Source organism: Rutilus rutilus (assembly GCF_951802725.1).
Source record: "Rutilus rutilus genome assembly, chromosome: 5".
NCBI classification, from domain to species: domain Eukaryota; kingdom Metazoa; phylum Chordata; class Actinopteri; order Cypriniformes; family Leuciscidae; genus Rutilus; species Rutilus rutilus.
The window spans coordinates 41,021,639-41,140,661 of NC_140213.1; the positions used below are offsets into that span (position 1 = coordinate 41,021,639).

General features: G+C 37.6%; 1 protein-coding gene across 2 annotated transcripts; it reads left to right on the forward strand.

Annotated features, from left to right (window-relative positions):
• Positions 1 to 20,837: 20,837 nt before the first annotated feature.
• On the forward strand, positions 20,838 to 109,558 carry gnao1a (guanine nucleotide binding protein (G protein), alpha activating activity polypeptide O, a). 2 transcript variants are annotated; one of them, XM_084410076.1, is made up of 8 exons: positions 20,838 to 21,613; positions 21,752 to 21,794; positions 44,000 to 44,141; positions 85,815 to 85,975; positions 94,416 to 94,544; positions 96,982 to 97,111; positions 107,024 to 107,177; positions 108,306 to 109,558. In XM_084410076.1, exons 1-8 carry the CDS (start codon positions 21,496 to 21,498, stop codon positions 108,491 to 108,493), a joined length of 1,065 nt encoding a protein of 354 aa, XP_084266202.1. In that variant the 5' UTR covers positions 20,838 to 21,495; the 3' UTR covers positions 108,494 to 109,558. The 2 variants fall into 2 exon arrangements, with proteins under 2 accessions (XP_084266202.1, XP_084266203.1); XM_084410077.1 differs by lacking the exons at positions 107,024 to 107,177; positions 108,306 to 109,558 and adding exons at positions 101,338 to 101,491; positions 102,416 to 103,322.
• Positions 109,559 to 119,023: the final 9,465 nt, after the last annotated feature.

Genomic DNA, 119,023 nt, shown 5'->3' on the forward strand with positions numbered 1-119,023 from the left:
TAATGCCTCACTTGCAAAAATCTATAAAAATCTTGATTTGCCAAACTAAACTGATCTTTGATTTCTTCAAAACGTTTACACCTCTTATTTTCTAATAGTTCCCAAAACATATGTGGGCCTTGTTCCCAATTTTTAAATCTATTATCTCTTATATTAAGGGAAAATTCTGTATCATATCCTATATCCTTAGCAGCTTATTGCTGTGTGTCAAGTTATTCTTTGTGACAATTTCAAACCACACTTTAAAGGAGACATATCATGCTTTTAAATTGTTCCTTTTTACATATAAATCATACATTTGTAGTCTATATAAAGCGGAACTGCAATGCTTGGGTCTGAATTCCTCATTATTATAGCTCCACAAGCCCCCTTTTTACCCCTTTTCTGATGTGCGTCTCAGAGCAACCCGTTTTGGTGCGGTCTCTTTAAATACAATTGAGACACTTCATACCCCGCCCCCTCTCCAGGTTGCAGAGGTTCAACTCCACCCCGTTCGGCCATTTTTGTAGTCTGATAGCAGAGATAGGATTATCTAGCGGCACAGAAACTTTTTATTCACACGTTATTAACAAAATGTCAACAACGGAAGACTTGTCCAGCCAGCCTTACATGTTCGAGCCAGAGTCGGAGCAGGAGCGAGATAAAAATGTAGACGACGAACCTGCAGAACAACGTCTTCATATGGATGTATCGCAATGGTATGTTACTGTATTTACACATGAAACTTTGGTCTTCCGACCTTTTACCACCGCGTCGATTTATTTTGATTAATATGTGCGAGGGAGAGCGATTAAGACAGCGTCTTTTGGAGACGGTGAAGTCATGTTTAACTTACCCTCTCGTAACTTCTGCATCCAGCTTGGACTACAAAATTGCAGCGATAAATAATAATGGCGGATTGCTCGAAGTGCTGGGCCGGAAGTCAATGTCCTTATTTGGCAGTTCCACTGCAAATAGTGTGACGTATTAGTTCGCAAAACGTCATAGATAACAGAAAAATCTAAACCGGTTGAAAAATATGACCAAAACAGAATATAAAGATATCAACGAAGCACCTGAAGAGAATAATTTCATCTTTTCTGTACTTCTAAACACTCCAAATATACAACAAAATGCATTTAAGGGCTAAAAAAGTGCATTTAGCATGATATGTCCCCTTTAAGTGAAATGTCAAGCCATGGATTGGGTACATTTTTCGATTGGTGCCTGAGTTTGTTATCCCCGATAAATGCCTGTATTGGAGCTTCCGTTGTCATTTTCATTTCAATTTCTTTCCACCTAGCAGAGTAAGAGGGATTACATAAGTTCAGCAAAGGCTTTATTTGCGCTGCTTGATAATAACTTTTTAAGCACGGGAGAGCTAGTTTGAAATGGCAAACATGTGACTTTATGTCAGATTGTTGTGTCTTATGCAGAGAACCGTGTTCAGTGCATTTAAAAAGTGCCATTTTGAATTACAAAATGTGTGTAAAGCAGAAAATTTGTTTCGACTTTTGGAGACTTGAGAAGAGGTTTTGCTCTCTGTGTGTCAGTTTAAATAATTGTGCTGTGCATGTCATTTTAGTGTGTTGGTAATTGGAAAAAATTTTATATTCAACATCTAAAGTCTGTTTTTCAATCAATACATTATAATAAAATAAATAATAGTTTAAAAAGCTCAAGCAGGTTTTTGGATAAGATACATCGTTATGTTTCGGCTCCTGTCTGCGCTTCAGAGAGCATCTCAAACTGCTGGAAAGGTTTCAGGCCAAGGACACTGAAGATGTGCAATGATTTAGGCTATTTTTTGTAATTGTATAAAATCAATATTGTGCTGCTGTTCAGGAAAGCACTCTTCCTCCTCTGATATTTTGCTAATAACTATGTATAGCAAATTATTTTCACGGACCCCTGGCACTTGAGAACTGCTGGTCTACACAGAAGAAAGCCCTGTCGGTACGGGTTGTGTCGAGTCATTCGTTAGTCTGGTTGTTTGATGAGAAAAAGATGAAATGTAGTTGCAATAGGCCTAAATGCGTCAAGAATCCATACAACTACAGCAGCGGAGGACTATCATTAGAATATTAGTTTTCTCATTTTTCTACTCTTAATATTAAACCAAAAAACGACTGGTTTTCAAACAGGTTATACCCAAACACTCCCCCATTCACCGTTGTGAACATGAAATGTATGTTAACTTCGCAGTTCAACTTCGACTCAAATAATTAATAATTAATAATTACTTTATATCTGTTATATAAAACATATATACTGTATATATTGGGCATCCACTATATCTTGTTGTTGTCTTTGTGTATTTTTGTAGCTTTGTCCACTTTCTTACTCTCCCTTTCTTTATTTCCTTGCTAGCTGCTTCTAGCTCAAGTGGTTCTCTGGCTGTGTTTTATTCAGAAGGCAACTGAATGACAGAGGCGCTTTTGTGGTCTAAGCCTCCTGTCTGCTCGATCTTCCCTCCTCTCTCTCTGCATGTGCATTATTCAGAGACATTGCTGGTAAGAGCCAAGTCCCCAAAGTAACATTCCTTCTACTCTACAGAGCTGCTCCTAAACCTCAGCCGCCTCTCAGACACCCGAAAGCACAGTGGCTGAAACAGCTAATCTCTTTTTATTCATGGAGATGTAAAAGTTGGAGCAACACATATAATATCAGTGGCGGACTGCTGAACACGATGGTTCGGGACATGTTTTGAAAGTGCTGTTGCTGGGGATTTCCAAACAGATGGTTTCCTTCTCTGGTGTAAACAGAAAACAAAAGTACCATAACACTTTTTTGTAAAAAAATGTTTTTAAAGAAAATGTTCAGCTTACAGCTTTGAAATTTAGCCTCAAACATCTGGACTTGTCAGCAGACATTACCAGTGTCAATTAACTGAATCACACTGGATACAATCAATTTACATTGGTTACATTCATAACATTTATGCGGTATGTATTGGGATGTGTGATAAATGTAACAATGAATAAGACCTAATATATAATATATGTCTTTAATGTGTAAAAATATATCTATGGTAAAAACAAAACATCATCAAACTCAAATTCAGATTATGAATGATGGAGAAGTAAACAAGCAGCAAACAAATAAGCAAGAAAAATACATACATGTTAAATTACTAAATGCACATTTGAATGGATATCAACGTCAGTGAAATATAAATATATCATTTTAAAATCTACTCCTGAATACACATTTTAATATTTTCTGAAGAGACATGATAGTTTTATATGATGAACAGATTTAATTTAAAGGGATAGTTCACTTTGAAATTAATTTTTGCATAGAGTACGATGGGTACATATTTTATGTTTTAGCTTACCTCAAGGGCATCCAAGATGTAGGTGTCTTTGTTTCCGCAGTAGTTTAAATTTGGATATTTTTAGGTCAAACCGTTCTTGTCTGTCAGTCATATAATGCAGGTCGATGGTCACTGTCTCAAAACACAAGCACAGAGTCCAAATTAAAACAATTCCCCATCGTCCAAATGAAACAATTCCCCATCATAAGTACACACTGATGGCCTAAGACACGAAACGAGCGGTTTGTGTGAGAAAACGAACAGTATTTATATCGTGGTTATCTCTTGAAAACAGCACACGTCCAAATGATCTGACGGCGCGGGCGGGTATAGATATATACATAGATGTCGCCTTGGCTACTGCAGTTCATTGGAACGAAACCGTAGCCAAGCGAAATCTAGTGTATATATCTATACCCGACCGCGCCGTCAGATCATTTGGACGTGTGCTGTTTTCAAGAGATAACCACGATATAAATACTGTTCGTTTAATATTTTATCAGATGTGCCTTTCGTTTAGACGGCGACGGCGTTTTTGGGGCTTAAAAACGCAAAAAAGTGAAACCACCCTCCAGAGTGGAAATCTTAAAAACGCTCCACCGTTGCGTTCCCATCTAAATGGTAAAAACGCAAAAGTTTGCTAGACAGTGAAGGTTGTAAGCAGGCGCGTGGACTTGGTGTTGTTGTGTGGCAGTGCTTCACATTGCCACCTAGCCGCCTGGAGTGCATACTACATTGAATTTCACACACTTTTGCGTCACCATATGAACACAGATTTCCCCCCCCCCATAACGCTCGTCTAAACGCAGAATAAAAAGTGATAACGCAAAGCCACTTTTGCGTTTTCTCTTCAGATCGTTTCCGTTTAAACATAGCCTAAATCTGTTCATCATATAAAGCGATCGAGTCTCTTCAGAAAATTTGAACTAAACCTCTCGATTCATATGGATTAGTTTTACAATTACTTTATGAACTTTTTGAAGCAACTAAGTGGTAGTTGCGTGGACTGTCAATAGAGGAACAGAAAGCTCTCCGATTTAATTTCAAATATCTAGAAAAAGTGTTACAGATTTGGAACAACATGAGGGTATGTAATTGATGACAAGGTTTTCATTTTTGGGTGAACTAACCCTTTAAATACAAGCCGGGTCGTACTCTATGCAATTTTCATATCCCAATTTTTAGGCAAAACGTGCACACAACCCATTTTTCTGCTGCCCTAGATGAAGTGTCTACATTCATGGCATATATATATATATATATATATATATATATATATATATATATATATATATATATATAAAACATATTTGACGATCATAGATTGCCATCCTTTTCTAATGAAGTAGAGTAATGAATTATGTGTGTACAGACCTGAAGTGTCTATATAGTTTTCAATAATACAAAACATTCTTGGATCAATTCAACTTAAGCACAATCGTAAGGATTTGTGGCATATTCATTATCCACTTCCAGTTTTTCTTTAAACTATACATGATTTTGTATATATATATATATAAATAATAAACTCATATTTAAGTGTATATAAACTGCAATGACATTTATATCTAAATGAAATTGTGCTCTCTTTGTTCCCCTCTTTATATCTGAGTAGTTGCCCAGCAAGGACTAAACAGTGACAACGTTGTTCCTGGAAACACAGAGGATTGAGATAAGCTATTCCATGTAAGCCAGATCACTAAAGCAAAGAGAGCCCATGACAACACTTGTTTCAACACCTTGTCACCTGATCTGACCAGATCAGAGGCCTTCATGGGCCTTCCCTAAAGAGAAGTGCAATTTTTGTCTATAAAGCGGTCTTAAATCTCAAAACCCTGCAGAACACATTGCATTCAATTGGGAAATGCTTGCTCACTGAATACTCCATTAAATTAAAGCTTTTGGGAGCTTTTTAGAAGAGACTGGCCATGGCATCTTCATGTGGGTGGTTTTGATTTTGAACATGTAGAATCAGCGACTATGAAAAAGTGTGTTTTTTATTAAAACAATGGTTTTAAGGTAACTGCAGTACATTGTATAGAATCAGTTCTTTTTGAAGAGTGTAAACGGCAGGGACATATGCTGTCATGTGTTAATGCCGAAAGTCCAATCATATGCTTCCAGTGTTTCATGGGATTAGAGTGGATTTATTGTAAATGACTGTAATTTCTAAAAGGCTTGAGAGATTATAAAGAATGAAGACATGACAATTTCATTTTATCACCAAAAAACAAGAGCTGCAAGTTGCATGTTTAATGCATAATATTATCATATCAGGCCTACTAATACATTTGTCACATACAATATATCAATTCAAATGCAAATTTTAAAGTGCAACACCTCTGATCAAAGTCACTTTGAATGGGACTTCATGGCTCTAAATTTACAGCACATTTAACAGTATTGGGTATAGTGCATTACATAAGTACATTTCACTTAAAGGAAACTTAAGGATTTCTCTTTTTTTCTGTAATTTAAGTACAGTTACTTCTTATGTAGTTGCATTACTGTAAGGACTATAGAACAATTTTGTATAAAACAACTGGATTTAACATCAAACATTTTAACATAGACGTTAAATTGTGTTTTTAAATGTAACCTTCTCCCTTTAAATACTTTGGTCAGTTCTGTCAGGGAATACCAGACTCAGAGACAACAGAGGTAGTTCAACCCAAATAAAAGGTATTTATTGAAACGGATCATAATCAATGCAAGCAAGTGAGTAATAGATTTGAACAGATGTACGGAATAACAGAATCTTTCTTTACCAGGTTTCAGTGCCATACAGTGACTGGAGCATGATGGAGAGCACACACTTCTTCGCTGACAGTGGTAAGCAGAGGTAAGTGGAGTTCACAGGACAGGAGATCGTTGGAGTGTCACAGGTAGATATTAGGATTCTTAAAGAGATCGCTGGAGTATCACTAGGAAATCATAGGAGACTTCCAAGGACCAGTAAGGAGTCAGTAATCCACATTGAAGACCAGGATGAGTGACTGTGAGGTGTGTGCTCTTGTACTGTTGTACCGATGTTGTACAGATGCAGGGGATCAGAACTCAGGTGAGAGTGTGTGTGTGCGTGAACCCGTGACAAGTTCAAGAATAATTTATGCAAATTCATATCATTTATTTGAAAGATTTAAAAGAGCAATTTCATGTCTACCCTTGTATTGTTCAACTGGTCGAGGTTGAGATGGGATTTAGAAAGTAATTAGTAGTAATAAGTAATGTAATACTTTAGACAGAGTAATTACAGTAATCTAATTACACTGTTGAAGATGTAATTAGTTGCTAATTAAATAAGTTTTTAGAGTAACACACCCAACAATGATTTTTCATGAGAATTGAATTCTCATTTCTGAATCTTAGGATACACTCTCAGAGAAAATGGCACAAAATCACTGGGACTCTACCCTTTAAAAAGGTACCAATATATACATTTGAGGTACTAATATGCACTCTTTGTGCACAAAGGTGCACCTTTTGAAAGGGTACCTGTACCGCCCCAGTGACAGCTTATACTTTTTTTTCTGAGAGTGTACGTTTTACACGACTATGATGTACTTATAATGGAAAAGTTTTTCCTTTGCAGTTTTTTGCGTACAGACGACAATACGTTGTCAAAATGAACCCAGTTCACACAGAGCTGGAAAAACTATTAAAACCGCTGTATTATGCTGCCAGGCCAGTAGTTGGCGATGACACTTTGTAAAGAAACACTACGTGCCTATAGACTGAACATGTATAGGCATGATTTCACCGTTTTCACAAATGTAGTTTACACCGAGTCAAAAACTGTGTTTTAGGCCCCCAGAACGCCGTTGTCGTGTAAATGAACGGCCAAAGTGCATAAAAAGGATTTCTGTTTTTAGTTGAAACTGTGTCGTGTTGTGCACAAAAGGCTAATTTTTAGTAAGTAACAAACTTTGTTCTTGACAAATTTTTTTTTTATATTTTTTTTTTTACAAATGATTATGTTTTATTTTAATTCAAGCGGTATACTTCACTTTGAACTACTTTTATCTGATGCATGTGAATATGGAAATATTATATTAAAGTCAACGCACAAAAAAACAGTGAGTTACAGATGCTTTAACAAAATACGTTACAACAATCACTAGTCGCCCCGGTCATGCATTAGAACAGGGTTTTTTAGTCTTTTAGATGCCACAGACCCCCAGCTATGATCATCCTCATGTGAGGAACCCCCTTTACTTTTTTAATGAAATAATTCCTTGCCAAATAGTGTACTGAACTTGAGACAACTGTTCAACACAATAAGACATTTTGATTAAACAGCTTGAAAATTGGTCGATTTGAGTGTGAGCCCAATATATTTCAAACAAGGACAAACACTGCAATGGTGCTCTGGGGGTTTTCATGTGATTCAGGATGTTGTGCTTTTGCTTAGTGTCTTCCTTCTTGATGAAATGAAATAATGTTTAGTGACAAAGTCTCTTAATGTGGCCTGTCAGTCGCTGTGAGACTGGGTCTAGCTAGCGTGAATTAAATCCTTTCACATCTTTCGATGTGTTGCTAGACACCTTTTTTTTAGTCTCTCTCCCTATTTCATGTGCATTTTTTTGCATCATAAGCTCCTTTTCCACCCCCACCTTTCTGGACGAGACATCCTGTGCATGAAGGAATTATATGTTTCTATGTAAAAGCTGAACTAGTTGGTAAAGTCCTGACCATCATGACGTTTGTACTGAAATCTGACTTTGCTACACAGGAAGATGTAATGTCCTCTGATAGAATAACACTGAAGGAACTGAAAGTCAACAGTTAGAGGATGTCAATGAATCTGTGTGCTTACAGTGACGTATTTCTTGAGTTTCAAGTGTAAACCAAATGCATGTGTATCAAGGCTCATTTAAAAAAAAAAAAAAGTCAGGCAGGCAGGGTTTTACCAGCATGAACTTTCAGTTTCATACGTGAATCACAAAAAACAGTAAAACTGTACTTAACATATTTCCTGTAAATGATCTGAAATGAAATTTCATGTCAGCTTATTTATTTTAACATAATAGAGATTTTGTAAAAAGTAAAAAAATTTGGAGGTCACTAATCTAATGAGCATATATTTGATATATGGATATTTAATATATGACACGTATATGTCAATATATTTATTTTACAAACATATATATATTATATGGGATATATGTATATGGGATTGTTCCCTTTCTAATAGGTTTCATATATGGCTTTACATATATGTACATGTTTACACTCAATAATATTTCTATGTATTATACATATATTATATGGGATACATTTATGTCAATATATGGAGTTGTTCCAATTTCTAATCGGTTTCATATAGCTGTGAATATGCATTTTTTTACTCTATATGAGGATTTATTTCATATATGAGACATAGTATGTCAAAATGTGTATTATAAATACATACATTTATATGGGATATATTTATGTCAATATATGGAATCGTTCCAATTTCTAAAAGGTTTCATATGTTTTTACTTTATATGAGCATAGTCTATATATTGATATTTCATATATGTACATATATTACATTTCGTCATAGGCAACTGTAATTTTTAAAGAGAAAGTTTGTGCATCAGTTATGTTAATCTCCTCCATTTCTTGATTTCATCAGTCAATTTCAAAGGCCAACAAAGAATGTTTTACTTTTAAATCTTTGAACTTTAAATATATATATTTTTCTTTCACAGGAGTACTTTCTGGCTAGATACGTCAGCTTTTATGTGAAATATCCATTCTAGACTATATTGGCATTCCTCACTACTAATCTGAAAGGCAACGCAGTGTGAGACAGAGGGTTCACACTGGGTTGCCTTTCAGATTAGACCATTTAATTTATCCGTCTGTGTATGCGTTATGGAGTTATGAGTTCTAGCGCATGGTGAAATCTCATAAAGCATTCCTTCTCCAGAGAATTGCTAAGACAACCAGTGAAACTGCCACCTGGTGCTCATCACTGTCAAGGGCACCTGGTGGAGCTCTATTAAAAAAAGTCTGGTGCCTCCTAGAACCGCTGGTTTATTCATAAAATAGGCTACTTCAGGAAGTTCCCTTGACAAAATTAAATAACTGGAAAGATATTGGTGATGCTATTCTTTTGGAATTTCAGGAGGTTAGTTAAACATAAGTTAATCAGATATCATTTCAGTCAAGTGCTACAGAGAGAGAATAGGAGAAAGCACACCTGACTGTATTGACAGTAGAGGGAGGTCAATATCAAATCACCAGTTTATATAAAAATATGGAATGGTATGCAGAAAATGATCCCATTACCTAAAAGATGTCAGTAAAATAACTGACATGCTGATCAGCCCTATAGCCGCTGTAAACAATACAATTAAAAAAGTCAGTGCGTTTTTGTTTAGCCAATCATAAGGCTGTGATGCGCCTTCTGCCTGTCACTCATTTTGCTTGTTCACAACTGACAGTCCATATATGGAAAGGCAGAAACTAGAGCGCAATAGATAAAAATGTTTTTATGCAGTTTAGAGGGAGCAAAATATATGAGCATAATTTATCATTTGTCATCAATGGCTTACAGAGCCATAAAAGTAATCCATATGGCTCCAGGGGGGTTAATAAAGGTCAAAGGTCACTCTTTCGCCAGAACTAGACTTTCATACGGCTGTTACCGGAAGCCAGTGATTATAGTTTATAAAGTTATGGATATTTTTCTTACAAAAACTCATCGCTTCGCTTCAGAAGGCCCCCTGGAGCCATATGGATTACTTTTATGATGGATGGATGTGCTTTTTTCGGGCTTCAAAATCTAAGGTACCATTCACTCCCGTTATAAAGCTGGGAAGAGCCAGGATATTTTTTAATATAGGCTAACACACCTAGGATGACACCTAGTTAATTATGAGATCATTTTCTTTTTTGGGTGAACTAACCCTTTAATTTGGTGTTATCAAGTTCAGTGAAAGATCTAGAATGGCTAACATCAGTTGACCATCACAAATTAAACATGTAGTGGTAAAACCATATACAGTGGCCACAAAAATTTGCACACTTAAAGGGATACTCCACTTTTTTTGGAAATAGGCTCATTTTACAACTCCCCCAGAGTTAAACAGTTGAGTTTTACCGTTTTCGAATCCATTCAGCCAATCTCCGGGTCTGGCGGTACCACTTTTAGCATAGCTTAGCATAGATCATTGAATCGGACAAGACCATTAGCATCTCTCTCAAAAAAATGACCAAAGAGTTTCGATATTTTTCCTATTTAAAACTTGACTCTTCTGTAGTTACATCGTGTACTAAGACCGACGGAAAATGTAAAGTTGCGATTTTCTAGGCTGATATGGCTAGGAACTGCGTAATAATCAAGAAACTTTGCTGCCGTACCATGAGTCCAGCAGGCGTAATGATATGACGCAGCGCCTGAAAATAGTCCCCACCTCGGTAACTCCCAACGTGACCAGGACTAAGTTTATCTAACCTATTAGACCTATTTTCAGGCGCTGCGTCATATCATTACGCCTGCTGCCCTCATGGTACGGCAGCAAAGTTTCTTGATTATTACGCAGAAATGAGAGTATAGTTCCTAGCCATATCAGCCTAGAAAATCGCAACTTTACATTTACGTCTTAGTACACAATGTAACTACAGAAGAGTCAAGTTTTAAATAGGAAAAATATCGAAACTCTTTGGTCATTTTTTTGAGAGAGATGCTAATGGTCTTGTCCGATTCAATGATCTATGCTAAGCTATGCTAAAAGTGGTACCGCCAGACCCGGAGATCGGCTAAATGGATTCGAAAACGGTAAAACTCAACTGTTTAACTCTGGGGGAGTTGTAAAATGAGCCTATTTCCAAAAAAAGTGGAGTATCCCTTTAAATCACACTTTAAATGTGTGAATATCTTTTTATACAGCAAATGTCAAACCGAGCTGCATTTATTTTAATGATATTTCACAAACAGATCTTTTTATTTATTTATTATTTTTATCAAACGTTAGGGTAATTTGATGGGAACTGACATACATTAAAGCATCCTTCCAACTAGCTCTGAAAAGTGACGTTAGTTCTTACATCATTTGTTTACAGAAACGTGTCTAGAAATGTCAAACTACTTTTAGGGCCACTGTATATTCACAAGTCTTGATGATAAGAAAACAGACTGTATCCAAAAGATGGGAACATATTTGCATACAGACAGGAAGCTAAATGATAAGTCTTCTTGGTTCAGTCACACCAAAACAGAGCTGGTGCTTTGAAGACTGTAGAGATGATTGTGATCTTCAGCTGGAGCTCCAAAGCCTTCGCTTCTGTCAGTCACTTTAGACTGTGTCTAAAATTGACTCCTTCAAGGTCTTGCAAACCATAATCATACAGGGCCTTAAATGGAAGACGAACCCTGACTCTGTTGTAGAAAAGTCTCAACGGAGGATTTACTTTCCTTTCAGCTACAACTGAGCAAATTCAATTTGGCGCAGGATTTGATGGTTCAGTTCTAGGAGGCAATCATCAAGTTCAACACCTCCTAGGGTCAGTCAGTGCAAGGGAGACAAAAGGCTTCAACGCATTATTTGTTCAGCAGAAAGAATTTTTGAGCACTACTCTGAAGAACAAAACTGTTTCTCCCTTTCCATTTCTGTTAATGTTCATTAAGTGCATTTGGGGTGTTCAAACATTTCTGTTGACCTCTTGCACCTACCATTTACCTGTAAAATTCTAGAGTCTACTCATATAATAGCACATTTAGCTATTTATATTGAGCTTCATTGCAATTCATACAAAATCAATACGCAAAGAACACTTCATCTTACCATTCAGTACACTATCATCTCTCTCTGTCTCTACACTGCACAACTAGTACGTTTATATGGTTACTGAATTTCCACTGTTATATTTGGGAACAACATACCAAGTAAACTGCCTCATAAAGGCAAATTTCATGAGTTAACTCAGTTCTGACTTTCACACCAGTGATACTGTAATTTTGTGTTAGTTTGTAGCCTGAGAGTTTCCCTTCTCTCATGCCACATCCTGACAGTCATCATGGCATAAAAAAAAACCTCAAGCAAACTCCATTACAGCTAATTGCATACATCTAAGACATAAACAGACATATAATGATAGAAAAGCCACTCTGTTACATTTTTAGCTTGTTGGTCAAACTTAATAAAATTATTGCACACATTTCCACACATGTTGAATAGATTGATTTGAACTTAAGCTAGGGTAGTTGTACTGATGTTAACCTTAATTCAATGTGATCACACCAATTTCATATGACATATTCTGTAAGCATTCCTTGAATATAATTCACTCTAGTTGATCAAAGCAGTGCTGTCACTGGTCAAAATGGTGCCCTGTACAGAGTTGTGTGAGTTTTCTGTGTTTTTTTTAATGATTACTATTGTGGTGAAGAAGTGAGTTTATGCTTAAGTTGAGCTGTAATATGCAAATAAATGGAAAAAACAAGCAATTTGATTTCATTTGACATAATATAAATTTAGTGCAAATAACAAATATGTAAAATTTTTAGTTAAATAAACTGAGCAAACAGCCAAAATATGTTTTTGTGTGTAATTTTTTACAAGATCACTAACAACAACTGAAAGAAGTTCTGTTTATAAAGGTCTTTAGTTAGAATTAGCATTAATGTATGATAACATAATCATCTTCAGGGTGTCATTGTGGTTTAACTAGTCATAACCCCATTTAACATAATGATGCTCTTGATATTCTTGCATCAGATCAGATGCAATGATTGTGTAAGGTTGTAATGGTCACTTGTGTCATTCCCTCCACTAGAACACTATCAAAAACAGAACATTTGTTATCTTCCTTATCATCATTTTGTAATGAATTCTAATGAAACAATGGGATTGTAAGGAGAAGGTCTGCTTTAATAAACAATTGATTGCATTACCTCTGACCCTTTGCTTTGATCCCACCACCCCCTTCTTTTTTGGGTGACTCAAATTTTCCTTTTCCAATGGCAGTGATAGTAACACCCTAAAATACTGGCGTTGTTTGGTGGTTGATCTCCACTGTAAGATAATTCAAATGTTGTCAGGAAACAAATGGCAGTGTGGTGGATGCATGTTTGCTGCAAATAGCCACAAAAAGATGTCATATTTTGTATTTTTCAGTTTATTGTTAATGTAAAAAAGTATATGGCTGCAATAAAACTCAATATATGTCCTGTTTTCACAGAGTAATAAAGTAACTCATGGAGTGTGAAATGCACCCGAATAAGCTTTTTTCTTTTTCTTTTTAGATTTAGAGCTGGAGTGTTAATATATCATACTATTGAACATTTGTTACTGCAGTCCTGCATTTAGTTTCATTTCAGGCTGTGTACAGATTTCACTTTCAGGTAACGGATTATAGGAAATTAGAAGAACTGATTCTAGTCTCGCTTCCGTCTCTACATATTTTCTCATGACTTGTTTAGATACAAAAACAATATAACAGGTCAGTGTCTGGCACATTGACATCCATCTCAGCCTAAAAATTATCTTAGCATAAAATTTTTCAACCCTTCTTGATCTCTATTTTAAACAGATAAACAAAGGAAAAGCATTCGCATGACATGTATGTGTAGTGAAGTTGAGCATGTCAGCAGTTGGCTTACGAACGCTGAAAACAAGCCTGGGCAAACTGCTTCGTACAGGTGCGTGGGAGGATATCCACTGCCAGATTCACAGATTCAATCACTCCTACCACTGTCTCTCTCACCTCTTCTCTTGTAGGGGAATAACTGTTAAGACCACACCAAGACACCAGTATGCTCAATGAAGACCAGGAGTCAAAATTGAAGTTCAATCACTTGACACAGAGTTTACTGAAGACACATGCTGACTAAACTGACCTGTCAATCATCTTGTCAAAGATAAAATCCTCCACATTTAATTTAATTTAATTTCCTACTGTATCGGAGAGAAATGCAATAGCACGTTGATCTGCTAGTCACGGGTCTTTCATGCGGAGACTCTCCTCATATTCATGCATAACGATGCATTTAAAAGTTAATGGCCAAAAGGATCTTTATAAAAGTTCACATTGTTTTTGCAGATGAAATATAACACGGATTACATTACATAACTATTTTTTTATCAGCTTAAATGTTGATTATTAGTCACTCAAACCCCTTTATCTAAATCTCTCTTCTTAACCATCGGTCGCGCACATCCGCCATGTTTTGTAGTTTTCTTTACACTTTTTACTTGTGTTTGTAGTTCTGAACTGGATCACTGAATATTAGCTGTTATAGTGAGCACGGATCCACACTTCGAAAACCCAACGGAAATAGTAGGCCATCTGGGGACTTCTTTTCAAGAATACTATGCTTTGGGACACGTTTATTTTAATCTCACATACTGTTTAGGATGGATAGTATGGACAGACGCAGGGAAAGTTCTCCACACTTCCATATAGGCTTTCTGTCACCCCCTTTTTTTCTCGTTACCAACCCCCCTTGTTTAGTCCTCGTTTGCTTGATTCTGATCCTCATGTGCTCTGCTCTGCTCCCTTTATATTTTGCTCCTTTCCTTCATATCTTTTCTGGTTTGTCGCATGCATGCATTGCATGCATTTTAGCTTACCTGTGTCTACGGGTCTTGTTAGACACTCACAAGTTTAGTCTTGTATTATTTCCTTTTGGTTTTTCTAGGGTTTCTTCGTCCCTGTTTGATTGCTTCAGTCTAGTCAGGATCTTTCTTTTTTCTCTAGTTTTCCCAAGCCTTATTTGTTGGTTCTCTCTTGATTTATTGTTGTCTGTTTTTCTCCCCACTCTAGTTTCCCTTTTTCTTAAAAAAAAGAAAAAAAAAGAAGAAAAAAAAAAAAGTTTATTTCTTGAATTATTTCTTGTGTTTATTACTTTTATTTTCTTCTGCAAGCTCAGTTATATTTTTAGGTTCTTTATTTTTTTTTCTCTAGTTTGCTTATGTTTTTATTTATCTCTTGTCTTGTTGGTCCCTTCCCTGCTTCCTGTTCCTGGTTGTTGACTCTCCCAGCCTGGCAGCTAGTCTGATGCTACGTCAAGTCTCACCACCAAATGTCAAGCCTCTGGTTCCCTCAGCCGCTGGCTAGTCTCCATCAGTGTCTGGTGCGGTCTCACCCCCAACCAGCCTGTTTCTCCATTGTGTGCCCTGCCATTACCAACGGTTTGGACTGTTTCCCTCTTCAGTTCTTGTGCCTTGTCAACCGTCCTGTCAAATCTTGTCATTGCTCATCTCTGCGTTTGGGTCCTTTCTAACTCAGAACCCTGTGACACCTTTGTGCATGGTCACATGCTTCTAATAATAATAAACACTTGCAAGCACAATTAGATAAAACATTGGTGATATATTTTCCCTTCCAGGCTTTGTTTCGTCAAGACATTCACAGGAACAGAATATGAAAACTATATCCCCACAGAGCAATGATACAAACTTCAACACATGATTCACTGACATATAGTGACAAACTGTGCTATAAATCTTAAAAAGAATTACACATGCTAAGTATGCATATGTGTTACTGGATAAATTGTTGACCTTCATGACCTTAAACACAGTTGTCTTTCACAGCTATCATTAGAAAAGCAGAATAAAGTTCTCTTATTTCTGCAAAAAATAACTCTTGATTAATTTGGTTGTATAAGCAAATTAATTCATTACAAAACAAGCATATATTTATTCTTTGGAAGCCGGGCTAAATGAGTAAACACTGTTACTGTATTCCTGACATGGGTCAGACCCTCAATCACCTCTCAGATTCAGACATTGCCTATAGCATAAATGCCAGAATAGATACACTGGTTTCCAATTCATTAAGAAGAGGGATTGTAAATCGACCCCTTCAGTCTTATCCTTTTTGGTCTCTCTCTCCTCCCTTCCTTCCTTTCCTTTTCAAATCAAATCAACAAAGCTTTACTGGCCTAATTGTCAATAATAGAATATTATTGCAAAGCATCTGAATGGTTGCTAATAGCCATAGTGGCAGATACATTTATTTTTAAGATGATGCCCAGAGCATATTTCTGGGCATTTTTTTTTTTAGCAGTGTGATATCACCAAGTCATAATAGCAAATTACTGTCAATACTGACAATATCGCACCACTGAGTTTGTGTGTAATGTGTGAATAGACACCCCTCTACAGTTCAATGGGTCGATTCAAGACAAATGAAATGCTTATAATTGAAACTGGTGTGTTTATATTTTGCTTTTTAAATTCCTCAGTTTTAATAATAATAATTGACACTAATAGAATATTTGACCTGTAATGAAAATACTTTATTTAGCATTGATCGACCCAGACAATTAAATAAGCTCATGTCTATAAACAGGGGACTGGAAAGTGTTGACAGAGGCAGTTAAATTGAAATACGCAGGCAATCAAATTGGAATAGGACTTCCATTCTCAATTCCATGCTCATTAGATTATACAGACCATTTCTAGACCATACTCGCGCTCATGGGTTTATATCATAGTTTTAGTGTAGGATAGGAGTTTGGAAGAGGAGAATACTGTGCCACTTGAATTTTTAATGCAATTGATTTTCAAAATTAATCTTTCTAACCTCATTTCACATTTCCCCAAATTGTCAGAAAAAGACCAAATGCAGGTTTTCCAGTCATGCATCGGCATATTTGAGCTGCACACCATTATCTGTGTGCATCTGTGAAAATATTCATTGATGCCTTTAACTAATGTTTATTTCATTATTGTGTATTGATATTCTAGCAGAGGGATCCAATGCTGCACACCTGGTTGGGCTGACTCAGAGATCCAGTTTCTTTATTTAATCTTTCCTGTCTTCTTTTTTCACCTGGTAAAGTTTAAATCCCATGTCTTAACGTGCTTTCTCACAACACTGTTCTCATAACAAAGGTTATTATGTCTCACAACGGTCCTTCAAAGCAGCATTTTACCATTCTCTAAATGTGGTTTAAACTGGGCAGTCTTAAAACATTATGGACCCCGTTGACACCTGTGTTTAGCATTCTCCACTATCTGATGCAGCGAAATGCATCTTAATATTTGGTGTAAACAGGACACTAAATATAGGTTATTAGGTTTCAAAATGGTTTTCAAATGTTTTAGTGATGACAAATGTAAAATTAGCAGTAGGCCAGTAGGCCAAATAAAGGCTAAAAAACCAACATAGGCTCATTGGAAAATGTGCCTCAACAAAATTTTTCCAAAACTCAAAAAACATATTTATAGATGCCATTAACTACATTTTCTAGCTAAAATGAACACTAGAGGCAGTAAAACACAAATAACCTTTAGGCTTATTCCTTTTCTTATTTTTGCAGGGTTCCTTGCACAATACTTTGTTATAACCTCAAAACATTATACCATAGTGCATGATTTGTAAACGAAATATTTTGCAGTTTGCATTATATAACCAGCTCCATATGTAGCCTATGGATTTTCTGACGTAAACTCGGATAGGCTATCTCCAGATTTGTCCCGTAAAACAATAGTCACGATAAAATACATATTTTGACGCACATGTCCAAGTGAATGTGACTTGATTTTCTCTATTGGGAATTGATTGGATAATCGTTATTGTTTGCTAACTGCTGAGATCTCATGTGTGACAAGTTGCCGAATAGGCCCTTGCGGCTGTGCACACGTCATCAGAGAAGAGATGTATTTTTTATTAGAGATTACGAGGGCACATTAATAAAAAAAAGTATGTGCACAAAAAATCATTTATAATAGGTCTAAAAAAATGTATATATTTTATATATAATATATATATATTTGTGTGTGTGTGTGTGTGTGTGTGTGTGTGTGTGTGTGTGTGTATACTGTATATTTATAAAACGGTTCCCGTCCTTGATTCTGATTGGTCAATAGCTGTGGTTTATTCACGATAAAACACTGCAATGACAGCTTCACCGCGTTCTATGCATCACTACACAACAACGATAGCAACCACTCTTAGCAATTAAACATAATTATGTGTGTTCTCATTGTAGAGTATTGTGAGAGATCGAGTAAGTGAGTGTACCTGCATTTACAGTAGCTATAGCATCTTCCTTCAGGTCAGTCCTATATTCGTAATAAAAAATCCGTTCTAATGTCTACTGCAATATATTGTCCTTTTAACGGTAAAGGGGTTTTCCTGCCCTGACACTTGTCATTTGTCAGTTGCATCTTGTTTCTCCGTATTCACAACAAGTTTGTCCTTTCAGTATAAAAGTATTTACTATTGACTGACTCACTGCCATCTAACGGCGAAATAATGTAACTTCTGTTGCTGTTCACGGTCAGGGACTATTTTTTCCAGCGGAAGGAAGGCTTTTAGTGACTTTACTTCATTAAAGTTGCACTAATACATATTTTTGGCTTTAATATTTGTATTGTGTGGTAACGTTAACTGTTTTATAAAAGCAATAAAGTATCGAGGCTAGTGCTGTATCGTGAATAAGTCACTCACTTGCAGGCACTCCGCTCTGGCACACAGCCTCGCGTACTTTATTGCTTTCATATAGCCTATATACAGTGAGGAGAATAAGTATTTGAACACCCTGCTATTTTGCAAGTTCTCCCACTTGGAAATCATGGAGGGGTCTGAAATTGTCATCGTAGGTGCATGTCCACTGTGAGAGACATAATCTAAAAAAAAAGAAAAAAAGAAATCACAATATATGATTTTTTAACTATTTATTTGTATGATACAGCTGCAAATAAGTATTTGAACACCTGTCTATCAGCTAGAATTCTGACCCTCAAAGACCTGTTAGTCTGCCTTTAAAATGTCCACCTCCACTCCATTTATTATCCTAAATTAGATGCACCTGTTTGAGGTCGTTAGCTGCATAAAGACACCTGTCCACCCCATACAATCAGTAAGAATCCAACTACTAACATGGCCAAGACCAAAGAGCTGTCCAAAGACACTAGAGACAAAATTGTACACCTCCACAAGACTGGAAAGGGCTACGGGGAAATTGCCAAGCAGCTTGGTGAAAAAAGGTCCACTGTTGGAGCAATCATTAGAAAATGGAAGAAGCTAAACATGACTGTCAATCTCCCTCGGACTGGGGCTCCATGCAAGATCTCACCTCGTGGGGTCTCAATGATCCTAAGAAAGGTGAGAAATCAGCCCAGAACTACACGGGAGGAGCTGGTCAATGACCTGAAAAGAGCTGGGACCACCGTTTCCAAGGTTACTGTTGGTAATACACTAAGACGTCATGGATGGCACGGAAGGTTCCCCTGCTTAAACCAGCACATGTCAAGGCCCGTCTTAAGTTTGCCAATGACCATTTGGATGATCCAGAGGAGTCATGGGAGAAAGTCATGTGGTCAGATGAGACCAAAATAGAACTTTTTGGTCATAATTCCACTAAACGTGTTTGGAGGAAGAAGAATAATGAGTACCATCCCAAGAACACCATCCCTACTGTGAAGCATGGGGGTGGTAGCATCATGCTTTGGGGGTGTTTTTCTGCACATGGGACAGGGCGACTGCACTGTATTAAGGAGAGGATGACCGGGGCCATGTATTGCGAGATTTTGGGGAACAACCTCCTTCCCTCAGTTAGAGCATTGAAGATGGGTCGAGGCTGGGTCTTCCAACATGACAATGACCCAAAGCACACAGCCAGGATAACCAAGGAGTGGCTCTGTAAGAAGCATATCAAGGTTCTGGCGTGGCCTAGCCAGTCTCCAGACCTAAACCCAATAGAGAATCTTTGGAGGGAGCTCAAACTCCGTGTTTCTCAGCGACAGCCCAGAAACCTGACTGATCTAGAGAAGATCTGTGTGGAGGAGTGGGCCAAAATCCCTCCTGTGCAAACCTGGTGAAAAACTACAGGAAACGTTTGACCTCTGTAATTGCAAACAAAGGCTACTGTACCAAATATTAACATTGATTTTCTCAGGTGTTCAAATACTTATTTGCAGCTGTATCATACAAATAAATAGTTAAAAAATCATACATTGTGATTTCTGGATTTTTTATTTTTTTAGATTATGTCTCTCACAGTGGACATGCACCTACGGTGACAATTTCAGACCCCTCCATGATTTCTAAGTGGGAGAACTTGCAAAATAGCAGGGTGTTCAAATACTTATTTTCCTCACTGTATATATATATATATATATATATATATAATAATTTTTTTTACCTTTATTTAACCAGGAGAATCCCATTGAGATTAAGAACTTATTTTGCAAGGGTAGCCTAGTACATACGTAAGTTACATGTAGCCTATATTTATGTAGGCCTATGTTCAACGCAAATTGTAAATTAGCATCACTTTAAAGTCAATTATCCAATATTTATAGGCTACAGTATATATACAGTATATAGGCCTATATGTGTGTGTGTGCTACATTTAAAGTTGAATTATTGTAACTATAATACGACTCTCCTGAAAGTCATTGTACAATTTGCATACTGCCTTTGTTAAACAACCTTGTCAATAAAGTAGGCTACTTTGCAAAAGATTAAGACCCTTTTGAAATTTTCAATTGCAATTTTGTTTATAATTTCGTGTCAATATAATCATTTCCCATTCTCATCAAATTTCTAGTCATCTGGCGTTGCTGTTACAGGTTGTCAACACTAGGCTAATGGCCACACCTTTCTGTGATTCTTCCTATGGCCAGGGCCCGCTCATCGGATTTAAATCATCCGCTCCCCACAGAGAAACACGACACTGATCCCTTAGTCGTGCTCACACACCGTTTAACAGCGGTCGCGTCGCGTGAAATACCAAGAGAAGCGCATTTATTCCGTCTGCAGATAACGGTATAAATCTAGCTGTAGTTAGCGGTGCGCGATTCGAATGCTCGCTCGTGCGCGCGCGCTCGCTCTGTCTCTCTCCTTCTGTGCTCCTGACGTCAGCGAGATTGTCTGAGAGCGTCGAGCCCAGCGCGTTCTCTCTCCATACTGACCCTCCATTGTGAGCACGCTAACGATGCCAGCGCTCGCAGCAGTCGCCGCCGCCGCCGCCCAGTAGAGACCTCCCAGCCCGAGGACCGAGCACCACGACCCCGTTACACAGACCGAGAGCGCGCGCCAGAGACTTATGTTCCAGCCCAACGTTGTCTTTTGCGGGATTTAATGCTCTAGCTAGTCGCCGACAGGGAGAGAGAGAGAGAGCGAGAGAGAGAGTGTGTGTGTGAGAGAGAGGGATAGGGACAGCCATAGAGAGGAATAAGGAAGAAACACCGAGGATATTTCTCACCCGGACCATTTTGGAGATAAAAAGAGCCGAGGTTCATCTAGTCATGGGATGTACACTGAGCGCAGAGGAAAGAGCGGCTCTGGACAGGAGCAAAGCCATCGAGAAAAACCTTAAAGAAGACGGAATCACTGCTGCTAAAGATGTGAAATTGCTCCTGCTAGGTAATGCGGAGTGGAGCCCTTCAAATCTAGCTGTATCCTACACATCGCAGTGTCTCATCCGATGATCAATGCACATGTATGGGATCTCTTCATTGTGACAGGCGATCTTATTCCCTTGTGTCTGTCTCTTCTCCACAGGGGCCGGGGAATCTGGGAAAAGTACCATCGTGAAACAGATGAAGTAAGTGGCATGTTTTAAATGACATCCATCAGTCAGTGTGCGCTGTGTGAGACACACGAAACCACCCACCCACACGCACACTCACACTCACACACACACACACACACACACACCCTCTATTGCTTGATGGCGAATTCTTAGGTCCGCCATATTTTCAAGGAGTTCATTCTCCACTAGCGTGTTACATACATTGTAGCAATGACATGATGATGATCTGGTGTAGCAGATCCGCAGTATGTATATTAGTGGGTTCGGGAAGACGAGGCGGAGTCGATGTGCTGTTCACGAAAATGGTGCTGAAAGTCAACTGGGGGACCGTGTTTCCTAGTTAATTCTCTATTGGCGTCCACGGACACACTCCACCCCGATTTCACTTCATCCTGTGGGCATTTACGGATGTCTCTGATGTCTTCCTGTGCATTTGTTGATATGACAAACGTCATAAATCAATCAAATATAGGCATTAACGTTTATAGGATAGCCTATATATATATATATATATATATATATATATATATATATATATATATATATATATATATATATATATATATATATATATATATATATATATATATATATATATATATATATATATATATATATATATATATATATATATGCTACAATTAAATGGTTGTGTTTCATATTTGCAGCATCACTTTAGAGATTCATATTCTTTTACCGATAGCCTTACTGATTTGACCCATATTTCACTTTTTTAACCATATTCACACTTTTCTGCTTTACTAGTTATAGGTTCTTCAGTATTGGTTTCTTCAGTATTAAATGGCGTCCCCTTAAAATACTGTTTGCAAGCTTTTACATATAAACCATTCATTTTCAATTAAGAGTAGGCCTATATAGCATTCTAAGCTTAGTTGCTCTAAAATAAATTTGAAGCCATTTACATTCACATAAATAACTAGTCTACATAATAAAACATAAGCTAATTCATTCATTAATAATGCAGGATGTGTTGTATTTTATTATAGTCCAGTGTTTATAGTATTGTGTCAAAAAGAAGGAATAAACCGATTAAAAAAGGTTTTATTTAGCTCTTGTAAAAGTTAATATATACCCCCCCCCCCCCACACACACACTATCAGTCGGTTTATACTATTCAGTTAATAGGGTGTTAAGAGCCTTCTGTTGGTTGAGAATGGTGAAGGCAGAGCTTATATGGCAAATGGTGCCTGGAGATAATGCTGTCGGCTGTGTGTGCATGGCGTTGGTGCAACATGAACAGGCCTTCATGCTTTTTGTAGTCTGTGTTGGGTTGATGCTCATATTGAGGGAAGAAGGTTTGACACCCAACCAGCTCAACTTCCTCACGGCCATTTTTATGCACTGACGTCCTCTTTACGCTTCACTGCAAACGATCTGTTCATCTACCTTGTGGTTTGGATGTCATATGCTCATTTGAATTGAATCTTAAATGCAGTTCCTGTAATTAGCCTATATTTGACTCGTTTGGGAATAATCTATTTTTTTTTATAGTCACTGTCTCCATCTGGACATGGTGTGTGTTATAGAATTCAAATAAGCTAATGATGAATGCTTACTGATAAATAGACGTTATAATGTAAGTGATGCAAGGGAGATTTTTAAACGTCGAGCTGTAGCAAGCGCAGTTTATTGCTCAGTGCAAAGCTTTCGATGAAGAAACGCATCCATTCTCAAAGGTGTGCACGAGCCCCTGCCTTTGTCGAATCGAAATCTGTAGCCCTTGGAAAATGGCATTGTATATGGGCTATCTGGTCTGGCTATGTTATTATATCACGGTGTTTTTGTAATGCGATGCAAAGCAATTGCTAGGGAAAATGAACGTAATTAGCTAGGAAATGTTGTGAAATAGTACATCGGAGGATTTCAGGCGGGTTCAGTGGTGGACAGCGCCCAGCAGAGTCTTTTTCTGTGATCGGCTTTCTTCGGCTAGTTTCGGTTTTCTCCGTCGTTAAGAGCCTTGAACCTGCGGCGAGAGGGAAAACAGGGGATGGATTTGTGCGTCTTGTGCTCAGGGAGAGATGCACCCACCTATACTTCGATTCTTTTGTATTATATTGTGTGTGAATGTTTCACTCAATAAATACAATGCTTAACTTGGGACAATGGCAAAATAAGCTAAATCAGCTGATGAGCTGAGGAAGAAATTTGCGGGGCAAAAATGCAAATGTAAATACCCCAGATATTTAAATTTGTGGGTGCATAAAATGTCCTCACAGTGAGTGAATTCCTCTTATTAAGGATTTGATAGTTTTCAATATAGCCTATAGCATAGTGTTTGTGTTATGATATATTTTTATTCAGAATTTCTAATAAATCTTCCCAAAAGGGAGAAAGATCAACAACGGGGTGTATATTGCAAGTTGAGTTTGAGGATATGGAGAAACCAAAATTTCATATTGCTTGGTCAGCTGAACAAATTAATGACAGTATTCACCACTGTGCTTTTAAGCCATTGTAGCTAATGCCTCAGGCATATTTCTAAGTCATCCAAAGAGTGATGAATCTTTCCTCTCTAAGGATTCATTGTTGCTCTTATGTGCTTAATTGGGTAATAAGAGTGTCTCATGATGGAGCTGGTTAAACTGTTTGGCTCCTGAAGGAGTGGAATATGCAGCTCTGGGCTTCTTACTGTAATACGCCATGAATTAGTTGTTTTTCTAGGGCTTTTTATGAGCTTAACTAGATCATTAAATGTTCCGCCACTGTCACTTACTTGAAATTATTTTTAGGATATTGCAGCTTTAATATAATGTATTGCATTTAATGTACTTGTAATTATGTCGCATTGCTAAGTGCGTACAATAAAAAGCAATTTTACACTATTAGAATCCAGAACAAACCAATTAAAATTCTAGTGGCACTCTTATATGTCTCTTAAAATATAGAATTTGTTTTGCTCTAATGTGAAAGAGCCGATCTCTATATGGTTTGCAGAGTTGATTTTATTATGTCTTCAAGCTTCCCCAGAGATAACGGTTAAGTATATAAGCCTAAATATGTCATGACATGTTTCAGGAAATGTTATGTGTATCATATGCGATAAAATCAGAGCTATGTTGAATCTAGATCAGTGGTTTTGGTCTGGCCTTATTGTCAAGACATGTAAGACAAAACCGAACCACAACATTTACATTGCAACAAGCTAATCGGAACACTTCCACTGTCTGTTAGATGGTTTCTAGCCTTTAGTTAAACAGTATTCTGTGTTGCATGGCTTGAAAAGTGCGGATGAGACATGGAGGTGTGCACTTAACATGTCAAGAGTAAACCAGGGAACTGGGTGATGTGTGAAAGATGGTGAGAGAGAGAGGGCGCAGCATGAGGAGGGGAGATGTTGGTAAACCCTGTGATTATGGTGTAGTCCTGTAGGCAGGCAACAGTGCTTCCATCTGCTTTATTAGTTCAGTGTGAGAGGGGAGTGTTTAAGTGTGTGCAGGCTGCTCTCAGTATCTGATCACATCACACATACACGGCACTCTCTCTCTTTTTCTCTGTTCCTGCGGTCATCTTCCTGGCACCTAGTCCTATGGGAATGAAATATAAGCAATTGAAGATGTATTTTGTGTGTTCGGGGGAGAGAAAAAAATCTGAGTATATGGAGAACAGTTTTATAGACCCTGGAGACGGAGCTGTGTGTGTCATCATCGTGCGTGTCACTTCTTCACCCACGCGTGTCATGCATGGATGATCAAAAGCCTTCATAAAGCAGATAAAATGTATATACGAAAAGTTATATGGTATGATGTGCGCACGATTGTGGCATATTAAAGCAGTTTGTATGTCGTCAGGTCCTGGATCTGATTCTTGTTTATAAGGCTGTTAAACATAGACTAGGTGTTGCACTGATTATAGTTGAATATTTATATTAATACTAATTTTGTACACTGCCATTTAAAAGTTTGGGGTCAGTAAGATTTTTTGGGAAATAAATGTATACTTTTATATATAACTAGGATGCATTAAATTGATCAAAAGTGACAGTAAAGACAATTATAATATGACAAATATATGCTGTTCTTTTTAAATGATCTATTCATGAAAGAATCCTTAAAAAAGTATCACAGTTTGCACAAAAATATTAATCAACACAACTGTTTTCAACATAGATAATAATAGGAAATCTTTCTTGAACACCAAATCAGAAGATTTCTGAAGTATCATCATGTTACACTGAAGACTACTGAATAACGCCAAAGATTTTAAATATAGAAAGAAGGGGAACTCATATTACTTATGAGAGAGAAACTGAAAGCGAATGGGACATGACAGTGCAGTCTGAATCTAATAATGGGTGATAAGAAGGACTCTCAATAACAAACTCTATGTGAATAATGTTGGATTTGCCAAAACCCGCTGATGCTGTAATATTCTAAGTCAGATAAGATAAACATTTACTGGATTACTACTTTTCTGGACAACTAGCCGTGTAGTAAAAATGAAATCCTTATTTAGACTATTTTACCATCTGATCATCAAGTGGTTTATTGTCTAATCTGTGAACTGTAATCCAAGGCCACTCGTCATATTATCCTTTAAAAGCGGACTTCTGCTGCTGGATAGACTGGATAGGATTAAAAATGTTTGTTTTTTTTCTAAAGTGATCTCTGCAGCATGCAATATGCCGGGCTGTCCTGTAGCTGGCTAATTGAAGGGTTGAAGCAGAGGACCCAGCTGTTCAGTTTTACTCCATCTGTACATCCATGAAGCTAAACTGTGGCCATGCACTCGAGTAGCAGAGCACGAAACATTATGTCTCTAGTGTCTAGAGGTTGACGTGTGTTGAGCGATTGGTGTCTGATGAAGGTTTAGATGAAGAATTCTGTAAGATACTGCAAGCTTAAATTAGAGTGTGTTTCACTTCCTCTAGAAGAAAGACTTCAACTCTACAGCATTGTAAATTTGAATTGCGACATTCTAGAGCTAAGAATTATTATATCGTGGCCACCAATTAACAATTCGTTCCCACAGCTTAGTACGTCAGCACGTTTGACTAATTCGTTCCCTTGTTTTAAGTAAATCGTGTGCACAATATTAGTTTCCTCATTTTACTAAATCTTGGCCACGTTGATATATATAAATACAAGAATGGATTGGATACTCAGTATACTGGTGCTATTTTTGGCTGATATGTTTCTGATGACCTGGATTACCTTACTTACACTCATAATTTAATCAATTTAAAGGTGCTCTAAGCGATGTTGGGTGAAGTCACTTCTTGTTGACGTTCAAAGTATTGTCAAACAAAACGGAGGCTAGCTCGACCCTCCCTCCTCCTCATCCCGTCCCCTCCCCCTCCATTCTTTGCTTCCTGAAACAGTCATGAACCATTTAGAAAAACCAAACTGGATTTACCCACCTGTCCAGCAAAAACAGAGCCACCTGAATTTGGGATTGGAAGCCCTTCTGCCGGCGGAGTTCTCGCCACCCTTTGAACGCTTTTCCGATTTAAATTCGGGACTTTGCGCGTTCCTTCTTCTTCTTTGTAATTTGTTCATTGGAACGTCGTCTCTTTGGTCGTGTGTCGGCCATATCAAAATTCTCAAGAATATACATTTTTAGCGTTAGTCGTTGTCGTTGTCTAGGACATCTCTCCTCTAGCTAACTGGTTGGCAGCTAGCGGATAGTGAGGAGATGTTTGCTGTATGTGACAAAAAATGTTTTGGCCTAAAAAACGTGACATCGCTTAGAGCACCTTTAATCTTAGGCAGATCTCAAAATGTATGGTTTTCATAGTGACTTTTATATAATATTGTGATGCCTAAATTTGCCTGTAGCATTTAAAAGAACTGAATGTAGTGTTTTCTTTTTATTTATTTAAATTAAAATTTTGCTCATTTTATTTTAAAAATGAAAATATACAAAATCATACAGATTCTGCATTTTGCTTCCTTTTTTAGCCTTTTAAGTGTAGTAGGTGTATGCTCTGACCTCACTGTGTTTAACCGGTACCTTTACTGAACTCCCTGCACATTTTGTTCAAAGCTTCATAGCAGATGTAAGTTGAAGAGGGCTGTTTGGGTGGGTAAAACCCATTTTAATGCAAAGAAAGGAAATTAGCATTGACACAAAGCACCCTTGCTTGTGACTGCAACACTGCTGGCCCTCTTATTAGCACCTGCAATAGTGTGCAGTATGCAGATTGCAAGGCCATTTAAACTACAGATTTACGTCTGATTGTCCATTGGGAAGTCTTCCTATAGGAAGATTATATATTTTAAAGTATCAAGTGCAGTGGGTTTGGGTGGGGCTGTGAGTGGTGTGTGTGTGTTTGGGGAAGTCACTATAAAAAAAAAGTCACTCTGAGTCACTATAAAAAAGGGAAGGAGCTCTGATGAAACACACAGGCCGGTGAAATGAACAGTACAAATGAGAGTTTCCCCGTCCATTTTTGCTTCTCTCTCTGTCGGTGATCTTTTGACTGTCTGTCTGACACTCTGTCCCTCTGTAATAGAGGGGTTTTTATGTGTCTAGCTGATGTGATTGGAGTTGACTGAGCACAGGGAGAACAAACGGTTCTCATGTGTTGATTTCCCAGAGCTTTGACTGTAATACTCTGGCATGATCCCCTCTGGCTCGGCCCGCAGACACAGTGTGACTGAACAATGCACACCTCAATTCTTTATGAGGTGGAGATGATTTTAAATGAGTGTATATTTGTTTATATACTGTACCATGGCAGCATGTATTTTGCATCTGATTTGTGAACGCTACTGAATAGTGTGCAAAGTTATCAAACCTACATGCAACATTCAGATCTTCTATACCATGGTTTTTATTGCAAACTGGTCAATTTTTGTATTTAACGTAACTACTAATTTGGTTTGAGAATATTTGAGAGTAGTGATGCTGTATTGAGATCTAAAATAGCACAATATTTGGGAATAAAACCCCACTTTTTGTTACGTCCTGGCTTATAGAGCCATGTGTCTGGGTTTCTACTTAAGATACTGCGCAGTAATTTTATTCTCACTTCTTGTGAGTATAAAACACAGGTAGAGAGGAAGTGTTCAGCTCAGGCAAAAAAAAGTGTCTATTTTTCTTACTCAGTCACACACTCAAGCAGATTTCTCTTTACGGCAGTGAGAGTCGATGCCTGAGTTGGGCCGGAGAGTGGGAAACAGTGGGGCTGGAATGTCAAGTGCTTCCCTGAACCCCTCAGTGACCCCTTGTTCTCCCACCGGTTCTTTTTTTCCACCCTCTCCATCTCTTTTGGTCTCTCTGTGGTGGGTCCATATGTACATGCCGTGTAGGGAGTTCTGGCTGACCCATGTACTGGTGATCAAACAAAGGGCCTTTGTCTTAGTGAGGTGTTTGTGTTGGGCCATAATGCAGGTCCTAGGCCAGCCCCTTCAACACCAACACAAAAGAGCTTTATTGGGGAGGCATTCAGGGTGGTTCTGCTCATCTGATCTGAGGTCAGCTGATTTACAGCATGGTAGTGCAATGTGAACTCTACTTATGGTCCAATTACATAATGTGTATCTGGATCAGATTGTGGCCCTTAACTCTTTCCCTGCCAGCGTTTTAAAAAATAAAAGTTGCAACAAGCTACCGTCAGCATTTTTGCTGATTTTTGTACAAAACTTTTCATGGCCCCCAGAATAATTTGTTGTATGAATATCTGAACATGCAAGATATCAAAACAAAAAACCGAGCCTTTGCATTTAAAAACAAAAATAAAACAGACAAACAAAAAAAGTTTTTTTTTCTAGCTTCATGCATTCTTTTTTTTTTATTAACACTTGTGTGGGTAAGTAAAAGCAACATTTTAAACAAAAAATTTCCAAAGACTACAACGTGCATAAACACTGCTTTTATCACTTGTTTCTGCTTCCTTCTTGTCTGTGTTTTTATCTGGAGATTCAGTACTCTTTCAGAAGATGCGTAATAGTGCCCCTACCGTATAACAGTGAAAACACAGAAAGCCGGAAAATTCCGTCAATGGTGGGAAAAGGGTTAATTAAAAAAATACTAAACAAAATATTATATTCTTTTATTATATAAATAGCATGCATATTAATATGTAATTTATTCCTGTTATGGCAAAGCTATATTTTCAGCAGCCATTACTCCAGTCTTCAGTGTTATATTAAATTAGTCTGTTATGCTGATTTGGTGCTCAAGAAAGTTTTTCTTATTGTTATTATCAATGTTAAAAACAGTGCCGCTTAATATTTTTGCTGAAACCTTGATAGATATTTTTTCAGGATTCTTTGATGAATGAAAAGTTTATCTTACTACTTGTATAATTTATTTATATTTTTACATATCTTTTCCATACAATGATTCTATATAATGCTCATACTGTCCACAAGCTGTGAAGTACTATAAAAAAACATAAAAGTCTGTACAACTTGTGTGATGTATTCCAAGCCTTGAGACGCCAAAAGGTTTTTTTTTTTTTTTTTTTTTTTTTTGTGTGAGGAAAAAGAGCCAATGTACTTATACTGTATGGAGAAGATCTATGTGAAGATTCTTTAATTGTTTTGTTTGTATTCTACCGTAAAATAAAAGCATACAGGTTTGGAATGACATGAGGGTGGGTAACAGAATTAAAATTTTCAAGTGAAGTGTCCCTTTAAATGTTAGAATGTCACATGCTTTTATCTTTCACACCTAGCTGTGTGCAAATAATTTTCTTATTTGCAAGAGTTAGTGGGATACTGGTGAAAAGTGTGTTGTGGGGTGATGTGAGTGAAGAGTGTTAATTGCATCCTGCTGTGACTGTGTTTTGCCATTTGTGTATCATTGTAACCTTTACCTGGTGACTGCAAATAGGTATAAATTGGTCTGTCTGCTGGTTGTTTCCAGCAACCTTCGGCCCTGGGGAGCCGACACGCACACACACACACACACACACACACACACACACACACACACACACACACACACACACACACACACACACACACACACACACACACACACACACACACACACACACACACACACACACACACAGACACAGAAACGCAAATAGGGCTTGGGTATTACACAAGCAACTTTTAATTAAGGTATAATTGTAGATTCAGTAGGGACTCCGCCTGTGGCCTTTTGTTCACACACCGAGTGGAGCATTTCTGCTTTTGCAGTGTTCGCTTCCTTTTTACTGACTGAAAAGTACAGATGTTGCCCCATCGTCTTACGGTAATCACACGTAACATCATTTGTCAGGAACAGCTGATGTTTAACTCTTACAGTGAACGATGTGTGAAATTGTTGTCCATAAGTAACGGTCGGTGCTTTCAGCTGCTACGTGCATGTTCCTCTGGCGCATGTTAAGAATGTGCTGCCTCATTTCATTTACCCGTATGCATTCCCTCCCTCTTTTCTTCACTCTGTTGCCATGGAGATGACAATGGCTGCCATAATTGAAGGATGACAAATGACCCAGAGTAGATAAGGGGGAGGGGTAGTTACTGCGATCCGTGAATCAGAAGAAAAGCGGGAGTGAATCAGGGGGTTGGCCGTGGGGAGCGTACAGGACGATGGCTAAACATATCTGGGTGTGAGTAATATTATGTATTCACAACCAGTCCATAATAATCTGCTAGTCTGGTAGTATTAACATCATCCTGCTTTTAAGCAACATGAAATTAAAATCGACCCAGTTTACTTTCTTAATAAATGACTGGTATGATTCATCAGTGCGTTGAATTCAAAAGCTTACATCAAAATGTTAATGTAAATTTCTCCACTTACGAAATTACTTTTCATTTCTGCTTATATAACCAAGGCTGAGTGGGTGTGGAGAAAGTAATATTAGGCTAAATGTCACATCATGTAGGTATAAAGGGACACATTTTCAGGCTAATCAATCAAATCATATAATGTTCTACATGGGCAACAACTCACTGTGCAACACAAATATTACACACACACAGACACACACACACACACACACACATATATATATATATATATATATATATATATATATATATATATATATATATATATATATATATATATATATATATATATATATATATAAGGGATGTCCCGATCCGATCCACGGCATCAGTATCGTGCCGATACTGGCCCAGAACGCTAGATCGGATATCGGAGGGGAGAAAAAAATATATCCAATACCTGATCCGATACCTATTAAGGGTGGAACGGTACGTGTAAAGGCCTCATTATGCTTCTGCGTCAACTCCACGGCGTAGCTACGTCGTCACTCCTACGGCGTCGTGGCTGTTTTATGGTTCTGCGTCGGGTTGCATTGCATCGCGGTGCATTTCACCGCCAGAACGCTAGGTGGGGTGTGGTTCGCGAATCTCTTTGCTAGTTTGTTTTGGTTCCGTGCGCTGGTTCCGCGCGAGCGAAAGAGAGAGAGTGTTGTTGCCCGTCTATGGTTGTTGCAGCTGGAGCTAATCGACGTTGAACAACAAATGTAAATAAACTTTTTTTCAAAACAACCATTGATCTATTAATGTGCAATGAGTAAAAAAGCACGCCAAGAACAAAGGGCAAAGGTTTAAGTATACAATAAAAAAAAAAAAAAATAAGAGTAATAGGTACAAGAAACACACAATATAAAACTGAAACACAATATAAGTTAACCGTAATATAAAACATTATCTAAGAAAATGAACTATTTACAAAAGTGCACTGAATCACGAGGATGCAAATGTTCAGTCTTGCTCTCTGCTCTCATACACCAATCGAAGCCCTTGCGGTCTGCGTCGCCTCGACGCGTAGTTACAATTTTTTGGAGGTGCACGTCGAGCTACGGCGGAGGGGTTGGAGAGGGGTTCGCGGCGACGCAGAGGGGTCTGCGGGGGTACGCCGTCGATTCGACGCAGAAGCATAAAACAGGCTTAATCGTATTGAACGTAGGCTACGTTCGGTACGTGCGTCACGGTTCGGTGCATGGATTTACACTGAGAATACACGGTATAAAAATAAATAAAACCCGCGTGCACATTAATTAATGTAATGCGGAACTACTGTTAGATACGCGCATAACGGTTCTTTAGGGTCACCTAATCTGTAGCCCCGCCTTAGCTCTGAACACGCGTCTATTTCGCTTCAAACGCTCGCTTTATCATTATACGCGCGAATGGATTCAAACTGTTCAAGCATCGAGATAGACGCGAATTTAGCGCGATCGAACAGTGGAAACATAAAAACATACTCATACGTCATTTTGTTCATACAGGACATCATTAAAACTGCAAAAAGTGTTTAGCCTACTTATATTTGTGTAAAACACGACATTGTGCTTTTGTCAAACTGTAAACTCTTGTCAAACTGTAACCTACAACTGTCACCCAACCAAAATCACACACACACACACACACACACACACACACACACACACACACACACACACACACACACACACACACACACACACACACACACACACACGCACACACACGCTGTTTAAAAGCAAAAATTATCTCATCTTTTGGACATTCATCATATTGCATTGGTTTTCATTTCTTGTCCTAAAACAGCACTAATCTGTTTATTTTTAAGTTACACATTCTACATTGATTAAAAAAGAAAATCAAATGTGTTTTTATGGTAGTATTATTTTACACAGAAATAAATTATTTATAATTCAGATGAGAATAACGTTAAAGTTAATTAAAATTTTAAGGAAACAAATATATTGATTTGAAATATAGCAAATTAATTTTAAATTCATTCAGGTCCAATTACCAAACATATCTCAAGGTCTTTTGAATAAAGGGTGGCAGTCTTTCATTATCAACTGTTGTTGTGGACTATATACTGGAGAAGTATTTGTTCTCCATTTGAGTGAGATGTTTTTATGTGGCTAATTGAGCAAAGTGCTTCCATATATTTTATTAGTAGTAGTATTAGTTCAAGAATAAAATAAAAATATCGGATTGATATCGGTATCGGCAAATAGCCAAAGCTGTGGCATCGGTATCGTATCGGAAGTGAAAAAGTGGTATCGGGACATCCCTAATATATATATATATAGCCTTGTGTAATTGCTTTTCAAAAACCTACCCTGTTAAAGCTTGCTTTTGACATAACTCTGCGAGAAAGGCGGAGAGAGAAAATGAGATGATGGGGAAGGAAGAGAAAGAGGAAGGGATATACAGACTCATCATACTCAGCTTGTTGTTTCATAAGTGTAATTACGCCCTGTAGTTTCCCTTTTCTTTGACAAGCATTTCTTTGACTTGATCCAATAGAAAATGACTCGCATACATCTGGGCACAGCAGAAGGGATGGGCAGCCTACATGGTGGGCAGATGTTAGGCTTTAACAGGGAAGGGTTGACCTGCGAACTCTCTGTGTGATTTGAGAAAGCGAAGCCTTGATTATTATTGTTATAAATAGATGTCCCTCCCGGTGTTTAGTGGGATAAGTGGCCATGTCCGGAGGGTGATGACAGAAACAGCACTCAAAAACACCATCAGGACAAAGGATTCTCTTACAGATGACATGAGCCAGCAATGGGAGATAGGAGCAAGAGGTAGTGTGGGCCGTTGAGTGTGTGTGTGTGCGTGCGTGAGAGTTTTTTCTATTTTGGCTACCGGTGTGCACTCTTGAGATCCTTTAAATCACATTCCACCTCACTACTTTAAAATAAAACCTTGTAGACATTCAGATCGCTGACTTGCTCTATAGATCGTCTTCTCTTAACCTCTCTGATCTGATAAATGGAGTTCCATCCAAACCAAAGGTCAGGAGGAGCATGTTTATTTAGTCCTGTCCATCACAATGTATGTGTACTTCATTCATATGACTTTTTGTGGCATCACTCGACCATTCTAAATTCATTAGGACAGCCAAAAACATTTACCTTAAAGTATTAGTTTACCAAAAATGTTGTCATATCAGACTCATATTACTTTCTTTCATGTTATAGAAATTACATAGCAGAATGTTTATGCTGCGCTTTTTCATACAGTGAAACTGGATGGTGGTCCCAAAAAAATGACAACACCATGAAAAAATAAAATAAAAGACTGACTCCGGTTTTAACATAAAAGGCTAAAAGTTTTAGAAATTTTCAGTGCATGTCGGTGTGAGTGCAAGCTCTTGAAGCTCCGCCCTCTGTGCCGGGAGCAGCAGCTCATTTGCATTTAAAGGAACAGACACAAAACTGTGCGTTTTTGCTCACCCTCAAAAATTGTTAATTTTAACATGCTATATAAAAATATCTGTGGGGTATTTTGAGCTAAAACTTCACACAGTCTTTTAAAAATATTTCGGGTTTAAATGTATTTTTATTTCAGTTTTAGTTTTAGTAATTTTAGTACTTCTACTTACTCTACATTTATTTATTGCTGTTTAAAATCTTCAATAAAGTTTTTCATAGAATATATTTTCATTTTATTTTTTCGCTTGCATCTGAAAACAATTTTTACCGAAAATTATTTTTAAACGTTTTAATTTTGATTTTAGTTAACTAAAAACTAAACAACCACTCAACAAACATTAAGATCTGTTTCTCACAGAGAAGCTATTAAATGGCTTCAGAAGTATTGAAATATAGTGCAAAAGCTATGTGGACTATGTTCTCTTTTTTTCTTTTTAAAGCTTTACAGTCCCAGTCCCCATTTACTCTCATCATATGGAAAAGGGAAATTCTTCTAAACCATTATTTTTGTGTTGTATGGAAGTAAGAAATTCATATGGGGTTGGAACAACATGAAGAAAAAGTTATACCGGTTTGAAATGACTCGAACATTTTGAATTAATCCTTTCCGTAGTACTGCACATGCTCTTCACGTTGATGAATGCTGTGATGATTTGTCCCTTTGTGGAATAAGATTGAGTGTACTCAAACCAAGTTACAGGTCACAGAGCGCAGTTGGCGCGATTATGTAATAACCTCAGCAGGAGCTCGTGCTGGCCAGATCCTCCACCTCTCAGGACACATACACAAACACATACCTTACAGAGAGCCGCGAGATGTGGGAAATTAGTCTTCATGCATGAATGCCATAAGTTTTCCAATCTGAGATGATCCTTTCTCTCACTCTGTTCTCTCTCTTCTTTAATGAGCTGTTCTATAATAAGTTCATCTGAAGGAAAGGTTGCTGTAATGATGTCTGTCCTCCGCCCACATGCTGGCTTTCAGAGATCAGCCCTTATCAGTGGAGAGGAGAAGATGAAAATGACTGTTAACCTCACACAAACTTTCCAAGAAACTCCCTCGTCTTCTCTCTTCTTGTAACAACTCTTCATTATCCTCTTTTTCATGTGGGTCCTAAAACTTGATCCCCGAAGCTGTTAGAACTTATTTTGACGGGGCTCTTATGCCTGTGTGGGAATGTTTGTAAGGTTCTCTGGTGGTTTTTGCTGCTCATTAGACAATAGGGTGAACTTTCTACCATAATTTAAGTGGCTGGGCTTGTATTATGATATTAGCTTAATATTTGGACAAACAAAATACACTCACTGTTCTTCGCTTGCATTAAGACTTTCATAAAACTTGCGTTTATGAAGGCTATGTGTTGAGTCGACCCTTTAACAAAGGAAAAACAAATTGTTACCCATATTTGACGAATAGAAAGTTCAAAAGAACAACATTTATTTGAAACCGAATTTTCTTTACTGTCACTTTTGCTCAATTTAATGCATTCTCACTGAATAAAAGTATTAATTTCTTTTAAAAAAAGACCCAACACTAGAGCTGCATGATTCTGGATAAATTAAGAATCATGATTTTTTTTGTTTAAAATAGAGATCATGGTTCTCCCATGATTCTGGACATATGACTAAACGAAACGACATGAAATTTACTACAGGTTCTGCCAAAATTTTAATTGCTGCAGTCTATTTAAACATATTTAATTAATTTGAATCAATTATTTAAAAAGATTGGGTTGAATGAATCATTCAATGACTCAATCATATAGACATCTTTTGTTTTATTACTGGATATCAACATTTTAAATAAATCTCTTGAATTAATGTTTCAATGACGAATACATTTAAGTCACTTGTCGCCACCTACTGGTGTAACGATGGAATTGATACAATCTTTATTTGAAGTATTAAAGGTATACTCCACTTTTTTTGGAAATAGGTTCATTTTACAACTCCCCCAGAGTTAAACAGTTGAGTTTTACCGTTTTCGAATCCATTCAGCCGATCGCCGGGTCTGGCGGTACCACTTTTAGCATAGCTTAGCATAGATCATTGAATCGGACAAGACCATTAGCATCTCTCTCAAAAAAATGACCAAAGAGTTTCGATATTTTTCCTATTTAAAACTTGACTCTTCTGTAGTTACATCGTGTACTAAGACCGACGGAAAATGAAAAGTTGTGATTTTCTAGGCTGATATGGCTAGGAACTATACTCTCATTCCTGCGTAATAATCAAGAAACGTTGCTGCCGTACCATGAGGGCAGCAGGTGTAATGATATGACGCAGCGCCTGAAAATAGGTCTAATAGGTTAGACAAACTTAGTCCCGGTCACGTTGGAAGTTACTGAGCTGGGGACTATTTTCAGGAGCTGCGTCATATCATTACGCCTGCTGGACCCATGGTATGGCAGCAAAGTTTCTTGATTATTACGCAGGAATGAGAGTATAGTTCCTAGCCATATCAGCCTAGAAAATCGCAACTTTTCATTTTCCGTCAGTCTTAGTACACGATGTAACTACAGAAGAGTCAAGTTTTAAATAGGAAAAATATCGAAACTCATTGGTCATTTTTTCTCTATAACGGTCCCTGCAGGGGGTCTATATCTATAAATGTTTAAGTTCTCTGTTTTATAAGATTATAACAGTCCTAGACTGAACCACTTTTTTATGTTCATTTTTATGTATTGCATACATTTTTGAAGACACCCATGAGGAAGTGACTATCTATCTATACATGCATATATTCTGATCAGGAAGTACTCATTTTTCTGTTTACATTATACTCAAGTGTTTTTGTCTGACCATAAATGTAAGCTTAGAGCTGAGGACAGAGATGTAAACATACTAGGGCTTGCACAACATCAGATTTTTACTAGTCGACTAGCTGTCCAGAAAAGTAGTCAGCTAGTTGACATGCAGCATCAGAGGTCTTTGTTGTTTTTAGCAAGTCCAGCGCTCATTCATGCTGGCTGCATTGTCATGTCGGTGCAAAAACCCCATCTTGCCCCATTCGCTTGTGTCTCAGTTTCAGGGCGGATTGCAACAATTTTGTATGTGAACTCTATTTCAGATTGTTTAAAGCTGCAAGATCACGCCGAACGAAGTGAGTGCATGTTAGATCAGGAATGTTAAGAGAACATTGTGCTTGCTATCTTTTTCGTCTTCAAACTAAACTTGGGTCTTCAGCCGACAACGTTTAAGTACAGTGCGGCTAGCGCGCTTCCCATAACGTTTACGCATTAAGTCAGTAGGCGAGGGTAGGTGGTCTTTTGTGGCTGTTCGGAAGCATTCGACCACATGCGTGTCTACACTACGAACTCAAACCGATCAAATGCGTTATCAACTACTTCTGGAAGTGGTCAAAACTGGACAAGCTCTAAACATTTTAGACCCCGTTTACACCTGTTTAGCGTTGTCCACTTCTGATCCGATCGACCATAGTGCATCTTAATACCAGGTGTAAACAAGGCCTAAAACCTAAGGTTTAGGCCCAATCCCAATTCTCTGTCTTACCCCTTCCCCTTAGTTTTGCACGTCTCACGTGAACGTGCAAAACTAAGGGGAAGGGGTAAGACAGAGAATTGAGATTGGGCCTTAGTGTTAGGTGATTATAATAAACAGTTTGTACAGTAGAAAAAAAATTAGAACATTAGAAAATTAGTCCCCATAGAACATGAAAACCCAACATGAGTGTGTGTGTGTGTCAGGCCCTTGGTCTTTGCCAGGTCGACTGGAATAGGAGCCCTCTGAGTGAGTGTCTACTTTCAGTTTCTCACATTTGAAACAGATCGATGTTTCCATCCTCCCGCGGGAATCAAAAACCGATGTCCTTATTTATATTGCGACTTTCAAAAGACCCTAAACATTTGTTATTTTTATCACCTGAATTATTTAGTGGTCATCTGAGAAAAGTGAAAGAGTGAGAGTGACAGACAGACAGAGAGATTTTGGGAATGGCCATACAATTTCACTGGTTTTTATTGGTTTGCTAGCACCAGCTGTTAATTGCTCATGATGGAAATGTATTATATATATATATATATATATATATATATATATATATATATATATATATATATATATATATATATACACACAGTATATACACTCACCTAAAGGATTATTAGGAACACCTGTTCAATTTCTCATTAATGCAATTATCTAATCATCCAATCACATGGCAGTTGCTTCAATGCATTTAGGGGTGTGGTCCTTGTCAAAACAATCTCCTGAACTCCAAACTGAATGTCAGAATGGGAAAGAAAGGTGATTTAAGCAATTTTGAGCGTGGCATGGTTGTCTGAGTATTTCACAATCTGCTCAGTTACTGGGATTTTCACGCACAACCATTTCTAGGGTTTACAAAGAATGGTGTGAAAAGGGAAAAACATCCAGTATGCGACAGTCCTGTGGGCGAAAATGCCTTGTTGATGCTAGAGGTCAGAGGAGAATGGGCCGACTGATTCAAGCTGATAGAAGAGCAACTTTGACTGAAATAACCTCTCGTTACAACCGAGGTATGCAGCAAAGCATTTGTGAAGCCACAACACGCACAACCTTGAGGCGGATGGGCTACAACAGCAGAAGACCCCACCGGGTACCACTCATCTCCACTACAAATAGGAAAAAGAGGCTACAATTTGCACGAGCTCACCAAAATTGGACAGTTGAAGACTGGAAAAATGTTGCCTGGTCTGATGAGTCTCGATTTCTGTTGAGACATTCAGATGGTAGAGTCAGAATTTGGCGTAAACAGAATGAGAACATGGATCCATCATGCCTTGTTACCACTGTGCAGGCTGGTGGTGGTGGTGTAATGGTGTGGGGGATGTTTTCTTGACACACTTTAGGCCCCTTAGTGCCAATTGGGCATCGTTTAAATGCCACGGCCTACCTGAGCATTGTTTCTGACCATGTCCATCCCTTTATGACCACCATGTACCCATCCTCTGATGGCTACTTCCAGCAGGATAATACACCATGTCACAAAGCTCGAATCATTTCAAATTGGTTTCTTGAACATGACAATGAGTTCACTGTACTAAAATGGCCCCCACAGTCACCAGATCTCAACCCAATAGAGCATCTTTGGGATGTGGTGGAACGGGAGCTTCGTGCCCTGGATGTGCATCCCACAAATCTCCATCAACTGCAAGATGCTATCCTATCAATATGGGCCAACATTTCTAAAGAATGCTTTCAGCACCTTGTTGAATCAATGCCACGTAGAATTAAGGCAGTTCTGAAGGCGAAAGGGGGTCAAACACAGTATTAGTATGGTGTTCCTAATAATCCTTTAGGTGAGTGTATATATTAAATCCTATACATTTTATTATAACTCATTTAACGGTTTAAATCAGTTTCATCTGATTCCTGAAAAGCAGTCAGAAAAAGAGCAGTAGCACAGGTGTTTGTTCAAACAATCAACAACAGTAAATGATAGAGGAGTCATTTTATTTTGTGTTTTATAAATTGTATTTGATTTTAATTTTATATTTGATGTTTAGCTTTTTTGTGTTTTAAATTCATTTTAATAGAATCACCAGAAAATGTATATGTCAGTATATTCTAGAACTTTTTTAAGGGTTAAGCAAGTAATCATGATTTAATCTCTTTATTATTTTTGTAGTTTACCACCAGTGGCATTAATAAAAAATCATCTATCGTACTTTTTTTTTTATTCCTTAACAGAGACACTGAATGGTTTAAAACTGATTGTGATTCACTTTGTATTTTACACTTTGTACACCAAATTGAGTTACCAAATTAAGCATTTAAGATCAATTATGTAAACTACAAAAGTTTATTATGATTAATTACTTTACAAAATTGTATATAAGATAATAAAATATTAAACAATGTTACTGGTGCTTCTATAAAATGAATTGTAAATTGGTTTAGAACTATAATTTCACAGTAAGAGTGGTTTTGGTTGAACTAAGTGCAGTGCTGAGCTAATGATAGACAGGTAGCAGCCTTCAGGTCACCTGGGATTGTGTGTGTGTGTGTGTGTGTGTGTGTGTGTGTGTGTGCGCGTGCATACAAGTGGTCAAAAATATCATCCCTAAACACATGCTTCATCACACCTCTCTCTGGCACCAGTCTAATAAACCAGTGTGATGTCTGGGTCTGCATAATGCCAGGCTTTGCCAGTCTGTCTGGCTTTTCTCATGCCGCACTAACACCATTTACTAAGACCAGCCGAGCACTGATGTGATAATTCATTGGCTTTCGCTTTCAGGCCAGACAATGTCATTATCCATCAAAGAAATGCATATAATATTATTTGAAAAGGGGGGTCAAAGCCTCATGATCTAAAAATGACTTACCATCTTTCAGTATTGCAGAACTGACAGATGTCCAAACCTAATTTCAGCTAAATCAATTGAATTAGGGGTTTTAGCCACAGTAACCTAGTGCCATTGGGGCCCCCCTTTGTGGTTTGGCTCCAGCGGGGTCATATTCTCTGTGAGAAACCCATCCCTGCTGTTCCGAATGCTCTACTTTCTCCAGATCTAAGTCAGGCATGCTGTCTATCGCAGAAATAACACCATTTTATTGTAGCTAATGAGGTTCAAATATTAAATGTGAGAGTGAGTGAGGGAAAAGGCATTTAATGAGAGACAGTAAAACCCACGACAATGTACAACATAACTTAGGAATCAGGAGGATGTCTACATAGGACACGCTTCACTCCAACACAATGTTGGATGATAGAGACACAACAAATGCTGTAATCCACTGAATATGATGATTAATACCCCCTCCTCATCACAAAACTCCATCTTCCACTGGTTTTTCAGTAGCACAAAATGAAGAGACAATAGCTATTTGGTTATACTGTGGCTACAGTAGTAGTCAACTATTAAAATCATTAATCATTGATTAAAGACTGACTGACACATTAGGTGAAATCAGCTACTGTCAAATATACTGATCTGGATGGGATTGGTATCTCTGTAACTACTAAGATGGGAGTGGTTTTTTTTTTTTTTTTTTTTTTTTTTTAAAGTGAGTGTTGCCAATAGGTTGTAGAAACTATTGGATAATGTGTGTGTATATATGAGACGCCTACAATACTTGAACCACTACCTATTTTACCCAGAAACTTAGCTATGGTAGTCACAAGATATACAATGAATGGAAGCAAAAATAAATGAGGAGAAACATTGTGAGAAAAAAATAATAGATTTCAGGATTAATTTCTCTGTGGAATTTGCTGAAAAACAGTAGGTCATTTGCTCTGTTAATATTTTACAGAGGTTGTGTGACACATTGCTTGATTTGAACGAGATTAAAATAACAAAATATGTTTGTATAAACGAATCTAGTCTGAATAGCATTCAGTCTTGGGGTGTATTCACACCAAGAAAGTCCTATAGTTCACTTGCTTTGGTCCGGACCAAATACAATGTTGATTTTATTCTTATTTTTTTGGTACGGTTCGCTTTCACACTGCTCTTTTTGCAAGTGAACCAAAATTTGTAAACAAAACCACATGTGTGCTAAGGTCGTCGTTCTCAAGCAGGGAAAAGCAGGTGCAAAAACAGGCTCAGTATGGAGATATTTCGTAATGCAATATTTGTTCTTTTACTGATCTGGTGTTATTCTCTAAAAACGCAATATTAAGAAACCAATGAGCATCATATGATACAATGTCATCTATACGGTGTTGTAATTAGGATTTTGCGAAGACGAAGATGTGCTGCAAGACGGTTCTGGCGGAGAGAGCATGCTCTTAAAGGTTGTATCAGTGATTTCAGGCCCAAACATAAATGATCACATTCATCTAATCTTTCCTAACGATCCGCTAGCTGCCCGCCCCATAAGCATGCCGTCAAAAAAACGCATCTCTGTAGGCAGCCTAGGCTCTGAGATCTGCACACAAAAACAATTGGTTTCACCAACCCCTCAAAACCAAAACAAATAGTGTTTCAACCAATCACTGACAGGGGGAGGGTGTTGTGAGGTTTTGTGCTCGTGCACGGCTGCACGCGAAGTCGGAGCTGAAGAAGAAGCTGGCTCAAAACCTCACAACACCCTCCCCCTGTCAGTGATTGGTTGAAACACTATTTGTTTTGGTTTTGAGGGGTTGGTGAAACCAATTGTTTTTGTGTGCAGATCTCAGAGCCTAGGCTGCCTACAGAGACGCGTTTTTTTGACGGCATGCTTATGGGGCGGGCAGCTAGCGGATCGTTAGGAAAGATTAGATGAATGTGATCTTTTTTGGGGGGGGGCCTGAAATCACTGATACAACCTTTAACTGATAAAGTTCAAACATTATTAAAAACAAGTGAACAGTCAGTAGTAAAATGAGAACAAATACACAAATTACAAGCAGAGATAAATACTAAATAACAAAGTTTCAAAGTCTAACAGTAGTATTCAGGTAGGCTACAGAAATTATTAAGCCTAAATGTAAAATAACACTATTTGTTCACTGAAGAAATTAAATTCATAAAGTTGTATTTTGTAATTTTATTGATATTAATAATGACATAGACAACAGTAGGAATATTGGGTGTCTGCTGTCATTTTAAGACCAAATGCATGGACCGAAAAAAATTACAAACAACAACTATGACATAACCGAGAAAATACTTGCAGAGACGGTCCGCACCCGAGTGCGATTGTTTCACATCTGCCCATAAGATCCGCACCAAGGGGGGAAACGAACTTGAGTTCGATTTAATCGAACCAAACAAGTCAGGTGTGAATACACCCTTACATTTAAAAAGATTATAATCTTATCATTTGTTTTTGGTCCTCTTGGTCTCATGAAGTTGTGTGCCTCTGATTTAGATCATGTTACATCTAACTGTGACTTTATGAATTATGCATAAATTAACTGTAATGGCGTTAAAGTAAACTTTATTTAAATTGATCAATACTGAGAGCAGGGTAGGACAGCTGCATGGCGGATCAGCAGTCCCGTTGAAGCCGCGACACACAGATAACAAGACATATTGCATCACTATCTGTACATGCTTGAACATCACTATGTTTGCTTTCTATCCACACACACACACACACACACACACACACACACACACACACAAACACAAACTGCATGCTCTCTAACATGGCTTCTGTTATGTGTGTAGGATTATCCATGAGGACGGTTTCTCTGGTGATGATGTGAAGCAGTACAAGCCTGTGGTCTTCAGCAACACCATCCAGTCTCTGGCCGCTATCGTGCGTGCCATGGACACACTGGGGCTGGAGTACGGAGACAAGGAGCGTAAAGTGAGTTCAACACAAACCCTGATAAACTGAAACACTCATTAAAGAGTGGTGATTATAACCTTATGGATTATAATTAAAACACTTATGATCAGCTGTAATTTCACTTTACTTCAAAGCAAGACCAAAGAACATTTACACAAGACAAATATATACTGTTCTGTGTAAGGTGATTCAGGAAAATCAGATTGACATGGGTAAATGACAGTGGCTTATAGCCTTAGCTTTATAGTTCCTGTGGCTGTAACTATGAGCTATAATGAATTGAACTCAGTAAGGATACATAATGGTTTTAAAGAGACCTTTAAACCGTTTTACATTTGGTTTTTATAGGAATATTCCAGGTTCAGTTTATTTCATTTAGGTGAGGTGAGGTTAATAGAGGTGAGGCACTTGCAATGAGATTACATGGGGCCATGCAATGTGAAGATATAGTTTATGATAATATTAATTTATATACAATAGTGAATAAATAATATAATATAGTAATTATTAAAACTTTTTGTATTATTGTTCAATCTTATTGTAATATTTGAGCTGTAGGGCTGTTTAAATCATTTTTACAGTTGTTTTACGGTTTATGGTATTGCGTTATCGTGGCAACAAAGTTGTCAATTTGGATCTAGTTTTATTCAGGTTCGTAAGTTGTTGTTTTTTCTTCCAAACTCCAATCATGATTCATGTTAAAGGGATAACATTTTTGTCATTTACTCACACTCGAGTTGTTCCAAACCTGCATGATTTTTTTCTTCTTCTGATCATAAAAGAAGATATTTTGAAGAATGTCTGTAATCAAACAGTTGACGGTTGCCATTGACTTCCATAGTATATATTTTTTCTTACTATGGAAGTCAATTGCTACCGTCAACTGTTTGGTTATCAAAATTCTTTAAAATATCTTATTTTGCGTTCAACAGAGGACAGAACCTCATACAGGTTTAGAACAACTGGAGGGCGAGTAAATTACTGAATTTTGAACCATTCCTTTAACACACATATTGTTTACATCGTTGGCTATAATGTTGAAATATTGAGCATTTTGATTACATTATGCCACAATTGTCAATGGATATTATATTAACTTAAACTGAACCTGGAATGTTCCTTTAATAATAATAAAAATCATTCTACTAAAGACTCTATGCATTGAAGACACAACCAGTAATCTAATCTAAAGGAAAACAGATGTGGTAAACATCGATAGACTCCAGCCACAGCAGATATCGTTTCCCTCGGCCTAATACGTAAGTAAAATGGTTTGGCGCTGATGGGAAGCTTCATCTTAAGATTCCTCTGCTAATGCGTTCTATCAGTGACAATATAAGACTCATAATCCCATTGTGCCCTTTCCCAAAAGCTTTCTCACTATAATGTCAGTGTCAGTGAACTCATTGACCTTTAGCAGGAAGAAATGTTTCACTTTAATCAAACCAAAGCTATCAGTATGGAGGGAACAGTAATCTGAAATATCCATCGATTTGAGATATTTTCTCTTGTGAGAAATAGAACAAGTCTTCATTTCCAGGTTAAGTTACACCTCAGGAAGCTGCCCTTGAAGGGCATCAGATCTCTGTACCTAATAAGAGAGGTTACAGATAGCGATGTGGCATAATGTGTAAGTGTGTTGGAATGTGACTACTGGGCCCACATGGAACCTGCTGTTTTTTGTTGGGGAGAAGCTCAATTTGGCACAATTACGACTTAAACAGATAAAGGAATATTACAGTTAAGGGACTATTCTGGGTTCAGTACAAGTTAAGCTCATTCCACAGCATTTGTGACAGCATTTGTTGATTATTTAAGAAAAAAGAAAAGCAAAACCGAAAGTAAAGTTATATCCAAGTAAACTTGGATACAACTTTACAAAAATTTGTATTAAGCAATTAAATTTTTTTTAATGAAAATTTTAATATATATATTTTTTCACACTAGAATCATGTTGTCACACACATATTGTTTATGTTTTTTGGTTATAAACGGTTGAAACCGTTTATGGATTGGCCCTGTTCACTTCCATCGTAAGTGCTTCATGATAAACCAGATTTTTGCCTTTTTTAAAGAAAAGGAATGACCTTCTTCATTCTTTTGGCAATCGAATGTTGTCAGCAGTGCTTAACTTGTACTGAACCCGGAACATTGCTCTTATACAGCCCTGAGCGAATTCTGCATGGATCCTTCAGAGTTCTTTGTGCACCAATTCCATGTGGGCTGAGTTCTGTCTATTGCCAATGGTGGGATTGATCAGAATGGTATACAGTATGTGATGTGTTCCAAAGCTATAGAGAGAGGATCCTATATGACACTTTCCTCATTGTAAATCGCTAAATGACTAAACGTAAGTACATACAGTATGTATACCGGTACGTTATTCCTGAGAACAGATCACTTACACGCATCCACATGAACTCATGAACACAGGCCAGCTGGCTCACACATTTTAAATCTGAAGTGTGAAGCTTTTATTGGAACAACCTAGCCAATATAGATCTGTTTGCCCTTTCTTTCTTTCTGTCTTTCTTTCTCTCTCTTTCAGTGTGTTTCTTGCTTTTATACCTTCTCAGCTTCCCTCTTTCACTCTCTCTCTCACTGATCTGTCGGTCTGTGTATGCACAGGCACAACCTTCTCTCCTTCATATCTCCCTTCTCATATCTCCTCTTCTCTCTCACCAATCTGGCCCTGTTGCCATGACAACCTCATGTTTCGTCTCTCTCTCAATGCATTCCACAAGTCTGTGTCCATGGGCAATGTCACTTGCATTGCACTCTGCCCAGCACCAAAGAGGCAACAATCTCATGTGACCATAGACGCAGTGTGTGTGACCAGAATGAGAAGTGTCCAAACACACACTCAAAAGCTCTATATAGAGAGACTTGAGTTGCAATTAATTTAATTTGAGTTTGACGCTATCATGTTGCTAAGATAACTTTGTGAAGCCTAAAATAAAAAGACAGAAATATTGGGAAAAATTATGTAATTGTTGATTATAAAATATTTTATTATATTATGTATTATTTTATTATTAAATGTATTGTATTATTAATATTATTTGTTAGATAATTTTGTTATAATAAAATAATCAATATTATACCAATCTATGTTTAGCAATAATTTTAATATTGAGTGAAACATAAGTTGACATTTTTGTAACCATTTTATAATCTGCCATCTTGGGTTTATATTTACACCCTGCTCCAGTGTTGTTATTGTTAACTAAAAACTATTAAAAAATCTTTTTTGTTTATTGAAATGAAGCTGAAATAAAAAAGCATGGTCTCATTGTTAATACGTAGGTACATTTGTACATTTACAGGTTGTACAATTGTTGTACGTTTGAATAGATTGCAATATGGACGTATTGGGGCAACATTTAATCATAAACTTTATGACGTATTTAAGAAAATGTAAAATGTTTAGAAATCTTTTATATCATAGATATTTGTATAATTGCCATTTTTATAATTTTATGGATACATTTTAGATCCCTTAACCCTACCCCCAAACCTAAACATGACCATTTTATAGAGGATATAAAAAGAGTAAAACGTAAGGACAGAAATGTGTAGGAAAACGACAATTTTAGTAACAATATAGCATTTCAAATATATTTTGAGCCGCTAATCCCACTCCTACCTCTAAACCTACCCATTCTTAAAAATATGTAGTTATAAAGAAAAACATAACAGATAATTGTAATAATAATACTGTCAAAAGCGGTTCCAAAAGTAGTTCAAATGATGATGTGTTGCAGTCGCAGTATAACAGTTATATAACAGTTTTGTATGGTTAAAAGCCGAATTTAAGTTATCTCTGAAAATCTTATCCCGATCCAGTCTTTGAAGGCGCACATTTCTCATTTAAACGCACATCAACGGAAACACGGCATCTGTGACAATACTGACGAAGCAGGCGAGAGCTAATGAGCGTTTGAAGCATGTTTATGTTCCACAGCAAACGAAATAAATATTACTTGATAAATAATAGTTAAACGATTACAGAAATGTAAGTTAATTATGTAGTTCTTCAAAATGAGTTTGCAGCAGATTGGACACAAAAACAGAGTGAAATGTTATCATTTCAAAATATTAAGGCCATGATTTTACAGTATTATCAGCAGCTATCGCGTTTCTCAGGAGCTAATTATCCTCCTCCATCCCCAGCTCCTCTCGTCAGTCAGGATTTGGCATTCTTTATTAATTTATGATATCTGCAATACATTCACGTTGGTTCTGTTTACCCTAAGGGGGGCTATTGCTACGAAGTTGTTCATATGTAAATAATTTACATTTTAGTGCTGTCAATACGTCAATATTGTACGTTTCAGTGTCAGTGTGAAGAACCACACGTTATGTAAAAAAATACGTATGAATACTCATGAGATCACGTTGAATCAAATCAAATATAAATATTAGATCAAATAAACTAAAATTAAAATAAAAAACTAAAAAAAATTCTCACAATATTATAATAGTATCTCAATAATACTAAAATAACACTGCTCAATTCAACATGCATTCTGGGTTTTTATAATATGTATATGTATTACCATCCTGTCTCTGTAATTTTGGAAAAGAGCATGTATCTGCCTCATGCCTTTCTATTAATCCATACACACTTTTCTACAAAACACCCTGTCTAGGCTTACCACACATTTGCCAGCGTCATCGAATGATGCTGGTATCTGGATATGTTATGCTACGCTCTGTGATAATTTGTTACAGGAGTCAATTTTCAGGAGCTGCTGTCTATTTTTATATGTTCTATATATTCCATGTACACATGACACACATATTCCATGTACATTCTTGTCATGTCTCTATACATGCAGCTGTCCTGGTAATCACCCAGGATCCTTTTCCTTTGTAGTGTAATAGTGGATGATGCTATGGCCTGTGGCAGAAAGTCCATTCATCCTGAGCTCACCACAGCTCACTCATACAGCTCATCTCACTGCTGCCATGCTTATGGTCCTCTACATTACAGCAAAATGGCTGCCGTTCTGAGCGGAATGGGTTCCATAAGGAGTTCCAACATGTTGGTGTGACCTTGCCAGGGTTCCACACATCCCGAGCCACACTACGACTGATAATATAAATGGCAGTCTGTGGTGGGCAAGGGCCGTGAGCCCAGTACCTGGCACCCAGATGGACACAGATGGGCTTTGCCATTCAAGCCCTCTGCTTTGACTGCAGCATCATGACGAAGCGAGTGAAAAACTCTACAAACCCAATTGGGTGTCACCAGACTACGCGCTAAATGCATGCAAATTTATATTCAAAAATGCCCCAAAATAGAACTGAGCACTAGGATTGCAGTCAGATTTAGGAGTGTTTGCTCATGGAATGACTTTGAGTGAGAGACGGAAGTGAAAAGCTCTAAATTTAAAGTGATTTATCTCGCATTAGTGCTGACACTCTGGCGACAGCTCTCCTCTCTGGCCATTTCTATTACTTATTCTCTTATAACGATAAATATGTGCATGCAGAATCAATTTAATGCATATTAAGTGTTTTTTGGGTTATACAAAGACTAGTTATTTTATGGATCGGGTGCTGCAGTGTGTGAAAAATCTGTTCTTTCAGGCAAAACTGATTGGATGCGGGCAGTCACTCATATGAATTGCTGTCTGTGGCCACTTGGAATATGTCGACAAACTGGCTTTTAAAGTATTGTGACCCATTAATGATGCTTTGTTTTTCCTTTAAACTTAATGGAAATCCCATAGGTGGCTTTTAAAGTAGTTAGGCAAACTGGCATCCTTTGTGTTTAGTTTGAGTAGGGCTGCACGATTTATTTTATTTTAATAATGATCACGATTCCTGCCTCTCTTGATTAATTAAGCATAATTGGCCTGCTGTTTATTTATTTTAGATTTTTAAAATTATTTGACATTTGTTATCTTGCATTGTTAATAACAAGCCTCCACAAGCTTTCATGCTTTGAGTTGCCAGATGCCATGAGTTTAAATCTCTTAGTCAGAGCTTTTTCACTTAAATGGGTGCATTTTTCCACCTAGTGTTTTACCTATCCTCCCAACCTGGCGAATTTGCACATGTGCTCTCTCTGCACTGCAACAAAAGCTCCGATAATCACAGTCAAACATGTATGGTGGAGTTTAGCGATCACCATTTATTCTGCTCAAATGAAAGTGTAATACAGCCAGTCTGTGTTCCTCTGTGAGGCTGCTTGTATTATTTACTGCAACTACTGTAAATCTGTGAGCAGTGACAAACAGTAATTACAAACATTAATCTCGACTATATTGTTTAGGGTTGTTGTTGCTGAATAAATGCACTTACGTAACCTTTGTGCTACAATACAAAGTATTTTTGTTGTTTTAATAGGAAAACATTAACGTAATTAGGAATTATTGAATATTATTTGGAATTACGTTTTAAGCTTTTGAGAGAATCTTTTTAAAGTTTAATTCGTTTTCATAATGTAGAAAGTGTTGCATTTATATGATAAATGTAAAAAATCAGGAAACTACAGTAGATGAGGTTAAATAAACCCTGCATATGAGTTGATACTCTTGATTTGTGCTTTTGTGAAAGTGCAATAATTCTGATGTAAAATGTAAAAAGAAATGTCTCAAATGAGAACAATTAGTGATTATAATTTTTGAGCAAACAATATTGATTATCAGTTTGACCATTATCGTGCTGTCTTAAAGGGGTGGTATAATGTCCTTTTCACAAGATGTAAAATAAGTCTCTGATGTCCCCAGAGTGTGTATGTGAAGTTTTAGCTCAAAATACCCCACAGATATTCTTATATAGCATGCTAAAGTTGTCACTTTTTGAGGGTGAGCAAAAACACACTGTTTTTGTGTGTGTTCCTTTAAATGCAAATGAGCTGCTGCTCCCGGCACAGGGGGCGGAGCTTCAACAACAAACAAATTTCAAAAAACGTTTAGCCTTTTATGTTCAAACCGGAGTCAGACAATGATGGAGAGAATCAAGAAGAAGTGACAACATGTAGAAGCAACAGGACATTTCTGAATGGTTAGTTGATGAATTTATGTAGCTTATTATGTGTAGTTATCTTCTAGTCATTGATTAGCATATTCTGTCATGATAATCTATAAATGGCGTTCCCGGGGGGCGGGGTTTATGCAAATTGTAGGGTTAGTGATGTCACTAACCCGGGAGGAATGTTGTGTAGTTCCTACCAGCCGTTTGTTGTAGTCCTTAAAAAGCAATTTCTTTAAAAGCCAATATCTCCCTTTGCTTTGAACTTTGAGCGTTGTAACTTTGCAGATGTTGTTTATGCTCAAACAGCAACATTACACACTAACTAAAGTTAGAAAAGTGAAAACATAATCAACCACCCATTTAAGTTTTGGTTTAGATTAGAACCGTCACTGGGGTATTTGGTAGTTTATTTTGTATGAGTCTGCAGGCTTCTCTGCGTGTGTCATTGAGGGAAAACAGTTGAGGAATAAGGAAGAGAGGGTGCTGGCACCAGAATATTCCCTGCAGTCCCGGCAACGCCCCAGTGGTGCTCACACTCATTATCCAGAGAAAACTCATCTGAACAGCCTCATCATCAGCTAATAGTCTTAATGTAAGGCTGATCTGGAATTCATTTTGATTAAAGATTTAAAAAATAATGATGCCCACAGATAAATATTTTATAATAAATACTGTAATATTCCATAAAAACAAGAATTGTCCATTTTGATTTCATGGTGACTTTAAGATAAGCAGTTTAAGGAGAAAATAAACTCCAGTTTGACATACACAATATTTTAGTGTTCTGCTTGAGATACCCACATCCTGTTCTCCATTAATTTCTTTCTAAAATGTTGTGCAGTTTCATTTAGTGACTTTAGGTAAAAACATTAGTATAGATTTTATAGACTAACAGTGGCCATGGAAGTAGTAAGTAGTATGAATTGGGAGTCCTCCTCCAAGTCATATATTTACATTTAAAGATGCTGAATGTGAAAATATTTGCATATTGGGTGGTCTTTTTGGTCCAGGTCACCCTGCATTTTGGTACATTCTTTGTGAAGTTGTTGTAGACAGCCTGTACCATTGCTAAAAATCAGAGGGGAAGGTTGCCGTATTTATAGGATGTGTAAATTAATTTTGCGTGAGGCAGAACGAGAGCCCTCCAGAATTATTAACAGATATCTATCCCAGCAGATTACACCGCAGCCTCCATTTTAATTGAGACTTTAATTGAGAATTTATGTCATGTCTCTGGTGCTTGGAATTAGTAAAAGGATGACTGGGTCCCTTCTCCCCAGCCTTACAGCTCATCTACATAGATCCCAAATATAATTATTTCTGATGCATTTTAATTATATATTGGGTTAATCAGTTTACCTCAGTGAATCTTTACTCAGGAGAACCTACTTGTGTTTCCCGGGCTGTTGCTTTTTTTATTACAAGTTGTATGTCAGGGATAGCACCTACTTGTTTGTGGTCCTGGTACACTTGGTATCACAATCATTTCCGAACCAAGGACCCCTTTCACAATCCAACTGTTTACAGACCCTACAGTAAATTTGAGCTTAACTTTAATAAAAAATAAAATAAAAAAATAATAATAATAATAGGTAAATGGGTATTTTGCACACTTTGATAGAGCACTTCTAATAAATCACTGAATCACTCTCCCCACAATCTCAACTGTCCCGACCTACTTTTTTTATATATATATTTTTATTTTACTTAATGTCAGTAGTTCTTTATCTTAATATCTTTATCTTCAGTTTTTTACATATATGGGTAAAATATGTTTTCATTTAGAATGTAGGAGACTGTAATCCAGACTTAATATTTTTTAGTAGGCTTTAGTAAACTGAGCAAAATTGCAACTGAACCTGAAAGCCGATGAGCATGCATTTTCCTTTTATGGAAAATAGCATCTACTGTTTTGGATTATTTAAAATTAATTAAAATCCAAAATACTTTTACAATTCTTTTTTTGGAAGTCACATCCAAAACACACAGTTCAAAAATCTGAGGAGGTACGTGTCTGAATGGGTGTGATGCTTCTGAGCTGAATATTAGGTCCATGTTTTAGCTGGTTCATGCTTCAGCAAGGTTATTTGTGCAATCAGCTCAGCATGAGTGGTTTTGAGTTTTACTTTCTCTAGCAAAGTGTGTTGGCAAAGTTCTAACAGCCAATCAATGAAGTTGGGTATGATGAATGTGTCTCCCCAGTGTTGCCCTTGCCCAAACTGTGCTGCTGTCACTCTCTAGCAGATCTGTGATCTTAATTGGAGAGCCAAAATTAAAGCGATCAGGAACAAATATCACCTCAGCCAGATGGTCCACGTTAGTGGGCTAGCGAGCCGGCCACGTCTTCGGCATATGGCCAGCTCTTATTACAACAGACACATCAGTCTTTGTGTACGTGTGTGTTTAAACATGAGAGTGCACATGTGAGAGTGTGATTGTGACAGGCTGTATTTGTGCTCTTGAGTACTGTAATAACATTAGAGCTTTACTGACAAGCTGTTTGACATCATGGGAAAAGACAGAGAAAGAGAATGAATGAGTTTATTGTTGCTCCTTAGAATATCTGATTTGAATCTCTACAAATGTTTCTTTATGGAGGCGCTGGTATATTCCCTAATAGAGAGTCTAGTCAGCCGGAGATCAGAGTGTAAAATGGTTAATGCAGAGTCATGAAGGAATAATGTCTCTCAGCAGTTGCAAAGGTTACACTCAATTCATTAAAGCTTCATAGAGTGGCGGATGCATGGAGTAACACGTCTTTAATATTGGTATTAGTCGTCATTTTTAAATCTTCTCTGCCATGATATGAGATATTAAAAAGAGTATTTTTCCTGCTAAGTTAAAAGAAAGTGTCAAACATTAAAGGGTTAGTTCACTCAAAAAGAAAAATTCTGTTACTCTCCATTATGTCGTTCCAAACCCATAAAACTTTAGTTTATCTTCAAATTAGATTTCTGTCCCTCCATTGAAAGTCCACGAAACTACCGCTTTGACGCTTCAAAAAGTTCATAAAGAGATTGTGAAACTAATCCATATGAATTGAGCGGTTCATTCTCGTGTGTAACGCAGCACGTTTGAGCTTACGCAAGAACCAATGAGGTTTGTACTCACTCGTCAAGCAAGTATGGTTGAGTTTCTGTTTATGTGTGGTGATCAATGTTAAGATGTGAATATTCAAAAATTCAATCTGTTCATCATATAAAGCAATCGAGTATCTTCAGAAAATTTGGACTAAACTGTTTGATTCATATGGATTAGTTTTACGATCTTTTATCAACTTTTTGTAGCGACAAAGTTGTGTGGATGTCAATGGAGGGACAGAAATCTCAGATTTCATCAAAAATATCTTTATTTGTGTTTTGAAGATGAACATAAGTCTTAAGGGTTTGGAATGATGTGAGGGTAAGTACTGATGACATTTTTTTTTTCATTTTGTGAAGAAAAAAAATCACAATTCAACTTCTATATTGAATGATACGATGACTTGCACTGTTAATCAAATATTCAAGAAAAAATAGATAAATAATTCCATTATTATTGAGACAAAATAATTTTTTTTGTAAAAATATTGCAGTATTAGGGGTCCAGACTAACATTTCAGAGCAGTGACACCGGTGCTGCCAAGTTCTACGGAAGGTGACTCCAGTACCTGATTTAGTAAAAAAAATAAAAAATAAAAAAATCATGTTTTGTCTCATTGAAATGGATATTTCACAGGAACTTGTGCTGACAGTAGCAGTAGCTTAAGTTGGGATGTAGATGCAAATGCGACCTAAACACAGTTAAGTCACACCGGTCCGGCAGGAAAAAAGTTTGCAAAATGTATCAATTTTGTTGCAGTCCTGGCTTGCATGAAATATTTATGGCCAGTACAGTTACAGGATCACCCTCAATGTAAAATGACATTATTTTCCTATTTGTTGTTATTTCCATACCACTGATGGTTTTCCTCATGGTTTCTGTTGTTTGTTGCCTCTAGGCAGACTAAAAGGAATAATGGTTGTTGAAAGTATGACCAACACATGAATATTTACATGACACCCACATTGTATATGCCTCTGGAATACAGTGATGACAACCAATTTGTGTTCGCACAAGAGAGATGAAGACCTCCTACTGTTTTATTTACAATTACTTTTCTAATTGGCCAAACCAGAACCAAATTTTACTGTCCACCACTGTTAACCTCTTTAGCAACACTGTATTAAAGTAAATGACCCTGGAAAGTGCTCTTTAAAACCGACAAAAATGGAAGAATGAGAGCATAAAATCGAAGTATAAAATCGATTGGTGGACTTGAACCCGACCCACAAAGCTCCCCAAGGGTAACAGGAATGTCTATTTTGTTCCATGGAGGCACAAATCTGGCTTGAAGTGTTTATTTTGTTTTATTTATTTTATTTTTTATATTTTATTGCTGATTTAAATGTAAATGCCATTATGTACTGGCTTTATTGGCACCCTGAGAATGGCATTACTACAACACATCTTCAAGCCAATCAATTATCCTAATCAATAAAATAGCCAAGAACCGAATAGGGAAGCAATTTGTCCATCATCATTGCTTAAAAAGAATATAGCTATGGATTCTTATATGAGCCTTATTTAAGGCCACAAAAAATGGCTTTTAAATACAGCTACTCTATGTTCAAGGCAACAGAAGGGGTTTCAGATGTACAGTAGAAAACCTGGACACTCTCGGCCCAGTAACACTCTAGTCTCTACATGCATGTGTGGATTTCAGCCTAATTGACATGGCAGTATTTTTTTAGTTCTGGCCTCATTCAGAAATGCCTGTGCATTCATCCCATAACAGCCAGGGCTTTGGGGCTTTTGGTTTTGATCTGAATTTGCTTTGACTTGTTTTTCAGAATTTCTCCTCGTAGCACCCTCAGAGACATCTTTGCCTTTGTTACCAAGAATGACTCCTTCGCATCATATGACCCGTCCCATGAACGGCATGTCCAAAATGGACATTCAGGCTGAAAACAGGTTCATCACCCCTTCCTTCAGTACCTCCCCATTTGTTAAAGCCTTCTCAACCCCAGCCAGATTAAACAAGCACAGTGCTGAAGCTGGAGAGCAATGAGGTTCTGTAGTGCTCTGGATTTAGATGTAATTGGTGACTGGTAGAACTACCAGCACCATTAATAAAATGGGATTTGGCGCTTCTGGGGATGTAATAGCGCCAGCACCTGCAGCGATGATGTTTAGAACAGCACTAAGCCTCCGCAATTACAAATGGAGAAATGATTTCTTGCACTTACCCTAAAAATTGACAGATTTTGCCAGATCTTGATGGCCCTTGGGGTGAGATTACTGTAGATGCGAGAAATGACCCAGCGGAAAATTTGAAGAGAAATAGCACATTATATTGCAGCGAGGCCACTGTGATTGCCTAGTTTCCTGTGGTCACAGTGTGGAACATCATTTACACTTAAGCTCACCTTGTTTGGTCGAGAGATTTGTGATGATGCTTTACACTCTTGATCTACTTTCCAAAAAAAGCCATAGTGTATTTGACTGTACTGTAGATCTTTCCAAGATCTTTTCATCCAATCATAATTTTAGAGTCGAAACGGTCCATTTTATAATATGAGTTTTACTTTATTGAATCTTTTCTTTTAGTATTATTTATTTTGAAGCTGTTTTTGCACTGATGCCAGATTTGAATTTTTGTGTGCAAGCTTGGCTGCGCAGATGCATCTGGATTTCAATTACTGCTTGAGGAAAACTACCAAAAAATTAAAAAGCTACATGACACTTTCTTAAAAATTTCTTAAAATTTCTTGTTTAGAAAGATCGTTATCAAGAACACAAACACACTGATTATTATACTTTGATTATTTACTGTTCTTGAACAGCTTTGGTTTATTTTATACAGTGTAAAAAATGTCTTAATGATTTTTTAATGTTATAGATTAATATAAATTGTTAACATTTTACTAATTATATTACATTATTATTTATTTATTTTTCATGCTGGTTAAGCTGATATTTTCTCTTTGCTGCCGCCTATCATGTCAGAGAATAGTGCAACGGAGAATGTCTAAAGTATGAGCCCTAGAGCTTCGTGAGCAGCACGCAGCGTCTGCATTGGTTCATAGTCAGTGCATCAGGGATAAACAAGACATTAGCGGGCAACTCAGCTTACAGTTTTACAGATAGTGACTGGCCCTAGTGCTGTTCTGCTGAGTCTCACTCTGGCTGTTTATGGAAGTAATATAGTGTATATATTTGTGTCTTTCAGAAGAATTACGATAGTTAGGTGAGGCTTTTCCTATTAAGGGTAAATGTAAACTGTCTTCACCATTTGCTCGCAATGTATATCAGCTGGCTTCACCTCAAACACATTTAGAGTGCTGGCGTGATCAACAGGAAGAAAAAAATGTCTTTGGTGAGTTAGGAGCTCAGAGGAGATTTCTGCACTGCATCACTGTACAAGCTGTCCTAAATCCTACAAAGGGAGTATAAACTTCAAAGAAATAATATGTTTTTTTTAATATACATCTTATACAATGTCCTTACCAGGAACAAAATCACTGCGAATCAGGACAGTTTTTATGTGTTTTCTCACAGACGATTCAGTCGCACTGAAGCATTTACATGAAATGATAAAAAGATGAATTATGTTTCGGAGCGACTGAAGTTGAGCTGTGCATGCACACATACTTGTGTTATTGTATCAGCTCACACTGGGAGGCTCCAGGTAGAAGTGAGAATGCTCCAGATTTTCAGTTGACGTCCTTGTCCTTTGATGGCTCTTGTGACTGAAAGAAAGACATCAAAATGGCGGACATGAGAATCAGCTGGACAGTGTCCTCGATAGGTTTGATGCTGTAAAAATACAAAGTAATGTCACTTACTCTATCTGATGATGACTATGTCATCTTGACTCTCAGTCATACTGTATTGAGATAATGGGCTCTTGAGCTATATAACTGATGATGTCAGAAAGCCCAAGCTAGCCTGTTAGCGTCGCTTAATGTCACAATTAAACTGAAGTAGCGAATTAACATTACAAGAAAACAAACTGTTCCAAAAATAAACATATACATGGATGAATCGTTCACAATAAGATTAAAAAAAACAAGCATTTCGAAAATCGATAGGGTGAATTTTTATTTCATGCAGACTCCTTTTTCATTTACTTTTTACTCACAGTTTTTTTAGGCTGATTTAATCATCTAATCAACCCTCTTGTTGTGTAATTTCAGCTATAATTAGAATCTCTATGGAGGTTCTTTAGGGGGGGTGATCATGGGTCACCTTTGCAAAGGAAAAGTGTTTTTCTTCCCTAACTAAGTCTTTCCTTATGGGCCTTGATTTTACTGACATGATGTAATTTAGTTTTTGTGATGGTTTTATTTTATTTTATTCAATGAAGATCATCTGAATAAGAGCTTTTGCATTTTGCAAGAGCATATACAGATTCTTCTGGATTGTCAAATGCCTTCAGGAGCAGATTCCCTTTTCTCCCCTGGGCCTCCTGAGCACATTGTGTCAGTCACTCCATTCTGTTAACATCTCACAGTAATGTCCATGCCATGAAAGCTCCTCGACCTGTGTGTCTCTGTGGAGTCGAGGCATTTTGCGTGCCTGGAAGAGCAGTGCACATCCACCCACCCCCGCCCCCACTCCCATCTTGTCCTTGCGCCAGGGCTGGCAAGGCATTGGGAAACAGCGTTGTGTGCTGAACTGGACTAATCCCGCCAGAAAACAGCTGAGCCTCCACCAGTCCGGCTCTTAACCAGAGCTGACAAGACAAGGGGCCACAGTGCTCTTTCAATGAAGCTGCTTGCTTCACACACACACATACACGGATACCAAGGCACTGGCTGGGCTTCAGACAGAGTAACAAGGGGTTGAAGAGATGTGAGGGGTGAGGGGTGAGGAAGGGGGGTAAAAGGGGTAGGGAGGAGTCAACTAGTTGCCTGACAGTGAGGCTGGCTAGTGTAAATTTAAAAAATACATTTTTAACAACAGTGCTTAAATGTAAATGAATTAAGAGATGCAACGTCTCTGAGAGGGGTTTTATGGTGAAAAATGTCATGCCTCTATATTGATTCCCCCTTAAAGGAGAACTCCGGTCAATTTTAACATTGAGCTAATTTTTTTGTACATTTGGAGTGCTGTCAGTACAGAGAACAACGACAAAAATCGGTGTTGCCTACACCGTGTTATCCTCTTTTTAAAATTTGCACCCTGTTGCTAGGTTTAGTACCTATGATCACGCGCGTGAACTCGACAATCGACTACTGTGGACTTCGACCGAAAACAGGATGTAAATACAGGTATGTGCGCTGGCTGAATAAACATCATTTTTTATATATTTCTTTCACGTCTACTGCAGTCAGATTCACCCGCGTTCACTCCGAAGGAATCACTCACATGACCTGTGCACTTGTAATGACACATCAAGGATGTTAAGAGGCTAAAAGCAGGTTTAAAACTTGCCCCATTGAAGAAGAGCCAGGATAACATTTTTAAAAAGAGGATAACACAGTGTAGGCAACACCGATTTTTGTCGTTGTTCTCTGTACTGACAGCACTCCAAATGTACAAAAAAATGAGCTCAATGTTAAAATTGACCGGAGTTCTCCTTTAAAGCAGTAGCATTTGTGTAATAAATTCATAGTATTCAACAATAAATTTCAAGATTACGGTTAAACTTCAAAACATGATCCATAGATCTTTGATGAAATAGTTCAGTTCTTTTGATCTATGTTGGTATGCTGAGGAATGTCTTTAAAAAACAAACAAATACAATAACTTAAGCATTGCATTTAAGACAACGCATTGTTGCAGTTTGTTCTGTCGTAAAACTCTAGATGGCACAGGATGATTGAGGTCCTTAAAGCTACACTGTGTAGGATTTTCTCCCATCTAGCAGTGAAATTGTATGACTACCAACTTTCTAGCCCCTCCCATTCCGAGGACGTTTTAACTCCTACGGTGGCCGTATTATTTCAAATCTGCCGGCAGTCGCGAGTAATCTCCCCCTCGCATTCGTCACGGTGCCACTGAGTGTAAAAACGCGAAAGGCGAAGCTTGAATTTCCAGGTATGTCCCTCTTTGGCTAATGTATTTTCAAGATGGAGGGCGGCGCAACATGGCTTCCGCCATTCGAGCGACTCGCTCGTATCTATTCTAAATGGCAGATTCTACGCTTACGAGAATACTTAGTTGGTAGAAGTAATTACACATTAATGAGCACATATCATTTTGAAAGAACAAAGTGTTTTTAGCTAAGAATCAACTTAAGAAATTACACAGTGTAGCTTTAACTCAATCTGCTTGTAATCACATCATTCTCTATAGGGTTCCTGCTTTATCTGTAGCCAATGAGCTCGCTGCTCAGTTTTCAAATACTTAGTCAGGGTTTGCTGTAGCAGTTTGCAGCGCACTTTTTAGAAACCCTCTCATCTTCCCCAGCTCCATCTTCATAGATCTGCTACGGGCTATTCACGTATGCTATTTTATACGGCAGCAGCATGTCTTACTTGTTCAAAGCAGCATGTTGTGTATGTACTGGCAGTAGCAAGTCTCTGTACTTGCTCTGCAGCAGCAGCAATAACTTACAGCAGCAGATCTATTCTGCCAAGACCAAACAATCAACATTGTCATATCCATTACCATGCAAAACACTCAGAGAGTTGTCATGACAGGAATACACTAGTTTGAGGTCAGTAAGATTGTATTCAAAGAAATTAACATTTTTTTTCCACCAAGGACGCATTAAATAGATCAAATGTCACAGTAAATACATTTATAATGTTACAAAAGATTTCATTCAAATAATTGAAGCTCTGAATCCTGAAAAAAGTAATCACGATTTCCACCAAAAATGTTAAGCAGGCCAACTGTTTTCAACATTGATATTATTAATAATGTTTCTTGAGTACCAAATCAGCGTATTAGAATGATTTCTGAAGGAATATTATATATAATATATTATTAAAAACACTTCACCTGCAAACAAACAGAGTAATGTTTTGATAACACCAGCCACATTCAGACCACACAGCCACATTCTTAATACTTTTCTGGTAAATCATCCTTCAAAAGAATTACGTATAGTTGTCTTTGCATATTATACTGGGATTACAGAAAATATTTTAGCTATGAAGTATTACATCGTCTTTAAGATGTGTTCATTGTCTCTATAAGTTCATTAGCACAAATCTGTACTTATATTTGTAGAGGTGGGGGATTGTGGTAGATTTCTCTTCTTGTTATTTTCTTCATATCTGACAGCCATAAGGGAGTTAGACTGAGTGAGTGAGCAAAGTTTGTGTTAAATCAAAATGGAGGACTCTTTATGTGTGTGCACAAGCATATATAATGAAGCTGTCTAACACTGGTTTGTATGTGGTAAAAATAAAACGAGTGTGCCTTTGTCTACCCAACATCCTTTATCAAAGAACCCCAAAGATAACAGTTTTTAGGTGTGCATGTCTTTGTGTGTGCTCAAAGGAGCTATGTTGGGATTTAAAGCTGGAGACAGATGAAACATTAAAAAAACAAAATTGCCCTGGCTTTAAGAAAACTTTGGAAAGTCAGGGTTGGAATGGAAAGAAAATTAAGCAATGAAGAAGTAAGATGGATGGAGATGTAGTGGAGACTGCAGATAAAAGAGAGAAGAGCAGCTCGGCCCATTGATTGATGGATGGATAAGACGAGCAGGATGCTCCTCTAGTCTGCTTGTCCAAAGGGGGATAGAGCTGGGCCGTGATGGGACTGGCAGCATTTGGGGCATCTCTTTACACAGGAGCTTTTTTTGCTCACAATCTCTAGCATGTCCCAGTTTTTGTTTTGTGACGTTTGCATCCCCAACCCCCACTTTACACCCTCTTTTCCCCCAGTGCATGTCCCACCAGAACTGCCTGAGAACGACAATTTTGCTGTTAGCTCTGAATAATACAGAATGTTTGCATTTATAATTTATGATTTAGGCAGGAATAGGACTTGACTGAACTGTGCATGGCTTTATGATGGGAAGAGTGCACTGGGAGGGCTTGGGGTTCAGGGAACACAGTAGACTGAGACAATATAGTGAGTTTCAATGTCATGCATGTGCATTTTGTGAGTGACAATCAAGAAAGAATGTAGCTAATGATAGTAAGTGACGTACTCAGCCAGAAACACACGTAGTGTTTTGCAAATGCATCACATGTGCGATTTCTTGTATATAACTGTACATAACTGCACTGTGTCTGCACCAGGTGTGGTCATTGTGGCTTTGCTCTGCATCGCAGCAGCTTGAGACTGTCTACACTGGATGCTTCAAAGTGAATAATACAAATCTATTTGTCTTGTTGTCGGAAGTACACTCTAAAGAAAATCCATAAAAATAGGCCTTAATGTATTGTATAATTTTTTTTTATTTTTTTTAAGGTGTTTTACCTGTATTTAGAATTTTGAAATTCATTGTGGTGCATTTTCAGTACTTTTTCTGTTATTTTACAGATTCATTTTTTACAGTGTAGCGCAAGTGTATGGAGTATGTCAGAAAATAGAACTGGCCACAAATTTACTGTTGGCTCCTCGTCACGTCATGCCACATCCAGTGAAGACAACATCACTAATTATAATGGAATCTGTTTGCTTTTGACTGACGTGTTACACCACTCGCGTCCAGTGTAGACAGCAGTGCCAGTCCTAGACTTCTGGGGGGCCTAAGCTAAACTTTGTTCGGGGGCCCCTGTCAGTGCGTTCAAACCCCAAAATGACCTTACTTTCAGAGCTGTTTCACTGTCAACAAACACCAGTGAGTTGAAACATTCAGTAATACAATAAAAACTAAAAACAATAGGACAAATACAACAGAAAAAATATATGAAGGAAATTAACAATTTAACCTACTACTAATAATAGCCTACTTTGCAGAAATTGAATAAGGTAATCAAATGTAAAAAACAAACAAACATTGTATAGTCTTCACTGTATGAATTAAATATACACTGATTCTTATTAAAGTTACTAATGTTATTTAGTAAAGATTTGTTTGATTAACATGAAATGACAGAGAGAGCAGCAGGTTAAATAGGCTGCTGTCACTTTAAGATCAAATGCTCAGACCTAATACACTGACAAGCAATCGATTACTTTACCAGGTGATTATGTCCACTGAAGACATAACTGAATGCGTCCCCAAGATGGACCTTTTGACATATTTTTGTGTATTTGCTCTTTTAAGCACATGCCTGAAGCCCAAAGTAGCCTGTCCGTGTTTCTCTCCATCTGGGGTGGCGTGGGCAGAAAGCCACCTGTTGAACGGCGTCTCATTCGCAGCTCAATACAATTTTAAACATGACGTTACATGATTCGACTGATTTGGATTTCAAGTATGGGTGACAGCACACCGGTTTAAATGAAAAGGAACGGAAAACGGCATTATGTTTTCATAATTGTTGGAAGCCAAAATCAAAATAGCAACTAAAACACACCCCTAAATCATTCTTGAAAGTAAGGGGGCCCCCTGGTGGCCATACGCAACTTGCGTACTTTGCGTATAGGGAGGACCCGCACTGGTAGACTGTTAGCGTCTGCTTTTACAATAATAAATCTCAAAACTTTCAGTACAAAGGGGTAACTTCAAGTCTTTGTGCCGTCAAATTAGGACTAATGAATTTGTTTAACTAGATCTCATTGAAAAAGAGTTCTCCATTATGAGAGTAGTTCACTAGAAAGATAAAACTGGCCATAGAAGTATATGCTAATCTGTCTATGGAGTTTAATCTAAGGTTTGCTATAGCACCCCTTGTGGCAACTCTGAGAATGATTAATGTACTTGTCTTGCATTATGGATTGAGGTCTGACACATTTCAGTATGTTACAATGCACAATGTCGAGTTTACATAGCTAGAAATGTTTGCATTTATTTGCATAGCAGAATGGTATTGGTTCCTATCCTAATATTAGGCCATTGCAGTGTAAGACATAAATACTCTTTCCGTCTGACTGATTGCTCTTAGTGATTTAATGCAGTGAGCACTGCTGTGGTTAATATAACAACACTCTCCTTCTGATTCCTTCTGATGAAGGTTTTTGTCTGTGTGGATTTTTCATTCTAAATTCAAGTCATTTAGGATCAAAGACCTAGGGTTTTAAAAAATGTGGCTCCCAAGAAAATCACTGTCCAGGAAGCTCTGGATGATTTGAGGTTCATTTCACCTGAGAGGTGGTGACTTTGATCCCTCTCACTGCATAAAACATTTAGTGACCAGTTAACATTAGCCTTTCAAAACAGAATCAGAAATGATCAGCAATGACTTGCTTGATGTCACGTCCTTCTCTCTCATTCAGTTGCTCTGTGTTCCGTAATCTATTTCCCCTTATCTATAATGGATGGCTGTCATATTTAGGGAATCCTTCTTTTTTGTATTGTTTAAATAGAAATGGCTTTATGTACTGTTCAAACAATAGGACAAATACAACAGAAAAAAATATATGAATGAAATGAACAATTTAACCTACTACTAATAATAGCCTACTTTGCAGAAATTGAATAAAGTAATCAAATGGCTTTTACGTACTGTTCAACATTTACTGACTTTATGTCAGTAAGGATATTTCCTTGTTTCTTTGGCTTGTTAGCACTCTCTGCCTGTGTGTTTGTATCAATATGACGTGTTCAGTGTTTACTCATGTAATGCTCGACCTCTGTTTATTTTAAGGATGAGTTGTCGGCCTCTAGCCATTTTTGGTCAAACACTAAAAATATCTGTTTTTTATGTTTTTTGCAGACATTTGGAAATATTCTCCCATTTAATGATAAATCAGAATCAGCAAGATATTACTACAGTACAGAACTGTGTGTAATGAGCAGGTTCAACTAAAAGGGAAGTTTTCATGTGAGAGTGTGTTTATCTCCAAGTTATCATGAAATCAAAATTGACAATTCATATTTTTTGTATATTGCAATGTTTATTATAAATCATTTATGAGTGCACTCCATTATTTTATTTTTAAAATGTACCCTCATAATCTTTAATCAAAATCATTAATTTCCCCTTCCCAAAGGCGGGACAATAATCCTTTCCTTCCAACTTATCACTCACATGAGATCACAGTAAGTGGCAAATGACCATGATCCAATAATACAATCAATTCCCGCTGGACAAAATCAAGCCCCACTCTACATTTTTGCTCATTTGTGAAGCTGTTTCACTCTGCTGTACATCACAATAGAGAACAAAATGTAATTGTGATTTTAGTTTCATGCCGACTTTAAAGGTGCAGTGTGTAATTTGTTCCCCATTAGTGGCAACAAACAGGATTACAGTCTGTTTGAGCATCCCAGTTGGGCCAAATATTACAACATTGCTTTAAACAGTGGGTCAGAATGATCTGTTTGTCCGACCAACAGCAAACAATATTCACAGAAACCAATTTTAAAAGCCTGTCATTATTGTTTGCAATTTCTATTAGTGATACTAGTATATAAATGACCCCCTTTACCTTTAAGGCATTTGGTCTGTGTGGTTGATTCAGCAAAGTTTAATGGTCCTTGGCCTTTTGCTGTTGCAAAAAAAAAAAAAAAAAACTGAGTCAGTGCTTTGTCCAATATGCTCTCTTTCCCTCACTCCCTCTCTCTCTCTCTCTCTCTCTCTCTCTCTCTAGCTCGCTTACTTTCTTTATTGCTCTGGTAAACAGTGAGATACTACCTAGAGCATCCCCTAAATCTCTTGTAGTTTGCAGGCAGCTCAGATTTACAGAGCCTCATGTAAAGTATAGCACAGCTAGCATGGAAGGAGGCAAAGCATATTTCATTAAATCCGCTATTATTTGCACCGCATCGATGAGTCAAATGACTGCCGAATCCGATACACAGAAGCTCTGTTCCATAACTTATAGAGCTGCCTACATAGGCTGCTGCCTTCTAATGTAACCTACAATAATCCTACTGGACCCTCATGAGTGACTGATTTGGAATACTTTGCACAGGTAGCAACTCCACGCACTACAAAAATAGCTCTTCTACTGGAGACATGACTCATTTCAACAGAGTTTGGAGTTAGCATGTGGGAAAGCTAACCGTGTGTTTTCATAGAGGAATTGATTTTTTTAATGGCAATTTATAAACAATCAAAAATACACCAAAATAACTATTTTGCACCCGCCACCTCCCTACACTCTCAAACTGCTTACTGTAATTATATGCTTATTTTGAAATAAACATCAAAATATTGTTCTATAAGCATAACAAGTTGTATATGTTTTTAATTTGAATATATCATTTGCAATACTTCATGGGATTGTGGTTATTTTCTTCATTACAGTTTTTTTTTTTAAACTGCTTACACACAAAATCCTTACTTGTCACACAATTTCTGAAACCGGACACTCAAACACCATAGCCACACACCAAATCTGCAAAATCATACACCAATTCTTGGCCTTCGACTGCAAACCACAGCACACAATTCTCTATGTAACACACAAATCTAACAGGAAGTATCTTGTTTTCCTTTTTCAAACCCAACCTATAAAACTGCCACACTTATTCATCAGCAACTCCTCACGTGCAAACACTCATTGCTTTACTTAACACCAACCAATCATGGCTTTATAATAGGCTTATAAATAGGCCAAAGGTTAAGTTATAGGTTTTTCGGACTGTGTTATACTGTATTAACAACCACAAACGCTTCCAATAAAAAAAAAAAAATGTTTGGTTTCAATCTTGCTTTCGTGTTTACCGTGAATTTTTCAACATCTCTCTGCCAATTACTTTCAGCCTTGTACAGAAATGTACATTGAAGCTCATGAAAGAAGAGCTGTAGGTTTTGAATAACTGTGTGTATATGATATATCCAAAATATAATATTATGGCAAACGTAAGACAAATTTTTGCTTTTGAGATGTGTTTGTGATATTTGGAATGCAGTGCTTAATTTTGCAAGAGATGTGAGGCATTTTGCATTTTGTGTGTGCAATTCTTGGATTTATGTGTAAAGTTTGTGTGAAACGTGTGTAAGCAGTTGAAAAAAACTGTATACGAATTGGCTATGATGCCTTAAAATACTGTCTCAGTAAACAACTCACTTTAAAACAGAGCCACAATGTGCCTAATCTTGAGTGTGTTTGTGCATTTGTGTTGTATCTGTGTGTGTAATGATGAATCAGTTTCTCTAAAGGAAATACTGTCTGTCTATTGGTCAGTTTTTCAAATTATTCATGTTTGTGGTTTTGTCAGTAAAAAGCACAATCTATCCTTATCACTTGTATCTGTGCGCATTTAGACGTGTGTTTGTGTGTAGCACAGGTGTGTGTAGGCGTTTCCCTCCTGCCGTGTGTGTGTGTCCTCTGTGCTGTAATTAGCAAGGCTGCTCTTCAATAATGCAGAGACTGAGGAAGAGTCAGTACAGTGTGTGTGTGTGTGTGTGTGTGTGTGTGTGTGTGTGTGTGTGTGTTTGTATGCCTGTGTGTGTCGCACTGGCATTTAGCGCTTAATCAATGCCTTGCGCTGCCTGGTGCCACTAATTGAAGGTTAAGAGATGAGAGACCTGTGTGCCTGAGATGGCGCTGATGCAGAAGAGAGGCTCCATTCCTCTCTCTTTCTCTGCCCTTTAAAAATCCCCCTCTCAATCAATATACCCACACCTACTGTACTGTACCTGAACACATTATTTACCAAACAGCACAAGCTTTACATCATAGAATACAAACATAGGCTATTACAGAATACATTTACATTACGTGACTTGTTGCTAAGTTACCCTAAACCATAGTGCACCTGCTGGGCAGGTTATACTATAATGAAGTGGTTTTCTGGTTTATTAGACTGTCTACCTGAAAAAAAAAAAAAAATACTTGTAGACCAGTTGATCATTTCATCTTAAGTCAGTCAGCTAATGACCAGTTTAAACCAGCTAGAATGTTTAAGCTAATGTGTTTAAAAACCAAGCTACCAAAATAAGATGCAAAAAAAAAAAAAAAAAAAAAAAAAACTGGTAGATATTGATTCTGCCAAAATCCCAGTGAACATATTGTGTGATTCTAGAGGTGGAAGTTATGTTTAATGTTTAATAATTCCTTCATTAGTTTGTATTGGATTAGATTATCTAGATTATTTTCCCCACGTTTCCTCTTTTTGAAAATGTCAAGTTCTTTTGAATAATTCCTACTTTTTTTCTTTCTGTCTGGAAATAAGATTAAAATGCCAAGTCATTAATTTTTCATTCTGAGAAACCCAGACCTTGAAGTGAGTAAGTAGATCATTTACTGTTGCTTTGTCAAAGATCAACGAAAAGGCTTTTTCATGTTTCGGAGTATTTCTTTTTCGTTTCTTTGCATACAATACAAATGATCTCTTACAATAAAGGTGTTGGTAAAAATGAGATAGCTAGCAGGTAATGAACAGGGTGTTTGTGTGTGCTTGTGTGTGTTTGTGTGTAATCACACCCCCAAGCTTGTGTAAATACAACCAAGTGTCCTCTGATTGGAAATGTAGGCCTTCATTTAATGGAATCCATTTGTTATGAGACAGGCTCTGTTATATTTTGCAAGCAGTCAAGGCATTGTGCAGTGTTGCATCATGGGTTGAAGCTCTACAAGGGAAAATATTTGTGGACGTATATTTGAATTTATGTGGACATAAATGTATGTGTGTTTATGAGCATGTGCTTGTGTGTGTCTGTGCATTTGTGAGGCTCCCAGCATAAAGCCTGAAGCATTTTCATTTGCGTAAGCTCGGTATGGATAGTTCAAAGCCCAGTTGGGAGATGCTGTGTGTGAAGCACATGCACTCCTCTCTCAATCAGTCACTGAAAATCTTTTCAGCTCAAGAATGTACACTTTACTCACTTTACACCACAAATCGCCCCATGGTGCTCCAATCAAGATAGACAATGCTTGAGCAGCAAGGTGTGGCATCGGTCTCTAGCTTTTACTAGCATAGAGGAACAAAAGGAAGCGCCGGTTCTTTTCCTGCTTTCTACAGTGTTCCACTGGTCGAGTGGGCCTCCTCTCTGAAATGCAGAGACCACATTTTGAATTATTCACTCCAAATAAAAAGCTGCATCTGTCTGTGGATTAATTATTTACGGTTAAAATGGGTCCCCCTGTCGAGGGAGATGGGGAGGGGGTGTTCGAGTGAGAGGTGGGATCAGCTCCACATGTTTACCAGTCCGCTATGAACACAGATGGCAGGTGTTTTTATTGTACTTGTTAGTATATCGCAATTTTATGAAATTGAAATTAGATTCTATTTAAATATAAATGTTATATATACAATTATAATTTCCCAAAATGTAAAATTATTTCAGAAATATATTATAAATGTATTTAAAAAATGTTACATTTACAATATAATTTATATATATATATATATATATATATATATATATAGTTTTAACTAGTTTTATTAAATGTGTTGGGTCACCATCTAAGAAAGACTGATTATATATATATATATATAAATCATCAGTTTTTCTCAGATGGTGACCCAACACATTCAACACATTCAATAAAAATAGTTTATATTACATTTGTAAAACAAAATATCCTTTAAATCTTGTAAAAGCATAAGCAACAGCAGACGTGAGATTTCAGCTTCACTCATTAAAAATAAAAGCAAAAGAAAATGTATTTGTATATTAAATGGTGCCAAAATGCAATAAAGTTTGATTAGATGCAGACATCAGCAACAAATCATACACAAAACATTTCCCCTCCCTATTAAACATTTATGATCCTTTTTATTTTGCTGTCATAACTATGCATCTTCTTAAATGTTGGTTATATTTTATTATTTTCATTTGCATTATTTTAACCTGCTGTTCACAACCCTATCATACTTGTGATCCATTTGTTGGGTTATGACCCACTGCTCTACTTGATATTGTGAATGAAGATATTTAGTTACCCCTCAAAACCCCCTTCCATCTAAATCTAGTTGGAGTTGAGCTTTTAATGGACTTAATGCATGAATTAACATTCATATTATCTAAGTAAGCAATGAGGGCAAACGGGTACAGGAGTTAGAGCTCGAAGTTCCCTCTGGAACTAATTATGAAATTGAATATGGATTCGAGGTGGAGAATACCAGTAGAATTGATAAGTGAGCTGTTTCTTTTGTTTCTTGAGAACAGTATGCAAATCCTGAAGGTGTGCGTTGTTGTGAAGTTAGGCCCATAATGAAGCCCCAGCTTCCCTTTGTGCCCGACTATAAGTGCACATCTATTGATTAGATGGGAGAGGATGAGAAACAGAGAGGTGGGAGATACTGTGAGATGATACAAGAGGAAGGCCCCAATGTGTCTGGGCTCCTAATGGACTGATCCGATGCACTCTCGCTCCATCTCCCTTCTCTTCTCCATTTCACTGTTTTCACTCCCATTGTTTTGTGACAGTCTCCAGGCCGCAAACTGTTTACATCGCTGTTAACGGCCCGCATACTGCAAACATATCCATCTCTACCTATATCTACACCTCCATCTGTGTGAGCTCCACTATAGCCGCTCTGTTGTCTTATTCACATTTGCTGAATTATTTACAAGCAGACAAAAAAATCACAGTTCATGGAAGCTGCCGTAGAGTGAAGGCATTCTGATTGAATGTAGAGGAAGATGGTTCTCCTTATAGGAACACAGTTAGAGGACAAAAGAAGGGCTGTGGTATTTAGGTAGTCAAGATAGGGATGTTAACCGATGACCGTTTGACCGATGGTTGACCGTATCAACGTTAACCGATCAAAGTTGTCGGTAGTCGGTAAAAAAAAAAAAAAAAAAGTGATCTCTAAATTAGGCTATTATAGACGGTGGACTAAACGCTACTACAGTTAGCCATCTCATTCCAAGATATTTTTGTGTGAAATGAACAAATCCCTCATACTCAATTTTTCAGAACTGGCCTGTTTGTACTTAATAAACCAATAAAAACATTTGGCGCGAGGTCACAGCGTTTGTGTTCGCGCGCTCACAAGGTTTGTGAAAAGTAAAGGCTACAGGCTAAAACACTCAAGGTTAGAGCCAGGGCAGACGACAGGATGAAGCGTGCAAAGAAAAGTAGTGTGTGGGACCATTTCACCAAAAAGAATGACACAGATGTAAGTTGCAACTTGTGTGATACAGTGCTTAAATACAGTAGTAGCACATCATCTATGATGTAAGGTGATGATGATCATCATCTTTCTTTATTATTGTTAGCACTCCCTCAAACTAAAGCGGCGTCTCTTCGGAGCTGTCATTTTCTTAAATAAACCGCGGCAATGTTTCAAATGAGCTTCTAACGCTAGACAAACGCCTTTATTTTCAACGCGATCGCCTTGTACCCAAACCATTTCGAAACTAAGGAGCCATTTGTCCTCCGATTACATACAAGCTCCTCGGCGCCGTGTTTGCGGGACTCATGTTTCGCGCTGTAGGGGATTTTAAAAAAGTGACGTGAGTGGAAGGGCGGCGCCGGGGCAGTGTGTGTGTGAGCGGGAGGCAGAGCGGCAGAGAGATGCGACAGAGTTGCGAAATTGCAGGCGCGGCTCGAAATGGCTGTTATTTCAAATAGCGTAGCATATTTTAAACTAATCGGTTAACCGGTTTCAACCGGCTAATGAGGCTCGGTGGTCGGTCAAGAAATTTTTCCGTTTTCGCCATCCCTAAGTCAAGATATCTGCACAGTATAGACCTTATTCACAGCAGTTTCATTTTTGATTTTTAATGGGAAAGAAAGTGAGGCTGTGAGGGATAGACATGCAACTCTTCAGTGGGTTTTACTGTTATTTAATGTGTCTTTGGATTGTTCTGCTGACGAAACACTGCAAAAATATTTTCCAGAGAAATTTCACTTGACAAATCCCCCCAGACGATTTGAGCTGATTTGAATAGACTTTTTCAAGACTTTTCAAGACCCACTGAACACACGTCATCATTGCTGGAACGCCTCTGTTAGCATGTGCTTTTGAACCCACAGACCCCTGCGAATTGAATGCGAGTGTGTGTGTTTTCTTTCTTGTAGACAGTCATGTATGTGTGCTCTCATGCACACAGTAATCAGCCTCTCTGCATGTGTTCATCATTAATTTGTGTGTGTGTGTATGTGTGTGTGTGTGTGTGTTTTCAAGGCAGACCTTCATAATTTTCCATTTGAAGTATGAAGAATTCATAAGCATTCATGGCTCAGTTGTTTTGTGTGTGTGTGTGTGTGTGTGTGTGTGTGTGTGTGTGATAGTAAAAACTGAATTCACCTACATTTAACAGACCAGCCAAATGTCCCTGTGAGGAAAACTGCGTAGTAGAAAAAAATAAAATAAAATTCTGTGAGGTTAGTTTAAGGAATAGGGGATAGGTAGCTCTGTTTAAAATCAATGGAAGTCATTGGCTGATTTATTTAGTGTGCAACTAACAGTGTGCTTTGCTGTGTATCACTTCATGTTTCATGCTTCAGTGTCTTCCCCTGCATGTATGTATTTTTGTGTGTGTTGGTTTCCTTGGGTTTATACTTCATCATCAATGTGTATCTGTGGCCATCAGCAGTGCTGTATGCTTTGAGCAGAGAGAGAGAGAGAGAGAAAGAGAGAGAGAGGGCGAGAGGGCCATGGTCCTCAATGGAGCTGCACTGAATACCAGTAACGTCTGGAGGGGGAGGGGATGGAAGAAAGGGGGAGAAAAGAAAAAGGATGGAAGATAAGGGGGGATATGTGCATTGAAACTGCTCAGTCAGTGAGATGGCTGGTGCAGAGCCGCTGCTTTCCAACCATTTAGCACACAGAGAGCAGAAGTGAGCCAAGCTGAGCCTGCAGCCTTTCTTCCAAGGGAGCAGTTCTCTCTTTTTCTCTCTTTCTTAGTCAGGTATCTGCAAGATCGGCCTATCTGTTCATCTATTTTCCTTTCATTATTTCTCTATATCTTGCATCATCTGCTCTGCATCTGAGTTTCATTAAGGGCGCTATCCATGGATGATATGCACCTGTTTTGTCTGAGGGGGCACCATGGACAGTCTTGGCTTACTAGGGGCCCTTGGTGAGAAAAGACTAAAGGAGGAAAATAAGTATATACTACCTTTCAAAAGTTTGGGGTCAGTAAGATTAAATAATAATATTAATAATACTTGATCCAAAATGACAATGAAGACATTTCTAAGGTAAAAATAGATTGGCCGTCGGCGCCGATAGCCTCGTGGGCAGAGCGTCGTCATACAGTAGTGCTGTTGCGCTTCGGGTGACCGGAGTTCGAATCCCGGCTCATGGACCTTTCCTGATCCCATCCCCCCCTCTCTCTCCCACCTCACTTCCTGTCCACTCTGTCCTCACTCCTATCACAATAAAGGCAAAAAACAAAAAGATTGGCCAATATCTGGGGGGGGATATTTGATATTTGATATCTGCCAGTTAGATTAAATCCTCAAAATATGAGGAAAATATTTTATATGATTTAAATATGTTAAATATGAGGGAAGAACAAAACACTACACTTAGTTAAGGTATTTATCTGACAAAAATTATTTGGCAAAAAAGGCAAACTACAGCTATAGAAAATAGAAAATGCATAGAAAATGCATAGAAAAACAAAAAGCTTACAGGAAAAAGCATACATTATACTACATAATCAGTTATTAATATTTTTGCACGTGTTCATAATTTGTTTGTATGACAGTCTGGCTAAAAATTATGCCCACACAATTTAGCATATTTCATTGCGTTATCACAAATAAAACAATTGTCTCCAAGCATTACTACGCAGTATGCTTACAAATATAAATGATTTGTACAGAAATTCATTTTGCTTCATTTTGATTTCATAAATACCTTTTTACCTACATTTAATCTACTTTAAGATATACATAACATTACATAGTGATAGACGCAATCACTTTATTGAAATTAAAAATAAGATAGACAAAAATTGCAACTGGATAATACTCAAACGTTAAAATATTAGAATAGAAAATGAGGTGAAAATAACAGTCTACACTGGATGGGACCTTGAAGCGGTCCACACTGGACGCAACAAGGCGACCTTTGCAAATCCGTTTGCTCTCTGTGTCAAAAGTTGCACGAGTGCTAGGATTATGTCAGAAATAAAACAGGGCATCAGTTTACTGTCGGGAATTTGTTCCACATCCAGTGTAGACAGCATCACTGATTATAATGGGTTCTATTAGCTTTTGTCACGCCGTGCCGCTCACATCTGGTGTAGACACAGTGTAATCCCTAATGCAGTCAGGGGAATTTAAAATCACCCATTTAACAGACCCGTCAGACAGATTAATAACGGTCACACCCAAAGAGTAAAAAAAAAAAAAAAAAGACTAAATCCTAAATATCTTAATCTAGTCACCATGCTGATTGAATGGAAAACAATAAGGCCACAGATAATCTGAATTTGCAGTAATTTTGTGTAATAATTTACACATTAGCCAGTGACCACACTGTAAATGTCAAAAATAAACCACTCTAATCACTTCTCAGCTTCTCCAGAAGGAAATGCTGATTTTAACGGCATATGAATGAGAATGCAGTGTGTACTATAAATCAAAGATTAATAAGCAGATTGATGCGATGGCCTCAGTAACCGTTTGTAAAATTTGTATGAGCAGTGGTTACCACTCCTAGTGAATATATTGATAAAACAACCCAGCAATCATGAGCAAATATGGCCGATTTCATATCGTGTATTTCCAGGGAATCCTGCGCAGGCCGGGCAAGTGATACTCGTGGTTAATGGGAAGGGTTATTGTTAGATTCTTCTTCCTTGGTTCAGTAACTCTAGCCTTCAAAATAAAAGCCTTCTTCATATTAGAATAATATATACCCTATCATTTAATTTAGTTTCCCTCCCTGCATCTCTTTTTCTGTGCAGCATGCATATGCCAAATAAATGCAAATATAAACCTTTTAAACCTGACTTTAATATAAAAGGCATATGCTATTGTGTATATTTGTGTTTTTGTCTGCCCAACACATACTCGTCAGTAAAGTGTTTCATGGAGTGCTGCACTTTGCTTGGTTATTTATAGCTAGCAGTGTTAGCATCCTTACAGTAGCACCACAATGTGTGACAGTATGATAATCTAATTCAACAACCCTTATCTTAATGAGTCTTATCATTATCAAACTAATGCAATCAGTCGGGCTACATTTATATTTAGGCCTCCCGTCAAACAAGGCGCTCTTGTTCAACTGATGATAGCGTGTCTGTTTGTGCACACTCTTGTGGGTGTGAATGTGATTTTCATATTTTTTGTCTTTCATTTGTAATTTATACTGTTTGCCTCTTTAAATATGGACAGGAACATATCGTCTTTCTGTGTTTTCTGTACTTCCATTCTTTTTTTTTCTATCATGGACTTTCTATCTCAGTGGGCAGATTTTCATTCATTTTTCCATAAGCTGTGTTGCGCTGCTTGGAAACTGCCGGTTGCCGTAGAGACGTAGCTCATCGACCACTTGGAGTGGAAGACTAGGTTTGCATATGTGCCATATTAGCCTCCATTTATGGGCTTCATTTATGCCACTAATTATCTTTCTCTCTCTTTCTTGCGCCTCTCTTTTTCTTTTTTACACTCTTTTTATCTCTTGTACATTTATTTTAATGATACTGATAAAGAAATATAATCTTACATCATGTTTGTGATGAATAATGCTGCTAATTTGCTTGTTTTTGTTGAAGGATGGTAATCTAAGTCATGTTAAGAAGATGAAAAAAACTTGATGCAAAATCCTAAAGATCCTTCAGTACATCTGTGTAATTTGAATTACACCTCCAAATTCTCAAAACACACCCAAGTGCCCTTAACAAAGCTGATGACAGCTTAGACATTCCACCCACAATTAGCACAACCCACTGTAATGACCCAGTGAGGCCGTAGCTAATGAGGCACACAGTGGCACTGCTCCCTTGTCTCATGCCGGCCCTCAGGGATTCTTTAGGGCGGCGATATGCTATGTATATTTGTCAACCTCACTTCTGGGACCTGAACTTGAAGCCTGATCTTGGCCCGTATAGATGAGGTGTTCTGGCCAGACCTGTCAAATTTTAAAACTGAGGGTACATTTGCACGGCAACAATGTGCTAAAAACAGAAACCATTTTCCTTTACGTTTTTCGCGTACAGATGTCAACGTTGTCAAAAGTATCCCTGTTCACACGGATCTGCAATAACGACTTAAAATTCTGGTATCATGCTGCCATGCCAGTAGAAACACTATACTCAACTATAGACTGAACACGTAATACGCATACGCATGACGTCACTGTGTTCACAAATTCACATTTACACAGAGACGATAGCTGTATCGTTTTCAAAAACGTGCACTTTGAAACTTGTTTTCGAAAGTTCGCAATTTCAGGCCCCCAAAACGGCACTGTTGTGTAAATGAATGGCCAAAACACATAAAGTTATCTATTTTTAGTTGAAAATAGTGGCGTGTAAATGGCTCCTAAATCTGACATATTAACTCACGAATACCGGCCGCTTTATTAGGTACACCGGTTCAACTGCTCGTTCATGCAGATATCTAGACAGCCAATCACATTGCAGCAACTCAATGCATTATAGACATGGTCAGATTATCTGCTGAAGAATATATATATAGGTAACACACACACACACACACACACATATATAATATATATGTGAAAGCCTTCTTTAAAAAAAAGTTTTTAGTACCAGTGGGCACTGTGTTAATTGGGTCACTGATGGGGACAACTCTGTGTGTTGATCAGGGTACTTATGGGGCCTGAAGTGTAAAGGAAACTTTATGGTGTTTAAAAGCATGGTATTTGGAAGGATGATATCTTTTTTTTTGGCCTGCGGCTATAAATAAATATAGTTGAAAGAGGCCTGCAGTGGTGGCAGATCAGGTATGCAGCAGAGAGGAGCGAACAGCACACTTTAATAAATGCCAGGCCTCAGCAGACTCCACACAAACCTGCAGGCCTGTGGAGAGAGAGAGAGAGAGAGAGAGAGGGTGTGGAAAGAGACAGTTCCGTCTTGTCTGTGTCGGTATCTCTGTGGATGAGAGAGAGTGTGAAAATCAGCAGAGGAAGCACATGAAAACATAAGCATGTTAAAGGGATAATTCAACCAAAAATTTACCAATGTTACTTTCAACTGGAACAGTGAACCTCTATGTAGCTTTTTTCCATACAAAATAAAAATAAAAATAAAAGAACACTATAAAAGTGGCTAATACAATGGTGTGCCATACAGTAAATCTCCTCAAGCCATATGATAGCTCTGTGTGAGACCCTGACAAAAATACAAGTGGTGTTTTTCCCCTTTTAGCAAGCTGTTCTGAACTCCAGAACCATTGTGACTCGATCGTTGAGTATGTGAACTCACGAGCAACAGTCTGATTTCGAAACGAATATTTGAGTATGATTCCTAAAGGAATTTTCAGTCTGATTCCCCTAGAACTGTTGTAACCTGATCATTGAGTCTGTGAGTGGAGCTCTTATTCGTGAACAAATTGTTCGATCTGATTTATGAACAAATCATTCAGTGCAAATCCTAAACTAATGTTTTAGTCTGATTCCAGAATGGATCATTCATTGCAAACAGTATCAACTGGTTCATTGAATAGAACCATCCCCAAAAAATGGTCCGACTCAATGATCCAATCGCTCTGGTTCTCAAGCTCACGAGAGAGGAAGACTATCAGTCAACAATGACTTAAATTTAGTGACTTAGCACTTAAATAGAGCACATGAGTCGTATGAACCACTTTGATGTTATTTTTTGGAGCTTATTGTCATTTTTTGGAACCTTTATGAGAAAATAATAATTTCTGTGGGGACTATTCCTTTAACCAGACATTTTTTTTCCTTTCATAACTAATCCATTTTTCTCCAACCTGACATTAATCAAATAAGTGCTTCTGATGGTAGTTGGGGGGGGTAGGGTTTAGAATGTAATTATTAATGTGAATGTAATTATTCCTCCATAAATCCCAACAGAGAATTCCCCAGTGTGGGATGAGAGTGTTGGTGTGCTCCACTTCAGGAAGAGTTTAGTAAGGGTAGGTCATAGAGCAGAGGGAGGGCCAGTCTGACCCAGAATTTTAATTTTTTTGTCTGTCAATTTCTCTTTTTCTCTGAGAGTCTCTGAAGAACCCTGATGACGCAAAGGGGAAAGAGAGACACAGGGAAAGAAACTGAGATATTTGAATGTTGATGTGTCAGTAATGGAACAGCACACCTTTCCTTTCAAATACTTTCGGCTCAGCTTTATTTTCTGGGAGAACATTGCCAGGTCAGACTGACATGCAGGGGGTTTAACGTCTCTTTACTCTAGGGGTGTCATGAAAGCAAAATTTCAGCAGTACAAGTTATAATTAGCATACTTTTTGGTGAGAGAGCAGTGACAGCAATTGGTACTCAGTATTACTGATATAGTAGAAAGATATTGTTACATTTTTTTTTCAGTATCGACATTGTACAAAAAAGTCCAATAGCCTTTCATTCTCAGCAGACAGACATTAGCCAGTCACAGAGATGGATTAGGGGTTTGTGGATGCTAGAAAAGAGAAAATTGATCTTAAAATGGACTTATTGCTTAAGGAGCATTGATTTCCTTCTTCAATAATTATATGTTATGAGAATGACAGATGTGAATGATGTTTGAAGCAGTAAGAGAGAAAGCTTTCAATTGGTCACAGTGCCAGGTGGGTGTGGCCTCTCCAGTGACGGGCATCCGTGTTGGTGAGTAGATCGACAGAGGTGTGGTCTCCGCTCTGGGCTTTGAGGACCTCCTGTGTTTAGGCCACAACTGGAGCCTTCAGCAGGAGAGCAGAATAACAGATACATATTTCATCAAATCAATAATTTAACAGCTGCCATGGGAGGCAAATAAAGAAAAAGAGGGGAGGAGATAGAGCGAGAAAGTGGGAGGGAAGGGTGCGATACAGAGAAAACGAAAGAGAGAACAGCAAATCTGCAATCACATTCCCCAAGAAAGGCCCAGTAACCATAGTAACAGGAGATGACTGTCACATGATGCGGAGGAGTGGAGCAAGAGGGAGGGGACCTATGAAAAGAAGAGGAGAGATGATAATCACGGGACGGAGTGAGTCGAGAGCAGATTGAGTCGAGTTCTGTGTTGCCTCAATTCTGCTTCATGTCAGCGGAAGCCAAAACCCTTCCCATCACCCAGACTGCTTACTTATGAGTGTGTCATAACAATTGTGAAGAGAAAGAGAGCTAAAAGATGTTAAGACTGATGATCTGAGATGGGAGGCGGCAGGGGATGATAATGATATGAAAACCAAAGATGTGATTTTTCTTTTGCTCTTTTATCCTGCGTCTATTATCTCAAGTGCTAAGCATGACCAAAGAAAGACCATTTTCTGTTAGCTAATACTGGCCTTGCTCTGCTCAAATTGCATTTAGCTTTATGAAACCCCTTTCATAGTGGTGCTCTTTGATGGCTAAATCCTTGTAATGTAGATGAGCATCAAAAGGATGCAGTTTGTTGCAATTTCTTTCTTTTCTTGGCAGCTCTGTATTGACGAGGCTGCTCTGGATTTGTGGGAAATATCCTGCACACTTAATTAGCAAGATTTAGATGTTTTTGATCCAAGTTCCCACACACATCATGTTCAGCGCAAGCATATTACATAATTCACAATATATAATATATATAGTATGCTTATAATCTGGAGCTCTATTCCAAAACCTAGTGAGCTGCCTATCACCTACATAGGTGCCTTCTAAGGCACCGTACTGACCTCATAAATCACTGATTTGAAGTTTTCTATGTAGGCAGTGACTCAATTGATTTCAGTAGAATTTGATGTTAGCATGCTGCTAAGCTAACAGCTAGGTACCCTAATACACAAAAAATGAAAAGCACAGACAAATATTACGTTTACTTTGACTGAACACTTTTTTTTTTATCAACAGATCTATTGAATGACATATATTTTTACAATCATTTCTGTCATCTCATCTGCCTACTTCGATTTACCTTTTCATAGTATTTGTTGCAGTACATTCTGGAATTGCATCCTTCAAAAAGCTTAAGTTGCTTATATGTCATGCTTTAAACAAGTACACTTATTTATTTTGGTGTGGCTATTATACTAAAGCACATGTAAAGTGCCTGATTGTAATTTTAACTGTAGTGTTATTTGATATTACATTTAATATAATACAAGTTTAAATAGAAATGACATTAAAGTATATTTTAGTTTACCATAAATGCTTGTCAGTACATTTGACAGTAAACTTTAACCATATTTCGAAGACAACAGAAGTAATTGTGTCCTATTTAAAGGGATAGTTCAACCAAAAATGTAAGATATTTTGAAGAATGTCGGTAACCAAACGGCTGGGCCCCATTGACTTTTTTGTGGTATTTTTTCGCCCCCATAAAATGGAAGTCAACTGTCCGTCAACTGTTTGGTTACCCAAATTCTTCAGTATATCTTCTTTTGTGTTCAGCAGAAGAAATAAATTCATGCAGGTTTGGAACAACACGAGGGTGGGCAAGTGATGACAGAATTAGAATTAAAATTTTTGGGTGAACTATCCCTTTAAGTCCTACTTTAGTCTGGGAAACAAATACTCTAAAATTGAGATTTAATGTAAATTTAAACTATAATTCGTTTGATTACAAGTAACATCCAATTAAGTGTCCAAAAACATTACATTTTAGAAATATGCTAAAATGTCATTCTTTTTCACAAGGGTCGACAGATTAATTTTTTTTAGATCTACAGTAGAATGCTTGTTAGTAACAGCGTGCCTCTTGTATATCAGATCAAATCATATAATCTTAATGAGTCAGTGCTTTGTCATCCTTCTGGTGTCGTATTCAGTCTCCTAGACCTAGAGGACTATAGTATTAGTCAGTGCAGGCCTCAGCATGCCTGACCCATGTGAGAAACATGGTCCTGTCCCCGTGTTTTTTTTATCCCAATATGCCATACGACTGATTCGACTCTCTCATTGTTTGTGAACCAGACGAACCCAGGAGCTTCTTAATAATGCAGGTCTGTCTGTATGTCTGTATGTCTGTCTTGTTGATAATGATAACATGATATCTGACTGTCTTAAGATGATAAAGGCAGGAGATGAATGGTCATCACTGCATAGCGTGCCATTCTGTGGAACATACAGCATCATTCATCTACATCATCAAATTTCTTGTCATGGGCATTCCCTCTCTTCCATAGAGACACAGCCCAACAACAATTGAATGAAATAATGGATTTACGTCTGAAATTTTTGCCTTCTTTTTGGGCTTGTGCTTTTTCTCACTCTGTTTTAAATACTGGCTGATTATGATCATATTGTTTCGAATCAAATTTCTTTATATTTATGCATTTGGCAGACTCGCTTATCTAAAGCGACTTACATTGCATTCAAGTTTTGTGTACATTTTATTTCAAGTTTGTGTAATCTCTGGGAGCCATACTGTACACAACATGAAGGCCAAAATGATGCTTTGGAAAACTAAAAAAAGGCTTGTTCTCACTTTGCCTTCACACCTCTGTGCTATTAACATCAGCAGTGGTTACTAAAGGACGTGCAGCTAGTAGCTTTTCCCTTATTTCTTACAAGAAATGCCATTGAAATTAATTTAGAAAAAGTAATCATTTATTTGAAACTTCTTATGAGGACAAATGTTAACACTCAACCAAACAGGAACCCGAGAGGTTCTCAGAGAATCCAAAACAAAAACTAGTGTCTTAACAGCTGACACTAGTGAATAACGAAGTATCACATGTCTCTTTTGGCTCTCTTGAATTTATTTACTTCTCATAGATACATTTTGGCACGACTTTGAGGGTCCATATTCACAGACATGCTGGAAACAAATGGATTAATTAGCAACTCACCCACTCACAGCACCTCATTCGGTCATGTCTGTATTGAAATACACTAAAAAGCTTTTTTTTTTTCATGACCTCTCAGCCTTTTAGAAGTCCACCCCATGCCAGTGGTTGTAACCTTGAAAAGACAATTTGTAGTTTAAATTCATGTCTAGGGAGTTATGTCATGGACTTTGATAAAGTACTTGAGCAGGGTCATCTTCAGCAAAGCGGAGCATCTCTCTTTCCTCTGTACTAGTTTGAAAGGGAAAGTTTCATTGTCAGTGATAGATGATTAGACCACAGCCCTTGGGCTGATAAGGGACTGTATGTTACTCTCCTGTTCATTGCAAGATTAGAAGCAAACTACAACTATAACTAGAACACCTACACCTACAACTTCATACAGTTCCATCTGTCCGTCCGTCATCTAAATAAGTGGAAAAACTGACGCATTTCTCAGTCTAACCCGAGCCACGTTTATGAAGCACATGGGAGGCATTGAAACTGATCCCGCATATCCTGTCTTGTGGACACGCTGTGTCCATCTCAGCTGTGATCCAAATAAAATGTCACATAATTGATCGTGACGTGTATTGCGATGTGTAACATATCATAAGGTAGTTGCAGATACCCTATAGCCAGTGTTGCTATAACAATACCAGACACAGACACCATCATGTTGTGTCAACCAGCGACACCCTAGCACTCAACATGAGAAGTGAAAAAGCCTAATGATACTCTGAGGAATCCAACATTTTCTGTAAAATGACAGTTCTATTGTATGTGTGTGTTCACTGTGCCCACTTGCGTCACTCTTACAATAATTGTATTTTCACCAGGTGCAGGGTCAGGGTGTCTGTAAGGATACTGTCCGTCACGCCGAGCTACTGACTGATCTGCGATTCAAATCTACAGCGCGTTGAGTTCTCTCCTCGCGCTGTTTCCTCTAATAAATGAATGCTGATGGTCCATTCTCTTTAGTCTGTGCAAGGGCCGTAATGAATAGCTATTATGCGTCTCTATGAGCCTGATCTAAATTCAATAGGCAATCACTCAGGAATCACATGGTCCTTTGGTACCGTGTACCTTCCCCAAAAAAACTAAAACAGAGGTAGAAAGAGAGAATGAAGAATGAGAGGCGTGACCAATGTCGTGACATTAGAGACAGACCCACCTGCAGGATAGATGCACAGAGAGACCGGAAACAGGTGCATGCCTGTTGAATCTTATCAGCTTTATGGGTTTATTCTTGCAGTTTTTTTTTTCAATCAAAAGAAAAATGCATGACAAAAATGTTCCCGTCACAAACCTCTAGCCCTTGGACCAAGGCATCTGTCACTATAAAGGCTCAAAGAGCTTCTGGACGCCAGTTTGATGTCCCATAATTCCCCGGAAGGGGTAATGTTGAGGTAATCCTCTGGTTCATGTTGTGTTGTAAAGCTCAAATAATTCATTATTCTTATAGATTATTAGGCTCATTTTAACCATTAATAGTACATTTTCTTGTGCTAATATTATTACATTCAATTTTAATTTGTAAAAAAATGTATCTGATAGAAGCATCTATTATGATTTATTGCAGTTGGAGTACGATGTGTGTGAGTTATAAGGGCTCAAGAAGGTTTAGTCATGCTGAGTTCAGAGGACTTGCTCTCAAAGGTCACACTCACTGGGGGAGAAGGAAAGGGAGGCTCCCTCAGCCAATCATACGGCCTCCTGCTGCTGATGCTGCCCCCGCTGAATCACCATGGAGATGCAATATCTGTCCCTATTGACAAGTCATACGGAAGATGCATTCATTTTCATCATCCAGATGAATATGTCTGCATCATCACAGTAGAAAAACCTCAAAAAATAGCATTTGCATTAATTGTGGATTAATTAGCGACATCCATGCTTTGTTTTTCCCCCTCGTATTCATTCCCAGGCCCCCCCATCTCTCTCCTTTTAGTGTGTGAACGCTTTACTCTTTCTCACCGCAAATAATGGAGAGGGTGCAAGACCAGCCTTTTTGAACTGACCCCCATCTTCTCTTCCACTCTCTATTTAACATGGGTCTTTTCTTTTCACTCCACTCATCCAGTCCATTTCTCACGCTCTCCTCTTTTGGCTTCCGTAGTTGCGCAGGATGGCGGAACCCAACCCCTTCGAGTAGTAAGCTCGATTGTGATGTCTTTAAAAGAAAACTAAACGCTCCTTTCAGAAGTTTTTACTGCGGTCAAGCTTTTTAAATGTGTTTGTAAAAGGGAGTGATTTCATAAGTGAGAGGAAGAGGGAGGGAAGAATGAAAGAGAAACAGGAAGCCATGCAATGTGTATATATTATATAATAGTGTATAAACAACTCTCGGAAGAGTTTAGCATGATAATAATGGATATGACAATGATGTTAATGTATTTGTTCTTGGCAGAATAGATCTGCTACGCTGCTGCTGCTGTTATTGCTGCTGCTTCAGAATACATACAGTACGTGTAAGACATACTGCTGCTGCACAAATAGCAAATATGAAAGTACCCATAGCAGATCTATACAGGTGGAGCTGGGGATGGTGGAAGGTTTCAGAGGAACTTTGAAAGCACGCTGCAAACTGCTACAGCAAACACTTACCAACTATTTAAATTTTGAGCAGCAAGCTCATTGGCTGCAGATGCAACAGCAACCAATCAGCTTGTGCCGTGTAGTCTACAGTGGAATTGTAAGCATGTTGCGTTAAAGTTGTGACCCATCAGCCTGCTCCATCTAGAGTTTCATGACAGAACTTGGTGTGTATGTGTATATATATTGTGTGTGTGTGTGTGTCAGACAGTATCTCTGCATCAGATTTTGCTGTATAATAAGGACTAATCATTGCAGAAAGGGTGATTAGGGATCAAGACCCGATTTATGAGTCACAGTTTGTTGTGCTTTTGGCTCAGGTTGGTGGGTTTGCATGCAGTATATTCTCAGCACTGTCGGCATCATTAAAGATCTGCTTTGAGTTGCTCCTTCTAAAAATCCAACACATTTGAGTGTGCCCTTAAGGTTCTTCTCTTTCAAACTGAACAACTGTATGTAAATGAGGAACAGCACATCCAATGATTATAATAATGTCACTTTCCGTTGATGGTACTAGAATATTCGCTGATTCTGTTATCTGTTTCCTTCCGTTATGCTCTCTCATTGTGCGCTTGCATAAGTTTGTATAACCCAAAGTTGTTATGCAAAAATAACTGACCAAAGAGGTCATTTTTGTTTTTTTTGCAAGAGCCAGCTTATGGACAGGGCTTTATAAAACATTTAGTGCCAGCAAAAAGAATTTGCCAGTAAAAAAAAAAAAAAAAAAAAAAAAAAAAAAACATTTAAAACAGGATACATTTTTTGAGCAGCAAAAATGTGCATTGTATATCCTACTTGTTTTCAGAAGTTTCCAGGATGTTTTAAATATAAACCTCCATTTTGTGAGCAAACAAGCATGTTTATTGGAAAGCAAGACAAAAAAGTTTCTCTCTAGCATCAACTTTGCCCCACATGTTTCTGCTAAACTTCTTTGGAAGGAATAAAAATAGGCACAAATGAGTCAATTGTTGACACAGTAAAGCCACAATCACACTGGCAGTGAATATAGCTGCAGGTAATGATTCTCAATGCTGTCGGTTGCTAGTAGGCGTTCCCACGTCGCATCACTGCTTGTTTGCATAAAGTTGAACTCTGCTTGACTTTGTCTCATCACCAACGGTCGTGGTCGCTCATGTCACTGGAAAATTGCAAAATGAACGTCCTTCGTTGCCAAAAGCAGTCATTGTAAACAACCCTGAAGAGGGCTTTGAAATTGTGATGAGAAATGTTTGAGTTCATATTTATATCTCAGACTTGTAATCGCAAACTTTGGAATTATTACAATTTAGAGCAGTTTGTGACTCAGTGTTCTTGTGTTTGTAAGTCTCTTCTGTGTGTTTTTTCTGACAGGCTGATGCTAAGATGGTCTGTGATGTTGTGAGCCGTATGGAGGATACCGAGCCCTACTCTCCAGAGCTGCTGTCCGCCATGATCCGCCTGTGGTCTGACTCAGGCATCCAGGAGTGCTTCAGCCGTGCCCGCGAGTACCAGCTCAATGACTCCGCCCAATAGTGAGTATGGCTCTCTGCTGGGAAGAGCCATTAGTGCTTTTACGCTTCATTAAGAGCTTTCTGCTTAAATATACACATCTGTTATTATATCATTGACTATCACACTGCAGTCCTATTCATTTTAGAGGCACAGGGCATTTATTTGATGGACTGTAAATTAGGTAGCGTCTACATTATAATATGTATAGTCTTTATTTTCAATGCTTGTTTGAACAGGGAGCTTTTAGAGTACCGGTATTACATGAGCTCAGCAAAATGTCACTCTGAAGTGAGAGAGATACATTCACAGATGCAATTACAGTATCTGCTGATGAAAGGTCTTGAGTTTGCGTGTGCATTTGTGCTGTATAGTATGTGTGTGTAATAACATTGAAAGAGTTTAGTCAGCATTGCATTTCAGATTTTGTGGGTTACTGTAATTGTTTGGGAAGCTGGTCCTTGGTGTTTAGATGAAGACAAATTACTTGCTCACAGATTGACAACTTAGATTATGTTATAGTGAAGCACATGTGGGGAGGAGAAAGACTTAAAGATAGGGAATGTTATACTAGTTGATGCCTGATAGCAACCCATGGCTTTGACTCTGAAGGGAGGGTTGGATCTTGTGCTTTCAAAGCTGGCTTGCTATTGCTTGCCTCTCGGAAATTGCCTACCCTACCTTTAATGTTTAGGGTACCAAAAAATAAGTTTGCTAGACAAGCCTGGGAGAGACGTTTTTCTTCCTTACTATTTGCATAAATATCACCAAGTTTTGCATAAATGTTCTGTCTTTTGTTCAAGCCAGTACGTCACATGAATGATAAGTAAGACAAACAAAGTTTCCAGTAGTGTTTCAAGTGCAGGTGTATGAAAACAGAAATACCAAATGGTGAAAGGACAATACATTTAATTTTAGGATTTATGTATGTTTTGTGATAGATTGCTGTTAGGAGCTGTATGACTATACGACATTTACTGTTAACAGGCTTTTTTTAATATTACCATATTCAGTTGAGAATTTGTTCATATTCAGTGACCTTGCTAATATTTAAAAACCTCTGATTCTTTAGGAAGAATTTAATTTCAGTAGACGCTGTGAATGCACACCCACACACACACACAGACACACACACACTTTTTCCATTCATAACCTGCATTTGTTCGCACAGTCTTTTTTCGGATGACCCATTTAGTCACAATGTCTGCAACACTTTCTACTGTGCAGCAGTGTTTCCTAATTAATTCTGTTTAAAACAATACTATTTTCTTCTTGCCTATATCATTTAACATCATTTAATTTCTATTTTCTATTCTATTTATTTTATTTATATATTTATTATGTCTTATCTTTTTATTTTATTCTATTGTGTTTTAATATTGGTCAAGAAGTCATGTCTCTTTTTAGTGTCTTTGTTTTATTTTGCACTGCCTAGTCTTTTTATCTCGTCACATTTAATTCAGACTGTTAACTCACTACAAATGAGAGCAAAATATATTTCCTGTGGTTGTGCTCTAGATCTAGCAGCTACGCAGTGCACAGGAAACACTTCTGCACACCGGTGTTTATGTTTCTTAGCTTGCGTGTGTGTGTGTGTGTATTTACACTAAAGACATGGCCAGCTTGACAGGTACAACTTGTACGACTAAACCATTCTTTCACATCAATCATTGACTGTAAGAAAATGAGTTCAAGAGAGACTGAAGATAATTTCCGATTGAGGTGCAGTGGTCTTTTCCAGAGTGAGATGCTGTAACAGGAATAGATCAGCCTTCATATTATTCTGAAAACTTATTTCATTATCTGAACTTCTTCCACTATTTCTGTCCTTCCTCTCATTATTTCATACTCACCAGCTTCTTCTATATTACTCTGATAACATCCACTTTGTGGTGTTATGGATGAGTTCATCCACTCTTGTCCGGCCTAACTGACGGATGTTTTAAAAGCTCCTCCCTTTTTACACCGCAAAACACCCCAGTTGTGTTCCTCTTGTCCTCTCAGTTTTGTTCCTGATCAGTTTTATTTTTGTTTTTGACTTCTTCTTTTCAATTTTAGGTCTGCTAATTTAATTTCTTCAGTATTTTTTTTCTGATAATAGAGTTAAAGAGAAGCATGTTCTACTTCTGGTTAAAAGAGACGTGCTGCAATCTGACCGTGTCATAATTGCTTGTGGGGGTGCACTGGCCTGAACTAAAACTTGCTAGATTTTGTGTTTTTAAGTTCAGCACCTTCATTTTTGACGTTTCCAGAGCAAATATAGGAAATCTCTATGTTCTTATTTAAGCCTTGGCTTTGCCTTTAGAAGATGTAGCAAGTTTCACTTATAGAGCTCGGGCGTAGACGTTATGGAATGGTGCATTGTGGGTAACGGCGGCCATTTTAGAGGCAACGCAAAAGCCGGTTTGGAATAAGGTAATGGCGTAGCCGGCCGGTCTCCACCGGCATCGAGAAAGAAAGAGAAAGAGTTATGGACCGTGACAAAAAAAAGTTGGCTATACCGTATACTGACAAACTTAACAATGAAGCCAAACAACGCTACTTAACAAATTGAGATTATAGGCGGAATCAATCCCTATGAACATAAAGTATGGAGTAATAATTATGAAAGTTTACCAAGCCTCAGTTTCCCTGATATTTTCTCCTACCTGGTCTGTGGAGTGAGCACTTAGACCTCCGATCCAGGGCCGGATTAACAATTTCCTGTGCCCTGGGCAACAACATTCAAGTCCCCCCCCCCCCCCCCCCCACACATTTAAATTGTTTAATAATAAACAAGTGTTTTTTTTGTGTCACAGTCGGCTGCAAAGATGAGGTTGACGATGCTGACTCGCGATCTTCACTGTAGTGAACGCTCCAGAAAGAAATGCACATTTCATATGGATTACATAAACGGAGAGCAGTCTGTTTTCTTTCGTTTTGAATTGTTTGTTTAAAAGTAGACATTTCAATTTAGATATATTTTTCAGGTCTGTGAGGCAAGTAGGCTACCTTATATGCTGAGTTTCGGTTAATTTATGAGACGAGCTCCAGTTCACGCGCCGGCGCCTCTATGCTATATTTACTTCTTATTTATTAAATCCAGGCAATTGGTTGATGAAACATTTATTAAAATTAAAATACAAATTAATGCAAAACGAAATTCACTTTAAAGAAAGGCTTTGTGCTTTCTGTTTGAAGTCTCTTTGTCTCTGCTCCGATCAATTTAAAAACTTGTCACTGGAGGCTCACCTGCAGTTCACAAATGGATGGGTGCAAGATCTGCAGATCTACAAAGTAAACGCGGAGAAAACAATCGTTCGCACTAAGGTAACGTCAACCAGGCATCAGTGGTGACACACACACACTTCTCAGATTCTGTGAGCTATGAAGCTTGTCTATGCGGGTTTGTTACACTTCAGGAGTAATTACTCACCTATCATACGTGCAATAATCCACTGTTTTCGTCCGGTAGTATAATATTGACAACCAGCGGCGACCCAAGCCATCAGACGCTTCTTTGTGACCTCCTTGTGTTTTATCCAAGTAGGAAAATGGGGGAAACTAATATGATTTATGTGGCGTTTGCCCTGTCGATCGTGAGACCGATTACAGCAGTTCACAATACAGCAATTCTGAACCATTTTCCTTAAAATAACCTAAATTAAACCTAATATTATTGGTCATTTGATGTTACAATTTTAATTACCTACTACAGTGCATCTACTTCCGTACCGTGATTCCCACAATGCAGAACTCTATTCTCAAAAAAAAAAATTGTGGGTGTGATAGTGTATCTTCACTGAATTACTGTCAAAATCAAAATAACTTTTTTTTTTAAATCATTTGTCATTGTCAAGAAACTTTCTCAACAATGAGAGACCTGGTAAATATATATATACCCAAATGAATTTGGGTGTGAGTAAAAAATGACAACATTTTGGGGTGAACTATCCCTTTAAGCAGCAGTACAGTAATTCCAGAGGTCAGAGGTAATATCAGACTTTACATAATATTAGTAATAATGGCTCATTGTGACATTCTTGCAGCACCCCGAATTTCCAAACCTTTTTGTTACCACAATACATGTGGTAAGCAGCAACCTCTCTCTCTCTATCTCTCTCTCTCCGTGATGGGGAGCAGCAGACAGCAGGCTGGGCGCTGAGAGGTGTTGCCAGGCAGAGCACTCAAGCAGCAGCAGGAAACAGAGGGAGGGTGGAGGGAGAAAGAAAGAAAGATGGTGTATGAGAGAGAGAGAGAGAGAGAGAGAGAGGGAGACGGGGGAAGGGCAGAGCTGGCAAGCAGCCTGAGTGGTAGAGAGATACGAGTTTTCCATACTAAAAAGAGAGAGAAGTGAAGAAACCCTCCAGCACAACCCTGCCCGCATGTCCATTAGGCCTAAAACGACAGAGTAAAGTCCACATAGTGACGTCATATTTATAAAAGATTTACAATAGTACATACAGCTACTCCGCAGAACACCATCAGGGCATTGAGTGCATATGAGATAAAACCAGTAGTCCTGCTGCAAATGACAAAATGCACTTGCGCACACGTACTTGTACATAAAATCCAACAATTCTTCCTTACTGAATATATTCTCTGCATCTACAGCCAACTAAGCAGACATACACACATTATTATGATTTTGAAATATCAAAAAATATAATATATTTCAACGTCTGCTATATATATAATGGCTAAGTAAATACTGTATTTCAATAACTATTTCAGACAATTTTCTCTTGCATCCCAAGATTTTTGTACTCGCACCCAAAGGCAACACTCGTACTTGTCTCTGAGCCATGACTCTAGTGAAATTTGCCTTTAGTCAAATGTAATGAAAGATTACCTATACTTATTGTGGTTTTATCTGGCCAGTGCGGACAGTTGCTTTCTAAAAAAAAGCTTATGGAAATCCTCAGTTAACATAGCTGCCCTAAATCTGCTATTTGTTAATAGACAAAATATGCTGAGAGGGACGTGCACAGCCAGCAGATACAGGTCACAAAGGAACGTGCCCCAGAGAGAGAGACAGCACTGACACTATCAAAGAGAAGAGAATGTGTCAGTATACAGTCAGCCTTATTAGTGCTGTTCAACTTATGTCCCATTTGAGACTGTGCACTATGAGAGCAGTTCATACTTAAGTACATACTGTGTCAAGTAAACTTGAAAGAACCTGAGATTATAAGTGCCACTGACTAAGCGATCCTGCAAGCCAAAAGTGCCACTCATAAACATTGTTACAACTTAGTCAGTCACAGCAACAGCACCCCCTAGAGTCAGTGTAGTGAACCATAAGAAGAGAAATATGCTAAATACACAATGAGGTTTCTTTCAAAAGCTCTTTATATTGTTTCCATATATGGCTGACAATATAAAGTGGGTCCAGACATATTTTTTTATTATAATTATTTTTTTATTACAGCAGGTTTGTGTAAAACCTGTGTCACCGTGACTTTGCCAAGCAAGACATGTTCGTGGATCAACATATTTTGTCAGAAAATGTAGTCCTAACCCTAACCCTACACCTAAACCTAACCCTACCTATAACTTATCCCTAAAATCAGAGGGAAATCATATGTGAATAACACTGATGTAGGGGCACCTAACCCTGGTTGTAAGCCGAAAGTTGACATAAACTGTAAACTTGTCCCTCAAATCTGATTGGTTGATTAGAATACTGTTGAATGTTGTTGATCCAGGAACATGTTGCACGTTCACCTCCAGCATTTAAGAATGGTCAAAGGAGCATTGTGTTTTAATGGAAGCAAGAACTTCTGACCATTTGCCCTTTTTAAAATGCTAAAACTTTCCGTTTATTTCCAGGTTTAAAATAGATTTTGTTTCCCAGATCTTCCCAGTGGTCTGAGACTTTTGGACCACATGACATAGACCTTGCCCTCACGTGCTGTGTTATTCGTTGTAATTTATTTATTTTTCAGTCCTCTTTCTATACTCTATTTCAGGCCTTATATCCATTTCAGCCTGTGTCTGAATCTGGCTCCATGTCACCACATCTGTGGAGACTTGGCACAGGGAATTTCACATTATTATCAGAGATTTAACTGCTGTTTATCATGATTTAGTGTTTAGTGATGCTGCATGATGTTGTAAGTCTGTGGAATTATTTGGTGGAAGGGAGGTTATGAGGTTGGAAGGCTGTACGTGTAGCCAGGGACAGTACAAGAGGGAAATATGGATAACTTGTAGTAGAAAAATGTATGTGAGAAACTGTAACGCTTAATATCTGGGGGCGTCCTGCCTTTTAGTGCCATTTGCCATTGTGATAGACTTGTTTTGCATATCAGCTGCACAAACCTGAAGAATATAGGGTTTTTAAAGCGTGATTTGAGCTAGAGAAGAAACATTTACAGTATTGTGTTGTCAGATTTAAATCTAATATATCATTGCCACATAATCTTGACAAACAGTTTTGGATATTTCGGTCCCAATTAGGTAGATTTAAGTTGATACCTATACTAGATACCTACAGAAAAAGAAAAAAAAGTACATAGAAAAAAGATCTATGTTGCTATCCACCTTATTGTTCAACGCAGAAGTAAGCTATATGTCCTTTGAAAGTGAAACTTTCGATTCATTAGCAGCTTTAGTGAAATAACTAGAAGAATAACAAAGTGCAGTCAATGGTAAAACTATTTGCACTACTAACTTAGTGTGTTTATAATTAAGACAATACATAAAAATAATATAAGAAATACCAGTTTGCAATATCAATAAGCATTAACTAGCTGTTTTGTACAGCTAAAAACATTCAATTTATGAATTGCTTTTACGTTAAAAATAAGTTGGATAGGGGAAATATCCAAGATGCCCGTTGAGTGAACTGACTTGTCTTAAAGGGACTTTGTTGTGGTTGAGCACTGAAGACAGTAGTGACCGTGGAATGTTCACATTTCACTGCAGAATTCTGTTGCAACCAAGGAAACCTTCGACTGCAACATCTCAATGCCACAGATGGACAGGAAAAGAAGGGAAACAAGAAAGAAAGAGAGGCAAACAAAATAAAAAGCAAGAGCAGAATGTACACCGAAGCATACAAGATATAATTACACAAGACACAAAATGAAAAATCAAGCTGATTTGAAATTCCAAGCAGGAATACTTGCAGTAATTTTCCTCTAGATGTGTCAAAACATTTTTGGAAATTGCATTTTTGATGTAATCATCCATTCGATGTCTACTGTATACCAGTATTACCAGCCAGATGCTTTGATGGATGTTTCGGCGTCTCGTGGTACTCAACCTTCAGTTCAACTGGCATCCAATTTGGAAGCACACATATTCATCTGGAAGATAAATGACATCCACAGCCTTAGAGAATATAGATCACATTTTGATGAAAATCCGGCTCGGTCCTTCCTGTCTGCTTGCATCAGTGTTGTGTTTTGAAGAGGTAGCTTGTGTATAAATGTGTCAGCTGTGAGTGGCACAAGAAGGATGTTTCATGTTTTATTTTGACTCATTGTCCTATAGTCTGATTGACTGTCCTGTGTTTAAGATTTTGTCTTTAGTAGGGATGGACTCTCATCTGATTTGTTGACACTCACTATTATATGAAAAGCAATAATTTTTCTGTCAGAGCTACAGTGTAACATAAATGAGAATCTGTCAACAAAATATGAACTCAAGGGAATTCACTGTTTTTAACCAAAAACGTGTTTTGGCCATTCGTTTACATGAGAACGGTGTTTTGGAAACGGCTTTCAATGTGCACGTTACTCCCTGTAAACTACAAAATTGTGAATCTGTGAAAACGGTGACATCTTGTGCACACATGTTCAGTCTATAGGCTTGTAGTGTTTCTTTACAAAGTGACATCGCCAACTACTGGCCTGGCAGCATTTTTAGTCGTTTTCGCGGATCCGTGTGAACGGGGATTGCGAAAAACACAAAGGGAAAACTTTTCCTGTTTTAGTACATTGTTGTCGTGTAAACGTACTCTAAGAATTTAAAGTCTCCTATACTCAGCAATACAGTGAAACAGTAATATTGTGAAATTATATTATGATTTACCTTTTTTATATGCATGTTTTTAAACGTAACTTATTCCTGTGATGGCAAAGTTCCAGTCTTCGGTGTTACACGATCCCTCAGAAATCATTCTAATATGCTGATTTGGTGCAAAACAAATCTTACTGACCCCAAACTTTTGAATGATATAGCATATGCCTGATTATAATATCATCATTACTGATGAATTACAGATGTCATGGTAAACACAATAAACAGTGTGTTAGTTGTGCTAGGTAGATAGCAGTTTTTTTTTTTAAATAAGGCGCAAACTATAATAAGCCTAATGTACATGGAAAAGATGGAAAACAACAGCAACTGTTGGATCTTCTTGGTTGAGAAGTTACTAGTATCTCAGGAGACTTTTATACTTCATGTGAATGACAGTTGCTCAGATTCTGTGGAAAACTGTGGGTCCTAACACACTGTCTTTCATTCTTCCTCCAGCTACTTAGACAGTTTAGATCGGATCGGTGCTCCAGACTACCAGCCCACAGAGCAGGACATTCTGCGAACTCGAGTGAAGACCACCGGGATTGTAGAAACCCACTTCACCTTCAAGAACCTGCACTTCAGGTGAGACTGATTGGTGTGTTATTTATGCATCTGAAGGTACAGCGTGTAATTCAGAGCCTTTCTCTGGCTGTTAGAGTACTACAGTTATTATCATTTTCACTCATTCATGAATCATAATCAGGCCATGGCTAGATGAAAAAAAAAGTTTGATTTAATATGTGTATACTCAGACTCTTTTCAGCAAAAAGTGTTTTTAACCCGAGATTAACGTAGATGATTATCTCCAAACACTGCCATTCTCTCACTTCACATCAGCTCCTCATTCACAGGTTTTCTCGTCTGATAGCACGTGAAAATAGAAGACTAAAATAAAAAGTGTTGATGGGGGTTGGACAGACAGAGCTGCCACATTATTCTGAAGACAGATTTAGCAACACGTCACACTGTTACAGCAGAAACTAGCGTTTTCACAGAAAAGCGCAGTACCTGAAATGCGTGTTCTGAAGCTGATACTAGCATCTTAATGACAGATCCACTCATGATATTGGGTGAAAATCATTACAGATTTAAGATTTAGGGCTTTTTAAAGCATATAGTTATATAATTAAATATGGTAGTGGCCAAAAATGATGATTTTTATTTTATTTCTTTAAAAAAAAAGATTTTGTAATCATGTTGCGTCGTTGTGCTTGGAGTCAATCGTTTTATTTGTGATAATGCTATAAAACATGTAAAATTGTGTGGACATAATTTTTGGCCGGGCTGTCATACAAAGAAATTATGAACACGTGCAAGAATAAGAGAGAAACAACGAAACTGATTATGTTGTAGTCAAATGTATGTAATAAAATGTAATAAAACCTGTAGTTGTAGTTTACCCCTTTTTTGCTGAATAATTTTGTCAGATAAATACCTTAACCAAGTTTAGTGTTTTGTTCTTTCCTCATATTTAAATGGTTTAAAACATTAAAAACAAATCCCCAAACCAATCCCCTTCAGACATCACTTTTGGCCACTACTGGATAATCATGTCGCTTAAGGAAAGTTTTTGAGGAGAAAACGGCAAATGTTAGCTGTGGAACAGGACACACTACTGTTCAAAAGTTTGGGAGCGGAAATATTATTTAATGTTTTTGAAAGAAGTCTCAGGAAGGCTGCATTTTTTTAAAAATCAAAAATACATGGAAAACTGTAATATTATAAAATAGTTATAATATAATATAATAATTCTAATAAAATTATTAGTTTAAATAACTATTTTTGAATATATTTTATTTCTGTTGTGGCAAAGCTGGATTTTCAGTAGCCATTACTCCAGTCTTCAGTGTCACATGATCCTTCAGAAATCATTCTAATATGCTATATTTTCTATATTCTATGATGAATAAAAAAACAACTGCATTTATGTAAAATAGAACTCATTTTTAACATTATAAATGCTTAACTTTACTGTCACTTTTGATCAATTTAATGTGAATTATTGCTGAATAAAAGTATTAAATGGGTCATATAATACTATTTTAAAAGTTCATTATTTTGATTGGGTGTAATAGAATAGGTAACATGCTTTGGTGTTCAAAAAAACACATAATTTTTCACATACTGTACATTATTAAGTCTCCTCTATTCCCTGTGAGAAACGTACTGGTTTCTACAGAGCCCATCCTTCCTGAAAGCTCAGATTGCTCTGATTGGCCAGCTGACCTAGTGCATTGTGATTGGTCAAACACATCAAGTGTGTGTCGGAAATGTAACAGCCCTTACCATAATCGTAAGCTTCAGCTTCCAAGGCTTCTACAGGGTTTGTAAACACACAGTTAATAATAATGTTGTTGGTTACCATATCAGTTTGAGTCTGAGTCGGATTAGGAATATGTGGATTTTCAAGCCATTTGATTGGAAATAACTTTGCAAACACGACATGAGCAGAACGTTTGACAGTGGTAAGCAGTCCGCGTTGTGTTCTCCCAGGTTCAGGAAGCTGTCCTCTGTAAAATGTGCTGTCCACAAGCAAACATTGAGTTGTTCTGCTCAGGAACAGCTTTATAAACAAATCTTAACCTTGGTTTTGCTTTCACATCCAAACACACAACGCCAAACACACACTTCAATTCACTGAAACCTTGCCTTCTCTCTTTGCGTAAGCCTTTAGACAGGCATTATGCTAATATTTCACATTGTGACTTGGACATTTGAGGAAGTAATATCTGGACTTCGACCGAGGTGTTTTAGGCAGATCTGGATCATTGTTCTCTGTTAGATCAAATAAACCACTGTGTTGGGAGACTGTAACTTTGCAGATCGTATACATGCACAAACAAATACATTACACACTAAAGGGAAAGAAAAACAGTAAAAAGTATTATATGACTCCTTTACTTTCTTCAAAAAACAAATCTTACTAACCCCAAGCTTTTAAATGGTAGTGTATGTCGCTCGTGTTATGCAGTGCATTATTGTGATTGTGGTGAACTCACGTTGAGTTGTGTCTTCTAAGGCTGTTTGATGTGGGAGGTCAGAGGTCGGAGAGGAAGAAATGGATCCACTGTTTTGAGGATGTGACTGCCATTATCTTCTGTGTGGCTCTGAGTGGATACGACCAGGTGCTCCATGAAGATGAGACCACGGTGAGCACTAAATACACACGCACAGACATGCATCCATACACAAACACACTTCTGTGCTTATGCTCTGACACACACAGGCTCATAAATAATTGCATGTGCACTGTGTTTCAAATACACTGTGTGCACACCTAACAAACTAACAAAAATGATTCATGGGTGTTTGAACGTTTTGTCATTTGGAAGTTGCCTCAGATGAGATGTTTATCACTAATCCTGATGGTCATGACGTCTCGGTGCAGACATAATGATCTTCAAGTTGATCAGAACACTGTAATCACAATCATGTTGCCAATCATGTGACCATGATCGTAGTGTGCTGTGTGATCATCCACAGCCTTATAATTAAATAAGGGCCACGGGACCTTTAAATAGCTGGTTTTTAGAAATTTAAAGGTCAGTGGCATTTATAAATCAGCCTCCATTATGAACTCCCGCACTAAGCGGCACATCCGGTAATGTGTATACTGTGTATGTGTCATCTTGTGCATACTGTAAAATTCGAAGAAATAGTAAATAATAATGAAAAAATAAGAGTACTTGATAATTGTATTTCTATTCCAAAGTTCTAACAAACTTACTGTTACAAAATACTATAAATTTCACTATAGGTTCAAATACACTAGGTTTATACTGGATACAAATATGTTTTACCCATAAATAATTACTATTGGTCACCCTTTACATCTGTCTGTGGGTTTTGCTAATATTTAAACAATGAAAAGTATTAAAAAGAGCTAGTGACTAAACCTCGTAACTCCATTGGATCCGCAAATGGTCGGTAAAACCTCACAACTCCACTCCGCCTCCATCATGAATGAAGTGCTTCACTCAGTTTGGACAGTTTGAACTTGTTTGCAATGCAAAGGTAAATAAAGAACTGTTTTTTTGAGTAAGTACAGTATTTTCTCAACTCAAGAAACACTATATATATATATATATAACTGAACGCCCACACAGCTACAGTAAGCTTTATAACCTGTATGGTGATGAAAACGAAATGCTATGCACTTACTGTCACGGATGCGAGAGCTTATTATTGGACCAATTACTTGGACAAATCTAATAACGCCATAGCTTTGAGTATCATGTCTGTGTTGCAAATGCTTATCCCGTGCTAACTAACTGTGCATATAATGGGTTCTCAGAGTGCTGGAGTTCCCATGAGGTCACAAAGGTTCAACATTTCTCTAGTTTTTTGGTTTTATTTTGTTTTGGTTTTTTGCTAACACATTTTGTAACTTGTGATGTCAGGATGCATTTGTCCCACATCTTAAAATGGTAATTTTGTTGATTGTTAACCTAGTCAAGTGTTGGGCTCAGCGTAGGTTGAGTTGAGTGTTTTGTCTCCTGTGTTCATGTGATGTTGTCATTAGTTTAAGACAACAAGCACTTTCCTCACCATGTCCGTTTCTTATAGACAACATAAAGTTCAACTAAAAGTTCCTATTAGTTAACATTGTTTAATGCATCAACACATTTTTTTTTAACAATGTTTATTAGGGGTTCAACTTGAGCACGTAATGCTGAAACCCTGTTGTAATCAATCTTTGTTAATGTTAGTTTATTGTTAGTTCATGTTATCTCAGGTCCATTAAATAATGTTAAAAGTTTTGTTTTAATTTAACACAATTATTTTTAATTGTTAGTTAATGTTAGTTAATTGTTAATTAGTTAGTTAATTGTTAGTTAATGTTCTCAAATTGACCTTTATCGAAATACATATGAAATATTAAATTATATAATAAGCAGTAATTTAAGTAATCAAGTTTTTTAATAGGCAAATTATAAATTATGACAACTTGTAAATGGCAATATGTTTACATAAAATAATTAAGTAGACAAATTCAAAGCCATACAAACTTATTTTTAAGGTCTGTGAACACTTTTACAGTGTCCTTTAAAAGAAGAAACAAATAATTATTTGTATCCCCATTCCTCACACAATTGATTGATTTTGTGACCGTGCCAATTGAATCATGGCAGGTGTGATGAGTCATGTTTGGACGTCTGTGTGGCACAGGCCTCAGATCTGCCTAGACACACTCTCTCTCGACAAACTCCGATAAGAGAATTTTTACAACATCAGAGAGATTTACGGTGATGTGTTTTGGATATAGAAGGGGGCTTTTATGGCTAGAAAAGAGGACGCCCATAAATACAGCAACTCTCGCGCACCCATATTCACCTGATCTATGGAAGTTATAAAAAGAGAAGACAGATTCTATTATTCTGTAAGAAAGTCCTGGCGAAACAAACGGACAGAGATAAACACACTTACAGATGCTATGAATACACACTCTCAGAACGTGTCTCCAGTCAGTGCTCGTCCATTCAGCGCTCTATCAGTGTTTACGCATTTGTCGTCTGACATTCTGTCCCAACATTCCCTCCTGTGCACACTGTGCCCTTTCCTCTTCCATTTCAACAAAAAAACATACGTTTATTTCCTTCAAACACTGTGCGTTCCTTTCCAGTTTGACCTGTGTGAGACTTTTTTCATCTGTTTAGAGCTGTTCCTTTCTTCATGTGTGACAAAGCATGGAACGATTCTGCATTGCTAGACTATCGTTTAGCATTTCAGTGTGTGTGTGTGTGTAAATGTACGTGCGAGTCTGAACAGCAGTGGTGTCTGGGGGTGGGAAATGTGAGTGAAGTGTTGGGTTCTGGTGCATGTCCGGTTCCGCTCAGCTGCTCCTGTGGCCTCCAGCGGCCACCTCTGCATCTGCGTCTCTCCTTCAAAACATCTCAGCTGCTCTCCTGTCATCTCTCGCCATCGGCTTTCTTCTCTAAGCAATCGCTAAACAATCCAGCCCAGCTCTACAGACGTCCCTTCCACAGGTATGAAATTATCGTCAGCAACCTCAGTGAAAGTACATACTAAAAAGAGTTGGAAGCAGTAGGCTTTATGTTGTGCCTTACGATAAATTAAAGGGGTAGTTCACCTTATAATGAAAATCTACAATGAATGTGGTCAAATATTGTTTTGGTCATCATTGACTTTCATTGTATGGATGAAAACAATTAAAAGATATTTTTTTGTGGTTCGCAGAATAAAGAATAGACCATTTGGGAGCAGATGTCACAGTTTTGTTGCTTGCAACTGCGTGCGCATTGTGGTGGCATAAAAACGGTGGTAACAAGTGGAGGAAAAGGGGCAAAATCCATGGAATAAGATAAAAATGTCTTAATGAGCCTTTGGATGTCAGAATCAGGATGCAGAAAAGATTTTTATAGAATACCGTGTTCAAAGACCCTTTCAGACTTAAACGCTGATGTTTGCGGTCTACTATAAAAGCATGAATTTGATGTAAACAATAGGACTACATATTATTAACATAGGGGACATCATTTATTAGCCCTGTAGTTACAGCATGAAATTATATTTAAGCCTATAACATTTTACATAGATTTTTATGTCACAATTCTGACTTTTTTCTGAGATTATATCTCCCAATTTGGAATTTACAATTTGCAATTGCGAGTTTATATAACAATTCTGAGGGGAAAAAGTCCGAATTGTGGGATATAAACTCGCAATTCTGTGGAAAAAAGACAGAGTAATGGGTTTATATCTTCACAATTCTGTGCTTTTGTGCTTGCCAGTTTCAGTCATTAAATTTAGATGCATTGCTGATTCTTTCCAAAACCACAACTTTTAATAGGCTGTTACTGGTAAAAGTGATCGTCTGACCTCGTTTTCTTCCTGAAATGACCGGACACATCAAAGAGAGAGTCACTGCTTCCAACTCTGAATTCATTACCATTGAGATGATAAACAAATAATGAGCAGAATAATCATTTATTAATCACATATGGATATAAGGACAGCGTATATCTTTACCCTTTTCCCTTTATAAATATTCACTGTATATCATCTGATCATGATGAGATGAGTAATTCATTCTTCAGTTAGCGGAATATGTTTTGTTTCCTTTTCTGGCTTTTTTGCTGTTCCTTTCTTTTCTTTAAATTTCCTTTCTTTTTTTCTGTTCATGTCTCACGTCATGTTCTAATTTTGCACTTAGAGTGTGATTACACCTGAGTTTGTGTGTGTGTGTTTGGATAAGAGCGCCTGAGAGAGTGTGTTTGTGGGTTTACTTAGCTATAGTTTGGAGACAATTTTGTGGGTTAAACCTGACGAAACCTTACTATAGCTAAGTAAATATGTGTATGTTTGTGGATGCATGGCTGTAAATGATGTTGATGTCTTATTTTTCTTTCTGCAGAACCGCATGCACGAGTCAATGAAGCTGTTTGACAGCATCTGCAACAACAAATGGTTCACAAACACCTCCATCATTCTCTTTCTCAACAAGAAGGACATATTTGAGGAGAAAATTAAGAAATCTCCCTTAAGTATCTGCTTCCCAGAGTACACAGGTAAACTCATTATACACCGGTGGTGAGCAATAGAAAGAAAGGACAGAATTCTTCTTTTTATCTGCAAAACAAATTTACCTGCGGGTATGAAATAAAGATACCTTGACCTTGAAATAGGATGAAAATACAAAATAACTGATGAGGAGAGGATTGGAGAAACAATCTCCAGAAGCCAATTAGCACAATAAATCTTCAGAACCGTCCTGTTATTTTATTCATTTTGGATGGATTCTCACCCATAATCTGGACAGCCTGCATTTCTTTATCCTCCACACTGAAGAGAAACAATCATCTGTTATTTCCTGTTCATTTTAGATCTGAGCTCTTCAGCTTCCTCCATAGCTGCTCTTAAACATTTCCTCATTCTCATTATCCTGAATGATATATGGGAGACAAGCTGCACAATCACAAATAAGTTTGAGAAACAGAAATAACTTTCTTGAGCATGTGCTGAGGATATATATATGTAATAAATCATTTTCTCTCCCTGAGGAAGTTTTTTTATTTTTTAAATAATGATCCTACAAGATTGTATCCTTGCCTGTGAGATCGAGGGCAAAGTTAATATGTTTCTAACTGAAAAATGATTCAATTATAATGTAAGTCTTACTTTGCCGACCTTTAATGTAAACATACTTTCAGACAGCAAAAATAATTTGTATAATATATAAGTTATTATAAAGCTATATAAAGTATTATAGCAATTCTTTTATTACTTTGTAAAATATAATATGCACATATAATAAGTGTTCAGTTTCCAGTTTATATTTACCACAATTCTTTCTACTCTCTTTTGCTTTGTTTGTCTTTCCAAATGGTCTTTTTTTTTATTTTTATTTTTTATCACCATTTCTGTATCTCCCACTGTTTTCTTTTGTTCATCTGCTGCTTTTCCATCCTTACCTGACTCATCCTGTGCTGCAGGTTTGGACACATTCATGGAAGCTGTGAACTACATTCAGTCCGAGTACGAGAGTAAGAACAAGTCAGTTGAAAAGGAGATCTACTCGCACATCACCTGTGCTACGGACACAGACAACATTCAGTTTGTCTTCGACGCGGTCACTGATGTCGTCATCGCTAACAACCTGCGCTTCTGTGGTCTTTACTAACTCACAGTGATGTCCAGCTCTTTTACAGCCCCACAATACAGTGGACACTGTTGTTGGATATGTGACTTTTGGTCCTTGTTTTATACAATTGTCTCTATTGGTGTCCATCAGGCATTTTGATGTTATTTTATAAGGTGGGAACTGAGTCAAATCTGGTTATAGTTCTCACAGAGCTGTTTTTTAATTTATGTTCTAAATTTTAACCGAAGGTCTGAACTCATCTATTGATTTAGGTACATTGTTACAAATATAGGAATGTGATTTGAATGTCCTTCCTGATACCTTCCTGGTGTGTAAGAGAGAGGTCAGGAGATATTTTGAGGAAAATTGGTGCCAAACTTCCACTACTTGCTACTTTTATCCTATTGTAACTGAGCTTGTAAATTCAGACCTATCCTTTTGTCCTTATTGCACGGTATGCAGATTAATGAGACCAGATTCAATTAGGTTATATGGCAATATTTTAAATTCTAGTGATTATGTAGGTGGCACTATTATGATGTTCTATACACACATTTTTCAGATTAATGCATTTTGGATATGAATTCCACGAATATTCACAAGCTGGCTCATTTTACATGAGTTCTGAATTGGCATCTCAGAGTGTTGATGAAACACTAGGCTTGACATTTACTTGGCATTTAGAAGAGAGTGCAAATGTCCTGTGCCCTGAGCCAAACCACAAAAATGTTAGCCTCTTAGCATCCTAAAAAAAAACAGGACGTGTTACTCTTCAAAATTGGAAGTCTTTTTATTAGCTTTTTGTATTGTATTGAGAAAAGATAAAGCTGATTTATAAGGAGAGAAGAACTACATGATCACATAAAAACATACTATAATATATACAGTAGTGGCCAAAAGTGTTGTCCGGCCTAGGAAATTGGCATCTTCACACTTTATTTACCTTATTAAAAATGTGTTATAGGTTATGTAAGCATATTGCTTAGTTGTGCTTCACAATAGTTTTATTTGTGATAATGCAATGAAACATGGCACATCGTGTGAACGTAATTTTTGACCAGTCATAGAAAGAAATTATGAACACATGCAAAATCAAGAGAGAACCAACAAAACTGGTTATGTTGTAGTCAGTAAGCTTTTTTCTATGCCATTTTTTACATTGTAAAATAAAGCCTGTAGCTACTCCATTTTTTGCCAAATGTCAGATACATACCATAACCAAGTTTAGTGTTTTATTCTTCCCTCATACTGTATTTAATATAAAATATTTTCATCACATTTTGATGGTTTAATTGAACTTGTAGGATCATTAAAAACATACCCCCCCCCACCCCCCAAGCCAATCCCACTGAACATCACTTTTAGCCACTACTGTATATACACTACTATATATTTTTTTTTTCTGTAATTAACCACAATTGATAGCACCCAACTAAGATTTGTAATATATTTTTATATTATAATACACATTTTCACATTGAATCTCCAAATAAATGTAGAAACAACAAAGACGTTATATTTGTTTATTTTCATCTTTTTACTGAGCACCATGAATTAAGGCCAGTATCACTGATACCAGTAATGCTACTGATGTCTCTATTAAATGGATTTGTTCTTAATTTCTGGAGATTAAATAAGTAATGATAGCTGTTCAATATTACAGTATAATTGAAATCAATATTTATTTAACATGAATAGGCTATAAAAAATATACTCACATAAACCCATTAAACGTCTCTCTCTCTCTCTCTCTCTCTCTCTCTCTCTCTCTCTCTCTCTCTCTCTCTCTCTCTCTCTCTCTCTCTCTCTCTCTACACATATATATATATATATATATATATATATATATATATATATATATATATATATATATATATATATATATGTACACACACAAATGACATTTTAGGGTTAGTAAAAAAAAAAAAGAATGCTTGGTGGAAGTCTCTTATGCTTACCGCTTCTGCATTTATTTGATAAAAAGTAAAAGCAGTAATATTTTTTTTCTATTTTAATGCTTCTTTTTTTTTTTTTTTACTTAATGTAACAATGTAAAACTCTTTACTGTTACTTTTGATCAATTTAATCCATTCTTGCTGAACAATAGTATTAATTCCTTTTATATATATAAGAAAAAATCTACACACACATACAGATAACACCAGAATCACACACCTGCAACAACTGGAGAAGTATGTTTTATATCAGTATGACTGAAGTGATAGAATCACTGAGCTGTCTCACCACACATTGCTGTTTTGTGTGTAATGCAGTCTGTTTTATTCTATCTTGCTTGATTACCTGGTCACAGTACGCAGTAGGGTTAGTCATATCTAGAGGCGACACAGTTTTAACTAAAGAGCAAGCTGTGATATTATTCATAGCAGGAATATGACTGCAACAGGAACTGAATGAACCGGAGCTGAAAAGACTGATGAGCTGATAAACTGTTGCTTGCTCTAGAATAGGCAGACACGTGCATTGCATTGAACTGAGGCCTTGACCATTAGGCCTGCTTTTGAGAATGTGAAAATACAGATCTGTAATTGACAATAATTCACAGTGCCATATATGCTTTGGACGTTTGCTGCTATGAATGTATGTGAACAGCACTTTTAATCTTCATCTCTCTAAACAATCACTTTAGTCAGTGTGTGTGAATTATACATCAACTTTCAGGGAGGATGACAATTTCAAATATATATATATTTTTTTAAATCTTGTGTAACACAAATTGGGGTAACACTTTATTTTGATGGTCCACTTTAGACAGTCTACTAACTATGAGCAACTTTGCAACAACATGTCAACTAACTCTCAGAGTTGATTGTAGACTTAGTTAGTAGACGGTTAGGGTTAGATATTAGAATTTGGGTTAGTAGAATAAGTTGACATGTAGTTGCAAAGTTACTGATAGTCAGTAGAATGTCTGTTGGGAGAGCGTTAAAATAAAGTGTTAGCAGATATTAAGCAGACAGTCTACTAATACTTTAATGAGAGTTAGTTGACATGTAGTTGCAAAGTTACTTATAGTTAGTAGAATGACCAAAGTGGACCAATGAAATGAAATGCTACCAGAATTGGAATTTGGCACCAGACCTAGCCTATAGCCTTTTGCTTTGACTGTCTTTGGAGGGTTCAAGCGTAATAATTTAAACCTCAGTCCGTTATTAGCTACTGTTAATCTGTGGAAAATGTGATTGAATTCAATCAACTGCTTCAGACAGCAAAAGGACAGTGATTCCTTTCACACAGAAAGGCCAAAACGGTAACCATTTGATTTAATTAGGTCATAATTGAGGGTTTCCTTGATGTACTGTAAAACATGCTGAATTATGCCAGCTATAAGCAGTTGTCTGTACTGTTAAGGCCAGTGTCAGTACTGAGCACAATTCAGTCATTGTTCGGGTCCATTATTGGTCAGTGCATATGTGTCGGCGTATAGTTACTTTCATTCTAGAAGCCAAACAAAGATCCTAAAGGGAAAGCACTTAGTAAACACCTTTGACCTTAATCCCAAATTGATCAGCCATAACATTTAGATTATTATTTAAAAAAAAAAGTAAAGTAGCAAGACGGATGGATAATGTACATCAATTACCAGATCAGACACATCATTAGTTCAGTGGCCAAGATAAAGAAACTCAAGGGTTATTGAGTCTGTCCGTTGCTGAGGGACAAAGGCCAATTTGTTCCCTGGCCTTTAGCCATAGTACAAATAGCTATTGGTGATGTATCCAGAATCCTTTCATCAGACTGACAAATGTAATAAGTTCAAGTGGTACGTTATGCTAATGTAGCATAATTCAATTGAAATGGCACTTACATACTGTATAAAATAGTGTGTTCCTTTGTAGTATTTAATTCATATTTGATTCTGATTACAAACAGGAGGACAAGGCAGACAGGAGCCATATTCTCCCATCAAACATCTTACTGTACTCCTACCACCCATCACTTTTTGTATGTCTGTTTTTGTCAAATTGCTGTAATTATTGTTTGGATGTGTCTCACTGCTGAGATTATTTATTGAACAATGGATGTCTATTTATATGACACGAATGAATAAAATAGTCATGAAATCCGAAGTGTGGCGCTCATTTTTTAATCTTGCATCTTCTGTTTTTGAGCACTGCTTATTTCCTCTGCATAATCGAGGATATAGAGTGGTGAATCATCATTATTGGAGTGAGCTGATAATTATCATTTTACCAAACTGTTAGCAAGACTTGTAGTCATAATCTGAACTTATCACATGATGTGGCTAATGCCAATATTTTGACTCTAAGAAGATGTCTCTTTGTGGTCAGGTGATGTTTTGCTTTTTGTGGGCTTCCGCTAGTTGCTTATCTTGACTCTTGCTGTTTATATATCTCCACTAAACTTTTTTTTCTCGGGTTTTTCTCTCTGCCTCTCTTTCTCTGTCTATCCTCCATTCTGGTTTCTTTTCCTCTTGCAGAATCGCATGCACGAGTCTCTTATGCTGTTCGATTCCATCTGTAACAACAAATTCTTCATTGACACTTCCATCATTCTCTTCCTCAACAAGAAAGACCTGTTCGCTGAAAAGATCAAGAAATCCCCCCTGAGCATCTGTTTCCCTGAATACACAGGTAAGAACGCCATCTGATGTCATGGTCAGGTTTAACACTAGACTCGGACCACCCTACATCCTGAAGTCGCTGTAACGTGGGAGGCAAAGGATGTAGAGCGGTAGCTGAATCTTGCATGTGCAGTCATGGGTAAAAGGTGGGCACAGAAGGGTCTGTCAGATTCTCTTCTGACAGAACACAAGTCACTGCATCCGTTAGACCCATCCCACCCTCAGTGTTGCTTTCGATGTGAAAAGCATTCGGTCACTGAAGTCGCAATGAAAATGTATTTGCGTGTTTTTTAAAGCACACTTTTGACAGAACATTTTCAATATTCTAATAATGAATGATTAAATAGTACACAACATCTTTATTTATTGTTTAAAATTAAGACAAAATCATTTGGACAATGACAGTATATGTAATTAAATGAATAAATCAATTATAAATATGATTATTAAAGGTATTGCGGAGGATTTTCTTTTTCCGGGTGGATCATCAAGATTATTGGTCCTCCTAGTTGTCAATCATTCTGGTGATATGTGTACGTAAGGCCGTCGTACGTGCTCGTCCCTAGGTGTTGATATACTGTTCAAAATGAAGATTTTGGACACCATGTGGTTGTCAAACGTTTGTGGATCACGTCTTTAATATGATAAAGTCCATCTGTGGTTACTTTACTAGGACTTCCCGAGAAAAGGATCGTCTAGTATTACTTGTATGTAGATGCTGCTTGTTTTGATCTTTTCTTTCTAACGCAATGGAATTCAGACATTTTAAGTGTGACTTAAATTGTCCAAATCATTTTTGGTCCAAAAGTTCTCATACATAGTACACAGCTTTTACAAGGGCACTTGCTTCATAAGGATGTGTACGAGACATTGGTGAATGTCAGAAGTCACCGAGGTCATTTGAAATATTGGGTTAACGAGCGTCTGGAGCAGGGGTGTCCAATCTCTGTCCTGCGGAGTTTAGCTCCAACCCCAATTAAACTCACCTGAACCGGGCGTGTTTTGAGGCAAGCTGGAGCTGAACTTAAATTGTCCTGAACTAGGACTGAGATTGGACACCCCTGGTCTGGAGTGACAAAGATCATTCATTTTTAATATCTCTCTCACGTATTCATTCGATCTCTTTCTGCCTCCGTAGGTCCAAACACTTACGACGATGCAGCTGCTTACATTCAAGCACAATTCGAAAGCAAGAACCGCTCGCCTAATAAGGAGATCTACTGTCATTTGACCTGTGCCACGGATACAGGAAACATCCAGGTGGTGTTCGATGCCGTGACCGACATCATCATCGCCAACAACCTGCGAGGCTGCGGCTTGTACTGAGGCCCGCCCCCTCCCTCTCGAGCCACTTCTTTGGAAATGATTACTATTGAAAATGCAAGTTGGTAAATAATGATAATGATAATTTTAAAATAGGCATATACAAATATATAAATATATTATATATATATGAAATGTTTTTAGTTTGTCTTTCAAAGAGCTGCCAACAGAACTGATTTCTTATAGAAACCCAGCCTTTATGGTTTTAGAACAAAGTTGGGACCTTTTTTGTGTTTTTGTTTTCCTTTGCTGTCGTACGTTTCGTTCTCCCCCCGTTTTCCATTGTGTCTTTATCGTTTGAACTAAACAACCCTCATTTTCTTTTTTGATAAATGTCTTTCTTTTACTATTTTTTATGTTTTATGTCATTGTATGTATATTTATTACATGAATATCAGTCAGGGGGGGATGTACATGTTTGCCTGGCTATATGAATTTACTTTGACGATAATGTGACATTAGCTAAATCCACAGTTATGCTAGTCTCAAGCACTATGGTTCAAGTCAGTTGTAGCGTGTTCCCGCTCCCGATTTGTAATCACTGTAGTACCGTTCGATATCGTAGAGAATGGAAACACCCAGGATCGCACCCACCAGGCTTTTCTTGCGTTTCGTCTGCCCGCCCCCGTCACTTCCGTAGGTCAGCTTTCTGGGGGAACGTCCCGGCGCAGCTTGGCGCCTGTCGAACCAGTCCGATGATTGCAAGTATCATATCAGTGCCAACCTTCTGAGAATGACGTGTCTGGGAATAGTACTAGAAACACTAGGTCACTGTTATGAGAACTTATTAACATTTGTCTTGTAAGGAACTTTTACTTTTGTATTGTTGTTGATTAATTTATTAATTTATTTATTGATCATCTGTCCCACACACTTCCTTTGTACTTATTACACCTTGTCCATTCTTCTACCTCTCGTCCATTGTCACCCTTCCCTCTTCATTCCTTCTCTTTCCTAGGTTTCTTCCTGTTTTAGTTGGCTGGGTAATGGAGTCCCCGTCACTGATAGCATGACCCCTCAGCCTTTGTATAAAGAAACAGCTAACTGCTTCACATAGCTAATGGTGCGAAAATAAAGAATAAAACATGAAATAAAAAGAACAAAAAAAGAGGAAAAAAAGAAAACAGAAAAGACAGACGCAGCAAAAAGAAAGGGCATCATGTGGGCGGGGTTAGGGGGGGGTGGTAAGGGGGAGGGGGGGTAGATGTGGGGCTCAGAGAAATGATGTGGAGGCTTACAGACGAAGGTCATTGGGCTCTCTGTCTTTGTAGAAAGCTGTAGATCCTCCAGTTCTAGAATCTTTACAAGTAGAAATAATTGAGAAAAAAAAAACATGGATGACAATAATAACAACAAACGATGATGATGATGACGACGACAACGATGACGATGATTACAATACCAATATCAATGATTATTCTGTAATATTATTAAAGGTATATTTCTTGTGCTTTGTAGCTACAGAACTTTTTTTTCCCTCTCTCCCCCTTTTTTAAAAAAAAAAAGAAAAGAATTTTGCAAGGGTTCCTGTGATCCACTCTTGAACCGTTCTTACTGACTTACCCATGTTGATGTTGATGAACTGTACTGATTCTTTTTGCCTGTTCGCCCTGCATTGCAATGTCTTTACTTAGCCTGAATTACAGTATATGTATTGATTTTTTTTATTTTTTTTAAAAACATTTCTTTTCTTTTGTTTTCGAACGAACCACTTTTTGGTGGCACGGCCCCGTCCCCGGTGCTGGAGAGGGCGGGGCTGTGCACGGCTGTACAGATTCATGCGCTTTCTCTTGGTTTTTTGAGAATTGTACTCAAACACCTTCCAGGTCTGCATAGAAAAGCACAGCTCTCACCTATCACACGTAGATTTGGAAAGATGTATCTATCCTCCCTCTCTGCCTTCTCAGTTTGAAATCAATGAAAAATAGAAAAAAAAAACCTGTACAATTACCTACACTACTGTTCATTTTGATTCTCCTTCCCTTCTTTTTTAAATCCTTTCTTTTTCCTCTCCAAGTGAATGCTTTTGTGCTGCTTTTTCTCCCTCTTCTTTAGTGAATGGTTGTTCTTTCATGTGGGATGTTCGTGCTGGAAAACCAATCGAATGTAGTGTTTACATTAAAAGCCACAGTTTTCATGACTACAACCTGGAGCTTTTTGCTTTTGATTGTTATTCATTTCTGCTTTGTCGTTTATATATTGCACTGCCACCACGATCGCTCAAATGAATGAGGGCTCCAAGATGGTGGTGATACAGATACCAGCAGAGATCAGTTAGCGTAGGAATGAAAGGATGCGAGAATGTCTTGAGCTAAGGTAAACTTATCCGCCATTAATCCAATACTAAGGGGCCGTTTCAATTAAAAACTGAAAACTTTTTCAGCATTTTTTATGCAAACGGGTTTCAAAGTGCACGTTTTTGAAAACGATACTGTTACCGCAAAACTACAAAAACGTGAATCTGTGAAAACGGTGACGGCATGCACATGCGTATTACGTGTTCAGTCTATAGGCGCATAGTGTTTCTTTACAAAGTGACATCGCCACCTACTGGCCTGGCATGAATAATACAGCGTTTTTAGTCATTTTTACGGATCCGTGTGAATAGGGATCATTTTGACAATGTTGTCATCTGTACAAAGAAAAAACCTTTCCGTTTTTTGTACATCGTTGTCGTGTAAACGTACCCTAAAAGGACAGACAGTATTCGTGATTAAGGTGATCTGTTTAAGGGGCTGTTTACACAACACCGTTTTCAACTAAATCGTACAACTTTATGCGTTTTGGCCTTTCATTTACATGAAAATATTACGCCTGAAAACGCAAACTTTTGATAATGGGTTTCAAAGTGCAAGTTTTTGAAAACAATCCCGTTATTGTCTCCGTGTAAACTACAAAAATGCGAATTTGTGAAAACGGTGATGTCATGCGCATGCGTAATACGTGTTCAGTCTATAGGCGCGTACAAAGTTACATCACCAACTACTGGCCTGGCAGCATAATACAGCGTTTTTAGTCGTTTTCACAGATCAGTGTGAAAGAATATTGTCGACTTTACCTGAAAAACGCACAGTTTTTAGTACATCATTGTTGTACAAACGTTTCCTTAGATCAATATAGAGTACTACAACTTATTCACAATGTGTTATGTACTATAAACAAAACTGTCGACATCATAGTATGCAATATAGGGAACGTGGAGGAAGTGTGGTTGAATCCCAAGGGACATAATTATGTTTCTGTGCCTCTTTAAGTGTGTCAGACCGTCCTGGAGAAAGAAGGAGATGCTCATTCACCTCATACCACAGCTTCACTGGACTTGAGAAGCACCACTTTGTGCCAGTCTGATTGGATGGTAATTGCAATGAGAGATTCACATATGGATAGAGAGAAAGAAAATGAGAGGAAGAGTTTGTGTGCGCTTAGATAAGAGGATGAAATACAGACCATGATGGGAAGCTGCAGAGGTAATTGGCATCGACTCTGTCCACCCAAATCAACACAGAGGCTTTATATAGCTATAAGGAAATTGTCCTCCCCCCTCTTCTGGTGGTGATCTGTAGTCTCTTTTACACCTATAAGCACAATCTCAAAATCAAGTCCACAGGCTTAGATTGTGCCAGGCTCATGGGTGCCACCAACAGGTCTACTGCAGAACAACTAAATGATAAGATAATTATGTTTAAATAAATATAGCATATATTATGTCTCCACCAACATTTAAACTAAACCTAAGCTGCTGCACACGATCATTCATACTAACTGCCACTAATTCTTTAATATGATTACATGAACACTGTGAGTAACTGTAAGATAAAATGACTGGATTCTGTTTGATCACTTATCTGATCATCGCTATAGTAGCCGATATTGTTTGCTCTGATGCTGAAGTGTTTCATTCTTGTAACCACACAATGATGAGTCAGTGTAGTGTCTTGGTATGTCCTAAAATTCAATCCCAGGACCTTGTCCCTGTCAGCTATTTTTCCATAAACACACACACACACACACAAAGATATTTATAGTGCAGCACCATGGTCTGTCTGTTGCTAGGAGACAGCCTGGTGCAGATTTCCTCAGCATGCGATACCTAATGCTTTCATCACTGCTATGTATTTTGTCACAAATTGTATAGTGTGAATTTGTTATTTCACACTGCATAAAATCATTTAGTCTCTGTATTGCCACAATACAGTAATTTTGTTCTTCTGTTCTAAACACATTATATGCATCAAGCTGACAGCCTGCAGGATAATAATGGACATTGTGCTAAAGAGAGCGCAAGAGCAAAAAGGAAGTGGTTTATGTGTGTGTGTGGTGAGCAATGAGAAGGCCAACCGAAAATGCAGTTTAAATCTATGTCATAATTAAAGGTCAAGACCCCAAAGTCGCTGTTGCCATGGAAACTGCATCGTTTACTCCTGTGTCCTCACTGCTGGAATGATGCCGTCTGTTCTGTTCAGAGCAATATACCTGTTCCTCTCGCAACCACTCCGAAAACTGACACCTGGACTCTCTCTAATGAGGATGCAAACGCCATAATCCTTGAAGTACGTCCTCGAAAAGAGGACATTGATAAATGCAAAGTCGTCACAAACAGTAAGTTTTATCTCGGTAATTATTATAAGGTTCCATAAGTCAAAAGTCCAAATGTTTTGTTTCATAATTGTTTTACTGTGTAAATTTAGTTGAAAATGGCAGGCTCTATTTTGACATCTTACCTCACATACTGTGTCTGCAACATGTACCATGAAATATGTGTCAACTCGCTCTGGGTTTTTAAGTGTGACTAAAAGACGTTTTCAGGCCTACATAGAAATTCAAGTTGGACATGGGGGGAGCGGGGCGCAACGCTTTTTGACTTTCTCAGTTTGAGTAAATCTACTTAGGGTTCAGAGTCATGTAATGGTCACGTCTAGTACAATTGTGTGGTTTTGTTTTATTAATACAGTGTATAGTTTTTATACCCCGAAAGAATGGAAGTGAAATGTGACAACATGCCCCATAGTTGGGGTACATTGTAATATAACCATATGACAGCTTAAAATATCTGATCTAATCAAAAAAATATACAAGACAAACTAAAATATTTTCTCAATGAAATACAATTATTAACTTTTTTACATAAAATAATGGCATTTTTTCAATAATTAACAATTATTAAAAAAAATTGAGTTTGACAACGAACACACCGGAAAACACAGCTACACAATAGTTCAAAACAAAATAATAATGAATAATTTCTGAACATTGATTCTCAGTCTTTATTCACCCTTTTCTCATGTTTTCTCAATAGAATTAATAAAAGTATAGAATATAATAGCATATTTCTAACAGGGGCACATTGTAATGCAGTGTTACAACTTATCCCACCTGCACAACTGGGATTCTTCTGCTATTAGCGAAGCATTAAAGAACTATATCAACTGTTAAATAACATATTGGAGATTAAAATAATATCAGATGTGTCTAATTTTAAATAAACACAAAAAATATAGATGAAAAATTAATATAAGTAAGAATTTTACTTTTGCTGTGGTTAAATAATCAATCAATCAAACTTTATTACAGACTCAGGGTCCAATTTTTAAAACACACCCAACTTATAACACAACAACGATACAAATATATAAAAAACAGAACATCAGTGCGTTACAAATACAAGAGTAGCCTACCAATGTTTCCACAACTGGTGTTGTTCAGTGATATCTTCCAAAGATTTCTGAATTTTGGCGCAATTTTTCTCTATAGCCATATGGCAACTAGTAACACTAAGTTTCGTTATGCTAGCGTGTGTGGAAGTATTTAAAACAAGTGTGTTACAACTAGCCTCGCGTTATGTTGTGCCCCGTTCTCCCTACTATTTGTCAACTAGCCAAGAGCGATGCGAAAACTGATTTTAGCTCTATAACATATTTTTTTATTTAAATCGTTTAGTTTTTGGTAATACAATTATAATAGACAACACAATAAAGCTTATTCACAGCAGCGCCTTGTTCGCTTTTTAAAGCAAGACTCTGAGGGATAGACAGTGGGTTGAACTTTTTTTTGTTGTTGTTCTCTTGAAGAAACGCTTTTCAAGACATTTCAGTTAGACAAAAAACTCCAGACAACATGAGCTGTGGAAAGTTATGTGATCTAGCAGCTTTATGCAGCTTTTTACCACAGATGCCATTGAAAACACGGTATCTATCCCTCACAGCCTCGCTTTCATACCTGTCATGGCGCTGCTCTGAATAAGGTCGATCAATAGAAGCAAACACGCGATCAAGCCCGCCCTCCGGTGGACAGAATCGGAACTGAAACAGTCCATGTAAGGCTGCTCGACCTCGCCGACAGACGGTCACAGTGACATTTTATTTTCTAATACATTTTCTCTCCCAAATATACCTGGTTATAAAAAGAAGACCTACGTGTGAACTGCAGTCTGCAGAAGTCACAAGTCACTATAAAAAGCACGTTAAAATGCTTGCCGATGGGGTTAGTCTTCTGTAAATGTCAGATGACATAATCATGTGGCCTCTTTAGACAACAAACGTGACGTGAAGTAAGATTGTATGCCACTCTGAAATAAACTGAGCCTCACGTACCACACCTCTTCAAAACTGATGGCGACTCGCGAATAACAACACTGAGGAACAGACGCTCATATTTCAGGCGGGAGAAATGGTCCCGCCTGAAATCTGAGAGTGACTTCAACTGTAGTTATTTTGCTTTGTCTCAATGAGCGAGTCGCCTCAGTCGGGCAGACTGACTGACGGACACCAGTGCCAAACCCGGGAAGTCTCGCCGTCTGACATTGCGGCACCCCTTCGGTTTCCTCGGGGCAAGAGTCCAGCAGCGACAACTGTCACCCGCCGTTTGCGCGCCCTGCGCGTGAGAACCGGGAGAGCCGTGGAGATTCGGTAACAGCGTTAATCATCTCGCGCTCAAACTGCTGTTGATTCACAGTCACTGACGTCGCCTTCTGAGAGCAGCCTAATAACTAGTGTGTAAATACAGCACACATACGTGAACTCCCACAGATAGACAACACTGATTCTTAAATAGACTTCTAGGACAAAACAGGCCAATAAATACAAGTTTATGTATCAAGAAATTATTTTAGATTAATCATGGTTTTTGGAGCACGTTTTCCTTACCTATCACTCAATAGACCAACACCATCTTCTAAATATATATAGGCCTATTATTATATTATTTATATGTAATAATTTAATTTATATGTGGAAGTCACATTATCAAAATTGTTTTGTGGTGAACTGGAGCTGTCATTGTTTTGACAGAAAATAGGCCCGTTAGCCTATTTATATTTTTATTGGTAACATTTTAGGCTACAATATCGTCTCATTACCTAATATTAGTTAATCCATTAACTAACAATGAGCAATACATTTGTTACAGTATTTATTAATCTTTGTAAATTCTATAGTTAATAAAAACAACTGTTCATTTTTAGTTCATCTTACCGCAGGTCCATTAAATTATGTTAACATGCAACTTCTGATATTTATTACTAAATGTTGAAATTAACATTAAGATTAATAAATGCTTTAGAAATGTTTTTATTGTTATATTAAAACTAATGTAGTTAACAAATGAAACATTCTGTAAAGAGTTACCTTATTGTTAAACTTCAAGCAGGTGAAATATGGAAAAAGAATCTTCGGCGACTGACTTGGATATGATCTAATTAGTGTTTACAAAAAAAGTAGGGACACAGCTGTGAAACAAAAGAAGAAAAAAAAATAGATAGATAGACAGACAGATAGATGTTGAGCCACTGTTTTTCTCTGTCCATAGAGCTTCTTTTCACAACAACAATCAGCTAAATGTCAGCTACATCCCAGACCTCTTAGATGGTTTATAAGGTCATGTTTTTATTTATTGTTATTTTTTCCAGTTGCAGAACGTGTGTGTCAGACTTCCAGAGCTATGTTTAGCTTCTTCACTAAATGGCTGGTAGGCTTTTAAATCACATCATTATCTCGACAGCACCTGAGCTTCATTCAGGGTGCAGACACACACACCAACAAAGCCAAAGTTGTATAGTCAGCAGAGCTATTATGTGTCTGACTTGTTTGCCTGATGCAATTTAATATTTAATATCATACCTGAACAAAAGATTACCCTACTTACATTCTCAAATCAACACATCACTTGCAATACTGCATGGGTTGAAGACGTATAAAATCTGGGGGATTTCTTGATCTGTTGTTTATGCATTCTTTCAGCGCAGTGAGCGGCAAACAATGAGGTGCAAAACTGCTGAGAACTACACTAACAAAACTTTTGCTCTTATAGTTAACAAAGACATTGCAACAAAAAACAATGTTTCTACCAAAGTTTTAGAGTGACCCCTATGTGGATCTTTAGTGGTAAAACCTTCTGTGTCCATTCAGTTGAAACCTATTGGAACAGACACCTAGCCTCTAGACTGCGAGCACTCTGTCAAAATGGGTCTCAGACGGTAACCACAGAATATTTCATTAATTAATGAGCGTTATGTGGTGCTATTAAAGCACTCACACGCCCCATTTGGCCCAAAGCACAGCCTTTTAACACATTAACTCACCGCAGATCTCAATCTGATGCATGAGGAAGAGAACGAGAGAAAAACAGAGACAAGCTAAAACTCAATTGCACACAAGGAGTCACGGAGCACAAAATCCCATCAAATACTCTATTATATGGTCCTTGTCCAAAACATTTTTAGAGTGAGATTAGATTACACAATGTTGTTCAACACTAATGGCACTAATGCAACACAACAGGAGTGTTAATATGAGATTGTGCCATGGGAATATGTGCTAAACTAATCATTTCTTAAGCTGGGCTCAGACTGCAGATTTACCTCCCGACAATCAGAGAAAAAAAAAATCTTGTCGAGCACCTTGGACGGTTCAGACGTTCAGCTCAGATTTTCTGTTAATGTGAGGCGTTTAGCGAGACAGTTCTAGACCCTTTGTCTGTCCTCTCACCCCCTCTAAAACTATAATAACCTGTCTGATCGATCGGGCCAGCGCTGCTTCCTCAAGAAAGTTGATCATTTTCATGTTTTTAAGTCCTGCCAGTTAAACATTCAAATGATTTTAAGCGAATCAAGTGCAAGACGCCGTGAGAGAGAACTCAATTTGGTACTCGCGTGCTGTGATAGATTGTTTCTGAGCGTGTGCACACAGAAAGCCGCCTCTCAGACAGCACGCGAGTACCGAATTGAGTTCGCTTTCACGTCTTCTTGAGAAAATACACACAAAATGATGTCAAAATGCACGTCTTGACGAGTATCCACATAAACACAGTCGTAAACAGTTAAGAAATTATTAGATGTGTGTCAATACAATGGATCTGTGCATTATGGCATACTTTAAGTTCAGATGCAAAAGCCTCTAAGTGCCATCTGAAATTTGTATCATTTTTATCAAGCTCGTATATTTAAGTTCAGTAATTTCACTTAAATGACAACTAATAGGTCATTTTCATTGCCATTTAAGTGAAATTACTGAACTTAAATATACAGGCTTGATAAAAATGATCATTCTAGAAGAACATTTCAGATGGCACTTAGAGGCGTTTGCATCTGAACTCTTCATATATACATATAAATACATTAAGACCGTTTACCTTAGTGATTTCTATCAGGATGTGAAGAAACTTTCAACCAGCATAACATTCTGGAACAAATCACCTACCCTGCCTTTAATTTTTAAATCTTGAATTTGGCTGGTATTTGTTTTTGCTGCGGTCGTAAATTCGAATCGAGAATTGTGAAATTTCACCGGTGTCTAAAAAGTAACTTAGGTCAAAACTAACAAAAGCAATAACTTTATTTATTTATTTAGGCAGGGCCAGTGAATGTTTTGGCAGGGCAAGTGAATATCTGATCTATAAAATCCTTGGTGTTGAGCCCTGAGTCACTATTTTAGTTTTTTAGCTAGTTAACAGTAATAGACGAACTTTTAGTTGAACGGTATAGCCTAGTGAATGAGAGGAATTTAAAAACTCGTGTCGTCTGAGGCTTTAGGTAATGTAAGCTTTTTAATTGGCCTTTACACACATACATTTACTTTACAATTATAATTTAGTTCAAATACATTTTTTTTGGGGTGGTTTTTAAAAGTATACACTGTCAATACAATTAAATTTGAGTTAAATTAGGTGGGGATTATACCAATATATTTCCATAGACAGATTTTCCACAATTACTGAGAACACATAATGATCATCTTTAATGTGGTTACCCAAAACAGATGGGTGTGTTTAATGACAAAGAAATAAACAACGTAGGAAGTATAGAATCCAGGCTGAGTTCAAAACGAACAAGCAACAAATCCTTTGCCCTGTGAAGATAGAAGATTCTCTGCTCAACATCCTATAGTTAACTGTAATGTCATACATGCCGTGATATTCTGACAGTTGAAGCTCTTAAAACATTTTTTAAAAAGTCGCACACTATAGCTGTGGTAAGCCGCACAAAAGTGATGCAATCTGTCTGCTAGATCTGACAGGGCTTAGAGGCCTTTGGATGTTTCT

Bases quoted from the DNA above. Each gene is read 5' to 3' on its own strand.
- gnao1a (XM_084410076.1), top strand. From the start codon at position 21,496: ATGGGATGTACACTGAGCGCAGAGGAAAGAGCGGCTCTGGACAGGAGC. The intron at 21,795-43,999 runs GTAAGTGGCATG...TTATGTGTGTAG, and splicing joins ACCATCGTGAAACAGATGAA to GATTATCCATGAGGACGGTT. The intron at 44,142-85,814 runs GTGAGTTCAACA...TTTTTCTGACAG, and splicing joins ACGGAGACAAGGAGCGTAAA to GCTGATGCTAAGATGGTCTG.